The sequence below is a fragment of the Panulirus ornatus genome, chromosome 42, assembly GCF_036320965.1.
Source record: "Panulirus ornatus isolate Po-2019 chromosome 42, ASM3632096v1, whole genome shotgun sequence".
NCBI classification, from domain to species: domain Eukaryota; kingdom Metazoa; phylum Arthropoda; class Malacostraca; order Decapoda; family Palinuridae; genus Panulirus; species Panulirus ornatus.
This window is the reverse complement of record NC_092265.1, coordinates 4,176,390-4,317,792: the sequence shown is the minus strand read 5'-3', so window position 1 is coordinate 4,317,792 and position 141,403 is coordinate 4,176,390. Positions and strand designations below refer to the sequence as shown.

The following is a 141,403-nucleotide window of genomic DNA, read 5'->3' as shown; positions in this document are numbered from 1 at the left end:
ATACTGTTTTCCTCTTCTATAGATATCATTTTAGTTTCTGCTCCCTAAAATGAGTTGCTTGTTTTCCCCATCATTAACTTAAATGTGTAACACTGGACAACCAACACTGTTCCATGATCACTGTGTGGCTGTAGGCAATTCAAAGATAAGTCATTGTGATGTCTATTTTTCCCTGAATCACTCAGCTTTGGAATTCTTTCCCATCTAATATCTTTCAGAGTTGGTAAGATTTGCTCCTTCTTAAAAAGCAAGTTTTCCACTTCCTCCAAAACCGAAATTAGTTTTTCCTTTCTTCTTACTTCTAAAGCTCTAGCTTTTTTTTTCTTTTGCTTCATTGAAAGCCTCACATGGCTCTTCTGGCCATGAACTGAGCCTAAAATACATAAAAACATGAAAGAACAATGATTGTGAATCAGAAAAGCTGGAGTTAATCATTCCTTCCACAAGACCTTGCATCTATGTTTATGCTTATATCAATTTTTACATCCATTTCTTGAAGAGTGAGAGGGCATAACGATAATAGTCATTTCTTAGGACCTCATACTAATATCATAGGTTTTGCTACAAATATTTCCAACAAATCCATCTTTAAAACATGGAGCAAACCTAACTGTTTCCAACATCTTTGAATATAAACAAATTCAATATTCTGATAATCAGTCTGAACATCCTCTTTTGAAATAAAAGAACTAGCCTTCAGTAGTTGTAAACACAGAAAGTAGAGATATAATCAACAAGGAAAACACCTACAATTTATATACATTATGCCTAAATAATGAATATGTTTGTGTCATGTACAAACAGTATGCAAGTTCAATACTGTATGAAATACCCTGTACAGCAGGAGTAAATATTACTCTTTGTGCTTACACTACATATTGTGATTAAGAATATAGGCAGAAAGCACTGTAATACATGAGCAAGTGATACTTCATAGAGATGTTTTACTTTGAAAACATACTGCAGTACTTATAAGAAAAAGATATTTCCAAAGGTCAAGAAAAATAAATTAGTCTTTAAAAAAAAAGAAAATCTAAGGAATACTATTACCCTAGCAATAGAACCAAAAATGGCATATCTCCCACTGTTTTGCATATCACAGGAAGTGACAATTGGGGTGGATTTGAGAGACCATCTCTTTTAGCAATACACTTCTATCTAATGCATTCAGAATAAAGTATATTCTCTGTATCTTCAGTTTCTACACCAGGTCCCTATAAAAATACTTAAACCACCTGGTGCAGTTAGGAAAGGTGATAATAATGATGATAATAATAGTGATAATAATAATAACATCATCAATGGTAATCACAATAACTCTGAGTAAAACCTAAAGCAGTGAGATCTACTCCACTCTTAAACTTTTTCAATACTTAAAATATTCCATATCATCTGTCTAATGTAATATATGACTAATCCCAATTCAGTTATAAGTATGGGGAGCTCAGAAACTGTATCCCATAATCCAATTCATGATCAGTTGAAAAGTGGAAGGTTGTAAAAGTCATAACCACGTCTTCCCCATACTGCCAGTATAACGTAAACTACATGATAAGCTCCTGGGATAAAGCATATAAGACCAGCAATGATGAACACTGGTCCAGAAAGACTTTCAAGTGGGACAGCTTCGACGACTATACCAGTACTGAGCAAAACTGCAAAGGAAAAACTCAGTAAGACTAAATGACAAATACAGGGACTGTATCAATACCTTCTTTTAATGCAAGTTTTGATGATACTGATGTAAACATTCACAAGCTTTAAAAATATTTACTGAATTTATGAGAGGCCTATTCCAAAAGGATTATGAACAAATGCAATTCAAGCAAACTAGGTATTTTCATTTGTAGATGCATGTAGTGTTCTATCTATCTATTCATATACATCTCTAATGCCCTTTCCCTCTGGGAACAATCATCAAGAGGGTGGCCATGGCAAAAATCTCCACTTATCTCTGTCCTTTCAGGCCTCCCTCGCATTCACCATTCCACACATTCTTCCACAATATCTCTCCCACCTGTAATATTTCATTTCTATTTCCCCATGTCACCGATGGTCTTCCTTTCACACTACCACCTTTAATTGTAATACTATAAAATCTACTTGTGAATTCCCCATCTTGTATTCTTTCCACATGCTCAAATCACCTCACAGTATTATGTTTCATCCACTCTACCACTCCACAATTCATTTCCTTAACATTTTCTGCCATATCCCATCTCTCACACACCCCTTCATTTCTTTCTTCATTTCAAAATAACATGGTGTTATTATCAGTTATTGTAATCTTTAACAATTCCCAAAGCTTACATATTCATAATTTGCCAAGAAACAACAAAAAAGTAGTTTTTCTTAGCAACTCATTCACATAATACTAAGGATGAAAGCATGCTACTATTCTCATTTTTTTTTTTTTTTTATACTTTGTCGCTGTCTCCCGCGTTTGCGAGGTAGCGCAAGGAAACAGACGAAAGAAATGGCCCAACCCCCCCCATACACATGTATATACATACGTCCACACACGCAAATATACATACCTACACAGCTTTCCATGGTTTACCCCAGACGCTTCACATGCCTTGATTCAATCCACTGACAGCACGTCAACCCCGGTATACCACATCGCTCCAATTCACTCTATTCCTTGCCCTCCTTCCACCCTCCTGCATGTTCAGGCCCCGATCACACAAAATCTTTTTCACTCCATCTTTCCACCTCCAATTTGGTCTCCCTCTTCTCCTTGCTCCCTCCACCTCCGACACATATATCCTCTTGGTCAATCTTTCCTCACTCATCCTCTCCATGTGCCCAAACCACTTCAAAACACCCTTCATTTTTACAAATATATATAAAGTTTTACTTCAACTTCTTTCTTTCATTTATGTTCCAATTATATTCATGTACCACTCACAAACCATTTTGATTATAATCTGATTTCATGGAAAATGTATTCCATTAGGATTATAAACAGTACAAATACGTGCTTAATTATCTGCAAAAATACAGGAAATGTCAAAACTATATCAGCAACTTGTCCCTAACTAGCAACTATTATACTAATTTCCCGATACAATTGCAATTTGCACACAAACAAAAAAAAAATTTAAACTAACTTATTCCCATAATTAGGAGGAAGAAGGCTCCAGCTACTATTCTCCATTTTTCGCGGACCTTTGGATGGAGAAACCACCATCGTGGAGATTCTGAGAAACTGCAAGTGTCTCCAGGTATGAGAGAGTCACTATCACGAGATATTGCCTGTACAAAATAAAGTAGGTCAGAACTCTTAACAAGCAGCCACTGTATTGATAAACAGAACTAATGTGTGTTCATTCTAGCATTCTTTACACACAAATACAACATGCATGTGCAAGTTAGCTAACAAGCATAGGAGAGACCCTTGGATGTGAATATGCTGAGAGGCACCTGATTACTACTTGATGTAGGTGAAAATGGTTTGTTGAGGCTTAAGGAAAAGAGAAAATGATATGGATGGGAAGAGTGTCGAAGTGAAGGAGCTAGGAAAAGAGGAATGTGTGAAGAGAGACCAAAAGATGCTGAGAGCAGAAAAGCAAAAGATTAAAGTGAATGAATCTAATGGAGTGTGGGAGAAATGGGAGAAGCACTGACTACATTTAAAAGAGAAATAGGTGGCATGCGAAGGGGTGGACAAGTAAAAAAGAGGAGTGAGTGGAGGGATGAGGGAATCAAGCTGTTCATGAGAGAGAAAAGAGAGGTGTATGGGTGTAATCTGCAAGGTAGGAGTGCATGGGATTGGGAGATGTACAAGAGAAAGTGGAAGGAGGTCATAGGAGGGTGCAGGGACAGAGAAAGCAGTCAAATGAGAGTTGGGGTGAATAAGTATCAGCACAGTTCAGGGAGAATAAGAAAGTATTGTGAAAGGTGGTGAACAGTAAAAGAAAAACAAGAGAACAAATGGGAACATCAGTGAAGAGGGCAAATGGGTAAGAGGTAACCTCCTTTGCTCTTTCTTTACATGTCCAAACCTCCTTAGCTCTCTCAGTCATATTCAGCTATCACACCTCTCACTTACACTGTCATTCCTTAAGCAATCAACCCTCCTCACAATACTTGTTATCCTCAGGCATTCAGTTTTCAAAACATCCACCCCTCTTCATTCTTTTGCATTTTGGGCCCAAGGCTCAACTCACAAGTACTGTTAAGCCTACTATCAATCTGCAATCTCACTCACCCTGTGGTTTATTCAGTTAGTTTCAATGCACAGCAAAACTACAAATTTACCAAAATACAATCAACTACTACAGTTAAGGTGGGATATTCAGGTATTCTATTGATTTTTAACAGGTGGGATATTCAGGTATTCTGTTGATTTTTAACAAGTGTTTCATTAACCCAACATTCTCCCTGATTTCAAAACCCTCACCACTACCACCTTACCTATTATTGCTAAAAAGAAAATAATGCTTTAAATTACGCTCTGCCACTTTTTCTGTTCTCTACACACTACACAACTATTGCAAAACAAGTCAATACCCAAGACTTTTGGCACAGGATGGCTTAATTACTGTTTTAAAGGTGGAACAAGGGAAGCATATAATTATCACTAGACACATGGAATACGTGCTTACGTCTACATCAGGTACAGTGAGAAGACCTTTAACACCACTAGCCGCGCCTACGCCCGACAGAGGATCTTCCACTCTAATCGCTACGTCTTCTGTTCCTACATTTTCATCTCTATTCTTGGGTTTCAGGGGTGAGCGTTCGTTTGTAGCACCGTAGAGACGGATAGCATCGTCTGCGTCCTCTTCAAAAGCATCTTCTATGCTAAACTTGGGCTGGCTCCTGCTTTGTTTACTAGCCATATTTGATGTTACTCTCTGGCTAGCAACCTATGGCAGCAAATGGTTGAGGTAGCGAACTTATTCAGCGAACCCATTAAGGTAGTTCAAATCACCTGACGATCGTTTTTAATGCACAGCACCTACCCAATATCACAAAAAAAAAAAAAAATATATAGTCATTCTGTACAACTCGCTAATTTGGGATATATTCTAAGTAATGTTTCAAATAAGCAGTGCTTGGAGCCTGGATTGATCAATCCCGGATGACAACCAAAAGTGAGTCAGCTGCTACAGCCAGCAATGACAGCATTTGTTTCAGGTATTACCGCTATTCAAAGTTTACATATAGGGTATTTTTTTCCATAATATATTGGAATATGTCTTGTTTTATAATCTAAGATAGCACTAAAAGATAAAGTGAAAGCCATTTACCAATATATGTAACTTTACCTTTGAGAATCTTTCTTTTGTCACAATGTAAAAATTACTTTGCAATCTATATAATATGCATACTTGGCATGAGAGACTAACAATGAACGCTTTGCGTAAAGTTTCTTGGTATATCAATGAAATCCTAGTAAGATGAGTAATACATTAATGATGAATAACATGGTCATGGATTAACCCTCGTTGCATTCAATTTCTAATATATATAATACATACTTCTATTGGTGATGTCACTGATCTTATGGTGCTTAGCGACTTAATACGTGCAGGCCATGCTAGCACAGCGACCCTCCTTGTCAGTGTAAGCTTAATGCGATCCAGATTACAGATTTATCCAAGCCCATGATTAAAATGACCAGATTCTCATGAGTTAAAGGCCGGGCATCGCTTCAGCAAGGAAAAGAAGGAACTGCTATCGCTTACGTCCAACACCAGTATGATTCACACAGGTGACGTAAAATCATATTGACTATTACCCTACTTACCTTTTTCTGCTCTTCATCCTCACAATATGCATCTTTTCCCCACCGTTTCAAATCATGAATCATTACATATGATTTTGTATCACCTGAAATATAATTGGATATTTCTATTGTTACTGTATATGATTTTCTTTAGAATACACGTAAATCACTTGCGTTGCATATTTCCCGTGACATATACACACTATTTATTGTCTTAGCGGAATACTGAAGCAATACATAGCTTTGCATATTAAAGACACACACACACACACACACACACACACACAGCAATTCTGCTGACCTCAGTGACCTGGTCCTGGGGATATGGGCGAGGTTAGTTAGCAAATGGTCATGCATAACCACCATTAAGACCATCGAACTGGTAGTTTGGTTGGATCATTCCAGACTTTTGCAGCGTATAGTGGAAGATGCTTGTGTCTATATCAATCGATAGGCATACAACGGAGGAACCGCTTGGACATCAACGCCATCCAGCGAATGGGCGGGGCAACAAATCGTTTGTCCAATCAACGTCATCAACACCCGATATTCAAGCGGTACATGACCCTGACTCACCATGTTGCATGTCATGTTGGCACTACTGCGTTGGTCTCTAACATAACATGATGTAATATGACAGGGCTATGGACCTTCAAGGGGAAAAACAAACAAACTGGGATAAACACCGTGGAAAGCCTCTATCCTCAGCTTTGATAAACCTTCTGCCTTGTTTGCTCAAGCTTTCTACTATGTTGGACCTATTCAAAACCCACATAAAGGAGTCCCCCCATACAGGTTATAAGACTAGTCAGTCCCCCTCCCCCAAATCGGGAAACTTCTTACATGCTGTGTCTATCTTTTCCCATGGCATTCGTCTTGACCCTCATGATCTGGTGTACCCTTTTGTTTTGCTGATCCTCATCTGCTCTGAATCTCAATGTATCTGTAGGAGGGAAGTGGCTAACCAGTAAGGCCAAAATACACTGACTTGCAAGGATGTTGTTGGGCAGTACCGAGGGCGGCATTTGCCCCCTTATAAATAACCGGAGATTAAGAATTGTTCCACCAAATTGAATCGTTTTATTTGGAGCCTTTTGAACGAAAATAGGTCTATGATATTTGATAACATAAAAGGGCTCATAGTTATCGTCAAAGTTTTGTTTATATTACAGGTAGCGAAAATTTCGGTAATATAACACGTCATTGTTTTGAGAAGGTGGTTAACCTGACAAGGTTGTTTCGATGATAACAAGCGTAAATCACTGAAACAGTTAAATGTACTTAGTGGCTATAACTACTATTGAGATTCATGGTTTACCTCAACAAACACTGCCAGCGCCTGTCAGAGTTAGCGTATATTTACATTGGGATGCTGTAAGGAGCTTGTGTTCGAAAAAGGTTTATGATTTATTTTGCATAAAGATGACTTGCAGGTGAATATAACTGTCCTAAAATTTCATATGTTCTTACAATTCTTAATCTATATTTCAGGTACATTGATTAGTTTTGATACAGAAATCTATTGCAAATCCATCATGAATATTGACTGATCTAAAGCATCAGAACAATTGAAGGAGCATGAATATCAAGCAAAAAAAAAAATAGTTATGCATGAGTTCTCATTATCAGTAGGATTTTATCATATGTAATAGTAAGTCATATAAAACTACTAGAAGACTTTAATTGGAGTTTATATTGAAAGTCCCTCAGACTTCTAGAGCTGTCAGTGTTGTTATCTAGGGGAGCGTCTGCAGGGAGGTGACCATCGCCTAACAATACCATACTTTCCGGCTAACTGAACATAACACCTTAAGAAAACCATGCAGAACGTGATAAACACGGTGAAGGGCAAGGCACTGGGAGTTGCAGAATATCTTACACCCATCCTTAAGGTGAGAATAGCACGAGTATGAAAACCCTCGTCTGCTAGTGTGGCAGTAATGGTTTTAGATAGGAATGGGGCTTGTGTGGCAGACTATATACAATTACCGTTTAGGTGCTTGTATGTCATGTACGGTGATAAGATAGAAGAACCTATTCACAGGGAGAAAAAGGCAGACCTAAACTGAGGTGCGTTTCACTTTTGATTAATCATCGTACCTGTGTGGCTCACATGGACCACCGTAATTCTTTACCAATATAATTATGCATCGGTGAAATTTGGTAGTTGTTGCGTCATTGCGCAGGGATTCCTTGATACATATTTTCCGAGGCATTAAAGAATGTTGTAAGGTTGTAACAGGTTTCTGGGCTATTCTTTCTGAATAGCTTATTCAGTTGTGTGGCCAAGGACTTGGATATGGCATGTAGTGCATTTACTTGCCAGCAGCTGGATGGGTTATTTGCAGTTAGGTTTGCAGGATTTAAAGTTCTTGGCTCTGCATCAATACAAGCTTTTGGAAAAATGCTGCTTTGTTTTATGTGCACATATAATTTGTTGTGAGTTCAGAAATGTTTAGAGAGGACTCACTTATGTTTTTTGAGCACTCTGTTACTTCAGCATCGCAAAGCCAAAACAGTGAGTTTTTCCTTAAGTCCAGTGTGACAGTGTTCGTACTTGGGTTCCACTGTTGGTTATAATTTTACCTCAAGCTCCAGCAGGAGCAGTCTTTTATTTTTCTTTGAGGTTTTCACGTATTTGTTCTTAGGTAACAAATATGAATATTTTTACATTCAATTTTTTTCTTGCAGCTTAGATCTGGTCCATATCAGATGGGAAGTTTTGTACTTCTTCAGAAAATAGATTATGCTCCCCTTTTCTTATCTTCATTTTGCCAGTTCACATGTTCCATTGAGGGCATGTCCTTTTTGAGGACACCTATTCATAATGAGTGTTTGACTGAAATATAAATGGAAATATATAATGTAAATATGCTGTCAGATTTACCCTTTCTTGTAGGATGTTTGATATTTAAGATTAAATTTTGGAATAAGTTCTTGCGAATATGAATAATGTAGTAATGCAGTGTATAGATTCACAACTGTTTAGATTATTTTTCATCTTGCAGGAATCTAGGTTCAAGGAGACTGGTGTGTTAACCCCAGAAGAATTTGTTGCTGCTGGTGACCATCTTGTCCATCACTGTCCAACATGGCGCTGGGTAGCTGGTGAGGGCAACAAGACCAAACCCTACCTTCCACAAGAGAAACAGTTCCTCATCACCAAGAATGTTCCTTGCTACAAAAGGTGCAAGCAGGTATGTAGGAAGTTGGTTTGAGACGTGGAGAAAGTTGTTTTGAAATAAAGTATCATGTTATTGTGCTTGTTTTTGTTTTATAGAACTGAAATAATGTTTTATTATCAATTTGGAAACAAGATTGCCTTCTCCCAGGACAAAGAGGTTGTACAGTACTTTACATTGCTAGAAATATTAAATGAATTTTTTTGCATCTTTATTTGCAAAGACACAACCCATGTCATGAATCCAGTATATATGTATATTATCCCAGAGGATAGGTGAGTAATGATACTTCCTACGTATTTCCTGGATGTCGCAGTAGGCGACTAGATTGGGTGGGAGCAGGGGGCTAGAAGTCTTCCCATCCTGTTTTACCTTTCCAAAAGAAGGAACAGAGAAGGGGGCCAAGTGAGGATTTTCCCTCTAAGGCTCAGTTATCCGTTCTTGACTCTACCTCGCTTATGCGGGAAATGGTGTGTGTATGAAAAGAATATGTATTTATGTTTATTCCTTACCATAGGGAGAGTCCGGAGTGCATACATTTATTTCTTCATTATTTCCTTGTCTTCCGTTTTGAAAATTGTCATTCCTTGCATCCCTGCAATAAGAGGTCTGAGGATACAGACTCAAGTTTCAGGGTGCCAACTGCACCTTTGCATCAGTGACATCAGAAGCCTGAGTGGTAACCTGTTAGGATTGTTGGGTACCTGTGAATGAGCATCATTCAGCAGCATATGAACTTTGATGGTGGAAGAGGGTAACATCCTGTTGAATACAACCTATTTGGTGGATAAGACCGAGTTTTGACCTTCTTACAAGCAAACCCTCTCTCTCTTGTGCTCGCAGGGCCTTGCTTCCTGTAGAGAGATTGTTTTGCAATCTTCAAAACCTATGCTTCTTGCTAATGGTGTATATCTTTTTATGAACAGATGGAATACAGGAGTGAACAGGAGCTAGTGTTAGAGTCTGAAGGCGATCCAGATGGTGGTTGGGTAGACACTCATCATTTTAGTGATTCAGCCATACTGGAGGAGAAAGTGGCAGACATGGCTCTAGAGGATAAGGTTGGTCAAACTGACATTTGATGTGGGTTGAGGTAATTAGTATTTTGGTTTAACCATCATATTCAAGCCAGGGCAGTGTTTTGTTTGAGAAATGTTGGCCAAGAATGTGACTTTTCACATGATACTGCATATTCAGCAAAAAATACTTCACTTAGCTCTTGAGAATATTTTAACTGTTAAAATTTTTGCTTTTCCATCTCAGATCAAAACTGATATTCTTTATTATGTAACTCTTAATGATTTCCAGTTAGATCATCATTTTTAACTATGTTCCACTCAGAAATGTTTCAAATGATTTTATTTGTAGTTGTAAGGCCTTTCAAAATAGCCATATAGTGATTTGCATGACTTTTCCTGTAGGTGGGAAGTAACTTCTTACATATCCTGTATATAGTTAGACGATAGATGAATATATTTTCTTTTGACCACTTGTTTGAAGATGGGTTTAAGGAAAAGGATCTATATTCTCAGAAATCATGTTGTGTGAAAAATGACAAGAATGATGATGATGATGACGATGATGATGATGATGATGATGAAGAGGCTGCAGATATGGAGGCTTTCGAAGAGTCAGGAATGCTAGAACAAGAAGATCCTGTAAGTTGGGAAAGCAAGTTTGTTTTAGTCATGATGTATATAATGTACTGTACCCAGTTCAGTTTATTTAGTCCCAGAAAAAATAATTACCATAATTTAATATTACACTGCTTATTGATATGAGCACTTAATATATGTAAGCTACCCTGAGGTTTAACCTCCTAATTTTAATTATTATAATGCATTAGAATTGTGCATTTAGTTCAGTATGGTTTCTTTCTCTCAAGATGGAGAATGAATAAAATCCTTATTGGAAAATATGTGTAGGTGAGAGAAGTCACTAGAAATTTGTATTTTGCTGTACCTAAATAATGAGTTGCTAATTCAAGAATGATTCAGAGAATTCTCATGTCTTTGAATGATACCAGAATATATTGCTCATCCTTAAGTTGTTAATATTTGCACCATAGTATTATAATGTACATATTATGACTTAAAGTGCAAAAAAAATATATTTTCATTTGCTGATCCATTCATCACATCTTCCTGCAGCTGAATCCAGTTGATCTTTAAAAGATGATCTTTCCCCAGTATCAAATATTCTTAGACAGTTCTTTTACTTTTCCCCATTATTTTGTTTGCACTTATTTTAACTTAGGAGGCCTGGCCTTGATGAGGACCTCTGTCTGTAATTTTAGGTGACATCAAAAATGCCCATAGATATGATTGATTATGGAAGAACTGAACAAAGGTGACTGGGAAGAACTTTATTCATCCTCTTGATGAAGTTCAGATTTTTCATATATTTTTTGCATCCATCAACACTGATGTGAAAATATCAAGCAAGGTTTATGAAAAAACCTAATATGAAATATGAATTGCAATTAAAAGATGAAAAATAGAGATGATCATATACTTCAAATACAGAATACAGGGAAGAGGAAGAACATCGGAACATTGACCATGCTACTGTGGTGGGGGAACAGAACACAGTGAAGATAAGAAAAGATATATTTTTTCTTATTAATCTCTGCTTTTCACATGGGGTCCATTTGCATCTTTGTATCATTGATTCATATATACAAATTGTCAGTAATAGATTTCATATGAAAAGTAGATACCTGTTGTTATGTACTAAATTGTCTATTTTTTCACGACTCTGGGGCCTACTTTTAGCATGTGATGCTAGGTACAGTAACAAAAGATATTATTTTCTTGTAAAGTACCCTTATGCTCAGGGGGATATCTTTCATGCACTGGGAGAGAAAAGTAAGTCAGGGGTTTGCAGGCAATTGTCTGAAGAAATGACAGCTTCTTTTCACATCACATCAGAGTATTTAGCAGTCATTGTAAACTGCTTGGGCAAAAAAATTTTGACCTGCAGGTGTGAAATGTCTCTAAGGATGTTGTGTACCCTAGTGTAAAATGAAGTTTTTTCTGTTTCATATTCATCCAGAGTGCAATTCAGACTTCGGCAAAGACAACCATTACATCATCAATTATGGGAAGTAGCACAGGTGAAGGAGGGGAAATCCTTCAGACAAGAACTTACGACCTCCACATTACTTATGACAAATACTATCAAACACCTCGATTGTGGTTAACAGGCTATGATGAGGCAAGTCTTTTATTTTTTATTGTAAGCTTTAAGCTTATACGTGATTAACTCTTTCATGGCTACAATTGTATACTTCTTTGTTGCAATTAATCCTCGTTAGACTCTCCTTCCAGTTTCACCTGCAGGACAGTTCTTATACAGCTTTATATTTATAGAGTCGACAACCCCTGACAGTGGAAGAAATGTATGAAGACTTTAGTCAAGATCATGCTAATAAGACTGTCACCATGGAGACCCATCCACACCTCACTGGACCACCAATGGCTTCTGTTCACCCATGCAGGTCATTAGATAACTTTTTTATCAGAATTTATGTATTATCATTCTGGTCAAGAAGGTGCATATTATTACAGTAGAAGGTACAAGAAGTAGTGTGTAAGAGTTGAGTAGAGGCAAAGAGAGAATTGATTAGGGCTAGGAAAAATTCAGATGAAGGTGCCAGAGGAAGGAGGGGACCACTAGCATTGGAACCAATTTGTTTTTTAGAGGTAGAATGAATGGAGATTTTGGTCTACTTGATGATGGATCATCTTTATATGCAAGTACTAAGTACTTTTATAATTATTGATATTTATGTCTCACTTTGAATTACTGGTCATTGGCATGGGATATGTATGAGTGCTTTCAGAGGCTTTATGTAAATGATCCACCCTATAGAACTGGAGTTAATGAAGATTCATAGAAAAGTATTTTCTAACCCTACATATTATGTAGCTAGTATCTTATTTTATAGGATCAATTGATGTAGTTTATGGCCTCAATAGGGCATGTATCAAATGATAATTTTTGCTTGTAAACAGAAACTATCATACTTAACTATTGTACTTACCAACAGACATGCAGAGACAATGAAGAAGATCTGTGAAACAGTGCTGGAGGGAGGTGGGGAGTTGGGTGTTCATCTCTATCTTATTGTTTTCCTGAAATTTGTGCAAGCTATCATCCCCACGATTGAGTATGACTATACCCACAACTTTACTCTCAAGCCAACAGAGTATGCCTCATCATGAAAAGACAATTTCTTAGTTTCTAGGGAAATGTATATGAGATAGTTTTCATACTGTAATTACCCTCAAATCTGATGACTTTAAGTGCTGATTATCAGATGAATGAGAGTTAGGGAGATTTTATCCAAATATCACAAATATAATTTGTTTCAACTTTCCCTAAAACTGTAATAGTAGTTTAATGAACAGACATGTAAAGAATTTATGATTTACCTCTTCATAATGCCAGGTATTTTTTTTTATTTACTGCTGTGCAAAGAAAGGTTTGACAGACTTACAGCTTGTAAGGTGTTTTGGAAAGCATTAAGATGGAACATGGTTCAGATAATTAGCTCTTAGGATTTATGATAGCTTGAAGTTAAGGACAAATTGCTGAGTAGATGTTTTCTTTAAAGTTTGTAAAGATGTGCAATAGATTCAGCACATATTTGTTTTATGGGGTGCTTTTTCATTGGTATTAGTACAGTTTCACACAAAAAGTTGATTATTACTGCAGTTGTATTAGCCTAGATATCATCTTTGCTTACTGAAAGGGAAAATCAATTTCATTTTGATAATACTGGATGTCATAATGGAGGCACCATCAGTTTTATGTTTGGATAGATCTGTTTCTTACATTTTATGTAATAACATTACCAGCATTCAGAATTCTTTATCCAAAGAGATTTAATGTTCTTTAGGGTTTTTTAGTGCAAATTTGTCCAGAGATGTTAAGTGGACTTTATGCTTGAGGAAGAACATCCTTTTTCCCACTTACACGAAACTGGGAAATATCGAATAATATCGAGCTAAATGTCCCAGAACTGTAAGGAGGTAAGAAAGGTTTCGTTAGACCTGAATAATTCTCAATATGATTGTTGATTTATGTTTTATGATTATTAAAGTTACACTGAAAAGAAGTGAGATGGGAAATGAAATGTGAACTAATACTGCACTTGCAGCAAGTAGTTTTGTCATTAAACACAGTGATATCAAAGCTACTTTTATCAATTTGTCATTTCATAACATTGGGATGATCCGAGCAAGACTTTTTAGTTTAAAGATTTTATATTAATCATATGATTGTTTACTGATGAGATTTAAGATAGCAGCTTATTTAAAACTTAAAAATTTAGAGTGGTTAGACTTATGATAAGTTAACATACTTTTCACAATTGAATGACCTAATTATGGTCATTTTTTGATGAACTGGTTTATTCCAGTGTAAAATGTGTAAAAGGGTAAATTATTAATGATATTGCAGTAGTCATATAGAGCTTGTGGTCTTCTTTGGCCTGTTGATTGCCTTCATGAAGTTCATTAGCTGTGCATACACATAAAATCTTAGTGAAATTGCCTTATTGGATACCACTTGGGGTATGGACTTTAATGATATTGCAGAGTTCATTTTCTGAACTGTAATAACTTGGGTTTCTGTGTAATACGTGTCTACCTGTTTTTCAGACATAAATAATGATCACTGAACTTAGATTAATGCATTTTACTCAAAGACTTTTTCTTGATATTATGATCAAAGCACTATGAAATCCTCATAATCATAAGTGCATGCTCATTTTACTTGTAATATCTGTAATATTTTTAAAGGAATATCACCAAGATGAAAGTGATAGGTTTCATGGCTGATGCTTTTTTGAATTATTACTTAAGGTTTTCAGCAGATTAACTATTTGATTTGTCTCAGATAAGCATTTAAAACCCACACTTGAGAACAATTTGTTGGTTTAGTAAAATGTGTAATTTTGAGGACTATAATGGACCATTTGTTATTGGTAACAAAATCACGTGGCTTGGTATAGAAAAGTATGCTTAATGCTAAATATTGTCTCTCCAGCTAAGGATGCACTCTGAATAAACCAGCTCCACTGCAGTTCTGCATTCTTGTAGCTAACCTTATGATCACATGCTTTTTACTGTAATGCTTTGTGATGCATCTTTATGTAGTATGTGGTGGCAATGTTACCCTGACAATATTTCATAATCACTTGTCACTGAATAAGATGTAGCAGTTATTACTATGCTTGTAGCAACACCACTTTCCATACATCTGTGGTGTAGCTTTGTGTGTGATGCTGATGACATTTAGTGATTACCTTTATAGAAGGCCCTAATGTCACTGGTGTCTATGTTGTTTGATCTTAAACAAAGTAATAAGAAATAATGTTTGATACTGGTTAATGTTTTGCATGCCCTCCAAATGATGCACTGAAGCTCTTTTATTTGTGAAGTATGAATTATTCAGAAAATTAGTGCAACAGATTTGAATTTGAATGAGTGCCCAGGCAAAGATGAATTTTAGATGAGCAACTTGAAGTAAAGTTATTGTTAAGAGAAGTACTACTGACTGGTAATGAATGGAAGTTTAACTCTTTTTATGTAACTGATCAGCCATATTCCACAGCTGAGGCAAGAGATTCATCTAGGACCTCAAGTGTTATAGTTGTAAAACTGAATAGCATGCTTATTGGTAGAATTCAAGGCACTATAGACATTTTTAGAATCCCCATCACTGTGGTTACTTACATGTTTTTACTAGGGTTATTGACATCTGCGCACAGTCTCCCATCAGTTAATTCAGTACACTGAGCAATTCCTTTATTTAATACTCAAGTATCTGACATATAGTTAAAGTAGCTGGCCCTTATTTGTTCTAAAAATGAAGGTTATGAGAATGATTCAAAGGTAATTACCATACATCAAGACAAGGGTAAATATGGTTGTAAGAAAGGAAAGGGGATTTTGTAACAGTATCTTACATTATGTTGAGCATGCAAACATGCTAGTAAAGTTCATTGCACTGGACTTTTACTATACCGGGCATATATCCAAAGGGAGTGAATCATTACTAAAAATAAAAAGCTGTTAAGAATAATCCAAATGCATGCATGGTTGTGATTGTTTTAGGAATTTCGAGTGTAGAAGCTAACATCAGTTTCATAGCATATGAGATATGGTTGGAATACTTGATGATTTACAGGCAGTTGCATTTATGGTGCTTACATAGAAGTGCAAATGCAGTTGGAATAAAAAATGAAACAGTTTGTACATGAGGTCCCTCCATCGGATTTAATTTCCTTTAGTTTCTTTCTATTATATGGTGGATAGATTATGTTAGTCTATTACTTTGGAGCCCCAAGTATTTATGTTATTTGTATCTGTATCCAGAAATACATTATCACACTGAAGTAGCATAACCCTTGAGGATTCTCCATTGGTTCCTGTTCTTGCACAAATAAGAACATCTCTTTTGATACATCTATCTTGGACATTTTCATCACTCATTCTCCAACTTAGTTTTTGTATCCTTTTCTCTTCTCTCTTTTGATTTATCTTTGTAGTCCTTCCAGCATCAGTTCTTATATGTGTCAAGACCATTTTTTCTCTTAAATCTTCTCTTTAACAACCATTTCTGTCTCTGTGTCATACCATACTTTAGCACCATATTTTCTCACAATGTAAAACTTTCATTTAGCATCTTAGTTTAGAGAATTTCATCCTTTGTTTGTTCTTATCTTTATCATATTGAATATCCACATTTCTTTCCTATATATTAAGGTAAACCAGACTCTCTTCTAAACTCAGCCACACACAAACTCATATTTTGACCCTTGATATTTCCTAGAGTGACAGCAGCTACAAAGAGCATAACATCCACTATTACATATATCTCACTATGTATTCATATGTCACCCATTTAAATTCTCCATACGTACTGGAAAATCCAGATCCTTTTCAGTCACTGTTTAATCAAATCTCATGCAGTGACCTTTTTCATTTACTAGTACCTTATTCCTCCTCTTAGAATTTATTTTCAACCTCAGAAAAACACCTTCAAATTTCCTTACAGTGTCCAGCAAAACCTCTTGTCTTGCTGAATAACTGTGTCATATGTATATATGGAAGTATGCTAGTATCTGCTACAAACCAACCTTTATTCATGGAGATGCTGAATGGCCTTGAAGTGCTTTAAACCCCTATTTCAGCCCCTCTTGATAAATGCTATCCATACCCTCAGTAGATCCCTTCGAGTTCATTGCCTCAGCCTTTCTTCATTTTCCATGTTCTCTTCATGTTGAGTTAAAACATGATTAGAAATATTTGAATGAGTCACTTCAGTTGTATGAACTCTGTTTAGGAAGTATCGTCATGACGTGAGTTTGTTGTGCACAAAACAGATAAAGCTGTCAGTAACAGGGATATATGTAAGTGCCTGCTATATCATCTTTCACACAGCACTATGAATTTTACATTGTTAGTGTCTGGTGTTTCTCAGAGATTATTAGCAATTGTCCTAGTCTGTAAGACACAAGGGAATAACGTGGCTAGTATTATTTCTGACTGATTTGAACTCTTAGTCACATGACCAAAACCAAGTACACATTTACAGCTTGGTGTTTGAGATATAAACAGAACTCTGATTCATAAAACTGAGCTTAGTAGATGTAATCTAACCACCTGGTTGCCATGCCACAGCCTGTTGACTTTTAAAGATATTTTGACCTTGAATTTACATCACACTCATAAGAATGAGAGTTTCCCTCTGTATTATTATCATTATCTTGCCTAGACATTTTGAAAGATCAACTCCAGTTATTGACATGCATTACACATTTTCATATACATACAGACTATGTATCACATTAGATGAATATTGTATAGTATACATTTACCAGTATTTGACAAGTTATTTTCCTTAGTAAGGGGGCACATGGCAAATCTTTGGACACATTAATCACTGTGACTCCTCTTGCATTCTTTTTGTTGCAATTAGTTGAAAAATATTTATGCTCCTAAAATTGAATTCATCATTTTGATACAAATAAGTAAGTGATGTTAGAAATTAGTATGAATATATGTTAGTTTACATACAAAAGCAATTGACCCTAGATTATGGATGGGTTACCCTTGTATGCAGGTCATCATGTGGTTTGGTGCAAAACGTGAGTCTTACCCTGTTGTTTATGTGGTGTTTTATCAAGCAGTATTGTTAAGTGTCTTTATTAAACTATTTGAGGTATGAATATGTGTCTTATGTTTATTTGGTGCAAGGTTATGGTCTCTTCCTGTATGAAAAAACCTGAACAGATCATTTTACGAAAGATTGTCAACCTTAGAAAGATGAAACATGCCATGGGGAAGTGAAGATTTGCTGAGCACGTTAACTCTTGTTGAATTTGTGCATCCTTTGACTTACTGGTGAGTTTTGAATTATTATGATCTAAATTTTCTAAATCTACTGCTTGGTCATTGAGTAAAAAGCTAATGATTCACTTGGATAAGATTTCTGGACACCATTAGATTCAATACGAAATAAATGTTTCAAAATATGCAAGAAAGAAGTTTCCATTGTAGGTGTTATAAGCTATTGCAGTGAAAGGAAGCAAGAGTAGGATCAGGTAGAAATAATCAAAATTAGAGATAAGAGGAAGAGTATTAGATTAATCTGTAGCACTTTTGCTGGGTTTGGTGGGTGTAAATCTGCAGTGAAAAAGTTACTAAAGCAGATAATCTGTAGCTGGGAAAAGTGGGTTAGTGTCTTATTACAGCTTGTTTTTTCATATGGAATCAGGCTTTCATTTTTAATAGGGTCACCATGGTGTATTATCTAGGATTGTGAAGTTAATTTGATATAGTGATACAGATCATATTGTATGCACCAGCATTAAAACACCCCAATCACACAATGCTATATTTTCTAACATCTTACTTTCGTACTTTGTTTGCAGAAAATAGTTATAACTAGATTCAGCTCATTCCACTGAAGTTCCATAATTAAATGAATTCATAAGATTACTTTTTTTTGTAGATCAAGAAAGCCAATCTTCTAAACATGCCATGACAAAAAGTATGCGAGATGAAATGAGTGTTGAAAAATTTTTGTAAATGTATAATTTGATTTTAAGATATTATTTGCCCAACATAGAAAAGAAAAAATCGTTTAATACATTTTGGAGAACCGTACCATAATACTTTTCAGTTCATCAAAAGGAAGATATTAGATCTTTTGATACAAGGATTTTTTTAATTACGTCTTTATGGGCCTAAGAGAGAGGAAACAATGGGTTTTATGCTTAAGACAGTTGATAACTGACTTACATTACTTTTAAGTTATGACATTTCTTTTGGTGCTTGACTAAGGAAGGAAAAGACACAAATTGGCATGCATTGTCATTAATATTTTGAGAAATGTTTGCATGCATTGTCTCTACTATTTAGAATGTTGTTGAAGTTTTAGGTCCAAAAGGTGCTTGCATTTTTTTCAGTTTGCATCATGTCTTCTTCACACTCTCATTTGTGATTGTTAGCCTCTCTCCAAAAATCAATATTTTTCGTAGGACAAATTAGAGGTAATGAATAGATACACTCCAGCAGATAACATTGATTTAGTTTTTCCTGAGATTATACCCTGTCCCCTTCCACCTTTTCTATTGGCTTGTGAAACAAGCCTAATTAATTCTATTTGATGGTTATCTAAATGTCTTTTATACAAGTTTGAATCTTCATTGTCCCAATGTTAGAGTTAATCTAATAAAGTTTTTCCTCTCTTCTTGATACCCCTTTGCTGTGGCAGTAAAAGGCTATTGTGACTAACAAACTGGGAAGGATAATGTTTTTATAGGGACAGTGTTGTTTTCTCATGTTAATTGACTTCTTACATTAACCAGTCCACCTCTTTATGTTCTGTTTCTTGATCAAATACTGACAGAGCAGTAGAGTCATAAACTTAAGTTTGAGTATAGGTATAGGGGATAGTCAGATAGCTACTAAATACAAATGACCACCAGCTGCTGATGTACTTGTTTTCATTATCTCAGACTGTTCTCTTTCTATAAAATTTTTGATGAGCTTGCAAATATACACTAATGTAAATGTATATATGATTTGCTAATCATACTTTTTTGTATTGATAATGAAATTAGTGAAAAGTATTTGAGCATTGTGTTCTGAATGTGAATATATGATACTGTAATTTTACAGTAAACCCATTTATTTGACCTAATTAAGATGATGTACATCCGTGTGTATCCATTGAGTTATTACAAGTCCATTTGCTTCAGTTTCTTAAATTGCATATATTTTTCTATTAATCTTACCCATCTGCAGGGGATGAATGAAGTACTTAAAGCCTTACAGTTGCTGCAAATACTCTGTTCATGTCTTAGTTACTTTTTAGCAGTGATTCTCTTTCATAGAAGTGGGATCCCAGTTTCCAATACCGCTTTTTAATTTTCCAACTTTACAATGTAGAAACACTAGTCAGTGAGTAAAAAGATATAAGATTTGCACAAAGCATCATGCCTTACATTATATTTTCTCCTTCTAAATATTGTCTGATCAGAGGAAGAAGAAAAAGACATATGTCTTAACAGAAATATGAAGATCAGCAAGATGATTAGTCTTAGGGTAAAGTCAGTAGGGCAACATTTGGATAGCAGTTGCTTAGAATGAACTGTGCAGTACGTGATGGTTAATTTTTTGATTTGCGGTATGATTTTGTTTGGGAATCTGGAGTGTACTGATTATTTTAGTGAATATGATTGTTTTTGTGTCATATATTTAGAAATATCCATTAAGGGTTGTTGTATGGATATGTGATAAAAGAGCCTCTTTGTTACAATTGTTGTCATTAGAGTTATATTGAGATTGTTTTTGATTCAGTCACAGGAAGTCATTTCTGATAGTGTTAACTCAGCATTGTTTCACTGTTTTCGTAAAAGCCAGCTTAACAGTCATTGATATGTGATATTTCAGGTTTAAGGACTAATATAAAAGTGAATAGGTAGCTTGTACAGTATTTATATATGAAGTGTGTCAGTTCTTCATCTTAGAGTTAATGATGTAGTTTGCTGTGAGACAGAACAGAGAAGTATTTTTCCAAATCAGATTAATGTTGTCCATCTTTGAAATACAGAAGTGTAGAAGAAATGACTTAAATGTGGAAAAAATCATTATTTTTATGGTGGAAGGAGTTGCCTTCTTAATGAGAAAAAGCCAAGAGTATGATTGAATTTGAATGGTGCTTGATATTTACAATTTTTTATTCTATTACAGTATTAAGTTTTGTCCTGCATACTTATGCATACGAGAAAAAATTTCAGTAATTTTTCAAATCTTAATGACAGCATTCTGATGACTGTCAATATTTTTTGATTGGTTTTTGAAGAACCTCTTGAGTTCCTAAATCTTTTGAAATATTTGAATTTCTCTTGCTGTTTGAAAATTTGTAGGCTATTTTATATTTTGTCTTGCCAGGTTATTATTATGTATCCTTTTTAGTTAGATTTCATTTAAATTTTTTGTTACCAACTTTTTAAATGTAGTTGAATGTGATTTTACCTTTTTATGGAAGTGAAAGCCTCTACTGACCTCTATTGACTTGAAAACAATTCTAATGTGGGTATCAGCAACACGTGGCATTCCATCTGCTTTGTGAATTATTCCTGGGAGCAATGCAAAAGGCTTTTTAGCCCACTGACCATATACTTACACTGGCACTTTTTTCCCTCCCGGTACTTTCTGTGACAAGGAAGGTGTGAATGTCATGCATCTCCTGAGAAGATTATGATAGAATAGCTGTAAAGCCAAGTTTATATGTTGTAGAATCCTTAAAGTGACATGGAATTCAAGCCTTATAAATTTGAAGCCCAAAAGGTCCAAAGGAAAAAAGGCAAAGGTTTTGAATGTAAACAAACAATGGCTTTAGGTTTTCTGAGACTTGAAGGTGTTTGAAACCAGTGTTGAAAAGAACAGAAAGATTATTCTGGTAAATTTCCTTTTATTAATAAGTTGATGGATTAAGAGTGCAGTGTGACTAATTTGCACTGGTAGGATATTTTTAGGTGTATTAATTTATTTCTTATAATGTAATGATAAAAAATCTGACAAATTTACAGTTGTAGTATTTCTGTTGTACTTTCATTTCTAACCCACTTATTCAGAGTCTGTTGTCATACATTTCCTCATGTACATATCATTTTTCTTAATTGTTTCTTTGGTAGCTTTTCGTTATGATTTGGATTGTGTTGTACAAAGACTGATATGACTGATTTAATTTTGTTTGGTGATGGAAATGGGGCTGCTGGAAATTATCAGACATACTTTAGAAATGTTTCTTTGAATAAAGAGTAAATATTCAACATGTGTTTATTTTCATTATTTATTTGCCAGCATCTATTTATCTATATATCTATATTTCTTGACACCTGCTCCCACATGGAACTCCCTGAAGAGGGTGGCCATGACAATATAGTCCCTGTTACCAGTGAACTCCAGTTCTGCTGTTTATCCTTTAGTGCCTCACCCTTAACAAGCCACTGGCAAAGGGCAACTCTAGCACAATGTTTGCAGAGGCTCCTACCTAATGTTCCTACTGACTACCTCAAACTATTGCTCCTGCCTCATGTTCCTACTCACTACTTCTACCTAATGCTTCTGCCTAAAAGCTCCTGTGTACTGTTTCTATCTATTGCTTCTACCATTTTGCCTAAAGGCAGGGATAACACAAAGTGCTCACCCCAGGAAAATCAAGTTACAAAGAACCTGTGTAAGTTAAATTTCACATGTTATGTATGACGAGGGATTGTATGATTGTGGACAGAATGCCAGTAGTCCACATGTGGGTGAGGCCGAAAAAAAAGACAGCTGCCTGGGTCAAACAAGTGCAACTTGAAAACCACTAAAGTGCTAGCTAACTATGCAGCCGTCTTTATCCATCAAGATACCCAAGCGAGTAGTACTGATACCTCTATGGTTGTTGGCTTCCTATCAACTACTGCCTACCAAGACAATATATATATATATATATATATATATATATATATATATATATATATATATATATATATATATATATATATATATATTCATTATACATAATCGCAGTTTCCCGCGTCAGCGAGGTAGCGCCAGGAAACAGACGAAGAATGATCCATCCACTCATTTACACATATATAGACATAAACGCCCATACACACACATATTCATACATATACACATCAACATATACACAGTACATACACATACATATATGCATATATACACATGCACATATACTTGCTTGCCATCATCCATTTCTGTCGTTACCCCATTCCACAGGAAACACCATCTCTACCCCCTGCTTCAGCGAGGTATCGCCAGAAAAAACAGACAAAAAGGCCACATTCGTTCACTGTCAGTCTCTAGCTGTCATGTGTAATGCACCGAAACCACAGCTGCCCATCCACATCCAGGCCCCACAGACCTTTCCATGGTCTACCCCAGACGCTTCACATGCCCTGGTTCAGTCCATTGACAGTACGTCGACCCCGGTATATATATATATATATATATATATATATATATATATATATATATATATATATATATATATATATATATATATATGTCACAGGTCGGTTTCGAACCCTGGGCAGGTCGCCTGGCTCACCAAGATGAGGTTAGGACATGTTGAAACACCAGAAGTCTGGTGTATGTGTCCTTTACCCTTGTCATTCTGTCAGGCAGGAGGATGTTACCTTTGAGTACCATTTCTCTCTATGACTGATAAGTACTCTGAGAAAATGATAATATTTATCATGCTTTTTGCAAGATAGCTTTGGGACCTGAGAAAATGCCGTATCGTTAAAAGGAGAGATAAGAAAAAAAAGGTCAGGAACAAGGAACACATTATGGAATTAGTTTGGGTAGACTCTACTAGAAAACAAGGTTCTTTAGCACACTTGAGGAAAATTCGAGGTCACTTTAGATGTAGATTAGGACTTCTTTTTTGTTCGGGACATTGCAAGAAGACTTGTTTAATAGAGGAATCTCATGAACAAAATGTTTCTACATGAAAGCAATATTTCATATTACTTCTGGATTTTTTTTGGAATATACAAATGAATGGCAACAAATGAAGGTTAGTGATTCACTCACGAACGGCGCTTTGCTGAGGAGAAATGCTGATGTCACAGTCTTAACCTCAAAATTGCTACTCTGAGGAAGGCTTGTTCCATTACAAACGATCACCTATGGCTAGAGCAACTCTACCCTACCGTGAAATAACCCACTGGCCTGAGGAAAGATACTTCACTGGTCTTGTGTGTGGTGTTCATATCACCTCTCTTTATCATGGCATCAGGAGAACCGGAGACGGCAGTTGGTGGATGTGATACGGCGCGAGTGTTTACGTACACCAGGCGGAGGTAAGGTGCTTGCGCAGGTTCAGCTCTCGATCACCAGCCGTCGAGTGAGTTGCATCTACCCCGGAGGATGGCGACCGTATCTCTTGCTATAGTGTTGCTCCTGGTGTTGGTGGTAAGTCTAGATCGTTCTCAAGCTTGGCCGGGGTTGTTGTGGTGCTTGTAAGTCCAGATGACCTCCATAACCCTGACCAGAGTTATAGCGCTTGTAAGTCCAGATGACCCCCATAATCCTGACCAGGGTTGTGGTGCTTGTACGAGCATAACCCTAGCCATGGTTCCGGTGGTCATAAGTATCCCAATACATAAAGGAATAGATTAGAACTTATATATAATAGTACCACGAAGTGATCGAGTGGAGACTGATGATCTGTCTTATCAAAACGATGTTGGAGTTTAGAATAAAGGAAGGTAAACCCTCCGAAACTTCAGAACCTGACATACACTTACTCTCAACTTCCTCCTTTCGCAAAGACTACCCAATTTGAGAGAGAGAGAGAGAGAGAGAGAGAGAGAGAGAGAGAGAGAGAGAGAGAGAGAGAGAGAGAGAGAGAGAGAGAGTACCTACGTCGAGATTTTAATCATAAGACACAAACAGCGAGTGGTGGTCACCGTAATAATGAGACAGAGAATGATACGTACAGATGCAGGTGTCATATTATTATTGGCCATGGGAGATGATTATATGCTTACAGCATCGTAGAGCTATCACTATGAACGTGATTCGTCACGTGCAATTTCATGGTAGGAAAAAGTAACATATAACTTTCAGTGTGACTAGATCATATTTTGCTTTGTTGACAGGTGCCGGCCACTCATTCACGCCTGCATCGCGCGAATTGCATGCCTAACTGCTCTGGCCATCGAGATGGTTACATGGTGCCGGACCAAGTCAATTGCCATAGATTCTATTACTGTTTGAATCATGAGGCATCTCCAAACCCATTCTCTTGTAGTGAAGGGTTAGTCTTCAACGAAACACTTCAGAACTGTGTACCGGGTTCGTCGTGTGTGAACATCTGTACAGAACCTTGCAATTATGAATGTCTTGGGCCTGATCCTCCTGAAAAGATATCAGATCGTTTCCAATGTGGAATTTACTACGACTGTCTGCCTGGAGGCCAGCAAGGAGCCCCCAGATTCTGTCCTGTTGACAAGCCATTCTTTGATGGGTTCTCCTGTCAAGATCAAGAGAGCGAGTGCTGCAGTTGTTTGCCCTATTGCTCCAGGAATGATATTTTATCCAACGTTATCGACCCAACCAACTGCCGGAGATATTACTTTTGCGTCAATCTTGGCATCCCCGAATATCCAGCCACCTGCTCAGCTGGCAACTTCGACCTCATCACCGGCGTGTGTTCTACCACCTCACCGTGTCTGACCCTCTGCACCAACGTCGTCCGCCCAGACGGATGCATCGAGTGGTTCACCTGTGAGAGACGCGACCTCTTCGCCAAGTGCCCCCAGAGGTGCGACGCCCGCTTCTACCGCTGTCAAGTTAATGACATTAACCACGTCATCGAAGAGGAGAGTTGCATCAATGGCCTTTACTTCCACCCGGACACGAAACAGTGCGTGGAAAGGTCAGAGTGTCCTTACCCTAACTCCAGTGAGTACTAGACCACGTAAATCAACAGGAGTGACACTTGCTAGCTTAATAAAGAGGCTTTTCCTAGGCTTCCTACCGTGTCGCAACCTCAATACGGACGTGCTGTTGTGCCTCACATGTAATTGCCTCTGGCTTATGCTCTTCTCCAGGGTTGACCCCACTCTTTATAACAATGAAAAAAATGAAAGTGGCTGGTTAATTTCGTAGCTGGCCGCCACTCACAATGGCTTCACCTTTGAAAACAGACTCTACAGTGGGGTTCCCCAAGGTGCAGTTCTTTCCCCAACTCTCATCAGTCTCTTCCAGTATGGATCACGGGGAGATGTGTGAGGATTGGTGGAAGGCTTGTATAGTGCCGTTGTATAAAGACAAGGGAGACAAACGTGAATGATCGAATGACAGAGGCATCAGTTTGTTCACTGTACTAAAGGAGACTGGTGATTAAAAAGATGGTGGTAGGCATAGAGAGCATCAGACTTGGAGTGAAACAAAGCATTTTCAAGTGCTAGAGAATATGTGGATTAGGTCTTTGAAAAAAACGTGTTTGAAAATTACCCAGAGATGCAGGAGGCTTTGTATGTGGCATTTATGGGTTTTGAAAACAGCATGTGACTGGGATGAATCAAACGCTATACTTGAAGAAGAAACTAGGTTTTCCCACGAACCTATATTTAGGACGATTCAGATTATACGTCAGATTATACAATAAAATGAAATAAAAAAATTGTATAGAAATTTATTTCCCTATATATATGCACTGGTAATATCAAATTCCGATAGAATATAACCACATGATACATCTCTCTCTATGGGACAGGTTAGGCGCATGACCTCATCAGGTGAGGGTCAGGGGAAGGTCAGGAAAAAAAAAAGAATAAAAAAAATGTGACCACCGAAGGCGCGGGTCACGTCATGGATTAGATCATAGAATAAAAACTTGCACGTTTTGACAATTCTTTTGATCATGAAAGGATCAAATTTACACCTGCCTAATCTGCTGCTAAGATTTTGAAAATGTGTGTTTAGCAATGCTGAATACTGTGGTATTTCTATCTACAGTGGAATGACAAGTTACGGTCTTCTGAGCATTGTTCCAGCCAGTAGGGTGGCTGAAATATAGCAGATGCAAGATCAGAGTACTTGATTCTTGTCCAACACTAAGATTATTGATGCTCCTTTAGTCTTAAATCCAAATCCTTTCCACCTTTGCGCAAGGAGTACAGCCAAGATTACTTGGGAGAGAGTGCTGCCATCTGTCCCATGGAAGGTATCGTACACACACATTGGTACCTTGAATTCAGTCACACGTTTAAGGCGCAGCCTTGTGGTGGGTCTCGGGGAGAGATGCTTGTGTTTCTGACTTTATCGCGTACGCTGTAAACAACATCTGTGAGAAACAGCGGCTGGCCTCGAAACCCGTGTATATAATCGTTCGCTGCAATCAGTGGACGACCAGCAGAGTAAGGTGCGGGTCAAATCGCCTCCAGTACCCACTAGCAACTTCCAGATGGCGACTATCTCTCTTGTTCTGGTCTTGACCCTCGGGCTGGTAAGTTCAAAGGTGGCCCCCAGCCTCTGGCTGCGGTAGTCGTGTTGGTAAGTCTAGACGCCTCACAACAACAGCCATGGCTCTCGTACTGATAAGTCTATGTGGCTTACAACCCTGGCCATTGGTCCTGGTGCTGATGAATCCATCTGGCTCACAACCCTGGCCATGACTGTGATTTTTGTAAATTCATATTACCCGACCAGGAACCTGTTGTGAATAGATTGGCCTTTCACCTCCAACCATCGCTGGCATTTTTGAGTAGCAGTGTTCCCTCCGCTTCCTACGTGTATATCCTCTTAGTCATCCTCTCCTCACTTATCCTCTCCATTTGTTCGAACCATTTTAGCACACCCTCTTCAGCTCGCATTCCTAAGTGCTTCCAGAACGCGCACAGTGTTTATAAATGCAGTTACCCCTTTTAAAACGAGAAACATCACAGGGGAAAAGAATGTCCATTGCAAATTCGAATAGTCTTCGTACTGGTTAAGGTTATACTAACAATGTCAGGGATATTTTCCCAAAGCTCAGTTTCCTGTCCTCCGTGCAGGTACTGGTCTCGATGGCCAGGATCACCCGAGACAAGTGCGAACCAGACTGCACCGGCAAACAACCTGGTGATATGGTAGCGGATCCGATGAACTGCCGACAGTTCTACTTCTGCCTGGACGGCGGGAGCTACACCGAAACGCCCTTCCCGTGCAACCCGGGAACGATATTCAGCGAAGAGAAATGTGTCCCAGGTGATGACTGTGTTCCTCTATGTAATAAAAGGTCATTATGTCAGTTCGAGTGTATTGATGTTGAAATCAGTAAGAAAGCCGACCAGTACGACTGCACGGTTTACTCCGACTGCGCGAGCGGTCGCTCTTTCAAATGTCCGTCCGAGTCTCCTTTCTTCGACGGCCACTCGTGCCAGACGGACGAGCAACGATGCTGCAGCTGTAGTCCCTTTTGCAGGAAGAGTGATGCTGGTCATTTCGTCATCGACATGGTCGACTGCAAGAAGCGTTACTACTGCACAGAGATAGGCATTCCACAATATGCCTCGACATGTAGTTCTGGAAACGTCGACATCTTGTCCGACAGTTGTTCTGAGACGACTCCCTGCGTTACCCTCTGTACCAACGTAGTGGGGCCAAACGGGTGCATCGACATATTCACCTGCGAGGAGAGTGGATACTTCGCCAAGTGCAGAGGGAAATGCGGGCCAGAATACTATCACTGCACGAACAAAGACATCGGGAACATTGTTAGCTCCAGTAAGTGCACAGATGGAAATGTTTTTCATCCAGAGACACACTTGTGCGTCGACCCTTCCAAGTGTCCTTTCCAGGACGCTTCTGAATAAACGTCATCAAAATTTCCCGAGACTAATCTCATCCTATCTCTCTATGCTATAAACTCACCGGGAAGGCCACCATGAGGAGCCCAAACCTTGAAACTGAACGTGTGATTGTGATGGTGTTCACCTAGTATCAAGGACTATTTCCAGTGCTACCTCTTTATACCTCTTATCGTGGAACACACAACCTAAACTCAAGATGAAAGGGCAAGAAATTCGCCTCAACTCCTTCCTTTTCGACACGCATTAGCTCCATACGCCGCTCATATCAACACGTCCCTCTTGGTCCCGGAGCTTTCAAACTTCGGTTCAAGATCCAGGAATTCATTAGCTGCACCCATCCCGTTGAGTCTGGAACTCCAGTGACGGTAATCAAAGATCATTTTGTCTTCATTTCGTGGTTCACTACACAGGGAATCCAGCCTGAGTCAGAACTCAGATAGACAATATCATGATGGAGACTCTCGCATTCCAGCACCTTCCTGCTGGTCATGGAACTACTGCGGTAACTCAAGATTCCAGACCTAATCTTCTCAGCTTCGTGACACTTCACGAAGAGCCCAACAAAGAGGAATTCTAATGGACTTCTCTAATGACACGTGTGTGTTTTCCCAGCCTCCTATATCATGCATGGGCACGTCTCCTACACCGATGTGTCTTTTGCAAATGACGTGTGCTTCTTTGAAGGTGTCTTTTTTAATCATAAATATATTTCATCGAAATTTTTTTCCGGTATAACTCTTGATAGATCTAATCGATCCAGTCACACACACACACACACACACACACACACACACACACACACACACACACACACACACACGTAGATACTGAGCAATTGTTTGAATGATGCAAGTTAAAAAAAACCAAAGGCTATGATGTGAAATTAATCAAGACACTTTTTAGGAAACGGATAAAGAAGTATTGTTGGAAAGTGTGTTGGATGAATGAAATAACGGAACGATGAGTTGCTAAATGTGGATATCAGACTGATTAAAAGTTATGTGTGAGAACAGAGAAAGCTCAAAGAGATGGGTTCTCGTGAGCGTAAAACCTCTTCCCTCTTCTCCGTACAGGAGAAAAAAGGTATTTCCATATCATCATTAGTATCATCACCAGTACTATAATTATCATCATCATTATGATTAGATAACCACCATGTATCCTCTCTCTCTCTCTCTCTCTCTGAAGGGGGTCTTGTAGTTTCAAGGCTGCGCTGCTTCCCGTGGCAGGGAAATGATGGATTACTCTGACGTAAGATGATGTTCCTCGTTAGGTGTTTACCTCCTTTTGGTCAACAGGCTGTAATGCAGGCTCGCCCAAAAGGTGACTTTTCACTCGCGGCGTAACCTCGAGCAGGTGGAGTCTGGAGTTACCCAAGTCAATCCACCTTTGCTCTGATCTACTCGCCTGTTTGGGTTTACGCCGAGTTTGGAAACTCACCTTCAACGGGGATGTGCCGTCGCTTGTTGACAAAAGGGAGTACAATCTCGTTGAAGAACTTCTTCTTCCAAAGGAGTTCATGATCACCGTGCTACTGATTGTAGCGTAAACTGGAAACTGCAGGAGCTCCCGAAATATTCCTGGAATATTGATGATGATGATGATAATGATAATGATAATAGTAATGATGATTATAATAAAAACAATAATGATAATAATGATATTGATGATAATAAATCTTTACGTGAATAAAATCATGATCAATGTTAAAGTGTTAGATGCAAGAGAGTGGCGTCACTTGTCTAAGATGTTTTACTATGTAAAGTGAATGATTGTTTTTATCATTTATGGAAACATAATGATATACGAGAAAAACAGAGAATTATAATATGTTTTTGTAGGGTTGTTAAGAGAATTTCAATGTAATGATAAACCATTTAGTTCTTTGTGTAAATGATTGTTTTTTTTTTTCCTTTTGAATTCCCCCAAGTCACGGCAGACGAGTCGAAACGTCTGTTCCATTGGTTTAGGATGCGTCGGAGAAGAGAATAGAAAGGGATTCAGTCCCATCCAGGCTACTGACGACAGTGGATGAATTCAGAATCTCATAGAGTGTATATTGTGGGTAAGGCTAGGGAGGCATACAGATCCCTCAGATAGACAATATTGTGCAGTAGACCTTCGTGGTGTAGCAGTTAGCGTTCCTTACCTTGGGTCGCCCAGGGTCGAGCGCTTAAGGTTCGAATTCTGGTTGAGGGCAGTTGGTCCACAGTCAACCCAGCTGTTCATCCACCCCAAGGGTATATATATATATATATATATATATATATATATATATATATATATATATATATATATATATATATATATATATATAGTCCACTGTGCAACATTACAGTAAAGCTTTCTTCATCCACTCCCTCTCCTTCGTCATCAAACCCGGACCCTTGCCTCACCATCATACACAACCACGCAGTGAACCTCACCCTAAGCATAGCCACCCTGGCTTCTGCATGCCACTGCGGGAAGGAGGAGCACCAATGCAAACGAGGTCACTCGTGCCTTCGTTATCATCCGGCCCCATCTGTTGGTCTCCACGACCACCTCACTTTACGGCGGAACGACGCAATACATCGTGTTTACCAGTGACCTTCCCTGAGTGACTTGAAGGATACAACTTCTCCTTGTTGGTGGAAAGGCCCAGGTGAGGATTCTCAGGGATACCATGGCTCATAGACGCCGAAGATATATCAGGGGGTGAGTGAAGTTATTGGTCGTGAGAAGTGAGGACACAGTTGATGAGAGGTGAGGACACTGTTAGTGATAGGTGAGGACACTGTTGGTTGCAGGTGAGGACACTGTTAGTGATAGGTGAGGACACTGTTAGTGATAGGTGAGGACACTGTTGGTGGCAGGTGAGGACATTGTTTGTGATAGGTGAGGACACTGTTGGTAGCAGGTTAGGACACTGTTGGTGGCAGGTGAGGACACTGTTGGTAGCAGGTGAGGACATTGTTAGTGATAGGTGAGGACACTGTTGGTAGCAGGTTAGGACACTGTTGGTGACAGGTGAGGACACTGTTGGTGGCAGGTGAGGACACTGTTGGTGGCAGGTGAAGACAGTGTTACTGACGGGTGAGAACTCAGCAAGAAGGTGCTGTTGACAGGTGTGGACACCGAATTAATGACAGGTGAGGACAGTGTTAATGGAGGGGGCTGAGTGGGAGGAGATTATTGATGCTTTTTAACTCCCATTCTTCAAGTACCTCCCTCCCCTTACATTTCCTGTCTCATTATATCTCTCACTTCTCCCATCTCTCAACCTTTTTCATCATCTCCCCAATTTCTTTTTCCCATTCCTTTTCTCTTCCTCATTCTTTTCCTTCTCTCTCCTCCCCGTCTTTCACCACCTTCCGAGGGATATCGATAAATACTTCCTCATAGACTTTCAATACTGTGTAATTCACATGTACCAACACAGAGCTTCTGCTGGAGTAGAAGAAGGGTTACAGCTGGAAGGTTCTCAGAGCTTAGGTCTTCCAGTATTTCCTGACTGAAGCTGTTACAAGGTCATTCAGTATCAAAACTTGACATAACCTAATATAAATGAGCCTTCGTCTGGTCTCAAGATCTTGCAACAGAAGCATATATATATATATATATATACTTCGGTACATTGCCATATATATATATATATATATATATATATATATATATATATATATATATATATATATATATATATATATATATATATATATATATATATATATATATATATATATATATAGTACTGATAAAGAGTATTGGAATTATGAAGAATCCTTCGATTCCATTTAGCTTATAGTAATCGCACCCAGAATTCATCCCAGCTTTTGGGACTCATCGACAACCTGAGGGAAAAGGAGGACCATATGGCATATCCTTGTCCTTCGTGGTCACTCGTGAGAAGAGGGAATGAAAGACAAGAGTGAATATCCCTATTTAAGGTCACGTCTCCTCAGGAGAGAGAGCATGAAGACTCGTCGAAGGGACATTTGGAACACGTCTGGCAAGTGAGTGTGTCAGGATGGAAAAATTGGTCTGGCTGGCATTCATCTGGCGTGATGACGGTGCCGACGTCCGCGTTCGTACAATGATAATACCGGGAGTCGCATCTCTCCTTGCACTTGGCGAAGTAACCGCTCTTCTTGCAGGTGAAGATGTCGATGCAACCATCAGCCTCCACCACATTGTGGCAGAGCGTCACGCAGGGGGCCGTCTCGCTGCACTTGCCTGAGAGGATGTCAAAATTCCCACTGGGACAGTGACCTGGATGCTGCGGGATCACATTATCTTCGGCACAGAAGTAGTGAGTCTTACAGTCCTTCATGTCGATGACGGAACGCATGTGGTCGCGGGAGGAGCAGTAAGGTTTACAACTACAGCACTTGCTCTCCTTCTCCTGACACTTCACCCCATCGAAGAAGGGCAACCCTGCGGGACACGGGATGAGATCGCTTGTCTGAACGCCCGACGTACACTCAGAGTAGACCGTACAGTCGTAGCGATCAGCCACCTTGGAGAATCCTGTGGTTGCTGAGCACTCGTACAGACAGGAACTCCCACTGTCTGAGCAGCTCCCCTCGACACAGTGACCTGCGACTTCGTCAAACATTTCACCATCAGGACAGTGGAGAGGATCTGGAGACTGCGTCCCGCCCACACAGTAGTAGAACTGTTGGCAGTCTTGAGGGTCTGGTACCATGCAGACATCCTGAAGTACCTTGGTAGGAGGACATGTGCAGGTGTTCCTAGGTATCTTAGAGGCTTGACCAACCTCAGCTCCAGCCAGAATCTGTCAAAGGACGTCAAGATGTTAGACCCTCCTCTTTATATCTTTTTTTTTTTTTTTTGTACACCATCACGTCAGCAGGGTTGATGCGTCTGATGGCCACGCATGCGTCGGTAGCTGGGTTCAGAAAAAATCATGAGCTGGAAGAAAAGAAAAGCTTGAAATTCATCCTGAAGCTTTACTACCTGTTCCTTGAATCGTTTGGTCGACTGTTAAGAAGATGACTAATGTACGATAGACCGTTATGGAAACTATCATCGGTGACACACACACACAAACACACACACAGACACGGTGTAGGCCGTACATATTTGAAAAATTTATTTTTGGGGTCAATTAGGCCGTAACAACGTAATGCAAATTCTTATCAGCTCCAAGCGAAATGCGTAGAGGCCTTACGTCATCACACGTCTGCGTCTGTAAAGAACAGATTCCTTCAGTAACGCCCATTACGAATGATGTGTTGGATCCACCGAACGTCGAACCAATACCCTACCAGTCCTGTCGCCAGTGAATCTCCCCCAGCAGTAACAGCCAAGGCCGAGTTGTGAATCATGATTCTTCTTTTTTTCTTATCATAGAATAAGAAACAGATGAAGGCTACGACGTAGACTAAGGATCGAGGTAGGGTTATAAAAGAGTTTTCAACTGACATTATTATCAAGATACGTTCCAGTGTTTCCTCCTGGTAATTACCAATGTCGTATTTGAAATATATAAGGAATTCTCTTAGATTCACAGGCGTTCGGAAAAGATTAGAACAGGAATATCGAAGTGTTGTTTCAGTTTCCACTGATAGTGTTATTCTCGTTTCTGTTGGAATGTTTACTTCTTACCGTTGACAGCTTTGTCCCCGTTGCCGTTGACCGGTGGTTGTCCTCCTTCCCGTTTAAAGTGGTCTTCGCAGTTCCCGTTTGAGAGCAAATCTCTCATTGGGTCGTAACACACGGCTCCTTAAAAAAAAAAAAATCGAAGGAAGGCAAGTACATATTGACCAAAAAAAAAAAAAAGAGATGTGTTTGGGAATGCAAATATGATTTTGAAAAAGAAAGTAGTGATGAAGGAAAAATTTTCGAAGAAGAAGCGGACATTTTCATTCGTTCGAATCAAGGGAGAATGAAAGAAAAGTGGCCACCTGGCTTTACGTGTACCAGAACCATGGCCCAGGGTTGTGGGCCTCGAGGACTTACCAGAAAGAGGGCCATGGCCAGGATAAGAGTCGTGGACACCATCAGGAGGAAGTGTTTACTGGAAGGTGAGGTCGTGGTTGTTGACTCTTCCGTCGCTCGCCTCACTGTGGTAACCACTACCTGTACGCGACGGTGTATATATACACGACCCACACACACACACACACACACACACACACACACACACAGAAGAAATGGGGACCCACGATTGTAGAACTCCGTCCCCATTCCGTACAAGTAGATAATCACACACAAACACACACACACACACACACACACACACCACGCTTACACCATCTGGTCTACAGTTATCTCGGTGAACAGACGAAGGAAGGAATAAGAAAACACACCCGGCCTCATTTAGGATTGTTATGATACTAAGCACAAGATATTATGATGGCGGTGTTCGGCATCTCTGGAGGGTAGACAGGGATAAGGAGAAATCCACAGAATTCTAGTAATTGTCCATTTCTTTTTTTTTTTTTCTTCTGGACAAATAAGTTTTCTAAACGTCTCAGAGCTCTCCTTATTTCAGGAAGATGAGCGAAAACAGCTTCATAATTCATCGTAATTCAACGTAATGCCTACGCCTCTTAGTCACCTACAGGTGGACGTATCACTCAGTGTATGACACTACGTTTGCTGTCTCCATGGTAGAAAGGCGGAGCTCAAACTACGTATGTGCTAGTTCCAGGGGAGGAGGAGGAGGGGAGAGGAAGGGGGGGGGGGGTGGTTAATTGGTATGGAGACGATTCTGGCGAAAACCAAATCCCTAAACGATGTTCATTTGATTCATGTCAAACGCAATTGGTCTAAAATCACACCCGAGCATCAGGCGCCTTGTGAGACTGGAATGGGGTTTAAGCGAGGCCAAAAACCTGATGTTACTGATTACTCAGTTAACGTGCTCGGGGCCCACTGAAGGGTTAAAGGGATTTAGCACCGCTTTTGTCTGAATGAACCGAACACGTCAGGGGAGTTTTACGTTGTTTGTTGATGGTGGTCAGGTGGTGCGACCTCACCACCCTAGCCTCTCTCACCTCTTCTGGGTCTGGTAGGGGAAGGGTCCTGTGCTGTACTGATGGTACGTCTCCTACTCGTCGTCAAGTGAGCTCGCAATGCATAAGTGCTTTAAATAAGCTTTATCGGCCAGTCCGAGACGAGTTGGTACACTGGGAAGAAGTACTGGTGTGTACAGCTGACGGCTGTACATCGCTGGGTGGTTGATGAGCGTGTGTGTGTGTGTGAGTGTCGAACGTGGGGGAGTCCCGGGACGCTCACACCAATGGATTTATATACGGGTGCTGTAACACACGCACCACACATGGAGGCTTCGCGGAGCTATAGGTTCAAGTGACTCGTCTTAGCATACTTCTACTTCGAGCTGGCCACCTCCCTTCCGCGAACTTACCATCAGAAAATGGCTACCACCTACTCCTGTTCTGGTCCTGCTTCTCGTACTGGTAAGTCCAGGTGGACTATGTGTACGTTGTCAGCTTCCAGAGGCTAATCGTCAGGCCACGACTGGACGGCTCTTGAGCACGACGGTACGACATCTTGGCTCAAAGGTTTGTGTGTGTGTGTGTGTGTGTGTGTGTGTGTGTGTGTGTGTGCGTGTGTGTGTGTGTGTGTGTATGTGTGTGTGGGCACGAGTTTTCAAGGGATGTTAATTCTGGTATTCAGAGGGAATAAATCTGAGGCAGTGTAGTCGCTGCAGACGTAGGTTTTCACAACGTTCCTCCGGAATTTAGCTGAGGATGAGCATAGAGTGTTTTGTAAAGCTTCATTGTTCTTGATTCAGCTATGGTAAATAAGCTTAGATTTGCAGTGAACTTAAGCTAAGGACGCTTATAGATTCATGGTAGGATCTACCCACTTGACTCAGCCACGTTAGACAGGACAGAGTCTACAACAGAAAGAAACCTAGGCTCAAGATGCAAGGAGTATGAATCAACTCGTTTCAGCTTAAGCCTGTATCCTCCTCTTCCAGGGTTCTTGGTCAGATTTGAGGGACGTCTTGGCCGATGACTGCATCGTGAACTGTACAGGTCATGCCGCTGGGGATAAGGTACCGAACCCTATTGACTGCAGCCAGTTCTACATTTGCACCAGCGAGACGGAATACACCGACCCATTTGATTGTGGCGATGGTAAGCACTTTAACGACACTACATCCGAGTGCGAAGATGGGGCTGAGTGTGAGAACCTTTGCGCGAGCACCTGTACATATGAATGCACCCATACTGGTACCTATAAGATCTCCGATCGTTATGACTGTTCCTCCTACTACCAGTGCATAGATTCTGTCATCGTCGGCCCGTTTGCCTGTCCCTTCAACAACCAGTTTTTTGACGGCTTCACTTGCCAGTCGGAGAAGGAGAGCTGTTGCAACTGCAAGCCCTACTGCACGGAGGAGGACGTAAATAAACAGATCTTTGACCCGACGAACTGCACAAATTACTTTTTCTGCTTAGAGGTAGGAATTGCCACGATCCAAGGCACGTGTAAAGTCGGCAATTATGACCCCTTCTTGGGCCATTGCTCCGAAACCATCCCCTGCATCACCGTATGCTCGGACACTGTCGCCTGGTCTGCGTCCACTAGCCGCCCTACCTGCCAACAGGATGGCTACTACCCGCTCGTCGAAGGAGAGTGTGAGTCGTGCTTCTACCACTGCCTCTCGACGGACGCAGGCCACAGGCTGGCTGAGCTCTGCTGTCCTGGTGGTATGGTATTCTGTCCAGACACTGTGAGCTGCACGGCGCCAACGGACTGCCGGTGTTAGCCATCGAAGAGGGGCGCTGTTGATCTAACTCCTTCACGGTGACCTTCCCTCCTGAAACGTGATCCTTTTGTGGTGACCTCCCTCTTAGAACGTGATCTATAGTGGCAAGCCTTTCACCTTTGTGGTGATCTTCTTCCTGAAGTATGACCTCGAGTGGGGCAGCTGGAACCAACCTCCTCTGATATTTTTTCTTCCGCGAAGAGCTCATAGGAAACAAGCCATTAAAGATGACCTTTTAATACATTCCTCATGTCCTGTGTACACTGATTCTCTCTCTCTTTTGTTTTCTACGTATGTATTTTTTTAATCATTTTGAGAATGATAGATAACCATAGATGATAGATAATGATATCTAATGATAGATAATCAGAAATGTGTATGGATAAAACTGATGTAGATTTTGTAAATGTACGTTTTACTACCCTTCTTTAAAACTGGAGGTGAGGAGAATTCACAGCGAAAAAAGCTAATGGATTTATTCTTTATTGAGACAAAACTTTGGCATATCTATTCTTCTTTTTTTTACTTTTTGAAACAGATGAATTGGTATCAATACTTGAGGGTTGACTGTACACCGAGGAGCCTCCTTTGTGAGGATTCCTCTCATAGATAATGTGTCACACTATAGATGATATGGACTGATTGAATTACACACACACACACACACACACACAAACACACACACATACACACAAACACACACATACACACACACACACACACACACACACACACACACACACACACATTAGAGTTCCCAAGGACTTGTTCACTCTCCAACTCTGTTCATTCTTTACCTAAGTCACTCTCCATTATCTCCGGCAAACCACAGCCAGAGCCTTAAGTGTTCTTGAAGAGAAACTCTTCAAAAAAAAAAAAAATATGTTCAAAAACAAAACATATGTAAAGTAGAAATGTCTGAAAGATTCCACATACCAAATGGTGAGAGATATCCATAGAATAAGATACTCAGGAATTCTAATATTTGAAAAACTTAGTCAGGATATATGTGAGGGTCATCTGTTTAACTTTATGGACCTGCGTTAGGGAAGACGTTTGTAAACTTAGAGCTTTAGTAATTCCTTCTTATGTAATCCAGGTAAATATGTAGACCACATATCATAGAGGCAGGTCGGAAAGGGGTCTCACAAGAAAGGACGTGGAGGAAACACAGTCTCGAACTTGTAAACAAATCGAAAGCAACATTTGCCTGTAGTCATGCGACTGGTGGAGGACAAGTCCCACACGTTACAAACTTGCGCTAGACAGTCGTTTTCTCTGTCTACCGTTTCCACAGCTGCAACCACTCTATTATTACAATACTGGTCTTCGAAGTGGACCGGTGCTCGTTGCTCTATCCGGTATCCACTCCTTCAGGAGATGGGAGTGAGGTCAGAACGGAGCTCTAACGGATGGAAGAGACACCCCCATAGCAAACGGTCGTCCTTCTTGACTTACTAAAGCCCCCTGCGTGCCAGGTCCGATGGAGAGCCAGTGGAAATTATATCAAGGGAGGTGGGGAGTCACTGGCAAGGGATGGGGTGGTTGGGGTCCCCAGCGCAACGTAACTAAAATCATTAATACTTACGTCACAGCTTTTTACACAGTGGGAACGGAGTTGATGATGGTAGGTGGTGGATGGAAGACGTAACTTGATTAATCTCAGTGTGGTAAGTCACGCCTTCTTAGGATCGTGAACGTCATTCTCAAGTTGGTTAGCGCGGGTCAGATGTCGACTTTACCCACTTTCGAACTCCCCACCGAAGTAGCAATCAGTGTGGTTAATCTTCTTGTTATACATGAAAGAAAATCTCACGAGGTTCTTGTATATATTCGTTTCCTTCTGTTTGATATCTTTATGGTCCTGTGACCTCTAACGTCTCATACAGCAACCACAAGTCATACTATGAACTCCCTGTATTTTCTTCTCAGGTTCTGCAGTACTGAAATTTGCGACGCTCACTCTGACACAACGTATTCATACATCTGAAATGATTCTGTTAGGATCAATGTGAGAATACTCGATCCCATTACCTTGTCGTGGTTAGGATCTGAACGTCTCGTTGCCGCCTATTGTTGTCATATTACCTTCCAGAATTCACACTTACCCACCCTCCCTCCACCTCCCAACCCCTGGAATTCTCGGGAACGGCTGGTCCCTTCAACAGACAATCTCTCTTGCATATTATCATCTTCGCAATGTATTTTCTTCACGTGAAAGAAAAAAAAAGGAATCTATAACTTGCTTTTCTTATGATTGAAAAGTATCTCTTTTTTTTTCCCCTGTATCTTCGACAAAAACAGAGAGAGAGAGAGAGAGAGAGAGAGAGAGAGAGAGAGAGAGAGAGAGAGAGAGAGAGAGAGAGAGAGAGAGAGAGAGAGTCTTTCTTCCTTTTCTTCTTCTTCTTGGAAGATGTTCGTCGCCGGATCGCTCGCGTAAAGCACAAATCCTCTCTTCAGACGCCCCATGAAAAACAACACTAACTTCACGAAGCGATCAATCTACCTCCTCCTTTCCTGAGCCAGATCATGTGCCATAACCGACCCTGGCCTCACCTCGTCTCGCCCACGCGTTCCCACACTGTTGCGGAGAACCTGATAATCAATGGGTACAGAAACAGTTGCCTTATCGCGTCAAGGCGACTGGCACCCAGGGACGTGCGTTCTTTGAGATCGCGTCTTCATTACATCGCTTCCGATGGTAACAACTTTTTTTTCCTTGGGAGTTTGGAGGGTTGGGTTGGTTGGAAGGCTGGGTTTATCACCCTGACCTATCCATTTACCCGACGGGTCACACATACTGAGGTCGTGGTTCTTTCGTTGTAGGTTCGTTTGCAAGGTCATATGGGGTGGTCATCTGTGATCACAGAGGGTTATTTTAGGTCACGCTGGCTTCCTGAGCGACGCAGTCTAGTCTTATAATTGATCCTACTCGTTTATGCCAAGGAGCAATACTGCATATATCTCCTCGCATGAGATTGTGGTGGTAGATGGATCTACTTGTCTGAGTTTCACGTCTTAAGTCTAAAAGAGAATTTGTTAATGTTCTTTCTGACTGATGCTTTTAAGGGGACTCGCTGGTAGATCTAGGTGGGGTTAAGAAATCAACTTCAACCCTCAAGGAAGAATTTTTGGCTGGTTCATTAGCTTTATCATGCGTTCTCAGCCGAATGTGGCATGGGATCCGGAGAAAGTGGACTCTAAGTCGAGCATGAATAACTCGGTCATACCTGTGTCGTGCTTCATAGTAGCTACCATCTGTGCCCACACTCGCGAGTGTATATGTCCCTTGTACATCACTCAAGATTCACGTACATACGAACGAACGAACGTATGACCTAACCCCTTCTCCCTTGCGTATTGCAATCATGGTGAAGGGAGTTGAATGCAGTTAACGATGATAGAGAATCACTTACAATAAGACTATCACACATATCTAAGAGCCATAGGAATAAAATTGGTCGTTCCGTTTGAAGCGAAGGATGACCAGTTATTGACCTTATGTCCCATTTACCCATGAGTACGTGTTACAATCATAGCACAACCGGGCGACACCAGTAGTTGGCTGTGAGGGAACCATCTGTATATATAGTCTGGGAGAGAGATTATGGTCAATGAAGATTCTGCTTTCCTTGTGGTCATTACTGTCAATTACTCTTAAATGCTAACTCAAGCTGTGACCTGAGTATAGAGGTTTTGAGAGAAATGTAGGATTGATAACATCAAGGAGGTCAATATCTCATGGCGCAGGGGAGTGCCCTTTTTTTGTCTCTCACGGTGAATTCATGAATACTCAAACTGCAATTAGGTTGTCGGGAATCCTTCCGCAGCTTTAGGGAGGAGTGTGGATAGCTGCATCTGGGGAGGTGGAGGAGGAGGAGGGGAAGGGGGGAGGGCGAAGGGAGAAGGGGGTATGTCATAAGTTCGTTCGTATGTACGTGGATCTTGAGTGATGTACAAGGTACATATATAATCGCGCGAGTGGGCACATAAGGTAGCTACTGTACTCAGGAAGGACACGCTCAGGTCCACTACACTGCAGAGCCATCAGCAGCAACAGCAGCGATAACAGCAGTAGCAGTCATAGAAGCAGCAGCAGCAGCAGCAGGAGCAATAGCAGCGGCTACAGTAGGGTGTTCACCAGCCTCAGACGTCTCGCGCGCTGGATGGCAGCAATGATTCTCGCTTCGGTCACGACCCTTGTGCTGGTAAGTCCAGCTGACCTACAACTTTGGCCGTGTTTCTCGTCTTGGTACATGCTCGTGATAGCCTCCTTTACCCCAACAACCCTGGCAAGTTCTTTACCCCAACAACCCTGGCAAGTCCTCTTGGCCTCACATTCCTGGCTACGTCTTTCGAAATGACGACTCCAAAGAGATCCGAAAGGCCCCTAAGCCATAACCCGGGTGTTTTGATAGGATCAGGTACTCCTCTCCATCTTTGACTCTGGTCCCACTACAGGTAGGTTTTTAGTGGCGCGCAACCATCCGCCCTCTTCTGATGACAAGTCCGCATAGCAGCAGACCCATAGCCATAATCATTGTCCTGTTGTGACTAAATCGTCCACGCTAGTCTTCGCCAAATCCAAGTGCTGTCTTGATCTCTTTATTTGGAAGAGCCAGATCTGTGTAAGACAACCTCACATTAACATATACATCTTCTAAGACTTTATAGTTGGTATCATTAAGAAACATCAAGAAAATCAAACGAGATTATCTTATGAAACCAATATCGTTATCTAGTTTATTCGGTGAAATGGCATTGGAGAGAAATCCTACTATAAATGTATTAGATCAAAGTTATTATCTGAGCTATATATATATATATATATATATATATATATATATATATATATATATATATATATATATATACATATGTGTGTGTGTGTGTGTGTGTGTGTGTGTGTGTGTGTGTGTGTGTGTGTGTGTGTGTGTGTGCTTGATTAGCTATAAGAAGGAATCAATATGTTAATACATCATTAAGGCGTATTGTAAAGGCAATACTCCATTACAGATCTCTGGGTTCGACACCGTCTTGGCTCTGTCACAATGTGGGATCGACTGCAGTGGTTACAATCAGGGGAATGACAGGACCGACGACCCCGCAGATTGCCACAGGTTCTACTATTGTTTCAGCGGGAGCGAACATAGTGATACTTCTTTCAATTGCCCACCAGACGAGGACTTCGACACCATAACCAAACAATGCAAAAAGCCGTCAACATCAGGGTTCCAGTGTACTCCCCCGTGCGAAAAATGCACCTTTGATTGCTCGTCTGCGACACTAGGCAGGGCGGCAAATGTTTTCGACTGTTCTGTATACTACGTTTGCGACAGCGTCGGGGGCATCTTTTCTACGGAGACATGCCCTTCAAATGCTCCATATTTCAATGGAATTACGTGCCAGTCGGACAAGAACCAATGCTGCAGTTGCAGGTCGGAGTGCCTCTCCAGCGATGTTAGTGTGCACAGAAGAGTTCCCGACTATAAAAACTGCACAAATTTCTATCTCTGTGTTTCCGTCGGCATCACCACAGAGGATTCCCACGGCCACTGTCCGAGGGGTAACTTCAACAGCATGACGGGCGAGTGTGAGGAAGACGCCCCTTGCATAGCCCCTTGTCAGGATAGCCCTAATATCGACACTTGCGAGACGGACGATAGCTTCGTGTGCCCATCTGTTGGTTATTTCCCAAAGTGCACGACGGTGTGCGACCCCCACTACTATTACTGTACCTTGCAAGACATTGGACGCCCTGTGGAGCCCAAGATCTGCACGCGTAATCACGTCATTGACCCTCTCCTGGTGCAGTGTGTCTCGCCGGAACAGTGTCCCTGTCCTTGTGCACCTTCTAAGAACACTCGCTGAACAGTGTCCCTGTCCTTGTGCACCTTCTAAGAACACTCACTGAACAGTGTCCCTGTCCTTGTGCACCTTCTAAGAACACTCGCTGAACAGTGTCCCTGTCCTTGTGCACCTTCTAAGAACACTCGCTGAACAGTGTCCTTGTTCTTGTGCACCTTCTAAGAACACTCGCTGAACAGTGTCCCTGTTCTTGTGCAGCTTCTAAGAACACTGGAGACACAGAGCTTCACCGGCCTTTCCTTCTCATTACCTTTGCTTGAGTTTGTTGCTACAACCTGTAGATGTGCTCCAGTTAATTGTCGTGCTTCTTAATATTCATGGTTATTAATATTCATGTTTCTTTAATATTCATGGTTCTTGGTATCTGTGTATTCTAATATTCATGTCTTGAAATTCAAGGTTCTTAATATTTACAGTTCTTGTTATTCATAGTTCCTAATATTCATTGCTCTTAGTAGAAATTATATTTTCTGTACAAATCTTTTAATGTACCTGATTCATAAACAATGTACGTTGTTCTTGATTCATCGTGTCCTTAATGTATGAAATATGCATATTAAGATTCATGTCTCTTAATGATATTCATGGGTTTTCAAGAATTTTTTATTGTTGTTGTTTGGCCGTAGTTTTTTTTTTTTTTTTTTTTACACAAAGAGCATTTTACGTTGAAAATTAGACAATTATAGCTATATACAAGCCACATCTATAAGTACACGAGCGATGATACCCATAAAACACAGGCACATTCATATTGTAGATGTTTCTCAGTAGATATATAACAGCTCACATGTTCGTATACTTCATGATATGATCAATATCTTGACCACCTGTCTGTAGATGTACAGAAAATGATGAAGCTCGTGCAAGGTATCGTACTACCACGTCCGTCACGACTTCACTCATTAGGTTCGCAAAGCTGTATTTACAGATCGCACCACCATGCATGTCGCCCCCCCTCTCTCTCTCTCTCTCTCTCTCTCTCTCTCTCTCTCTCTCTCTCTCTGGCCAAAAGGTCGTTAAGAGGGGCAAAAAAAAAAAAAAAGAAAAATCCCTCAGCCTGCTAACGTGACCACGATGGCCACAAGACTAAAATCAATGCCATCAAACCATGGTCCTCCTCGTGCATTTCATCCCTTCCACACATGCATGACGGAGACTGCTGTATCTCCTGTGTCATGCGACACCACCCGTCTTAATCTTTGTGTGACTGACCTGCGCATGTTGACGGGTACAAACCTTCTCAGTAGAATGTATGTCATGAGCTGTCAAGTCAGGGATTTCATACGGGCCGCCTACGGTCGAGAGCATCGGTTCGAATCCCGGTTGCGTCAATCGGTCCACAGTCAACCCAACTGTTCATCCACCTCTAGAGGTGAGGTCGTTAAAATGGGTGCCTGACTCAGGACCCGAAGCCTTCCTCATCATCGTAAATGTTGCATTTAGTTTCTCCTGTACATATGTCGAACAACGAAAAGGCTCTTCAGCATTACTCTCCTGAAGTCTCAACTCTATAAAGCGTTCCCTCTTCTGAAAGATTATATATTGTACAGGTGGTATCCCTGATTGTACATATTGTATAGGTGGTATCCCTGATTGATTACATATTGTACAGGTGGTATCCCTGATTGATTACATATCGTACAGGTGGTATCCCTGGTCATATATTGGACTAGCAGTGTCCTTGAATCTATCAAACATTCATTCCTCCTCCATGTATGACCCCGAACTTGATAGTAAAACTCAGTCAGCTTATTATATTGTCTCATTACCCCCCAGCTGGATCTCGGGGTAACGATGTTTCATGTGAAATGCACAATAACGATGAACAACCCACCACACCTCCCCTCCTCCTTCGCCTCCCGTTTGAACGACATACTCTGCATTTACTCCATACGTGATTGGACGACCAGAGGAGGAAGGTGTGTGGGGGGGGCAGAGGGCATATCGCGCCGATTGGACGACCAGAGGAGGAAGGTGTGTGTGTGGGGGGAGGGAGGGGTGGGGGCAGAGGGCATATCGCGCCAATCAGGACACAGAACAGCGGGCTGTTGCCCATTTGTTAATCAGTGATGGGAACTTGAGGCAAAGCACACTCAAAACTCCGACAGTGCTGAGCGTGTGAGTTAACCAAGCTGTTGGAAGTGTGTGTGTGTGTGTGTGTGTGTGTGTGTGTGTCACTCACTCAGGGCATGAGCAAGTGCGTGCGCACGTAAATGGTTGTCCCACCTCACTGGCTGGTTCCCGAACGCTTGTATGTGGGGACAATCGCACAAGGACAGACATGTAGGTCTCCTGCTCCCCTGCATAAGACCATATATATATATATATATATATATATATATATATATATATATACATACGAGCGTGAGTACACACACACGTCTGTTGACCCATACAGGTATACACAGGTGTGTATCAGCTGACCCACGCAGACAGCAGGAGGTATACATACATACGAGGGTATACATACATCTTCTGCACTATGCAGCCATATATAAAGGAACGTTAGTACAGTGGAACACGCACGGAGAGTGTGCGTGCGAATACATGGCTTGTGTATCAGATAACTTGTATAAAAGGGTGGGTATATAAGCGTACGCTGTCCCACGCAGCCATCAACTCCAGTTGCAGCCCCAGCAATCCCCAACAGCAGCAGCAGCAGCAGCTGCTCCAACTGTTCCAGCAATAGCAGTAGCAGCAGCAACCTCATGATGGCGACCACTACTACTGTTCTGGCCATAGTCCTTGTTCTGGTAAGTCCAGGTGGCCCATAACCCTGGCCATAGCCCTCGTGTTGTCAAGTCCAGGTGTGGCCCACAATCTAGGCCATGATCATGATTGGCCATCCCTTTATGTCCTTAATCATAACCACCGGTCTTTCTAATCTTCCTTATGGTAGGCGTTGCTTCAAGTAATTTTATTTCCTCTCGTAGTCTGTCGAGTTCCTGGCTGACTAATCCTAATAATTCAGGTGCCTCTATCCTTGCAGCTCAGTTCATTTTTTTGTTGGAGTGTTCCTCTATCTCTCTCTCTTTGTGCCTCTGGCTTTCTCTATAATCACCCTTTTTGTTACGAAAAAGTAAGCTCTGCACATTTCTCATCTACCAGACCAAAGATCTCTTTTTCTGACTGCTCTGTCTCGAATGATACAAATCTTATTCTATCTACAGCTTCACTCAGTGCTACGGGGACCCTAATTTCAAGTGTTCCTTAGTTCCTGTCCCACTGCATCAGTCGACATGTTCCGAGTTTGTTGCCCAGCCTCCAGGAACTGCATCTCCCTCCCCCACTATTTAAGAAAGATATCTGTGCTCAGAGTTATGGTCGTCCCTCTTGTTCAACATCCTCTACGTCATCTCCTCTTGACTTCTCCTGTTCTTTGATCATTCTACCTCCATTCCCCTTGGTCTATGCTTTATCAACCCCCCTTTCAAGGGATGCCAACCATACCGTCTAAAAGCGTACCCATAGAGTGTTTCTGAGAGAGAGAGAGAGAGAGAGAGAGAGAGAGAGAGAGAGAGAGAGAGAGAGAGAGAGAGAGAGTCCTCCTGACGTGCCAGATGAGCCTCTAAGCACCCATGTCCCCAGACTTCAATCTAAAAAGAGAGGAAAGACGTTGACGCGACCGTCATGTGTGTTGCAGATGTTTGGCTCCGTCACCCCGCTGGCTCCTTGTAAGGTCGACTGCAGTCATTACGCGACGCTGGGGAACAAGGCCGACGACCCCTTCAACTGCCACATGTATTATTTGTGTTACGATGACGTCACCTACAGCGAAATGCCCTTCTCCTGCCCTGGAGGTGAATTCTTCGACACCGTCACCAAGAACTGTATGAAATCTAGTCACACGTGTTCACCGGAGTGCTTGAAATGCACGTTTGACTGCAGCGTTCCCGTCATGGGCAAAGCTTCTCATCACGTCGACTGCTCTAAGTACTACGAGTGTGGCGCGGAGGTAAAGCTTGTCGAATGTCCCTCCCAGAGAACGTATTTCGACGGCAGGTCGTGTCAGACGGAGAAAACGAACTGCTGCTCGTGCACTACCGAGTGCTCCGCGAGCGACGTCGACGACCACAAGTTGATCCCCGACTTACATAACTGCACGAATTTCTACACCTGCGTGAAACCCGGGATACCCGAGGAGAGCGCTCGTGGCCACTGTCTCTCTGGTAACTTCGTTGCCTCGATGGGCACGTGCGTAGACGACGCCCTCTGCGTAGCCCCCTGTCAGGAAGACCCCACAGATCCTGGCTGCGTACAGGAGGGAGAATTTGTATGTGAAGCAGTCGGTTACTTCCCTATGTGTACGCACGTCTGTGACCGCCACTACTATACGTGCACCTTGACCGATCTTGGCCACACGGTAGAAGCTCATGTGTGCACCAAAAACAACGTCATGGACCCACTCCAGGTGCACTGTGTGGCCCCCGAGCAATGCCCATGTCCCTGCTCCACAGAGGGAGGGAGGAGGAGGAGCAGCCCCTTCCCTCCTGACGCCGGTCTTTGAGAGAGACTCTCCTCGCTAGTTACCTTTGCCTTCGATGAACACACACACACACACACACACACACACACACACACACACACACACTGTTTCCTGCATACCTTGGACGCTTAGCTTCCCTGCGTTAGGCTCGTAGCGTCTTTCGTTAAAACTTTCCGATTCGTAGAAGACTGTTTCCGATGTAATGCCGAAACTGTCTACGTAGGAAATATGTGAATTTACGACTCACATGACCCTGTTGGTCACATACACATTCCTAGTCACCAGTAAAGGGGCGTGAAACAAAGTCATTTTCAATCAATAACTGTATTTGTTTAAAGCCACGAGTGACATGACAGTTTCATACGTTTAGCACTGTGATGAGATCTTTCATCTACTGATAACCTCAGCCAACATGAAAGTACACATGGATCATACCAGTACCAAACACATATGGCGTAACATTCAACGTATAGAGATCAAAACAGAATATATGAATACATAAAGTATAAAGAAAAGCAAATTGTTTACCCAGAGTAAACATCCATGGCACCTAACTATTAAGAAAACAAGATATTGTTCGCTCATGGCACCAAACAATAACGACAAAGTTTTAACTGTTTACTCGTCAGATTAAACAGCCACGGCACCTAACTATTAGATCAAACAGCCATGGAGACATCACACATTACAGATCAAAATCCCACCTTCACCGGGAGCTACTCACACTCTCCCTCCCTAATCGCACACATGCCTCACTCTCTTGGGACAGTCTCCTGACCTTCTTATCTCTCCTGAGGTGATTCGTTTCTGCTCTATAGTTTAATGCACAGAGATCTTTCCAATGAGATAAAATGACGAAGAGAGCAAGATTAATGATTCTCTGGGGATAAAAATGATTTATTCAATACTCTCAGAACACAGGTGAGTCTTGACAGAATACAGATAATTCTTCAAATGATCTCTATCATGAGCTGTTAATAAAACGTTTCTATATAGAATAATTTTGAACCTTTTCCTATCCACTACGGAAACTTTCTACGCTCAAATTCATGACCAGGTGCAGCGTGTGTGTGTGTGTGAGGGAGAGAGAGAGAGAGAGAGAGAGAGAGAGAGAGAGAGAGAGAGAGAGAGAGAGAGAGAGAGAGAGAGAGAGAGAGATGCGTGTGTGTGATGAAGGAGGATATTTTTCGGTGCTGTCTGAGGCGAGGTCTCATACTACAGTAGGTCGGGATCGAGGACGTTGCATCATCATACGGGTGCTCCGCTCTGCCCCGCGGCTGCCGTTCGATGGTTACATCGTCATAGAGGAGGAGGAGGAGGAGGAGGAAGGGGTTGTGGTGATGATGGGGAGTGTCGTCGTCGTCGTCCTCATGCTTAGCTCACAGACTTTACGAAGTAGCTAAGCATCAGGGCGTGAGGTCTTTTATGTTGTAGGGCAAGGTCGCGCAGGGCTCCACACAAGGCGCGTTCTCGCTGCACACCCCATTCATCGAGTCGAAGTTACCAGAGGGGCAGTGGCCGTGCGAAGTCTCATCGGGGATGCCCTCCTTCAGACAGAGGTAGTAATTCGTGCAATTTCGGTAGTCAGGAACCAAGGCGTGGTTGGCAGCGTCGGCTGTGCTGCATTCCGACTTACACGAACAACATTTCGACTCGGACTCTTGGCACTCGTTGCCGTCAAAGTACTTCTTCGTCGAAGGACACACGTGGGGGACGATCGAGGTGCCGCAGGTAAAGTAAGAGAGCAATCAATGCGATTGGCAGCTTTACCTAGAATGGAAGTGCTGCAGCTGAAGGTGCATTTTTCGCACTCAGGAGAACATGTGTAACCCGAACTCATGCACTTCTTGCTATCGGTGTCGAAGAACTGACCCTCTGGGCAGTTGAATGAGAATTCGCTGTGAGTCGTCGTGTCGAAGCATATGTAGTACATATGGCAGTTGACAGGGTCATCAGCCTTATCACCTGTTGTCAAAAAATGACTGCAGTCAATTTCACAGGGATTCATCGGGTTGACGTCGCCAGTCCAGTGCAAGACCTGTAAGACAAGACGTTGCTACACACACACATTCACAATATATATATATATATATATATATATATATATATATATATATATATATATACATATGTTGGATATCATTACATTGACCTTATAATTCAATTAGACTAATTATGAAATTCTACGTAATGAGTGTCCTTTGGCTGCAGCATTACCAACAACATCTCTAGACGTTTTGGAGGCATGTAGCTAGCATCTTGTAGGGCTGAATCCCTTGTTCTGTTTTCTGTTTCTGGTTTTACAGATACGCTCGCACACAGTCCCAAGTATCTATTGAACACGTGGGATATACCGAGCATAGGTACATGGGAGGGGTTGTCAGTCCATCTGGTTTTCGTTGAATCAGAGGTATAGGATCACCTAGCCTCCTCAGATGCCAGATTATGGGCAGGGTTTCTGGCCACTTAGGCTCACCAGCACTAAGAGCCGTGTCCATGGTTGTTGGCCACCCGGATCTATGAACACCAGGGCCACGACTGGGGTTGTGAGTCATCTCGACTTAACCACCTCACGGTTATGGACAAGGTTGTGATCCACCTGGACTTACCAGCTCCAGAGGGTTGTGCTATACTTGGATTTGCCAGAGCATTGGCCATGGTTGTGGGGCCACCTGAGCCTACCAGCACCAGAGCCATGGCCATGGTTGTGGGGCCACCTGAACCTACCAGCACTAGGACCATGGCCAGGATTGTAGGCCACCTGGACTTACCAGCAAGAGGGCCAAGATGCGAGGTGGGGTCATTGAAGCCATGAGGGAAAAGCGGAGTCACCAGACGTACACAAAAGGTGGTCGTCGACTGAGTGTACGGTGTGCATCAGTTGGTGACGACGCGAAATTTGCGGCCATATATGTATATCTGTACATACTGGCGCATGCGTGTTGCTGGCCCTGGCCACGTATACAGACCTCACCCTCAGCTGCGACGCCTCACACACACACACACACACACACACACACACACACACATACACACATATACACATACACCTCCTGACCTCCAGATTCATAGTGGATTTACACACCCACATCTGCCACCGTGGTGGACTCATACACCCAGATCTGCCACTAAAAATCACCGAAAGAAGAGAGACGGAGAAAAAAGAGAACACGATTTTGTCTTTCGTTTTGATTGAAAAAAAAACAATGGGAATTAGTTCTCCGATAATGAGGAAAATATATATAATTCGTAGTTCAGATTCCTTCTATTTTTCTTTTGTTTTCTTGATTAAAATCATCGTGGGATATATCCCGCATCACACCTCAGTACCTGTCTTTGTCATCATAGATAAATATGGAACAATCAGATCTATCGCCACCTTATTGCAGATACGAGGAAATCTATGATCCCTGACCTATGCAGGAAGAAAGGATCTTGAATATCTTGATTCTTCAGAGTGATTAATGCTTCGACAGAGAAATAGCAAGTATCCCAAAATACTGGAAATTATTTGCTTTTGGGAAGCTCATGAAAGACGTTTACACTGGTATGAGGTGTAGCTGAGACGGAGGTGTTATAGAGATGTTTTAAAACATCACAACTCATCTGTCATTCATAGTCATCATTAGATCCTTCTGATATCCATTTTCTGTGGACACTAGATTAAGGTACATTTCTTTTGCAGACGGATGAGACAGCTCCATCAACAGGACATTGCGTTTAATCTATATACCTGTTTAACTTTCTGGTAGGTTCTTCCATTTTCTAATTAAGTTTGATCACATGGTAAGTGAGGATGGTTAAAAAGAACAATCTCATTTATTACTTAAAGGAACTTAAGCATTATATGATCATTCTTACCAACTGGTGTCTTATGTACGACAATTTCAATACCTATATTACATGGGTCTCTCTGATCTTAATGTCTTCAGTGACATTAGTAAGTAAAATCTTCCTGTAAACCTTCTTGATAACTTGTGTCTCCATAAGCGCATGTCGCTATGAGAATCTCTTTGTGACTGAATTCCTTCATAATTAGTACTTTGTTCTTCTGGGTAGTGCATGTTTTACTGCTTCGTGTACTGCTGTAATTGTGTGTGTGTGTGTGTGCGTGTGTGTGTGTGTGTGTGTGTGTGTGTATGTGTGTGTGTGGGGCAGGCATTCCACCCGTCTCAGGCACCTCACCTTGAGCCATTAGTACACAGAAAACTGCTCAGTAATCATCCAGTCATCACCAATGCCACAGAATTCCTTGAAAAAGAAAAAAAAGAAAAGAAAAAATCACCTGCTATCTCATCCACTCCAGCCGCGTTTTCTTACGCAGCGCTTTCGTCACCTGTCAGTGGTCACACGGTATTCCTTTTTCTTGTTTTTTCTTTTCCCATGAACTTGTGTCTTTGATAACGTTCTTTTAAGAAGCTGGTGGGAGTAACCTGTTGTCCAGACAGACTGTAAATGTCTATCATGATTCTCACTCTATTGAGGGAGAGACTGAATATATATGAAACGATAGACTATATATATATATATATATATATATATATATATATATATATATATATATATATATATATATATATATATATATATATATATATATATATATATATATATATATATATATATACATACATATATATACCCCTGTGAAGATTATGATTTGATAAACTCCACTGACCTTCGTCTCACTATCATAATGTTTCGCTCAGGATTTATATGGAGTGTTGCAAGAGCCTTGCTTACGTCGGAAGCCTTTTGAACAACCTTCTCCTTGGTGGGAGCAACAGTATGTCTTGTTTACATCAGTATTGCTGCTTATCAAGGCATCTTTTTTTTTTTTATTCTCTTTCCTTGAGTTGTTGTCTTCACCTCAGGTATTTCCACGAAGCGCAAGTGACGACCTGAGATGCACTGTGGACTTGATTCAGCTTTCGAACTGGCCATTTCCTCCAGGATGGTGTTTTGTGTTAGAGAATGTGCCACGGGTCTGGCGCTGTCATGAAGCTGAGTTCTCTCTCTGTTCACACACACACACACACACACACACACACACACACACAGAGAAAGTGACTAAAGTTCATCGATAAACTTTCTGTGTGTGTGTGTGTGTGTGTGTGTGTGTGTGTGTGTGTGTGTGTGTGTGTGTGTGTGTGTGCCTGCCTCTCAGTACTGGAAGACCTGTGTTACAGTTAAAAGAAAATATGGAAGCTGGTCAGTGTTGAAGTCTAGAGAAGGTTGGGATGGTCCTGGGTCAAGGGACGTGGAAGTTATTTAAGTAGTCAAGGAACTGAAGCATAAGAGGAAGAAAGATGGCGACTGTGGGGAAGGGGAGAAATAGGATACACAAGGAAAAACAGGATACAAGAAGGAGACTTGGGATTGCTATAGACGCAGGAGAACTTAAGTTGATTTGAATACATTTCCTACGTTATTCATACAACCATTTTAATGATCTTAAGCTGGGGTTAGATAATCCTTGTTCACTCGAACACTCAAGCTTTATGCATTCTCTTCCTTCTTTTGTCTTTCCTTCTTCTTTCTACTTCTTTCTCTTTTGCCTTCTCCTTTCACCCGAGATGGCCTTGACTGGGGCATAGTTTGTCCATGTTGGTCGCTATGTATGAAAGAAAAGGCTTCATGGAACTGGCCAACAGTACGCTGATGATTGATTTTATAAATCTACAAAATCATAATAATAACACTCGCCATCGTCATGATATAACAATACATAGAAAATTTGGTTTTCTTGAAAAATTAGTAAAAAAACGTAACGACAGTTCTTTCCCGTGTCTAATTTTACGAATTGGACGATTATATACATCGCATCAGTCTTCCTGACAGCCACTCATGCCTTAGACAACCCTGGGTCAGCGAGGTCAGGATGTGCAGTCAAGCTCAGGTCAATGTAGACATGACCTGCTGTTGTGACTGGCTAGCAAGGATATGCTCCACTGTGACGAGATAAGAACCAGCTCAGAATCCTCACAGGAAATATTATACATGTTAAGCTGATGTTATCATGTGCATCAGCGGCAAAAGGGGGCAAGCTTAAATGACACCATGAGTATTTAGATCCTTTATTCTGAAAGAGTGACATGAGAATCTCCCTAAACAATATATCTTACGAACAATTATATCCTGTTGTAGTCCGTCTGTGATGACAGTCAACGGTAAGGTCAGGAGGCATCTGTAGCGATCTGCGAGGGAAAATGAAGATGACCACATCACAGGAATGATGAGCCGGAGAGGGTAAGATGAGAGGGACATGCCAGCAGCAGCCAGGTGTTAATGAGGATCGGGTGAGAGAGATGTAGAACGTTCCTCCTTCGAGTAGAGGACAGTAATGGCCGAGAGCCACCTCTCTCTCTCTCTCTCTCTCTCTCTCTCTCTCTCTCTCTCTCTCTCTCTCTCTCTTCTCTCTCTCTTTCTCTCTCTCTCTCTCCCCCTCCGTCGACATGTAAAGAAACGAAGCGCCAGGAATTACGATCGACTTAAACATAACAACGAGGACCGAAAACCCTCTCGGGCTGAAGAAAAGTGAAAGCCTAGATCCACCACCATCGTGGGATACCGTCAGTGAAGAAGCCCCTCGCACCCCACCCTGGGCACCAACCCTCCATCGAAGTGGGCAACTCTGCAGGCCTGCGTCGTCCCCAGTTGTCATGAGCGATAGTAGTGTCATCGAACTGAAGACCAGTATTGGCTTAGCGCCACTGTGGGAGATGGCTTTGACGCACTGGACACCTGTGTGGGGGTACACAGATCACGGAGAAGGGGTCGACCACTTTGTCGTAGGCGCATATGTCAGGTTGCACTTCGAGACCGATGTCCGCCTCTGTGCAGTGGAAGTAGTAGGGGTCGCATATCCCGGTGCATCTCGGGAAGTAGCCGGTTTCAGTGCATGTTAAGGCATCCAGACAGGTGACAGGATCAGGGTCTTCCAGGCAAGGTGTTGTGCATGGGCTGCCTTCCAGACACTGGCCCGAAGGGACGTCAAAATTGCCAAAAGGACAGTGGCCGTGACTGGAGGAATCCGGAACTCCTGGAACCAGACAGAGGTAATAATTTGTGCAGTTGAGGTAATCAGGAACATATCTGTGGTTCAATGCATCCCCCTCAGTGCACTGTGGTTTACAGGTGCAGCATTCTTTAATATCCTTCTGACACATGTAGCCGTCAAAATATGGCTTATCATTAGGGCACTTGTGAGGATAATTCGGCTCAGAGCAGCGGTAGTATGTCGAGCAGTCTCCAGAGTCGGCCGCTTGGTCCAAGATCGGATGATCACAACTGAAAGTGCACCTCTGGCAAGGTTCGGGACAACTATATCCTTCTGCCATGCACGTTTTGGAGACGGTGTCGAAATTCATTCCCTCCTCGCAGTCAAAGGGGTACGTGCTCCAGGTGGTGGCACTGAAGCAGATGTAGTGCTTGTGGCAGTCCATAGGGTCGTCGGCGTAGTCGCCCGGGGTCGTCCCGTAGTGGCTACAGTCCACATGACATGGGGATGGCGTCCCGACGGTACCGACCACCAGCACCTGCGGGAGAAGCACTCGTAAGTGATCTTACCTTCACCTCCCACAGTATAGGAAATAACGAAAGTAAAATCTGGCTTATTGTTAAGTCTCTCTCTCTCTCTCTCTCTCTCTCTCTCTCTCTCTCTCTCTCTCTCTCTCTCTCTCTCTCATGTCTAGTGTTGTGGGCTACGTGATTCATACCAACGCTAGGGCCATGGCCAAAGTTCTGGTCCACATGGCCTTGCCAGCACCATTCACATGGCCTTGCCAGCACCAATAACATGGCCTTGTATGAGGGGTCGCTTTGTACGAGTTGACACCACAACCATGGCCAAGGTTATGGGCCATTTAAACCTACCAGCGCCAGGGCGACAGCCAGGGCTGTGGGCCAGTTGGATCGGCCAGCACAAGGGCCACAGCTAGGGTTGTGGGCCACCTGAACTTACCAGCGCAACGGTAAGGGCCTGAACTGGGAAGGGCACCATCTTCTCGTGCAGAGAACATCAACAACGCGAGAGGAGTGAGCGAGTAAACACGATCTTCTGGCAACCAGATGTTGGTTCCCTCATATATACATACGTGCGTGTGTATGCATATGTGTGTGTGTGTGTGTGTGTGTGTGTGTGTTCGTATGAGTGGTCTGAGCCTCAGGCTAGGCTCTCGCGCACTCATACAAGTTCCTCAGCCACCCTTGCCTGCAACTGATCATCGTCATGGGACGACCTCCTCTGAGTTCCATTCTCGATCTTTGTGCGTCATATTCTCTTCTGGCCTTCGAGGTTGTGTGGTCAGCGGACAGGAGCACCGGCTGGCGTGGGATCTGGTCAGCATTACTGGTATGACAGGTTTGGCTTGACGTGTTCATGGTCGTTACTTCAAAGTCACTGTTGTTCCTGATGGTCTGGCCTTAGACAGGGTACCTACGTGTGTGTGTGTGTGTGTCGGGGGGTGTGTGGTGTACCAGGGAAGGCGAAACGTGTCGACAAATGACTCAGAAAAATAGAAAATGGACAAAATAGGAGATTTTGGTGCCTTTATCTATATATTTTGGAGTCATCAAATACTGCTCAGTCCAGAGGAAGGACGGGGACCTTAAGTGTAGAGGGGAATGGAAATAGCCCAGACCCCAAAGTTATTCGCGTCATGTTACTGAATTCTTCACACACACACACACACACACACACATACACAGAAAGGCTTCTGTGGTGTAGCGTTACTGACTATGAGTCACCACGGACATAATCATTGGCTTTTCATGACAGGGGATTTAAGGAGCACAATCAGGAAATACTTTGAAAAGGGCCAGTGACCTCCAGTGGTCCAGGACAGCGAGTGGTGGCAATATGGCTATAAACTGATGATTCCATTATATTTTGCGAGGCGGAACGACAGCAATATTTGGTGGCTTTATAATTCTGATTCTGCTCAGGAAATCTCAGGAAATCTCAGGAAATCTAAGGAAATCTCAGGAAATCTAAGGAAATCTCAGGAAATCTAAGGAAATCTCAGGAAATCTGAGGAAAAATGGAGATTCCTTTTATGAATGGAGAATTGCAAATGGATATATACAGCCCTGAGGGCATAACGGAAGTTGAGGGATAAATGGAATTTCATTACCAGTGCAAAGTTGCAGCTGGAACACATCCTTGATGGCATACATGAGGCATGTAGAGTTGGTCATCGTTGCACAGTGCTTCATTTGGATTATTCTAACCTTCTTAAGTAAAGAAACCTCCTCCTTCTTCTCTTCTTTGGAACTAATTATTTACATGCATTTTAAGGGTCTACTGCCTTTTAAAAAAGGTCTCCAGGAAGAATATTCGATAGACATTGCCACAGAGGACCGATCAAGCGTCCAGTCGCGTTGAGAAGTGAATGCTTCCTTCTTCAGCACCTGCTCTACGTGCTTGCTCAACGTCGTTGAACCCCTTGTTGGACCGGAAGGCGTCGTGGGACGCTGGAGTCCCACACCTTGATGATGTCATCACGCCTGTCAGCCAGCGAAGACGCCCTTCCTCACTCAAACGTTGTCACTCCCTCTTGCAGGCAACTTTTATTCCCGAAAGTCGAGGGACTTTTTTTTTTTTTGAAAGACTGGCACATGCGACGGAGATAAGGGTGCGCGTTTTTAGGGTGAAAACAAGATGGACTGTTTCCAAGGCCCAGTGGAGGTAAGTGGCTTCCCTCACTCCCAGCTGGTCCTTACGTGAGGGTCTTCTGTTCTCAAGGATAAGAGATAACGCTGGGGATATGATAAAGAACATTATCATCATTATCATAAACCAAAACGTATCATCGAATGATAATGATGGTGATAGTAGGAATAATACTGATTATGTTTATCATCACTGGGAAATAAGTCACTAGACGAAACTGGGAAATATAAGTCACTAAGCAGAGGCGGGAAATAAGTCACGAGGAGAGGTACTTTTACGAAAAGTTTTATTTTCTATTGTTTTTGGATACATCTCACACAGTGATCAGGGGCTTTACATTTCTTCTTTAAAATATTAAATTGTAGAAATTTCAACATTTGCTAGGTCGTACATATTGTCTCAAGGTAAAGTGTAACCCAGGACGGACGTCTGTCTGAAGGTATAGGAGCATGTCCTCTTGGAGAGGCGTCCCGATTATAAGAAAGAGATGTTCCATAGGAAAAACGTCTCTCTACAGATAAGAGGTGTCTCTCAAGGTGAGCGTCTCTCTGAGAGCAAGGGGCGTGCCCAAGGGTGGAACATCTCACTACAAGCATGGGCTGTTTCCCAAGGAAAGAATTCTTTCCACAAGCAAGCTGTGTGATCATAGAGGGCTCTCTACAAGTCAGGCTTGTGCCCCAAGGGGAGGAACAGTTTCTCCACAAGTTGACAATGCCTCCTCCTACTACCAGCTTTATTCAACACAACAGTGACGACGTACACTAGGGCAGCCTCATACAACCTGAGACAGTAATGGTACCTGATGACCCTCACACATGACGAACTGACATTTATCTGTGATAAGATCTTGCTACCAAGTTTAATGTTTACTTTTGTTATTTGGCTTCTAGGATTCTATCAATAAGTTACTTACTTATTCTTTAGTATATATTCAAACTATATGCGATTTTTTTGTATATATTTTTTTCCCTTTACTTTGGCACAATTTCCCTGAATCTAGTATGTCAAACAACAATTTGCAGTGGATAAGGCCACCCTCTGGTGAATGAAAGATCTCAGTGGTGTCTGGTCACAACAAATTTACGTAACTTTGAAGTTATGTGAGCTCAAGACATCCTCATGTATCTTCGGAAAAAATATTGATCAAGGCTGCAAAGTTTTTCATTGCTGTAAAGTCAGGCTTTGACGAAGATTTCTGTATCTCTACTGTTGCAAGAAATGCTCCATAGCAGCACTGCGGCGCATTTACCGCTGGTATACCGCCTATTAGCATATGAATACCAAGTTAGAAAGAACGAAGTTATAGCCACCTCGTAAACTTCGGTTGTGTTGTAACCTTACACACCTGGGCAGGTGTTGTGTGTGTTGTAAGGACTGTGATACTACAAGACTATAGAAAACTCTAGACTATAGAAAACTCTTGGTGCTTAATGACCCAGACAGTCTGAGATATGGCACAATGGGAAAAGAATTTGTTCTATACCATTACTTTGCGTCATTAATCCTGGATAACTTATGCTATACACTTCTAACGTCTTGATGAAGTAGATGGCATTCTTGGTAAGGAAAAGCTTTCATTGAGACGAGTGTCAATCAAGACTCACAATTTTACACAGAGTTAGCCCAGGTTATGAAATGACTGTGTCTCACATGCAGGATCATCACAAGGTTCTTCTCAGGAAAAGTTATTGGGATGAGCTTTTCTGTCAGTGAATCAAGTTGCGATGCGTCAAGGATGATCGCAAACTTCACCAACAGTGAATTCAGTGAGTAGTAATGTTCAAACGTTATCATGAGAAAGTACTGCGTGTTCATCCACACGGAGGCTTAGAAATAGAAGAAATCCAAGTGTGCCAGAGAATTTGATCGGTTCTATATGCGATTTCTAATTCATTAAGGATATGGACTAGGAATAAAGGAACTGATTCCTACCTGGAATCAACTCTCTCTTCTGGAATGAGACTAAATGACTGTAAAACCTAGAACAAAAGGGGCAGTTAAATGATCAGAAGACCATTTCTTACTTAAGTAAGGTCCCTACACACTAAATATACAATAGTGACAGACTAAATGCTTATCATAACACAGGAGATATGGATTTTACGTGACCATCTCTCAACATAGCTCCTCGTCCACCCACACAGCTAATCCAACTTGGCAGCCTTGATGCTCGCTTTCACCACAGCTATACTCTGGGACGTCCACAGGAGTGTGGAGATGGCGAAGTAGGCGATAAGGATGGTGTCCAGGACTGCGAGGCCTGTGACGGGCATGCTGCGGGCGTAGGCAATGTAGGCGATACAACGGGCGGCCTCCACCAGGGGCGCCCACCACCACCCGTCGTACATGGCGCCGATGATCCCCGCCGACAGGAAGACGAAGCCCATGAACAGCAGGGCCGCCAGCCACGAGAAGGTCTGTGGGGGTACAACAGGAGGGAGAGTGGGTCGTCACAGCTTTTATCATCAAAGGTGTTATTTCTTTTCTTAAAAGGGACGTTTCTTTTGTACCCATGTTCTCTACGTGTTGCCTCTCTCTCTCTCTCTCTCTCTCTCTCTCTCTCTCTCTCTCTCTCTCTCTCTCTCTCTCTCTCTCTCTCTCTCTCTCTCTCCATGGTATATATGGAATAAAATACATATGATACGTGTGTCCTGCTCACGTGCCAAAGAGGACTGAAATTCCCTAGAGTAATAAGAAGCAATTCCTACGAATATATTTTTTTTTTTGACAAACTAATACAAAAGTCATTTAAAAAAAATCTTGTTATGTCTACGTCATTCTGACTGATGATTTTAGAAAGACTCTGTCGTTGCGGAGGGCAATAGATACTTTTGTCAGCGTAAACTGCTAAGAAAGCAGATGAATTCGCTAGGATTTGTGACGTTTAACCTTGAATATGACACTGATCAGTCATCACTGGTGTTGACTGTGCACTAAAATGATCATTATTAGTTCACATCTTGAAGGTCAGTATACCATATTATCATCTTCCACTTACACAGATGTAGACGCGAATATAAATCACTCTCTCACAATACCCATAGTATGAGAACAACCATCTCTGTAGCGTTCATAATACTGGGACTCACAACACATCACCCAGGAATGTCTGTTAACGGTGCGACCACACCGTAAACCCTTGACATACAACAGTGAGAGATCTGTTTGATTTACGGTAACGACATGTAAACAGAGTTGAGATATAGTCTCATTACCGAAATCTTAGTTATCCACGTCTGATGGATGAGCAAGATGACGAGGAAGTGGCCCAGCACGTAGATTTCCTGCCAGAGGGGCAGCTGGGGGTCGTACTTGACTCTAGGTGGGGTAGTATCCGGTAAGGCGTCCGGGTCACCTAGGCGAGGCGTCCCTGGGAACCAACCAGGTCCGTAGAAGAGGGCCTTCAGCGTGTCTACCCAGGTGGTCATACTGCAGGCCTTGCGGAAAACCTCCCTCAAGTAGTAGAACTGGAAGAATGAAAGACGCTTGGGTTAGCCTTACACACAGATTTCTAAACCAGTGGTGAATATGTCATGGACTTGATCTTTGTTTAAATCCACAAGATTTTGGTAAATCAGAATGGTAATCCCTCTATAAAGGGGACATCAAGGTATAATCAAGATGAAAGAAAGAGATACTGTTTTTAAGAAGCGTTCGTGGTAAAATCTGGTGTAGCATCAGATCTATTCACAGCTACTCATACCTATTTATTTACAAGTACAAACATCCTTCTTCTTTTCCACTGTGGTTTTCTATGTTGGGAATGATATGGGATGCGCAAAACATGCTCCAGTCAAGGCCAATTCGCGTGAAAAAGGAAAAAGAGGAAAAGAATGAAGGAATTATCCAAGGCTTTTGTAGACCTGAGTGTTAAGGGTTGAAAGATTATAGGAAGAAGGAAAGAATGAAGAGTACTTCACAACTTCATTCTTCGAGGGTGGAAGGAAGGAAGGAAGGAAGGTTCCATAACAGTCAATCCTCGTGTGGCTATGCATAAACTACGGGAATCAGCGGCCTCACGTTCACCAAGTCTCTGTGGCAGAGACTCACGCCTACAGCTCACGAAAGTAGAGGCCAACTTGATACCTACAGAACAGGGAAGAAGGCTGGAGCATGACGGTGGACAGAGAGATGTAGGCACAGAGAGAGAGAGGTGGTCTGTGAATCAGCCACCTATTAATCGCTGAGAATTACCTCTGGTTCGACTCGAGGGCAATGAGGAGAAGACCTGGGCACTTACTTGAAGCCAGACGACGTTGAAAGACTGCGGCTGGTCCACCAGGCCGTAGGCAATCTTCTCATCGTCTCTCTCTGCCTGGAAGGTGCCAAAGATACGATCCCAGAGGATGAAAACGCCAGCGTAGTTCTTGTCCAGGCACCACTTGTTCGATCCTGTGGGATGGGGTCGAGCGGGACTAATGGGTCGATGTTCAACCTTCTATCTCACGAATCCTTTTCATCAAGAGTGAATCTTTCTCTTTTGATCTTTTCTGGATATATTTTTCTTGAAGCATTCGTGAAATTTCACGGTCTACGTGTTAATAACCGCCTCTTCTTTTCGCTTTGACAATGCAGCTAATTCAGACTCATACAACATGTATTATGAAAAATATTAAATCCGATATGAAATGATTTTGGTGCGATGTGTAGGCAATGTATATATATATATATCTCTTTACGAACTGCCAGTGAACATAAACACTATTCACCAACCTCAAATGGAATCATAGAAATTACTGGAAACTAATTCATATCAATCTACCACAAAAATCTTCTTTATTCTTTATCAATATTGTATTAACTTTAATGGCATAGATATGACGTTTTCTATACGTAAAGAAAAGGCACAAACCATGATGGACGCGGTGGTGGGACGGGGTGTTCAGGACCCACTCCAGGGGACCGCAGTTCTTCACCACCTCGGTGTGGATCCAGAACTGGAAGAGCAGGTTGAACTGCAGGTGCACCAGCAGGGCCGGGAGTGGCACGCCCAGCAGGGCCAGAGGCTGGTAGAACCCGAATGAAAAATATTGCTGGAGTGTCGACTGACGGAGGGCAGTGGAGAGATTGTATTCTTCAGAGGAATGGTGGACTTGATGGTTCGCCCACATCAAGTTAATTTCTGGAAGAGGAGGGGGTGAAGGGAGAGCACTACGGAAAGTACAGGGAATCGAGTGAGGCAATATGCTACAGTGGTGAGGATTAATCCTCCTGAACCATATTAAGGAGGATTGGATTCTGATTGATGTCTGAAGAAGGTTTAGTCATTTAATACATAGGGAATCAATTACTTATACAGTCACTTCTCAATTACTTAGATGCATTTCAAGAGAAAAACCTTTTCATCAAGATACGTCTTGCATATAAACACCATCCACTCTGAAGTCAATGAATAAATAGTATTAAGTTCGGCGAATTTTTTGACAAATTCGTTTCTAAGAAATACAAACGCGTCTTGAGCACTAACCATGCGTGGCTCGATGGAACCAATAGTACCCGAAGTCGACCCCAATGGCCGCCACCCACCAGGTCACTGGCGATGACCAATCAGGATCCACCAGACGTCTCTCATACAGCCATCCGTACCCACAGAGAGTGAAACTCCGAATCACAACCCTGAAGACGGAGGGAAAAGTATGAGATGGTAATACCGACACGGTGTGTAGAGCTTCGTTCCGTACTACTTATGACTCACCCTAAACTAAAACGTCCAAACACCGAGGATGTTCTACTCACAAAGACCATCTTTCTTCACTCGGTGTCCAGAACTGAATTCGCTGCGCACCATCCATGATGCCGACGTGGAAGGCATCATATCTTATTCTTCCACATCGCTACCTTTATTCTCGACAGAGGAAAACTAATAATCGAAGTGAATCAAGGTAGACTTAAGTACACTTACAAAGACTTTAGGAGAGGTGGAATTCAAAATACGAGATACAGGAAAAGAAAGAGATTACTTCCTCCGTCAAAGAATATAGAATACGAGGGATTGATCCCATGCATTCAAAAAGATCCGATCATGTCTGATACTGGGATAAACCAGGGACTAAAAGTGCAAGATTCTCTTCATAGAACAAAACACTAACGTAAAACCCCTGAGAAACATCTTGTCTGAGATTTATACATATCATTCAACATAATGGACTAACATGGACACCACTAAGAAAGACCCGGTATGTAGTAGCAATATCCATCTGAAACCACACTCCCCATACATGTGAGAGCCACACTTTTTCGTCCACGCTATGAACATCATCCATTCCTACAACACACCTACTCATCACATCCCAGGACCCCTTCGCGCCCACGATACAATAGCCACAATGAGGACACCAAATACCTACTTACTGCTCATTTGACCCGCACGCTCTCTTCGTAGAGACACACACCATCACCAATTTATATAAGACCTGTGGTCCTCCCCTGGTAGACGAAGATGGCTTGCTAAGAGCTGAGGGAGTTTTATAAAGATATAAGGGGCTCATGGGGCAGGATCTATCATATATGAAGGGGGGCATGTCTGTTAAGTGTACAACATTTAGGTGTGCATATCTCAAATACACATGTCAATTATCACTCTGTTGAGAGTCATCAACAGAGGTCAGTACCCAAGGAAGTCATATAACCCCCCCGATAAACGATGAGGAACGTCCAGTACTCAAGCTTTAGTACGAGGCGCTTCAGTACATGTGCACTGAGTGATAGACACGGGGGTTGCATGCACCAAGTCGCGGGGAGTTATATGCCTGTCTGTACTCCATCCTGTGGTCTGACGTATCATTATAATGTTTAGGACGTCATGGCCTCGGTACACTGTTGATTATAATAACTGCCTGACGTTCATCATGATACACCACACACACACACACACACACACACACGTGGTAAGCTTTCACAAATCTTTTCGACCATTCGCTTATTCTTCCAACAGAGCTGGCAACTTTGTGACCAGATGGGCGAGACTAAACGGATCTGGGGGATTATGCGACCAGCGTCCTGTGCCCTCATGCCTCGTCTGCTTGGCTATGTGCTCCAGGAACTGATACAGAGTGATTCTCTGCCATAAGTCAGTTAGCTTATGAATATGTGAATACTCCATGCCTAGTACTACGCATGCTAACATCAGGAACACACGAGCAATGGCCTCATTTATACACATCCACTTTACAAGTCTCGTGTATAATTCAAAGACAAGTCCCACAGACCATCCCATTTCAGGCCATTGATTACACGTTGCTGCCTCCTCTCACACTTTTATACCGTCCACGATCCACTTCTCTATTCCGAGCATGCCTCTCACCCTCGTGCATATTTAGAGTCCGATCTCCAAAGCCTCCTTCACTCCACCCTTCCATCTCCGTTCTCGCTTCCCTTTGCCAAAAATTCATTTTGATACACCCTGGTCAGCTCTCTCTGTCATACTTCACCTACTACTACACCTCGCTCAGTCATTCCCTTTCTGGAGATACTTGGATGCAGCTCCATCCACTTCTGCCTCTTTGCCATACTTCATCTCACGCAGTCCTTTCAATACCTCCTCTCCGTTCACCAAACCATTCGCCAGGACTCTCTTGCTCCTCACATCACCTCACCTCAAAAACACCATATCCGACTCCTGGTATCGGATACATTATTTTCTCAGCTCTTCTTTGCCTATTACCACTTTCCCTTCTTACCCCCCCCCCCCACACCCCCCTTCACGCGCACTGTTCCTCTCTTTTTCTTTCTTTTGTCCTCCTCACGTCATTCACCTCCTGCCAAAACATATTTTAAATCACCCTGAAGTTCATTAATAGTCTCTCACTCTATCTCTCTGCCTTCTTTAGGATTTACGTTAAGGAATTGTGGAAAGTCTTAAAATGCTCCTCCTAGCTCGGTGCAGTACCGACATCGAGAGCCACACTGGAGTAAATGGTTAACTGTTCGACAAGCAGTTCGGTGGCCAAACACGACGATCACCACCATTGGTCAACCCCCCTTCCCTCCCTCCCCAGCAGTTTTCCTCAAGGCGTCATTGGTCTCACGTCTCACTCTAACTGACAACTCCTACGCATGAAGCACTTACGTAAATCATCTGGTGGTGGACGCGCGAGTCCTCGCCACACATCCTGCCTCGTACATGTCATCCTCCCAACCTAAGTGTGACGGAGGAGGTTTGCACCACGAATCCTCCACTTGTTGCATTCTTCATTATTCCCTTTACTTTTCCTATCCATTGCCATCTATTATCATTTGGCTCTTTGTGTCCTCTCTTCTCTTTCCATCTCTTGTTCCCTTCCAGCATATTTTTTTCTTTTACACTCAGCAGGAATCACTCACCTCGGAGAAGTGGGTGGAGTGGGAGGAGATAAACACAATCTACGACAGAAGCCACTTATCTTACAACAACAGACACTCGCCTTACGCCAGGGGTGGAACGCCCCTTTACCGAAGGAACTACGCACTTTACTGCAGAAGCCACACACCTTACCACAAAAGTCACTTACCCTATAACCTCGTACAGGACGCCGTGCATAATGGAGGTAATGAAATCGTTATGTCGAATCCTTTTCTCTCCATCGAACCAGGTGACGATCCACTCCAGCGCCAGGAAAGTGATGAACAGGGGCACCGCCTGGTAGATAAAGGGAGGTGTGACACGGGTTTATAACTGGTGACACAACCCCAGGAATCCAGTTTCAGGAGGGTCCTGTAAGTTATAGGGCTGCCCTCGAACCAAGATCAGGGATAAGTTAGGTTTAGGTTAAAATCTACTTATCACTTAAGTCTACCAATCTAATTACATAAATATGTGCATGTTAAAGTACTTATCAAATTGGACGTCTGTGCGTGAATTACTGTATCATTTACCTTCTGATGGTTTAGATAGAAGTTCATTACCTTACTGATTACAAGCGATTTGAATGCCCTATCTTACTGTTTCAGGATCGACCACTTACGTATCTTACATATGGCGTTGTTGAGCTGTACCAAATGAAAGGTGGGTAATAGATGTCTTCTTCTGCAGTCATTTGTCTCAACGTTAGGGGTTCATCTTCCGTGTTCACTATCTGTCTGTCTGTCTCTCTCTCTCTCTCTCTCTCTCTCTCTCTCTCTCTCTCTCTCTCTCTCTCTCTCTCTCTCAATATATATGAATTCACAGATACTCGCCTGGTTTGTATAGTTGGGGACTTCTTCGACATGCTGAAAGGTGGAGGAGTTCGGGCTGATGACGTAGAACAGAGTTCCTAAACGGTGAAGTGCAGACATCTTCGTCCCTCCTGTGCGTCGTTGATCCTACGCTACCACTTCACAACACCCGTTCTGACGACCCCACCTGTTACTCTCGTGTCGAAGGGTTGAGGCGTGGGATCCGCAACGGGTTCGTTGCGTGCTTAATGGACTCACGTCCACCAGTGCCTTTGCTGAGGTAGAAAACATTATTAGCCTGTGGTGAGATGATAATGATTATCTCATTTGTTATCTCTCCTATCAGTGTGTTATTGACTGGAACTCTGTCTTATCTCCCCTATCTTACTTAGTTCCAGCGAGCGTTTTAGGTTGGGAGTATTAAATTGATTAACACTATATTATAGTTTAAAGCTGAAAGCCTCTTAAAGTAGAAATTAATCAGAAGATCTATTTCTTTATTTGTTTCCTGCCATCATAATTCCATTGTCAGTTCCCTGGGGCTGGACATACAAAGCCTTGGGAATCACCTCCAGCACATCGTTAGTCCATGCCCAGTGGATCACATTGAAACATGGATCGCTATACTTATCAAAATGCTTCCTACTTGTTCTTCACGCATGACCAACGCCTCCATTCACACCACCTCCCGTACATAAGAATTCTCCCATTTCAACCTGTTCCTAAATCTTCCTTCCAGCACCTTCACCTGAGACATTCCTATCCCTCATCTATCCTCACACTATATCTATCCCTTCTCTACCGTGGTCGGTCTGTCCTTCCTCTTTGTACCTCCTTCTTCCACACTACACCCCATCGTCTTGACGACCCTATCCTCCGCCGCACGCATGACTATATCATCCTAAATGCCACATATCCATGATCCCCTGTGATGATGGCTTCGTATCATACATCCTTCTCATCTTTCTTTCATTCTATCTCTCCTCCTTATACCATCTGTGCTACACGTACGTTATTAATCCCTACTCCTCTTAAATAAGTACTTGGACAAGTGCCTCTATATATAAGCTCTTTCCGCACCTCCAAGATTTCTCCTTGACACGATTTCATTACTCTCAATTTTTACCTTTCCCGCTTTCATGTACTCGTAAAGTACATCAACTCATCCACAGCCACCAGTTCTTCATCATTCTTATCCTGTCATCTTCCATCCCTTACAAAAACTAGCATCTTTCTTTCATTCTCATTCACACACTCCCAGCATCATCCAAACAACATGTGTGTGTGTGTGTGTGTGTTTGTAAGAAAACTCCATCGATGGATACTAGTTTGTCTTCTCCTTAGTGCTTCACGTCTTCGACTGGAACACGGAGAACCTCTTCATCCTCCTGTAGCTGTGGGATTCATGTGGCGCAATGATGTCCATAGCAGTACCCAAGATCGGTCTTTGGTGCGATAAAACACGACTCACTGCTCACCCAGCTGTTCATCTTCCTTGGGTTGGCTGATGAATGGGCACCCACTTAAGGCCAGGGAGAGGAGGTAAGTAAGTAAAGCACCACAGCTGTGACAGTCCTATGCCAGCCAACTGCTTGTAACTCGAGTCGAGATTTGCCTTAGGGATTCCTGAAAGGGGGACGTGGGTAGTGGGAGGCTAGTGTTACAACGCAGTTTAGGATTGACTAAAGAGATAACAGATAGCGAGGGGAGGGATAACCCCTACTTTATATATATATATATATATATATATATATATATATATATATATATATATATATATATATATATACAGCACAGATATGATTATGTAATATTGTAGAATGCCTTTCTTAGACCTGCACGTATGTTATATATTAATATTCGCCTCACAATGCCATTTCCTGCAGGCGTTTCATCGATGCTTGTGTACTTTGCGAGGCGTAATATATCAATTGCACAAACGCAGAAGGAGGTAACATTCCTCCTTTACGTAATCCCGCACCGCCATGAGGGAGTTGCATTTAAGGTCGTATAGTTCCGATTTATTAAGGCTGAAGTGTTCCCTCCTCAGACTATGCGTCTCGTTTGACCATACACCACACCAGTCTGTAAGGTATCGATCTATTTACTCGACTGAACGAAACACCTTTCCAGCGAGAGAGCTAGAGAGAGAATCCTGCACTTTGTGCTGTGCTAACGTTACTCACTGTATCAAATCTTCTTCATCATTTCTACATAGATTTGTCCTGTTCCTCAAGACAGTGGAATGAGAGCTGAGGATTTTGCATTCTGAACTCTAGCAAATTTGTATGTATAGCTGTCAATGTAAACATATTTTCTCAGTGGTGTCCTTACCTCGGCCTCACGTCCTCTTCTCTCTAGTGGGTACTGATGACTTGATGTGCCTCGGGCAAAAATGGCGAGTCAACATAAATGGCCTTGGTTACTATAGCAACCCGTCCGAAGCGGCGGTGTTTACGCGTTTTTTCTCAGGGTAACCTTCTTAACGTTGCTGTGATCATGTGGATTTACATTATCCACACACACACACACACACACACACACACACACACACACACACACACACACATAAACCTCTATATATTCAAATGAGGCAAAATAATCTACTATATCATTTATTCCTGTCATTCTAATGTCGTCCAGCGCCACTAATTGTCGTTCCTTTCAGTGAAATTGGTCAAAGTCTTCTTCCATTACCTCTCCTGTATATCATTTTTGTGTGTCTCTTCACATTTTCAAAACGTCAGTTGGCGTCTGTCTCCCTCCTTCCTTGATTTCTAATTCACCATCGTGCCAAAAACGTTCTCTCGTCTTACTCCGTCATTATTTCACATTGGACCCTTCGACCACGGACGAAAGTCCTCCTTACGACATGACTTACACGAAGCACGAAAAAAAGAAAAAAAGAAAATGTAAAAAGGTGTAGCAAAAGAAAATGCCAATGCCAGAAGTCGAAACACCTCATGGTTTTTTGAGGAAGTGGAGAACCTGTCTTGTAAAATGGGGGGCAGGTAATAGAGGGCTCAAAAAGTTGGTGTTGTAGAGCAAGAAAGAGAGACATGACAACGGTTCATCCTCGAGTTGCCAGCGTCCACAAATAAACCACATGACGAAATGACTTACCGAGTATACCGTGGTGTAGCTAATGGTGTGAGGCACATAAGCAGCCAGCGCTCAGCAATACAAACCGACGTGATACCTACAGAACAAGAAAGGTATAGGACAATCAACATTGTGGCGTAGAGGTAATGGGTAAAATTTCCACTTTACTTTAGGAGAGCTGAATGGTTATTTTAGCCTGAACTTTGTCGAATGAGCAGGTACAGTTAGGACCTCCCCCCCCTGATGTGGGAACAATCCTAACTACAGAGACGAGTTATTCTTCTGTCTTACCTACAATTACCCCGGAACCAATATACATCTTCTGGTGTGGTGTAGAATCTCTTTCCAAAGGCTCCTTGAAGCCAAGGCTGTGCTACTTTTTGTAACTGTTTTTTAAAGCGACTTCGTAGAAGTTGGTATGCATCTATCTCCAGTGGGGGAGAAGGACCATCAGTCTCTTGGAATGTTCCATGTCTTGCATTGAGGATCTATAATGAGGAAAGGGAAGAGAAGGTAAAGAACTTGAAGCAGGAAACAGAAAGACAATCTGATTCAGGTGTAGGAAGGAGAATAGAATGAAGATATTCATGAGTGTCTTCCCCTTCGGACACTGCCCTCATCTAGTTTTCTGTGGAACATTTAAGGGTAGGCTACTGCTTAATAATGGTGTCGCGTCCACTCTGACGGCTGTGTGTCCTAGTGAAGACAAAGTATTTGATAGAGACTGGAAATATTTCGAAATAAACGTTTTCGTATCCAGTTCGACTGGTGAAAGATTCCACACTTCGTAAACAACAGGAGAAACGAGGACCCGAATACTGTAGTGCTTGCGTTCCTGATGTGGTCGACCTTCACACGCTGGCTCTAACTGTGGAGCTCCGTCGGATCTCTTCGGGGAGGGACGCTGTGGATCGTTAGCATAGCTGGCCTGTGAGGGAGTTGGTTATTTACATCCAGTTCATGTTTCTGGCCATCACGTCTCTCAGGGAGTCTCAGGACGCTTAATACATTCTCACTATGACCGAGACGAGAGATAAATCTCTTCAAGATTTGACATGGAGTGGAAAAAGGCTTCGCTCGGGAGACATAGAGGTTTTGGGAACAGGAAAACAGATAGTCAAAGAGGTAAGGAAGGTGAAGGAATATACAATTATAATCAAATACAAAATGTACGGTACACATAATCGAATCACCTATACATCTACCTATCAATCTTCATACACACACACACACACACACACACACACACACACACACACACGCATCATCATCATCATCAACTCACACCCAGTGAATGAAAGAGAAACAAAACGTGGATTTCCACACTGATAAAAGTACTTTTTCATCACACAAAGTTGCTTCGTCAGGCGATAGAAATAACCCCATTGTCACCACCTCCATACTCAGACTTCTACTGTCGCAACAGATCCCAGGCCACGCCTCTGGCTTCATAATCTGAGATACCTCTAATCCCTAATCTTATCTATCTTAGTAACTGCCCATCACTTAGGGGCGATGTGGTATCCGTTCTTCTTGTGCCTTAACAACGCTTCAGCATTTCTTGATGAAACTGTTCCGTGTTCTTAAACTACATCCTTACAGTGGGAGTATAATAGTATGCATGACGCATGACAGGTAAAGAGTGGATGTGAGAGAATAAGGCCTTTCTTCGTCTGTTCCATAAATGAATAAGGTCCCTAACATTCCCCTTTTCAACCCCCAGATACAGACTTGCTTATCATGCCCTTGTGCAATACGATTCACACAGAGCGCTTGCAATGTTCAGTATGCATACTGTGTATCATCTATGTATGCAGGTGACCTATGAGATATTGCAGTTACCTTGAGGACTGGTGGTTGCCTGTGTGCAGCAAGCGCGCACATCGATTGAGGTTATCATCTGAGAGAAAGCGTCTCACTCTGGTCGTGTAGAGAAAAAATTGCATGTTAAATAAGATTGTATGAACCCCTACTGAAGCGCGATTTCACTTTTATATATATATATATATATATATATATATATATATATATATATATATATATATATATATATATATATATATATATATATATGTATATACCGAGTACAGATAGAGAGAAAGGCATAAAGAGGGAAAGGCATAAAGAAACAGGTGAGAGGATTAGGTCACAGGTCACCTTCAACGACCTCACCTCTCTCAAGTTACAAACTCAGGTTAAACCATGTTCTGGAAACCATATCTATAGTTTTTTTTTCACACTTGCAATATCATCTGATTTATATAAACCAACATTTTGATGAACATCAATCTTTTTTACTATGTTTGATAAGAAATGACTCAGCGATCAGTCTTTCCTATTGATGAGTTATTTTGTGTGGTGACCTGAACATATGTCAGTGTGATGACCAAAGTCTTGAAGGTGTCGAGTGTTGCATTAGATTCCTTGCCGTATCTAACACGATCATTATCCTTAATATCAAGACTCTTACCAGCCTGACCAATGCAACACTAAATCCCATTCTTTAAAGATGTCGTTCACACAACCTCTCTGAGCAGCTGCATAGATTTCCAATAAGACTTTCCCTGACCGTATCATCATTGCTGAAGACTTCGTTATAATTCTTTTTTTTCTTTCGACAAAGCAGTTATCTTGATGTGAAAACTTGCTTAATATTTACACCCCACTGCTTCCCTAATACCTAATGGAACCCCACCAGTATCCCAGTGTCCCACTTCTTTCTTTCTGTCTCTTTCCACACACACACACACACACACACACACACACACACACACGCACACCACACATTCACTGTACACGTGTTACCTAACCCCCCCCCCCCCCCCAAATCTCCTTCTCTCGCAACAGCCAGTGCCTCCCTTCACATCACTTTCCCCAAGCATCTACTCTTTCTATTATCTATGCTCTTATCTTCAACTGTGTCATGACGCGCATGTGACATCATCTCGAACTTAGTTATCTCTTTTTCTCTGTTTTTGGCCATCATTTTCATCGTACTGGCATCGGCCGTTGTAAAATCCGTCCTTGGAGAAGTCTTGGCAGCCAGTCGACCCTCATGACCATGTATCTCTCCAGGTTCCTCTGCCTCCTGGATTAGTCGCTCGTCTGTCGTGGGACCGAGTGCCTGGCCAGTTCCCTGCACCTGTTTATAGAGAGAGCTTCCCCGCACGACAGGTACTGCAAAATACTCACAGTAGAAGAGAGAATCTCTTGGTTGTGTGTGTGTGTGTGTGTGTGTGTGTGTGTGTGTGTGTGTGTGGGTATATATGTGGGTATGTGTGTAAATGAATCCATATATAAAAAGAGCGCTTAGCGGGTACTTTAACGGAGAGTTGGTTTACTGTGTAACTAAGAGGACACAAAAACACGCTTGACAACAACCGTGCTTTATAGATCAAAGTGCATGAGGGGGAGCAGCCCAGAGACATGCTCCTGCACTGGAGGTGCAAAATCATGGTACGGAAGGTCAAGTGAGGTGGGGTGAGTATTGAGAGGCAGGTTTGACATGGGTCCTGCTGTGCTGGTGAGGATGTCAAGTGAAGCAACAGCAAGTGGGAGAGGTGCGTTGCTGCCGAGTACTCGTGGAGCTTCTGTAGGAGGTGGGTAAGTGTGGCGTGTATCTCGGTACCTGGAGGAACCTCGGTACCTGCCAGTTTGTGCAGGAGTACCGCGGGCGTGGTCGTAGGTCCCATGTTGTTAGAGCTGCTGCTCGTGACGGGCGTGGACGATGTCCCACGCGAGTCCTGCCGAAGGTGGACGTCCGAGGAAAATCTGAAAGGAAGATGAAACGTCTGGGTTCACGAAGGGTGCGTCTACTGACGGAGGAGGCGCTCTGAGGGCGGCTTGTGTCTGGAGTCAGTATTAGATTGGTTCACTTGTTGTCTTGAGGTAATCAACTCCCTCACTGCCCTCCGGTGGTGATGCCTGGGAATGTGAGGTAGGAAGGCCAGGTCGCGACAGACGGTTTACTGAATTCAGACAGCTGTGTATCTGTGTATCCGGCTGAAAAAATAAGATGAGAAATTACAGGATTGTGGGGGTGTCATTATCGCAACGAGTGGAGGGGGGGGGGTGTCATTATCGTAACTAGTGGGGTGGTAATTATCGTAACTAGTTAAGCATTCATAAAAGAACTTACGATCAAGGTGAGGCTGGATTATTCATTATACATTGAGTGATGATTAGTTGAAAATTAAGTGATGTAAAGTTGCATAGCGTATCTAATGGTGATCATCAAGTGATGGGTATTTTCTACGTTTGTTGTTATTATTAGTAACGCAATGAATAAACGCAAAAAACAAAATGTTCGATGCAAAAAAAAAAAGCCATTGAATATCAGGAGGCATCAAGGACACACGTGTTAAACTGGGAGTGAATAGAAAAGATCCTTTGCACCCGTGAGAAATAAATGACCTGGGATTAAAAGTATCCCAGATATACAGATTTTACATCAGTGGCTCCTTAACCCGTCTATCATTCTCACTAGGACGTACGGATCCCTCGAGACGCAATTGGGTCAAGATGACGCGGTCTCCAACACACAGTGTCGGCCACCACACACCACTATGGACCCTCGCCATCATCCTGCTGGTGACGCTGGCCGCCTACGCTTCTGCCGAGGTGGTGGATCTCTCGTACGTGTACAACGTCAACGCCCCGACTTACCCTGCAGTGAAGCCCTTCGCTATGAAAGTCCAACAGAAAGGCTTCATCGCTGATGGTGTCTGGTAAGAGCGTTTGTTTACTCCTCTCTCTCTCTCTCTCTCTCTCTCTCTCTCTCTCTCTCTCTCTGTGGATGGAAGAGATACTCCTCCTCTGGTTGTCACAATTTGAAGGTTCGACGTATTTGTCTCGTCAAAAATTCCTTGCCGATGGTCTGATGGTGAGAACGCATCAAGTACTGTATTGCGATTTGTGTGACTGAAATGGTCTTTCGCTTAGAAAACGCGTCCCAGTTGTGCTCTTCAGACAAACAGCGCGTGAAAGCCATTTTCTTGCTGTTAGTTTACATGAATATGGCTTTCGCTATGTGTACATTCCTTCCTTACTTATTTGTAATATCAGCTTTCGCTCTGCCAAAGGCAAAGTATGAGACAATGCAATTAAGACAGCCCTTGTGAATAACCATTACGTCCATTATCTTTGTGTTTACGACAGGTGAGTTATCTTTGTGTTTACGACAGGTGAGTTATCTTTGTGTTTACGACAGGTGAAGAGGGACTCACTCACGCTTACCCTTTTACAAATACTAATACAGCATATCACAGGAGAGCTCATTCCCACACAAGACGCCTATCCTTCAACTGTCCTTCACTTACCCTGGAGAGATGACCACAAACACATCGTCAAACTTCATGATTGTTGTCCCGGCGGACGTGTATGACTACCTTGCCGTTGCGGGTGTTCCATAATGGGTGTCTTGGGGCTTCAAAGCCTCCAAGTTTAAGGGTTGGCATAAGCAATGTTCATCACTCTCTCTGGCTGTAGGTCTGTGTGTGTTTATATACATACGTGTCTTCTTTTTTCTCTTTCTAATTCTATAATTCTCGTCACAGCATCACCGAATTTTATTTCTTCTTTGAGTTCGTTTGCATTATCAATCTTTCGTGACGTCTTTCCCAACAGGTTGGAAATGAATGAGTTCTGCACCTCGGAGCATTCCGGAACGCACGTAGACGCCCCTGTCCACTTTGCTCAGGGGTCGTGGTATGTGGACGAAATACCTCTGGACAGGTTTTGGAATATTTCAGGTTGGTGCACACACACACACACACACACACACACACACACACACACACACACACACACACAAACATATGCAACTTTTTTATTTTTCCTCATAATTACATGTGATTTTGAGCATAACAAGTTCATAGTCCTGTGTCTACATACCTGACTCCCCCCTCCCTCCCCCAGCTTGATTTGAAGGTTTACGCCAGAATCCGTGACGTCACTGCGTTCATTTCCTTTTCCCCCAATTTTATTCACCTGAGGAAAACTGTCTATACTGGCCAGGTGTGGTGGTCGACGTAACGCAGGCTGTCCTGAGGTCTGCCTCGAAGAACTACGCCATCCAGGTGGAGGATCTGGAGAAGTGGGAGGCGAAGCATGGGATTATCCCCGACGGAGCCATCGTGATCTTCCGCACTGGCTGGGGCGAGAAGGTGAACAACACTAAGGAATACTCAGGCTTAGACGAGAACAACAATATCAATTTCCCCGGTGAGTTCATTCGAAGTTTATAGTTTACATGTCGCTCCTGTCTCTCTCCTCTCCTTCCTCCTCCTCCTCCTGCTCCTCCTCCTCCTGCTCCTCCTTCTCCTCCTCTCCCCGTGCTCTTCGCTGCGTCAGTCATGTGTTACTTGAGTGTGTGTGTGTGTCACTTGTGACTTCCCCGAGTGCGTCAGTCATGCATTCCTCCTATGGGTCAGCTGTGTGTTCCCCGAGTGAGTCACTCATACTCCTCTCCTCTCTCTTTCTCTTTCTCTTTCTCTCATTCTACACTTTCTTTATCTCTGTGTCTTATATCTCTTTCTCCATTTTATTTCTTCCTCTCCCGCTGCAGATAATAGCGGCATGATAAGATTCTCCTCCAAAACACTATCCCTAAGGCGAGATGATAACACCTAAAACTCTTTTGTAGGACTAAGCTCGGAGGCAGCCTCCTGGTTAGCGGCGTACGGAGACAGGCGTGGGTATCAGAAGGGCGTGGTGGCTGTGGGCATAGACACGTTTTCCCTGGACGTAGGCAACGCTACCGTCTACCCCGCCCATGTAACCTTGTTCAAGAGAAACATCTACGGCGTAGAGAACATGGCCAACTTGGAGAAGGTGAGCTATTCTTCTTAAGGGAAGTGAGTCTTTCTGAGGGACGTGGGGAGTTTTTAGGCTCGGGGTCCAGAGTTTGGGTTTTCAAGTATCACCCAAAGATAGAAAAGTCGTGTCAAAAAATCATGAGAATATAACGTATGGTACACGATATGTGAAATGATCGAAACCCCCTCCAAAAATACCCCATCCCACAGATTTTCCTGTAAATCAGTTGTTTACATCCAACTGCGTTTAAGAAATGGTACAAATCTGTATATAGACACATGCCACAATGCTGTAGTACGAAATTCAACCCGAGATAAAGTGATGAATATAAAAATGATATACTGAAAGAACCCTATTTTCTATGCTATAAGCTAAGCAGACGTATATGATTTGAAATGGAGGAGCATATTATGACAAGCATATGTGTAGGCAGTGGCTGAATTCTGTCCCAGAAGAAATGAGGAATAATATTTAGGAAACATCAAGAAAGATATCATTGTATGAGTGTCATTCATATAGAGGATAGAATCATATGTCTTGGCCCCTCCTTCTCTAAGTACCAAGAAGGTTATCATCAATTACCTTGTGTTTGTCATGAGCACCATCAATGCACCATCAATATTGATAATGTAATCCTTTCATCGCCACCATTATTACCTACCATACACCTCGCCATAACCAGCAACCACAAACAACCACTGTCACGATTAGCCACCACCACCACCGCCACAGAAATTATCACTAACCACAACCATAATCCACCACGAATCCTCCCTCATCTCACAACCATCATCTTACCACACTCCTCACCCATCACACAACCATCATCCTACCACACTCCTCACCCATCACACAACCATCATCCTACCACACTCCTCACCCATCTCACAGCCATCATCCTACCCACAATCCTCACCCATCTCACAGCCATCATCCTACCCACAATCCTCACCCATCACACAACCATCATCCTACCCACAATCCTCACCCATCTCACAGCCATCATCCTACCCACAATCCTCACCCATCTCACAGCCATCATCCTACCCACACTCCTCACCCATCACACAGCCATCATCCTACCCACAATCCTCACCCATCACACAACCATCATCCTACCCACACTCCTCACCCATCACACAACCATCATCCTACCACACTCCTCACCCATCATCCTAACCACACTCCTCACCCATCACACAACCATCATCCTAACCACACTCCTCACCCATCACACAACCATCATCCTACCACACTCCTCACTCCCCTCATAACAGCATCTTCCCTGACCCCCAGCTGCCTGCTAAAGGATTCACAATAACAGTGCTGCCCTTGAGGATTAGAGGCGGGAGCGGTTCTCCTGCCCGAGTCATCGCCTCCGTGTAGCAGATGAACAGCATCCTTCTCCTCCTCCTCCTCCTCCTCTTCCTCTTCTTCTTCTTCCACACCACGGAGAGTTGCTCCTCAAGTCCGGCTTATCTGTACCCTTAACCTGACGTCAGTGATGGAGGCTGTGTTGCTGCTGCGGAAACTTCCATTCACTGAAGACCAAACATCGGAACCTGATGTAGCTGTGTGATCCCCGTTGTAATCTTGGCTCTCCCATTCATTCTTCGATCTCAGTACCTAATTTGCGTATTGAGAAAGTACGCCAGATACTGTCCCTCGCCAACCTAGAAACCCTTACATGACCTCTGAGTTGAACTGTCCTCGGTCTGACCTAATCTACTAGTGCAGAACACGAAGCTATCACTGACTCTCCACTAACAGTCGGGTAACGTCAGAAAAGCAACCGGTCCTTCTCCAAGACTCCACCTGATGTGCTCAGTATGCATAACACAATCTATAGAATTAATCAGGAATAGATTAACCTCATGTTATCAGTTATCTCTATAAACGAATAGCTTCAGAACACTGCCAGTATCACCAAACACTTGTTGCTCAAACTTAGCTACGCTTTATGTCGTGTTTTTTTTTTGAGCCCGGAGAGCGAGAACTCATGTAACACGAGGTGGGTTAACCAACTAATGATGCTGATTCGGGTAGAAACATTATCATGGAGGGAAATGAGTATGATAAAAGAATACTTGGTGAGAGGTGAGTTGTAACTGGATGATAAAGAGATCCCACTCTCTCTATCTCTCCAGTTGCTAACCTTACAGATAAATGTGATATGTGATGCTTACATAGCCTTACCCTTCGGATGCGTGATAATGATTTAGCTGTATACAAGAAATCTATCATTACATTGCAATTAATAATTTTTTAATTTAATGGTAACGGTATTGATAATAATAACATTTACTTTATCACTTGTTTTTTAGATTTAGTCTACATTTCTCGTTATTTTTCCTATCATATCTTTATACTTTCCTGCTTGCCTGTCTGTCTCATTGTTTGTCTGCATATGATAACCATGTATCTGTAGTGATTAAATAAACATCTGAACACTGAATAAATGGTTTTCTCGGTGATATAGATAAAGGAGTCTAATATCATGACATTGAAGCTGTTATGGTGACAAGTATAGGTGTTCGATTGATCAACCAAATATGACACATCTAACTGTACAGTTTATGGATTGATCCGTAATGGGGGTGACAAATAACCAAAAGGAAACATAGTTGATTTATGCTACAGGTCGGATTCGAACCTTGGGCAGGATGCATGGCAACCTTGGGCGCACTGATGTCGAAGGATACAACACACACATAGAGAGAGGTACTGATGACGAAGAGAAAGGTTAAATCAAACAAATCATGAGATACAAATAGTCATGTCATTGTTAGCATTATCCTTAAAAGTATTAAGTACAGCATGATGACAATATGAACATCATATACGATTAGGATAGTAAATTTGCATCCAAGAATTATACAGACGTGATCATCTGTCAGCACTGTTAGCCTGATAAGAGGCTTAATAAAAGAACGCCACAATCAGTTCATAAAGGAACGCCACAATCACTGCATAAACAAAACGCCACAATCACTTCATTTGTCCCTCGAACCGGGTCTTTTCTCATCATCCTTAGTGTTCACATCACCGTAAACAAGGTGATCTGCTTATATGTAAGATGGATATTCTACACACAGGTTATCTTCTTTTCATGTCAACCATATATGATTTCGTTTTCCGTGCTACAACATCAGTTTCCATCAGAATGGAAAAACTTTACAAAAGATGAATATATTCCCTTATGTCGATGGGAAAATCGTTCCCTCCCACTCCTCGTACATTGTACTTAAAGTTATTAAAAAAACCCGTTGTAACTCGACCCACACAAGATTCATCTTTGACCTAACCCTCAGACGAGATGGGAATACAGAGTAAGCAAAGACCCCATGTGTCCTTCTCCTGCAGCAAAGACATAACTGACGTACTAGATTTTGTTTTTCTGATTTGCAATGTTTTTTTTTTTCCACACGTGTTCTTCTCACACATTCAAATCATTGGAAATATTGTAAGACCGTGGGATGATAAGGATACCTTCTGTTCGACGTCTCGGAGAGTGACTGGCTATACTGCTCTGTCATCGCGGGGATGGACCACATCATGTGATCCACTCAGAATCTTGGTGTTTTGAGTCCAATTTTTCTCTTTTTTTTTTCCACTTCCAGCCCACGAGTTCGAGGGATCAGATGATACGTCCCTCGACTCCTGATTCGAGGGTTCGATATGACAAGTGTTGAGAGCGTGAATCTTAATATAGTGTCGGTGTTAACACCTTCAGGAACTCTCGTAGAATCACTGTCGTCGCCAGGAGGAAGAAGAAGTTTCTTGGTAAAGCAGTAGAGGCGGACCGGACGAAGACATGGCCTAGTTGCTTCTCCCTCACCGAGGCGATGATGCGCGCAGGGGCACCACTTCCTCCGCCAATCCTCATGGGTAGTATCGTCAGCTCAAACTTTCTACCAAGTAGCTGGGTCAGGGGAGAGATAAGTGTGATGTGAAGAGCCAAGTACAGATGTAACAGATATGATTATAAAAATCTTGGTAAGTCTTCATGGTAAGTGAAAGGAGAGGAAGACCTTGGAATGCATGATTTGTGATGACCTCAATTATGCAACGCACCGCTTGGCTGCATATGACAAAGCAAACAGGTTATTAGACTTCACTGCTACTTATTAGATCAGAATGTATATGTTTTCTAACCCTCCCCTCCTGAAAAATACCCATATTGACATGTTCGCTCTATACTGAATGGTGTTCCGTCATCGATATGTTCCGGCTAAAATGCTCGAAGAAAATGGTGGGTGAAGTGGTTATCTTTGGAAGATAAGAATCTGATTATTCGTTGCTGTCCTCCTTCAGATAACCTCTTCAGAGGCTACTGCATCATCTCTTAACTCTCTTGCCCATTGGTCACTTTGTGAGGCAATATGTTTAGTGGTGCTGTTTGGTGGTCGTACTGACGTATAGTAATGATAATGTTAAGTATGATAATGAACTGATGCTACTACCATCACTACTACTATTGCTACTGTTACTACTACTACTACTACTACTGCTACTACTACTACTGCCACTAGTACTTCTACTATTACTTCTACTTCTACTGCTACAAGTAGTACTAATACTACTATTATTTTCTCCTACCACTACTATTATTACGACTACTATGGTCATTCCTACTACTACTACTACTACTACTACTACTACTACTACTACTACTACTACTACTACTACTACTAGTACTATTACTACTCCTAATAATCATAATACTTATGGTCATGATAATATTAATGATGATAATGTTTGATGGTGAAGCGCCAATGATTGTGTTCCAAGTGATTAGAGTGTCGGTGAAGCTGGTGATTGTGTTGGCGTAAGTGCTGGTGATTTCGGTGGGGAATGCTGGTGATGGTGGGGGTTTGTGTTGGTGATGATGATGGTGATTCCAGTGGTATCATTGATGGTGATGATATCGCTGGCTGGGATAGTGATGATGGCGCTAGCTGGGATAGTGATGATGGCCCTAGCTAGGATAGTGATGATGGCGCTAGCTGGGATAGTGATGATGGCACTGACTGTGATAGTGATGGTGGGATTCAGTTGCCAGGCTTCACGTCGACGCATAAATCCATAAACTGATATCACATTGACTTTTCCCCGGCCAAGACTCGCCTAATTCTAGGAGATAAACTAACCTTATCCAGGTTGGCCATGTTCTCTATGCCGTAGATGTTGTGTGAGTACAGGGCTCTGTGGACGGGGTAGAGGGTCGAGTTGCCTACATCAACAGAGATGGTGTCCACGCCCACGCCCACCACGCCCTTACTATAGCCATTTCTCTGTCCATAGGTGGCCAGCCAAATGGCTGCTTCCTCGCTCAGTCCTGCAACGATGCCTGGTGTCACGACCTCATCTTGAGAAGTGTTTAGAGGAAACACACACACACACACACACACACACACACACACACACACACACACACATCCATTTCGAAGGCTCCAGATTTAGGAAAAAGTAATAAGTTTCATGAACATGGAGAGAGAGAGAGAGAGAGAGAGAGAGAGAGAGAGAGAGAGAGAGAGAGAGAGAGAGAGAGAGAGTACCTCTCTCTCTCTGTCTGTAGTTATACCTACCAGGGAAATTATTGCTCCTCTCCTCGTCGAGGCCAGAGTACTCCTGGAGATCCTTGACCATCTTGCCCCAGCCTGTGTGGATCAACACGACGGCGCCGTCGGGGATGTACCCGTGGTGCTCCTCCTCCCACTTCTCCAGGTCCTTCACCTGGATGTGGTAGTTCCTCTCGCTGGATCTCTCTATGGCCTGGGTGACATCGATCACCACACCTGCAGTATGAAGACTTGTGAGTGTTCTTGCCTAGTTACGGGGCAAAAGACCTTTGGCAGTGTCTTGAAAATCCAAGATAACTAAGGGGTAGAATTTCTTCTAACTTTTTTAAAGGAAGAAAGAAATCTTGCTGTAAACACTAGCGGTGTGTACGTACATATATGTTAGATATTACTCTCACTATAATCATACAACCCCCAGGAACCCTTTTAAAGGACTGTTGCAGCTTCGAGGCTGCACTCCAAACAGTAGCAGGGAAATGATGTTCTTTAAAGAAAAGTATTGAGAAGACAGTATCCCTTTTGTGGTCATTAACAATGATACACAGCTTAATAAACATGATTTTTCTCTCAAGAGCTTGTAACCGCGCGCGCACACACACACACACACACACACACACACACACACACACTGTCTCATCACTCCTACGGAGTCTGTATAGAAGTAAACACAGCTTTGAGCCGCAGGAACCCTTAGAAAGGGCCTGGGTAACACTTCTCACAGACAGGTGGATCCTGGGGGGTAATTATAGTTAAAAAAAAAAGATAAATGCACAAATACTTTCTTGTCTGTCTAATCACAAGGCACCCACCTGGTACATTCCATAGCCTGTCTAAGGGAATTTCGTCTATCGTCCAGCTCCCCCGAGAGAAGTGGACAGGGGCGTCTACGTGAGTCCCCGAGTGCTCTGAGGAACAGAACTCGTTCAATTCCACCCTGTTGGGGGGACAGAGATCAAGATGGATGAGACACATATGAACTAGGGGGGGGTGGGTGTGGTCAAGGGAAAGTAATACACAGTACTGATCCATCGTTGCAAAGTATGAAAAAGGAAATGATTAAAAAAAGGCTCTTACTATGGGTGTATTGTCACACAAGAGAGTAATGTATGTGTATGTAATAACTCTTTACATCCCCCTGACTATATGTCTTACCAAGAACCCTGAAAAGGACAGATCCTTTCCTTCGACCCGTCACTGGAGACTTTGAGTGTCACTGAACATCAGCAGAAGTGCGTTGGTTTTCTTACCAGATGCCTTTATCGTTGAACCCCTTCTGAAGGACGCTGAAGTTGAAGGGGTTCAGCTTCGGAGAAGTGGGAGCATCGACGTTGTACGTGTAGGAGAGTTCCACGAGTTCGGAGGAAGCGAAGTCGACACAGGCCACCGTCAGGATGATCGCTGTGGTTCCCAGCGTGAGGAAGGTGTAAGCTTGATACCGCTTCATCTCGCCTTGGGTGTGCGTTCGTTTTTCTGGCGAAGTGATTGATATCAGTAGCGGTGCAGTAGACGTAAGGTCTTAAACTCATATATATATATATATATATATATATATATATATATATATATATATATATATATATATATATATATATATATATATATATATATATATATATATACCAAATAACTACACCACTGAACTATTGAGCTAACAAGAAGGTAAGAGACTTTCGAGAAGCCCATTTCGGAGCTTCGGTCGCCCTCGTGTAAACACCATAATGACTCGGACGTACAACTCAGGCCCTCCTGACCAGCGAAGCAATGAACCATCGACACAGTCAAACTCTCCTCGAAGGTCGAAGGGGTGGCGTGACAGGGGAAGTGTGTGTGTGTGTGTGGTGGAGTGTGTGAAACTGACGGATACCGCCAACACAGTCCTCATCAAGCTACACCCACCCCACCTCACCCTCACTCAGCCACATCCTTACCCACAAATGACCAAATGGTAACTACAAATAGGAACTAGGTATACACACAGACACACACATACACACTAACAAAATGTCTGCTGGTTTACCTGTGCGATGCAGGGCTCCCTGTCGCAAGGAAAATATAATGAGAGCAGGAGCAGCGAAGCGGCCGTACGTTCCGGCCGTCGACTTGGACTAAACTGCCTTGGGCGACCGAGGGAGAGAGAGAGAGAGAGAGAGAGAGAGAGAGAGAGAGAGAGAGAGAGAGAGAGAGAGAGAGAGAGAGAGAGACAAGGGCTTGAACGGCATGGCCTTGGCGTGGGGGAGATCATTTGCCTTTTTTTTTCTTTTTTCATTTTTTTTTTTCTTTTGTGTGTGTGTGTGTGTGTGTGTGTGTCTCCCACGACGACGACGACGAAGAGAGTGAAGACTTTCTTACAGTACACAGAAGAAACAAGAAAATGATGGTAGTATGAAGAGAGGTGACGAGAGGTGTTATATGTAGGACTTGAGGCTTGCGGGCGGAGAGAGGAGGAGGAGAGGAAGGAAGGAAGGTTGGTGTGGGAGAGAGGCAGCTATGGAACGCGTGTTTACCTGGGCAGGTGGTGCTGTGTGGTAGAGAATAAAGTTGGGCTCAGACTGGGTGAAGGGAAGGGGGAGGGATATATGTGTATGTGTGTGTGTGTGTGTGTGTGTGTGTGTGTGTGTGTGTGTATGTGTTTACGCTCAGTTGTTTCCCCTCTCCTCACTCTAACAATGGAGTCATGGATCCCAGTGATCCCGTGCATGCTACCACATCAGTGGGGATGAAGATGCCTAATACATAACAGAGAGTTGCACTCGTGTCGTTGATACACACGTATACTTGAAGGATTTCCTCAAGAGGCAACATAGATCTAGCTTAAGTTGCGTATTCTTTTCTTTTTCCCCATGAAGAGAAAGCGTTTGCTCAGCATGGAGAGAGAGAGAGAGAGAGAGAGAGAGAGAGAGAGAGAGAGAGAGAGAGAGAGAGAGAGAGAGAGAGAGAGAGAGAGGTGATCTGAGTATACACCCTTAAAGTTTCTGAATCAGATGGTCGACGTGGAGAGTGAGACTAAATATGACAGTAAGAGATACAGAAAAAAAGAATGGTCAGCAGATACAATGAGAGAAACTTGACATTAAAGAAAAGAAAGTGTAGCGTAGGTTGGCCAGAGGATGTAGTCTATGATGTTAAATTCGATGGTGTATGGATGATGGCTGCTGAAGGTGAAGCATTCGTCGGGGTCGTCTGGAGTCGAGGCATCGAGGGGTTCGAATCCTGGGAGCGGGAACCAGTCCGCAGTCAATCCATCTCTTCATTATGGTCTGAAATGCCTCGAGATTAAAAACCTACTCTGAAACTGTGACAAATTTCACTAAATTTTCTCTTAACTCAGAAAAAAAGTCAAATAAAAGGAAACAAACAATCTATTATACGATGGTTCATGAATGGTCTGTGTGCCGTAAACTTAACACCAGACCGATGATCATAGATGACAGGAAAGAAGACAGAAAAGCTAACAAAATAAGAAAGAGTGAAGAAGAAGGGGTAACACTCCTGTCCTTGGTTACCAAGGCAACACGTCCGGAGCGAGGAATAAGTATCATTTTGAGTTATGCTTCATAACACTGCAATGATTTTATAGAATCAGATCTTTCGTACTTGTCTTATATTTTACTTTCATCATTCATTACATCATGAACCCCGAACAGTGACCTCTTTATAACGTTCTTCATGTCTGCCGTTCCAATTCTATGCCATCCTGCAGGAGTGAAGCTCAGGAGACATAGTTGCTGGAGTATAATACCCACAGAAGATGTATATACCTGTATGCAAGTGGCCCATGGCACTGGGAACGAAGTTGATGATACGAAACATGAAGATAGTAATTTGAGGAAAGTTTTGCCCTAGTAACTGGCAACTTGCAACTAGACAAATTGAGAAGTGAAGAATATTGTGGTGACTGTAAATATAAAGGGAAAACTAAAGTTGGGTGTATGAAGCGTAGATGTACAATAAATCAAGTCTAGCTGAGAGGTTTAAGTAATCGTAATGTAAACTGTGAAATCAGTCATGTTTTGATATCAGGGAATTCAAGATAACGGATTTGACGGTTTCAAATCTATGTGGGACCGATAAAGATATGATATCCATATCAGACATGTGTGTCAAGTTAAAGTTGCAAAGGCACTCCCCAAATCTAGGATACAGTATTGTTTCCCATCCTAAACTATTTTCTCAAAGTGTAGGACCACAGAAAATAAGCAGTTTAGAGGGGTAACAATTATATATATTTTCTCTAAGTGCATTTACGATCTACCAAATACTCTTGCGTTTTCGTATATATTTTATCTAAGGGCATTTATACTCTTGCGTTTTCAGTTATGTGAATATAGTGTCTAACACTAATAAAGCACAAATATATCTAGGGCTGAAGACCATTCTATTCATACACAGTAACGATTCAGCTCAGGTTGAAATTCCCTCGAACTTAGTGCCTCCTGTCAAACCTTTCATATCAAGACGTTCTCCCTTATTCCTTCTATAACTCCTCATGTTCACATCTTAACATCTTATCTTATCTGGGAGGCATGACCTAGTTTAGCTTGGGGTTGTTACCAGGGCAAACGCTCATAAGGGATGAAAGACAACACTGATAAATCATCCATCTCAGTATCCAAGCCCCTATGAAAGGTGCTTCCACGCCATGTAAAACTGCCCCAGCTGCATTAATGAATCAAATCTCACATCAGAGCGTTTCTGTGACACGGTGGATGCGAGTCACAGAACAGATGGTAAGCAGCAACAAGCATAGAACGTACAGTAGGTACAATACGTGGACATAGAGGGCCAAGAGACACGAAAGGATGGCACTGTCGTAATATATATATATATGTGAGTTACTGGTCCCAGTGACTGAATGGTCACTGTCGGGGCCACTGTATTATCACTGTATGGCCACTGTATAGTGACTCTGTGGCCACGGTTTGCCCCCTGATGCTCAGCATTGCACAGCAAGCAAGAATTCTGGCGAGTCGATGCTCCTGCCTTTCAGGAAGAGGAGTGCTTTATTTACCAGTGATTAGGACGAGATCTATACCAAGAGACAGTGTTACCTCACACTGCACATGGTAGGAAAATCTAGTTATGAGGGTATTTGGGTTACATGTTGTCAAGGTAGTGTCTGCATCTTTGTGGAGTGAATGCGATCAGTTCAGCTGTGGGTGAGGCAGAAAGATAGAAGAAGAAGAAGAAGAAGAAGAAAAAGGAGAAAAAAGACGACAATCATGGCCAAAGGGGTGGAACTTGTTCGATAACCACCGAAGTGCTGGGTGATTAATGGTGGTGGCTGCATACCACCTCCCACCTGAGAGAGAGAGAGAGAGAGAGAGAGAGAGAGAGAGAGAGAGAGAGAGAGAGAGAGAGAGAGAGAGAGAGAGAGAGAGATTGTTGCGTAGACATAGATACACGGACGACACAGGCCCAAGGTCCAAGCAAGGTGGTCCGGTCTTAACACAACTTTAAGAAAAAGAAAATCAGTCCCTTTTATAATCAGCGGAGGAAACAGATAGCGAAGCAAGAGGCCCTCCTCCTTCTCCCTCTTCCCCGCCTCACCCTCCACTCCCTCCGACGACAGGTTAGTGGCAGAGAGAGAGAACTAAGGAAACTCGCTTTCCGGTGGTTTTCCTATTTTCAGCCGGGCAGGAACGTACCCCAAGGTTGTGAGGAAGCAAAAAGATAAATATCGTAATAATGAGTGAAATGTCATAATGACATTACGACAATAAATATTTCATTAGATAATGTAGGAAAAGGATAGATGTATATTTTTTTTCACTGTTCTGACGCATATTTTGCGCCATGGGAATACAGACGTCAGGTGACGTGGTGAACTGTAGGCGGAGCTTCGTGGAGTGGGTGCGGCCTCAGAACAGTGAACACAGGTGACTGAATAACAAAGTGGACTCCGTCTGCGGATATACACCAGGAGCATCGGTGATCCAAGACGTGCAACACTGTAAGTATAACTGAGGTTTTAGAGTGTAGGGAATTAGTGAGTGAATCGCGAAGGAGTGTTTTTGTACCGTTGTGTTGGTACCTGTAGGTGTGGCCTTGAGAGGATAGTGTTGGGTAGCGCTGGAGACGTGCATAGGGAGGCGGTGGCCACCACCACTGCCTGTGTGTCTGTGGAACCTACCATGTCTATAGGTGGTACATACCAGAACTGAGGGGGACACACACACACACACCCTTGCTGTAAACCAGTGAATGACTACGCATATGCCAAGTTGACAACGCCAGCCCTCACGACTGCGTTGAATACCACGACCTCACTATACATTTCTCTCTCTCTCTCTCTCTCTCTCTCTCTCTCTCTCTCTCTCTCTCTCAGCGTCTTGTATGTTTTTCTTATAAAACCGATGAACTCATGAGGCTATAGATGGTGTGTGTGTGTGTGTGTGTGTGTGTGTGTATAGATGGACGTGCAACGTGTGATTATATTCCTTCAGCACAGGTGGGTCGGGGGTATGGTATCTGATGCCTCTTTTAGCACACGTCCCCGTGAAAGCAGTGTCGCAGATTCAGATGATGAAAGGAGGGTGTAATTGACGACGTGTGTCCTAGACAGTGTATTAATAGACTACTTACGAGGGCAAGGCCATCATTCTTTCATTAGAGAGTGAGTACTTACGTGTGAGTACTGACCACAAGATTTTGCCCGAAGGGTATGTCTGCCGCGTAGCGCTCACCGCAAGAATTATATATATATATAGCTACGAAGAATGAGACTAGAGTGATTCTAAAAAGGCCATTGGCATTACTTCAAAGACCATTTTTTTTTTTTTTTTTGCCCAATAGGGCTATAACCCTCAGGGAAACTGGGGGGGTTGGACCATTGAAAACATATGGGCGGGGCCCCCTGCCTCCCTTAAACTGAAAAAAAAAGATCCAGAATGAGAAAATGTCTGGAAGGTTGGCATTAATTCTGAAACAAAGAAGATATATTTTTCTTTTGATCCACAGCGAACATAAACGTGGTACGAGGTATTTTGTACATGTTGGCCACACTCCTGCAGGATGTCTGTAGAGTCTTTCCCGATCTCACGACAGAGCCTAATGTGCAGCGGGAATGGCATGGCTTGTTTTGAACCATTCGTACATACATGAAGTACATGGTGGAGAGAAACAAGGTGAATAGGACAGTATCCAATGGTAACCACAGGCACTCGATGTGGGAAGACGGCGACCGACGAGAGAGAGAGAGAGAGAGAGAGAGAGAGAGAGAGAGAGAGAAGGACGTCGTGCTGGGTCTGCTGTAGCGCGGTGTGGGGAATACCGAGTTGGGGAAAACACACACACACACACACACACACACACAGTGAGGAGGTACGACGCTAAGCTAGCCACAATTGCCAACGAAAGATTCCAGATTGATAATTTTTTCCTACTTTGAAGAACAGAGCCAAATCTTCTTTAATGCATCGGTTATATATATATATATATATATATATATATATATATATATATATATATATATATATATATATATATATATATATATATATATGGTACGCTTCTTGCCAGGCTCGAACACATCCGACATACATTTCGGTAATCACTTGTTTACCAATGATGTCCTAGCTACTTTTCTTCGTTGTATATCACCTGACTTATATTTCTTTCTTGTATTTACCCTGATGATGTGATCATTACACAAAAGTGCACTTGAGAACTTATCCTTCTGAACACCGAAAACAGGTTATAAACTACATCTGACTATCGAAACCTAACAGTAAGTACATCTGGTTCAAGACGCCTATGCGCACCGTGTTCTTCGTTAAGTTCTTAGCTGCAGTGGTGTTGACCTGTTGTCTGTTCTAGCCACAGAAAATCGTTGTTTATAGTTGCTTAACACAACATATGAATGAACATAGCTGAATATAGAAGTGCGCGCTTTTTTTTTTTTCGAGTGAAAGATCGTGTTATCAATATTTCTTCTTCTTTTTTTTTTTCTTTCGAGTGAAAGATCGTGTTATCAATATTTCTTCTTTTTTTTCAGCACAATGTTGACCTTTCAATTCTTGATGCTGCTTGGGATTGCCTTAACACAAGGACAAGGTTAGTTGTATGGAGTTATTTATTGTGTATAGAAGTTAACATTTACTGTATAATGATTATCTATCTTGACCATATAACCTGTTGATGGTGTAAGTAATGCTGATTTGCACTTTCATTATAAAACAGACGAATATCTATATGTATGAAATATGAATATAAAAGGTAGATTTTTGTATGTAAAAGAGTAAACACGTACACACACACACACACACACACACACACACACACTACACAGGCAGGACATAAGCTGAAGGCATCTATATGTTAGAAAGACTTTGAAGTGAACTTTAAGATTATCTTAGACTTATCACCAGATTCCTTCCTTAGAAAGAGAGATGTTAAGAGGTTCGGTAAATTTTACTGATATATATATATATATATATATATATATATATATATATATATATATATATATATATATATATTAGAGACCCTTAGAACATAGACTGAAGTGTACAATCACATATGTGCGAGAAAATTTATCCTCAAAACCGAGATTTTTTTTCTGGACTTCTGACGAATATATTTATTTTTGCACTGAACAACATCTTTTCCTTCCATAAAGGCATTAGCATATGACTACTACTATAGATATTCCATACCAGTGATCCCGCTTAGAGCCCACTGTCTCGTTGTGAAATACACCTTCCTTTCTCTTATCCAACCAACCCCCGTTAAGGCAATCAGTCACACAGAAGAACCTAACAGCCTTCATAAACCAAATATCTACCTAATAGTTTTACACAGGATTCAAAGATGTTTTTATTTCAGAGACAAACAACAAGCACCTCTCCACAGTAACCATCACCCTGGGGAACGCTGATGGTGAGTAATGGTTCTCATTAGTTGTCTGAAAACACCCTGAAGATTGTATTAAAGTATATGAAAAAAAAATGTCTTTGAAAGAGACTCATTTTGTGTGTGTGTGTGTGTGTTAAGTGTCAGATTTCTCTCATGGTAATGTTTACAATGAGCCCGCAAAGACTCGGCAAAGAATTTAGCAGCTTGGACTATCACCTTGGTGTATGTGGGATGAACCAGAAGAGTCTGCTTGAACAATAACTATTGTTTAACATAGAGAAGACTGGCCTTAAGTCATGTGTGTAGAGAGATAAACGTTTAGTGAGGAAGAAAACTATAATTTCCATGACACACACACACACACACACACACACGTACGTTCCTCAATATAGCAATGTAAATTAAGTATGATTTATCGAATGTCTGTGGAAAACCTATGATATGTCTTTCAGGTACTTGCGGAGGAGAGAGTGAGTGTAACGTGTACCTGCCTCTGGCCTCCCAGTTTGGGAACGAGTCGATGATGCCGTTTTTCAGAACTTCGTTCGGAAGGTGAGGTCCTTGTCCCTTATGTTCCTTTGATGCCGCTACGGTACAACTCGCTTGCGTCTGGAATCGTATAAGCTGTGTCTCTTCACTCGGGGTTTGTGTGCTTCACGCGAGCGTCGCAACCCAACAGGAATATGTTGCGTGCCTATTCCGTTTTATGATGACAAGCATCGTATCATAAATAATCAAACCCACTTACACTTCGTAAGCTATGTTTACTTTTCTCATCCCATTACCGTAAAAAATCACGTGACCTAGTTTACGAGGATGTCTGACTGACGTCAGAAAGACATAAGGAAAAGTTCGAATAGATTTCGTACAGTATTTGGAGTTAACGTCGCTTCTGACCGTGCTAACGGTCTCAGAATGACGCTTGTGTATAAGAGGCAGATAATAACATTGGATTGCCCAACAGGCATTAACAATGATACAGGAGCACATACGTCGATGTGACTGTCTCCTCCACGCACACCAAGCGTCCTCACAAAATGTAAGGGAACAACAGAGATAAAGTGAGAGAAACTGCTCCAGCATTTTGTCTGGGATGATGATTATTATTTCAGCTTCGCTTGCACCAGCCACTATTCTCACTAAGACACAGTCAACTTGGTCGGCTACACTGCCCACTCAGGGTGAAGAAGAGTGACTGAGAAGTTTGAAAGGTTCGTACAAGGGTAATTTATGGTTATATCTTCGCTTTCCAAAATCATGTCCACCGCGAGTGATGAGGGAGAGAGAGAGAGAGAGAGAGAGAGAGAGAGAGAGAGAGCAGGGATATAGCAGACATATTGTCTTGTGGTATGATTAAAAAAAGGCTTAATTAGAGGTTTAAGATTAAAGGTACTCTCACTCTCTACAAGGCTACGAGCTAAATGATGACAAAAAACGATCAGGAAATGGATGATGCAGGCTGGAATGGTCGTAGGGTCTTCGTCGAACTTTTACAAAGTACTTTGAGGGGATAGCATCACTGAGGATCAGTGAACTTAAAAAGGTCTTTAGATTCTGAATGGAACACATTATCCTTTCCTTATCCTGGGTACTCGCGCGTGTAAGCTGTGATTCACACCCTCCCTCACTCCATCCTCCTCCCACAGGTTGCTGTTGAGGTACACGATTCGGTGCTGCCGATTCGAGCACCCTCTACTGTCCAAACCGTCGTCCATCATCCCGACGGAGAATGAGTGTGGCTTCTCCGCACCAGAGACTTACTTAGACATCCAGAAGGTAAGTTGGACTCCCTTCTTTGTCCTTGTTCGTAGAGAAAACCTCATTTGGGGACGGAAACGCTCTCTCTTTCTCTCTCTCTCTCTCTCTCTCTCTCTCTCTCTCTCTCTCTCTCTCTCTCTCTCTCTCTCTCTCTCTCGATCAAAAAAAAAGAATCAACGATCTTTTTCTCAAGTCTTTCCATTTCTAACCATCCATGTATATATATTCTCTAATGCTCGTAGTCTCTGATCCCCTTCTCTTAAAACACTTGACATCATGTGATTATTACACGAAAGTGCACTTGGGAACTTTTCGTGTTTCATTTTCCCCATGGACTCGTAGGAATATAGTTGAGCACACTCAACACTGTGTTCCTTTCCAACTTAACATCATGTGATGTAGTCGCTGTCACTGCGAGTTCATTTTTTCTCCTTGTTCTGATCCAGTCTGAGATGACGCGGGGATATGCCTCTGTCAGCCTATGCCAACGCAGGAATGCAACACACACACACACACACACACACACACACACACACGCACGCACACGGGTCGTTGACAACCTAAGGAAGGGGAGGAGTTGGTGAGAAAGAGAGTCCAAAAAAAAAAAAATACTAGTTAGATACACTGTCATACTATACTGTCAAGTGGACAGATTTCTGTCTCTCTCTCAACCCACATTTCCAGATCACGAATGAGTCGTTTGACGCTTTCCTTCTCCGATAAAGCTGTTCACACTCTCCTGTTTTATGATTCTCGACTCAGATTTGTTAGGTATTCCCGTCTTCTGTCTGTAGCACGTCGGTCATGTTAAACCCTTGGTGACAGACTCGTACAAAATCTTGGTAGACAGAAGCAAACAGTTGTGGATATTGTATAACGTCTCTCACTCAGCCCCTCATGTCTGTGGCTGATGGTATATGTACCCTATCAAATCAGTACTGTGTACTGTGCTATATGGCCTTTCCTTTCTCTGTGCTCCATCGTATCTGCTATCTGGCCTTCCCTTCTATGTGCTCCATCGTATCTGCTATCTGGCCTTCCCTTCTCTATGATCCATCGTATCTGCTATCTGGCCTTCCCTTCTATGTGCTCCATCGTATCTGCTAGCTGGCCTTCCCTTCTCTGTGCTCCATCGTATCTGCTAGCTGGCCTTCCCTTCTCTGTGCTCCATCGTATCTGCTAGCTGGCCTTCATCTCTACGCTAACCTAAACGTCTTCATCGTCATGCAGTCCTCATCCCTCTGTATCATATCATATGCCACCATACCAGGTCTAATATTCCCCTCACCAGTCGTGGTCATGTATGACACTCCTTCGTCGTTTTAGATCCGAGTGGTGTTCAGCAACACATGAATGGCACTGATATGCAGAAGATTTTTCCTTCTTCCTTCCTTCCTATCGCTGAACGTATGAAAAACACCTTTTTTTCCCTCTTTTTTCCCATTATTATTCCCCCCCCCCCTTCCCTCCCCCCGTATGATCATTATTATACTGGAATTTCTCTCCCCCTCCACAGCCTGGAGCATGGCCATGGTTGGTGGTAGTGGGAAACAAGAACACAACCTTCCGCTTCATCTGTGGGGGTACCCTGATTACCAAGCGTCACGTCCTCACGGGTGCTCATTGTGCTATAACTGACGTGTGAGTTGCTATGTCTTCTATCATACCGTGGAGGAGGAGGAGGAGGAGGAGGAGGAGGAAGCCCGGTTGGAGAAGAGATGTATCATTTTCTCCCCCATGTTTTCATTTCCTGATCTGACTTTCATTCGCATTACTTCTTTCACTGCCAACAGTCACGTCTCAGCGTCATGCCTTCATAGTTTTGAGCCGATAAGACTTCAGACTTGGAAGGCATGTGTCTCTCTTCTGGATGCCCAATTCCTATTCATTTCTCTTCTCTTAATTCACGTCCTTTAAAAGAATATATATATATATATATATATATATATATATATATATATATATATATATATATATATATATATATATATATATATATATATTGTGTATTACCTTGTGCATTCCCTTGTATATACGTGTTATGTCTTTATTGTAATGCACACACACACACACACACATCAGCCTATGGTAGGTACGTTTTCATTGACCATACCCGAGAGGAGGATGAACGGCTGAGTGGACTGTTGACCGGCAGCCGCGACCAGGATTCGAACACCACTTTGGGTTAGATCCCGAGCTGGCCCGTGCTGACTCATGGTCAGTAGCGCTAATCATCACACCACGGGGACCCATGTGTGTGTGTGTGTGTGTGTGTGTGTGTGTGTGTGTGTGTGCTTGTAGGGGGGGGGGGTGGATTTGTTTGAAATCAGATCTTTCTTTTACAAGCACGTTTATCAATAGGATATTCTCGTTCCTCTTTGCTCAATCTAATGTTACACACAAACACTCGTCAGCCACACGAGGACGCCGTATGATACACGCACACTCACTGTCAACCCTTTCTAATCAGGAACACTGTTCGTGTGGGTGTTCTTTCCCTCGCCGAAGATGACTCCACCTTCCAGGAGTTTTCAGTGACGAAGACGATTCATCCCGAGTATAACCCTAATAGGCATCAAAATGACATTGCCATTCTCACCCTGCCTCAAGACGTTACCTTCACCGGTAAGCAAGCTTAGTGTTGTGTGCGCCGTTTCTTGGGAATATTCGCAATATACACTACCATTGGTCCAGATCACTATTGCACTACTGCTTCCTTTTAGTGTTTTGTTTTCCCCCTCCTCCCTCTCCCCTATGAACTGTTGCGTTCCTCCTGTCTTGACCAACCCGATCACTCAATTGTGGTGGTGAAGACCACGGAAGACACTAGATCTTCTAACGTCTGTGCTACAGAGAAGGCGGGCCCTGTATCTCTGTTGACGAAGGTGACAGGAGGCGCTGTCACGGACCACAGACAGACTTCATCATATACTCCACAAGATATACTCCTGGAGGAGGATATCATTATCTAGAGACTGTCTGTGTATATATATATATATATATATATATATATATATATATACACCCCGACCACCCCGCCCCTCACGACGCCCTCCAACAGATTGCGTGTCCTGTGCCTCGCGACGGATCCTCCTCCTCCTCCACAGACTTGGCTCTAAAATATCGTCATGTCCTCCGCAGATTATGTGCGGCCGGCCTGCCTCCCGTTTCCACAGCGTCATAGCAACTTTACTGGCAAAGAACTAGTTGTGGTTGGGTTCGGAGACACATCATTCGGTGAGTATCATAAAAAAAAAAAAGGTTTTGTTGCCCTTGAACAAACACACAGACCATGGAATAAGGTGACCCCCCTCCCACCCTCCTCCCCCACTACGGACACACATATAATGATCCTGGCATCATGCACGTCCAAGAATGTCATCAACCCTGGCACAATGTGACCTCTAGCCACACAGTACCTACTGTGGACCAGACACTTAAGGGAATGAGAAAGAAGCAAGACGGTAAGATTAGACTCGCTTCCTCATTTAAGGGTAAGGTTTAACAGAGTTGGTTTGTCTTAAATGTATCTCAATCTTCCATCTCAACAGGTGGCAAACCTTCGCTTGTACCTGTGGCAGTCGCTCTCCCGGTGACAGACATCGCAGAGTGCAACAAGGCCTACCAAAACGTGGAGCGCTCGTTTGTGGTCACTGAGAATCAGATCTGTATGCGCGAGGAGCATCAAGGATCGTGCCATGTTAGTAAATCACATATTCCTTTTTTTTTTTGTCTCCCTTGTTTTGTCCTTATTTTTTTTTATCTTTTTTTTTTTTTTTACTGATTCTTTGTTTTGCTTTGTTTTCATACTGCCATAGAATCATCCTTGGGTAATCATCTTCCACCCAGTACAAATACCACTGCATCACCACCTCATCCTGTTTTGCAAGCTTTATCTTGACTGATTTGGGATGTAACTCCAAGCCACACACACACACACGCACACATATATAATTTTCTCAGTGACCACGACCACTTCTGTTCGTCCATGGCAGGGTGACGGTGGCTCCCCACTCAACTACTTCAGTCCAAGCGTCAGACGGTACTACGTTGCGGGAATCGTCAGTTTTGGCTACGACTGCGGTAATCCGGACTTCCCTGGTGTGTACACCAGGGTCGGGGCTTACCTCGACTGGATCGTCGAAAACCTTTAGCTTGTCCCTCTATATCGTCGGTGTTTCAAAAGCTGTTTTGCTTCTGATAACGCCAAACATTCTGGTAAGTTGTACTTGACGTGAACTTCGAGAAGGAAATGTAGTCCACTTCAAGATTGACAGTGTGAGAAAGGGAGATGTTACACTTAGTAAAGCCCTCATTCGTGACCAAGTGCTGTTTCTGTATGTCATCACATTTCAATACTTACAATTGACGGGGAAGAGAGACAGAGAGAGAGAGATCTGTATGCCTACATGTGTGTCCCATTTTGCAACATCTATTATTGCTGACGGAATGCCATGCATATAGAATATTCTCAAAGTCCAAAATATTACTGGTTGAAATAAAGTGAATTTGTGGCCCAAATATGTAATTTTTTGTTGTTGTTGTCCTTTGCCATTTACTGAAGGGTAAAATTGGTCATCTTAGATCATGCGGGTCATCTGCACATACATGTTTGTGCCATGAGTCATGAACTTTCCTGAAGTATAGGCAGGTGATGGTAATGATATGCTGTGTCCTTTTAGTGGCCTTTAACTCCAAACAGAGGACCAAAAATGGTCACACATCTCAACCTTGATAAAATACAGCCAGCCTAAGTGTTCATCCTTCCCTTAGAGATAGTCAGTCCTTGGGGACAAGACTCTACCTACGGTGTGTGTGTGTGTGTGTGTGTGTGTGTGTGTGTGTCTGATCACACAAGCTTAAGAGGAGTATCGTCATGGTACACACACACAAGGTTAAGAGACTAGACAATATTATGTGAAAGCTTTCAAAACACACACACACACACACATACAAAACAACAAGTTACTGACCACTTGAGATAAGGATACGCAAAATGATTTACTCTAGATTACTTCTTCTTAGTTATTATTTCGGTACAGTTATGTTCCTTACAGGTTTAGATTATATATAGGATTACTACATAGGACTGAATACCGTTACTTGTGATCTCCATGGGAAGAAAAATAATTGATATGCGAATGATAAACATCACATCTATAAACATCACATCTATAAAGCTGATGTTCATTTCATGACCACAGTTCATCACATCTGAGGATATAGGTCAAGCGGTGTTTCACTCCTGGACTGAAGCTTCTCTTCTTGCTTTCAAAGGTCCAAGGCTGCCCTACGATCAGCAGCAGGGAAGTGATAGACTCTTTGGAGTAACAAGTTCCCTTTCGGCGAGGTTGTATCGTTTTCGTCCCCCGACGATTATTAATACAACCTCGCCAAAGGGAAGTTTTTCCGCTATAAAACCTCATGCAGGCGGAGTACGGCAACACTTAAGATTGGACAACCACCGCATTTTGTCAGCACATAATGAAAGAGAGAGAGACTGTGTCTGCAGACCCCCATGGTGGGTTGGTCTTCACAACACCTGCGTCGGACCATCCGGTCAGACCGATGCGAGGTAGACCACTATCACTCTACGCCTCGAGGAACCAATAAAACGTCGCCACCGTTGCCGTCAGCAGAGGAGGCAGGAGGAGAGTGCTGGGGGTCGGGGAGGCATTGTTGGGTCCTGGCCCTTCGTCCACTTCGGCGATGACTCGAGCAGGGGCGCCGCTCCCTCCGCCGATCTTCATGGGCATCACCGTCACGTAGAAGCCAGACTCCGGGAGCTGAGAAGCGGAAGAGATAGAATGAGATAGGCAGATAGAGAGAGAGAGAGAGAGAGAGAGAGAGAGACAGTAAGAGAGACTGAGAATGAGATACATGTATATAGTTCAGTAAGCTAATCACCTCTGCTCTGTATAGATGTGCTAATGTACATCATTCACCGCAAGAGCCTGGAGGAGACCCAGTGGTGCATGTGCTAATGTACATCATTCATCGCAAGAGCCTGGAGGAGACCCAGTGGTGCATTGCTGTTTGAATTCCTTTTCATCTATATCATGTCAACCGAGACTCCACTTCATCACACTTCACTGGTACGTGTAGAATAGCCTCATGACATGGATCGTACCATCAACTCTGCTCCTCAGGAGTTATGTAGAAGGAACCAAATGATCTGATTTCTGTATAGTCCAGGAGGGTGAGAGACACCCAATCAAAACAGCATTTAGGGTAAGGACATCCAATCAATGTAGCATTTAGGTAAAGGGACATCCAATCAATACAGCATTTAGGGTAAGGGACATCCAATCAGCACAGCCTTATGGGTAAGGTATATCCGATCAGTATGTAGCATGATTACGAGCATTATACAAAGTCATAGACTGGAAGTTCTTTTTTAGTACATATAAGTTGCGTTTTAGATTAAATTCGAATGACTTTGTTATCTATAAGTACATGCAAGATAAAAACCAACACGAAAGACTTGTTCCCTATCAGTTAAATAACAGAGGAACTGGACTTAGTACTTACACTTCAGGATTCTGAAGACGTTAGAGACACAACCATAAAGATGTTGATAACGAAACAACGATTGTTTTCTTTTTTCTTTCGATAATTTTTGTCTTGAGTTTATCAGATAACCTCAGCCAATTGATGAAATTTATATTTTCACAAGTGTGAAGGGTCGTTTTGTGTGCACTCTAAGCTCCTAACTCAACCATTGTGATTCGTAATATCCAACTACATTATCCCTATTAGTCTTTAGATTTATTTTCTGAAGAGCTGAATTCATCAGTGTCTTCAGTTGTTAAAACGTCTCAGTAACAGAACAATCAAAATAATAGTAGTAGTTCTCTTAAGATTCAGCTTTTTGAGGAAAAGCGTATTCTTCGTGTTTGCTAACCTCTGTCCTTTGCAAATATATCTCATCAAATACCTCCTAGTTGACAAAGACGATTACGTCCCTCTCACAAAAGACATGGGTAGAGAAGTTGACCTAAAGACGCGTCTTCTGCGCTCGATTTTTTTTTCCCCTCACCTTATCTAGGTTGGCCACGTTCTCAACGCCGTAGATGTTGCTCTGGAAGAGCTTGACCTGGGCTGGGAAACGAACTGACACGCCCTTGTCGAGCGAGAGGGTGTCGATGCCTACACCCACGACGCCCGTGTCGTGTCCGTGGTCGCTGCCGTGCTTCGCCAGCCACTCAGCTGCTCCTTTGCCCACCCCTGGAAGAGTTGGAGATGGAAGGACTCGGTGATCAAAGCAAGTAATCTATAATGAATTCTTGTCAGGTGATCTAATCTTATTGCACGTCTCTACGCCTCCCTCTAGTAGAGAATAAAGAAGCAATACAATAAAAGAGAAGCCCAGATATGTAAATTAGTTCAGTTGCTCGTATAAAAAAGAGAAGATTTATTTCATATTATCCACAGAGGAAAGAGGAAATACGCCATTGTGTGTGTATATATATATATATATATATATATATATATATATATATATATATATATATATATATAAAACATTACATGACGTTAGATATGATAGAAAAAAAGGGGACCAGAATTACCGGGGAAATTTAAGTTGTTTAGTGGGTCCACCCCAGTGTAAGCTCCCGAGTTGTTGACCATCTTGCCCCAGCCAGTGTGGATGAAGACGAGGGCTCTGTCCGGGATGACGCCATGCTCTCTCTCCCACGCCTCAAGATCCCTTACTGTCACCTCGTAGTTCTTATTGCGGGACTGGCTGATGCGTTTGGACACATCCACCACCACGCCTGCAAGACAGACAGACACACACATACATACATCTCAGAAACATGTGATGTTCAAGGAGTGGTGGTGATGATGGAAAGACATATCAAATGGTTGAAAGTGTACCTGGAGATGAGAACATCATGGAACGTAATTAACAATGACAGATTGATCACTTAACGAAGGTTTAGGAACATCCAAAAGAAGGAGGCAAGAGAGGAACACCCGGATGTATATAGTAGGAAGGACCTTTCTTGGTTGAGACTCTGTTCTTTTAGATGCAATAGCGAGGACATAGTCATTGCTGAACGTCATCTAGAAGTACTGGAATCGATTTACTCGCAATTTGATCATTTTATAAGATACATAAGAAATCTGAGAGTCTATCCTTGATTACATATAAGAATACCCGTCGTGATCGTCATGATGAATTTCTGAAGGTGTGGTAGAAAGTATAGATGGTTGAAGGTTTACATGTGCTAAATCCTCTGAGATTATGTTAGCGATTACCATTTCCAGCATGAGTTCTCTATATCTCATATTGTCTTATTCTACAGAGTATTTTTTCCCTCCTTCAAATTCATCCCATTACATCTCTCACTTCCTCCTGCGCCCATTTTCACTTGTCCGCATTTCTCTTAGATTCTCGGGTTCCATCCCTTTTCCATTGTCTCGTCCCACCTACGGTATCCTTCGTAAAGGTACCTTACCTGGTATCCTCCATGTACCTTACCTGGTACCCACCAGGTACCTTGCCTGGTACCCTCCATGTACCTTACCTGGTACCCTCCAGAGTCGAGCGTTGGGGATGTCGTTCACAGCCCAGCCAGTCTCGTAGTGATGTCGAGGTGCGTTGATGTGTGTCCCGGAGTGTTCCGACGAGCAGAAGCTGTGCACCTCCACCCTAGGAAAGGCAATGTATGGCATTACCATCAAAGCGGGAGACGGCGATCAGGTATGAAACACACAGAGAGAGAGAGAGAGAGAGAGAGAGAGAGAGAGAGAGAGAGAGAGAGAGAGAGAGACTCACCAGATGCCCAGTTTATTACGACCGCTCCTCTGCAGCTCTTGCCTGAAGGCGGAGAACTTCGGGGAGGTCGGGGCGTTCTCGTTGAAGGTGTAGGAGAGATCGAAGAGCTCTGCCGAGGTAGCGGTGACCCCTACTATCACCAGAACGAGCGCCGCAGCCGCAGCCACCGCAGCTGTGGGCATCGCCGCCGCAGACGTCATGGTGACCAACTTCCACTGCCTAGATAGACAGACGAGTAAATAGATGAGTAACAGACACTCGAATAGATAGAGAGACACTCTTAAGCGCTGCGGGAGCCCCGTGCAGAGGGGATTCTTCGACAGGGAGATAAAACAGAAAGACAGACAGATAGATAGACAAACAGACAGACAGATAAGTCAAGCAGGGGAACAGATCTATAAAGATTCTCTAGCTATGAAAAGGCATGTCAGAACGAGGGAAGTAAAATGTTAAGTAGCGAAGACATTTGTATTCTCCCTCCCTCCTACCCTCCCTCCTTCCCTCCCTCCTTAACAAGTCACAATTGAAGCCGCTCCTGTCTCCCTCCTCCGTCACCACGCTTCAAGACCCTTTGAAACTTCCCATTAGACTCTCATACATAGGTGTGAGGCATACATAGGTGTGAGGCATACATAGGTGTGAGGCATACATAGGTGTGAGGCATACATAGGTGTGAGGCATAGGGGGTAAAGATGAGGTAGGGGTTGGAAGGGGGGCGGTCTCACTGAATGGTCGTACAAGGGGCACTGAGTGGATAGTGGACACAGCCCGAGTTCTATATTCCCTAGTCTTTTGTCTGATCTCATAAAAAGACAAAATTCTGCGTTTGTTTCTCTGGCCAGATGTGCGTGTGTGTGTGTGTGTGTGTGTGTGTGTGTGTGTGTGTGTGTGTGTGTGTGTGTGTGTGTGTGTGAGAGAGAGAGAGAGAGAGAGAGAGAGAGAGAGTGTGTGGTGGGTGATTGTGAGTTATCATTAGGGTGAATACCTTGTCATTTCATGGGGGTGAAGGTATGTGTTTTTCTTGGGGTGGGGAACTGCCGCGCCTATCAAAGGGTAGTTGACAGTAGCACGGAACCTGGACATATGAGTGTCTTTATTCATACATATATGTCATCTTTTCCATCAGGAATTCGACAATGCACTACAGTCCCCACCACCTCCTCCTCCTCCTCCTCTCAGACACTGGTAGTAGATGGCGTCACCACGTAGCATTATATTCTCGCAAGCCTTGTGGCAGTTGAGGAAGGTATATATATATATATATATATATATATATATATATATATATATATATATATATATATATATATATAATGGCGTTACAACATCAACACAAATTCTACCTCCTCATCTTCATGATCAACGTCCCTGTTATACGACGATTTTTTTTTCTTTTTATAATTCTACATACCACAGTGCAGTCCATGAAATTTTAAGGGAAGATGTGGTTTCTTCTCTCTCTCTCTCTCTCTCTCTCTCTCTCTCTCTCTCTCTCTCTCTCTCTCTAAAAAGAGTGGGCAACGAGAGGATGATCCATCCACGTCTCGTTGCGCCTCATCGCGTCCGAGGGACTCGGCAATTGACGCATCATTCTTGCCCACCACTGCGGCAGCAGAACCCCAGCTCCTCTACGCATAACACAGCTCGAGGCCAAGGGGGTTGTGAGAGGGCAACGCACCACCACACGAAGGTCATATCTACGTATATGTATATATATGTATATATATATTTTACTATTATTATTTTGCTTTGTCGCTGTCTCTCGCGTTAGCGAGGTAGTGCAAGGAAACAGACGAAAGAATGGCCCAACCCACCCACATACACATGCATATACATACACGTCCACACACGCAAATACACATACCTATACATCTCAACGTATACATATATATACACACACAGACATATACATATGTACACATGTACACAATTCATACTGTCTGCCTTTATTCATTCCCATCGCCAACACGCCACACATGAAATAACAACTCCTTCCCCGCGCATGTGCACGAGGTAGCGCTAGGCGCTATATATATATATATATATATATATATATATATATATATATATATATATATATATATATATATATATTAGATAGATGTGCATAAAATATCATAAACGTTAAAATAAATAAATTGGAACCAACTGTTTCTCCAGGTGGCTGTGCCTCACTCGTCTGGTGCAGTGAAGTCATGATGTCAACATATACTGCTCGCCTCACTGTCAACAGGAGGCAGTTGACACGATCCAGTTGGTGAGTTTTCTTGACCATCTTTTCTTTTTTTTTTTAAGATAATGTCTGGCTCACGTCCAACCCTCAGGTCCAACCATAGATGCTTGGAAAGACTCTCTCTGCCCTTCCCCTCCTCCCACCAAGCCCCAGGCACCATCCTCTCTCGTCGTTTATAGAACCTCTGTCTCTCTCTCTCTCTCTCTCTCTCTCTCTCTCTCTCTCTCTCTCTCTCTCTCTCTCATGACCTAGCATAGGTAACGGAATTATTTCCCCTATGAATTATCTGTATCTACTGTGACAAACGTATATAATCTTTGTCCTCCGCTCTTGTTCATGATGATTCATATTCTCATGCACTAATCTGCATGTGCGTAGGTGACTCATGAGTGCAATTCTGGGTGCACACACACACACACACACGTGCGCAGAAAAGACAAGTGAACTGGTGTCGCAACATTCACGACAGCTGTGCCGTGTCGTCGAGCCCACGTTGCTCGCAGGCAGTGCTTACGCTCCTCCTCAAACATTCGTCGTGCCGCTGCTGAGGTCAGGGAATGCCACCATGTCGTTCAATCTTGAGTAGACTTGGATCCTACAGATCTTGCGTCCTGATGCGACTCTCGTAGGCCTTCCCTTGATGCTACGATCCTAGCACCTCCTTTGATGCTATGGTCCTAGCACCTCCTTGATGCCACGTTCCTAGTACCTCTCTCCCTGGGCGACCCCAGTATTGTCTTTAGTGCTTTGCACACACACACACACACACACACACACACACACACACACACCACAAGGCCTGGTATGATGGCATGAGTGAGCCACTTGGCATGGGAGGTGCTTCAGGCGAGAACACGATGGCTATATAGACCTGGGCAAGTCTCCAGCCTCCGCCAGGCGGGGTGCCAACCGACTTACCCACCTACACCAGACCGAGACCAACAGTTGCCATACCTGTGGTCTGAGGTTTGCCATAGCAGATGAGCCGATGAAAAGTACATCGACAAAACGTACAACTTTTCCGTCTTTTTTCTGTCTGTGGTCTTCATTCTGAGTGATCTAGTGAGATTGTCATAAGTTATGAGTGGAATAATTCGTGATAAAGATTGCCATAAGTTATGAGTTGAAGAATTCGTGATAAAGATAACGCAGGGTAAAGATACGGAGAATAGATCGATCGAGTATACTTAGATATTCACTGATATAAACCAGCAGATTGTTACATAGTCAGGTGGCATAGCTCTCTTACCTCCATGTGGCATATACGTCTTACCCTGAATGCATATCACACATTGTTCCTTGTTTAAAAACCGCTGCTGATTGATGGACGAAACAAAATATATATATAATCTTTAATACATTTCAATGAAAGTGGGAAGAAAGAGACGGAACAACACACCTTGAAACACTTGTGCCAACATCTGTCCAAAAGCACCATCGTGTGGTCATCGGTGCCAACAAGTGGCCATAAGTGCCATCATGTGGCCATGAGTGCCATCATGTGGCCATGAGTGCCATCGTATGCACATCCGGGCCTGCATGTTCTGCCATTACCAACACCTAAAGACCAGTGCCAAAATGTGGCCCTCGTTACCACAACATGTTGGCCATCGTTGGCAATAGAGTCAATGAGAAGACTTGACATTTAAACGAGCATAGCTGAACACACAAACACACACACACACACACACACACGTCAGTCATTAGATAGAGAGAAAAAAGTGGTACACTAAATAGACAAAGAGTTCTTTCAACATAACCGCAACATCACGTTTCTAACATCATACGTAAGGATCATTCAGATAACAACAGGTCCATAATCACCACCCTAGGATGCGGCCCCATTCACCATTCCAAGTGTTATAAATAAACCTGACCCGGGCATCACGCCCAGGCTCACCCACGCCATGAAAAATTTCATGAAAAAGGAAGAGAAAACAAAGCAGCTAATTATTTAAAGGGTTCAGGTGTGCGGGCGTAGCGACGTGAGGGCTGGCACACCCAATGAATGTGGGATAGAGCGTACCCAGAACCACGCTCGTTGTGTTTTTTATGTGTGAGGAAGACTGTCCTCTCCAGGAGATAAAGGGGTGGATGACATGAGGAAGAGGAGGAGGAGGAGGAGGAAGAGGAGGTGGAGGAGAAGGAGGAAGGGTTACAAGGGTGGGGAAGAGAGGAATTAAAGTGGAAGACAACCTGATGAGACCTAACTAAGCTTATTTGAGGTGGGAGGGCGGGCTTAACCCAGCTTGCTTAAGTTGATGTTAATTTGGGTGATTAGCTAAAGGGCGTGAGCTAGCCTGTGTTCACCCCCTGCTGAGCACCGCCTGTGTTGGCAGGTGATGTAGGTTACTCTCGATACTTTAGCCAAAACATGTCAGGAGGAGACCAGTGCTTTTTTTCGACATACATGTAGATGACGACTGTAGGAAGCATCGTTGCCTCTGCTGGAAAATTTAAGGGTTCTAGACAGAACATATATATATATATATATATATATATATATATATATATATATATATATATATATATATATTTAGTCATATAGTTATATATATTCCGGCCCTCGTTAATGCTGTCACTCTTTTTTAATGTGATAAGGGCCTTGTGGGTCCCTGAGCCCACACGATTCCACTTGTCACCCTCCTACATCTCTGTATCTCATCCACTGTACTATCCCTGCCTGCATTCACTCCTCCCTTCAGTGTTCCCTTTGCTCACACCATTACGGAAACGCTCCTTCCACATGCACTATGACAGGGAAGGACTTTTGGTTATTGTTCTTGTTTCATGATCACAAAACAGAGGCAGGGTAAAAGTTTGAAGCCACATCTGAAGCATTTCACAATATGCTTGTTGCCACGCGAAGTGCATTTCCTGCTTAGCTTGGCCAAGGGCCCGGGCCACTACAGGTTTAATAATACCTCTGGAGGTTTTTCTTTTTTTTTCCCTGTATGGAACGACTTCGATAAACCTCTCTTGGGGGTCAGCAAAGAGGATGCATGTTATGACGAACAGCTTTAAGAACACGTGTGTGTGTGTATGTTATCTGTTACATCATCTGTATTATATAACTGGTTTTGCGAAGGAAGGGTGATTTCTCGAACTGTCGAGATATGGCAGAATGCCCAGTTCACTAAGGGATGCGAGTGATCTTGAATGAATGGACTGGAGATTATTAATGAGAAATCATAGTTTCCCATGGTTGAACGTGTAGGGGAGAAAAAAGAAATAACCCTATGTCCAATCGTCAAGAAATATAATTGAGGTGCACTTCAATCTCCATCATCACATATACCTGCAAATATGCTACATGTGCGTCCTACCAATACCCTGTGTGTGTGTGTGTGTGTGTGTGTCCTCGACCTACCTCGATCGTCTTGCCACTACAGACGTCGTCCTCGGAGTGGTGCTCCTCCACCTGACGACTTCCTGGCAGAGGGAATCTTGCTAGGTAGCGAGAGAGAGAGAGAAGCGCGCGTCGGGCGTCCGCCTTGCTCTATGTACGTGTGTCAGGGTGTGCGTGCGTGTGTGTGTGTGAGTGTGTCCTCGTCCACACCACCGACCAGACTGGCATACTGGGGCGCTTGCAAGCATCTCCCTCCCCCGCCCTGGACGCCCTTTAAGGGGAGCATGGGCTGGGTGTCGCCCTCCTACGCCTCCAAGGAGAGAGAGACAGAAAAAAAAAAATGAAGGGCGGGTGAATGACTTACTCCCTTTTTTTTTCTCTCTCTCTCTCTCTCTCTCTCTCTCTCTCTCTCTCTCTCTCTCTCTCTCTCTCTCTCTCTCTCTCTCTCTCATTTTACAGCAGCTGACATGATGCGAAAACGGGGGAGGGGTGAGAGGGAGCGCCCTTCTCACGATCAGAACGTACGATGGTAGACATAATATACGTCAAAGGCAAATGAATGTGAGAGAAAATATCTATACGTTCATTAAAACGTGTAGGGGAGGTGGAATCTTACGCCAAAGTAGATGACATATTCTTGTCCGACATGACAAACAACGCATCTCAAACGCGAACACAGGCTGATAGATGTCACGGAAGTGAGTAGGTGGGTGCTGCTTTCGGGGAATTTTCTTGAAGTCTCTTATGGGCAAGATGTGGGTCGTTGGTTCATTTGTTTGGTCGCTGCTGATGGACGGGTGCAACGAGATCATCTCTTGCATACCTAAGTATTGAGGTGAACTATAAAAGTGTCTGAATACATAGTAACCTTCATTTCATAAGTGGCATTCAGGGAGTATATATATATATATATATATATATATATATATATATATATATATATATATATATATATATATATATACACGTAATTAATTAGATGGTCTTGATTAGGTCATTTAGCTGCCTGCTGCTGTGCTAAGTTAACACAAGAGGAGTGCTCATGTTGGGGACCACGCCTCCTGAGATTTCCTGAGTGTTGGAAGTGGATATTGTGTACACTCGTAGCGTTCCCGTCTGGTTTTTGATACCACAATAAAACTTTGACGGTAACTCTATCATTTGATTTTTGCTTTAGATCATCATCAAAATGTATGTAAATTTCTATTTAGATTGAGATTTGGATACATATTTTTGGGGTTCACCCTACAACAATTGGGTAGGGAACAGTCCCTCGTCGAAGTGATAACTCTTACGAAGTATCCCACAACATTCCCGCGGTGAAAACCATTTTCTATGAAAGATGTTATTGTCAGCGATTTTCTATAAATTAAAATGAAATCACCAACTTCAGTAATTAAGCACGATGGTACTTTGAAGGGCCTAGCTTTTGTCTGATTCTTAAGTTTCTAGTCAAAAGTCAACGTCAGCTGACAGAAGAAGGTAGTGGATGGTCAAAGGACTTTTGACTTCAGGAAAGTCCACCCCCATAATGGTGATAATGATAATGTATATGTTTGTGATTACTATTTGTGTGTTACGGGGAGAGAGTTTTACACTCGTGTTGCCTCGTCCTTTAACTTTGTCCATAAGTATCATGTCTCTTCTCCTGTGTAATGTTTACACCTGCACTCACATCCCAGACAAACCCAGGTACCTATGTATCGACCAGCCCGGAAGGGAAGGTGAACACATAGGTTGGATGTACACTGATTGCCACGCCCAGGATTCGAACCCACACTGGACCGACCCTGGACTGGCATGTGCTAACTCATGGACACTGTGTGTGTGTGTGTGTGTGTGTGTGTGTGTGTGTGTGTGTGACAACACCACTGTGTGTTATAGGACTTTTAGCCGTCAGCATTCATAACATTTCAACGAGTATTCGAATTTCCTCCTTGGACACCATTGGCTCCGCTCAGTGACACGTCACTGTATAAAACAAACCTTCTATGACCAATCAGGAGAGGGCTTGACTACCCGTCGGCGCCTGAGGACTTGGTCCTGTCTTTCCTCACCAGTTGACAGGATCACACAGTGCGACAATAACCCTTAACAGGTAAGTGAGTCATGTAAGTGATTGACTGTGGATTTTCATGTCACACACACACACACACATATATACGCATAGACGATTCACTATAAGAACTACACTTACTGGACTTGCAATCTGCAGCATTTGCTCTGTGTTCTCTGGCCTTGTATCTGATGTTGCACGTTGTGCTTGCAATCAATGTAGCAACGTGGTTCTGGGAGCACATAAGATGGACAGACAACAGGACATCTCATGGTGCTTGACGAGGTTATCTGCTGGAGGACAGCATTATCGTCCATAGGTCTTACAATATCGATAACGTTGGAGACAGGGTTGTAAACCATATCCTCTACAAAAGTCAGTGTTTTATAGACCGGAAACGTCCTTCTTAAAGGTGTTCCCTCCCGGCAATGATGACACATACCTCACCACGCTCGTCTTTGCTCCATGAACTCACGCCAACTTGCCTGTAGTGGCGCCACCACCCACAGGATGGATAGGAGGAGCACAAGACTGGTTGTCCTTCATCCACAGAGCGTATGTATGTTGGATGTCGACTCATACAAGCCGAGTCTCGCATACATGTATGGATGTATGCACGTCATAGCTAGCAGGACAGAACACACAAATGTTATAGGGAAGAAATTATAGTGTTGTATTCTGGCTTTAGCTGAAGGAAAGGACGTATCGCCATGGTGGTTGATGTCACAAGGAGTAGAATATCTTTTTTCTTCGTCTGCATTCCTACCACCTGCTTAGGAAGACATCTTCCCAGTGACACAAACAGCGAGAAAGGAAAACTTTTAAGCATGATAAAACTCCCACTTCAAATGTCTACCTCAGGCCCGAGTTCGTAGCCACTTAACACAAATACCCGTTTAAAAGGAGAACATGACTTTCCCTCATCTCACACATTTTCACAACAGCTGACACTCGATACTAAGTCTTACATACGAGTGACAGCTCTCCTGTGTTACTACGCCAGCGAATTTCTTTTTTCTTTTCTTGATAGCATGATTTGAGCTACAGCTGTGTCAGCTGCGGCAGAGAACTGGTGATATTCTCTGTTTCTATTTGGATTACTTCTTAAATCTTTCCTACTTTCGTCAACATATCTACTCCAGTAGGCTATGTTAGTCTATCATGTGTCTATCTCTCTCTCACTGTTTTCTATATGGTGTTCGAGGATGATATACGTATATATATACTTATATATCTGTTTCCATTATAGTCATGGTCTTACCCAACGTGTACAGAGAACAGCAAATGCCATTTGTCTTCAGCTCCAATGTCTGTGATCCCAGATGTCTGTCGTGAGGAGCCACGGGTCTCAGGTTACATCATGCCATTATCTTGAACTCGGGGGTCAGACGGAGGGTAAAAAAAATAAGAAGGGTGGTTTTCGACCGGGGGAAAGGCACGGTCGAAATATATATGGAAGACCATTTATATAGTATCCATATGTATGGTGGAGATGTGTGGGGGAGTTTGGCTGGGTTCGAATATCCTCTTTTCTTTAGACCTAACCGTCATTTCCCTCGTTTTGTCACCATGGAGGCTGACGATCAACCAGGGAGGAGGAGGATAAGGAAGAGAAGGAGGAGGAGGAAGAGATAAAGACGAGGAACAGCAGGAGGAGGAGCGAAGGGCTGGAGGTGTGAGGATAATGGTGCTCTGACGCTCCGCTCGGACTTGCGTTTGGATGAGGTTGTACGAAGGTGATGTGGAGGTACTCGAGGTTCCTGCACACATCCCTAAAAAATACACACTCACACGCAAAAAAAGACCCTACACACACACACACACACACACACACACACACACACACACACACACCTATGATTGCTTGCGAATATTCGTTCAATTTCCCCACTTTCTGTGTCTACGGCAGCCTTATCTTAGTGGCGATCTAGTCTCTGGTGGTAAGATCCTGCTGCTCACAACACGTGAAGAGAACAATATCTTGAGGCAGTGGAGATACTGGGCTTGTCATTTGATAATGTGAACAGCTGAGCAATGTGCACTGTCAGTAAGGTTTTGCTTATGTTATAGTTCTATGCTCAGCTCGAAACTGTTGTGAGGCAGTGTGGTCATTGTTGCCAGTGAGGCGAGTATATATCTACATCACTATAACACCCTCTCGTTTCTAAAACCTTCTCCCTCTCTCTCCCTTCGTCCCCCTTTTGCTCTCTCTCTCTCTCTCTCTCTCTCTCTCTCTCTCTCTCTCTCTCTCTCTCTCTCTCTCTCTCTCTCTCTCTCGCGTTTTGTCTCTCCTTCTCTCTCTGTCGATATTTTTCTTCTGTCGACTTATCTGTCTGTCAGTCAGCCTTGTCTCTCGTCTCCCGTCTCATCTACCTGTGTGTCTCTTGGTCTCCAGTACTAAACTCCCAGGTCACACACCTGCCATTGATCTTGGTAATGTAGCGTTGTGACCTGCCATCGTTACCAAGCAAGTTCGTTACTATCCATACGTTATCATTCTCTGAATATTTTGTAACCAGTACACCGAATATCTCCAACACACAGAAGATTTTTCAAGATTCGTGATGAACATGTCTTAATGAGAGAATGACCTCCCTCACCTGTCTCTCAGGGGACTATAAGCGGTTGCAGTATATTTAAAACATATCCTTTTTTTCCCCCCCTTCCCTTTTCTGAGGTATGGCATCACGACCTCACACCCGAACCCAGACACCCACTTCGACCCCAGGGATGATGGTCGTGGTGGTGATAGTGGTCGTGGCCTCGTTGGTCTTAGCTGTTGCCAGCCCTGCCGACGCCTCTGCTTTCGTACAGGATCCCACTGTTACTGGCGGAGTCGACCTCCTAACGTCTGTGTCCCTGCTGGACCTGACGTACACGATCAATGTGGACGTCCCCGCCTCTCACCAAGTCAGAGTTGTGGAATCTGATCAGCATCAGATCAACGTTAAGTTCGTATCTCATCTTAACTTTCACTTGTTTTTTTTTTCCCTGAATGTTAGATAAACAAAGGTCTTCATGACTGAAGTTCGTCTTCATATGACACAAGTTTAGGTTTAAGATTTATTTGGTAAATCTGACATCATGTTATTCGAAGTAGCTTAGATACTGTATTAAGGTCTTGTGAGTCAGTTACTGTTAGGTGTAATGGAGAAGGGTTAGATACATGAAACACATAGATTAAAATCAAGTCGATGTATGTAAGTGCCTTTGAGTAACATTCTAAGCAACTCTAAGGTACTTATTCACAGCTCTTTTAGTTCCTTGTTTTCCTCCTTCAAGAAATATCTTTATCTTTAGATAAATTCCAGTCTTTGAGTAACGTTTACGGACTCCCATCCATCCTCTTAACCTCTTTTTTAGGCAATACAGTTGCAGGTAAGTCATCCTTCCAATGTAGAGTAACCTGAAGGTGGTGTTGTCGTCAGGATCATGATGAATGACATGTGTGGGGATCAGCTCCTGGGCACTCACGTAGACGCCCCCGCCCACTTCTCCAACACCAGCTGGACCGTTGAGGACATCCCCCTCTACAGGCTCTGGAACGTTCCAGGTAGGTGATGAGGAGGTGGAATACGGGAGCTGAAGGTGGGATGTTGTGGGAGAGGAGGTTCTCTGTCACAGGAGGAGGAGGAGGAGGAGGAGGAGGAGTAGGTGGTCAGGGGAACGAGAGGAACTTGATGATTAAAGAGAATAAATTTTTAGTCTCTCTCTCTCTCTCTCTCTCTCTCTCTCTCTCTCTCTCTCTCTCTCTCTCTCTCTCTCTCTCTTCGGTGAAAAGGTGTTTTACTAACCAACCTCATACGTAATGAACAGCCTGATTTCTCCTGCAGCTGTGGTGATCGACATGGAACCCACGGTACGAATGTCAGGCAACCGGACATACGCCATCACAGCCAGGGACCTGGAAAGGGCCCTATCCAAGCACCAAGAGTTCCTCCCACATGCAGGCGTCGTCCTACTGAACACTGGCTGGAACAAGAAGAGCCACAACCTAAGAGATTACTTAGGCTACGACGAAAACGAGACCAACCATTTTCCAGGTATATGAAGGTTATACTTAGGCTGCCCTGAGGTTAGGTTGTTATGGAAAGGGATTTCGCCGTTCCTGGGGTATTGACGAGCGCTTAACGAGTGTCTTGAGATACGTTCCAGTTGACCTTAAATCTCACTACCTCATCAGCGAAGTTGCATCTAAACCTGAACGCTAAGGGAGCTCGCATGTTTCCCAAACAAGTTTTCGATGAATCAGTTAAAGAACAGATTTCCATCCTGAGCCAAGTTTCTAACTGGATACACATAAAGAGGTTATGACATCTAGGTACATACCTGGTTTTTGCGCGCTGGGAAGCGCACACTCTCAAGACACAACTTTTCCAGGTTTGAGCGAGGATGGCGCGCAGTGGCTTGCTAACTATGGGTACCGCAGACACCCGCGCACGGGCGTGGTTGGCGTCGGGATTGACACACCTTCGGTGGACGTGGGTGACTCCTTGGTTAACCCCGCCCGCACCGTGCTCCACGCCAACAACATCTACAGCATCCATAACCTCAAGAATCTGGACAAGGTGAGGTGGGACACACACACACACACACACACACACACACACACACACACACGCACACACCTTGACTCGCAAATACAAGCCAACTAACTCTTCTTATCCCTACGTACATCCACAACCTCGTTCTCGACGTGGAGACCGACCATAACATTTCCCAACACCCGCCACGCTGCCCACATCCACAACCCATTTTTTCACTCTCATTCCCATACAGACAACCACAGTAATAATCGTGTTAATGCCCACAACCCACACTCCCTGTTCCTTTAAGCCATATTTGTATTTTCATGTGTTGACAATATCCTTCATATCTGCTCGGATCTAATGATATAGAATATCTACTGAAATATGAGGTTTTTTCGATAGTCATGATCTCCGATGTTTTATACATTTGTGGGAGTTACATATGACAGGAACAGGTTAGGTTGTCAGTGGGTATTAATCCCTATGGTTAACCAGCAAGACTCACGAAGTACCTCTGTTCTGTAGCTGCCTTCGTCTGGCTTCCGAGTGACGGTGATGCCTTTGAAGATCGGTGGAGGGAGCGCTGCTGCTCCGGCCCGAGTCTTAGCCACGAAGGTGAACGAAACCGCCCTCACGAGCGAGAATCGCAGCCAACACCACCACCACCACTCATCTTCTCGAGAAGAGGAGTCTTCCGAAGAAGATAATGACTTCGGAGGCGACACGCACGATGGATGGCCCTACGACAAACTCTTCCCTTACGGTGATGTCAACTTCGTAGACAGGGATGGCATGGTCTTGATGGCATCCTCGGCCACTGTTCTCGTCCACGCATCGTTCTTGCTACCCCTTCTCCTAACGGCGACGGTGGCAATGTGGATCTGATAAGGTCCTTTTGCGGAGGATGGGAAATGCATCCCCGTTCCACTTCCAGTCTTCAGTATCAGCCAGAGGTAAATGATTCGACAGTGATGTACTGGGGTATATCTACAATGTATGGCTACACCACCTAATTTCCTATTTTCAGAGCAATTTTATCGGCTGGGTGTTATCATTTCAAACACCAAATGAATGTCTAATATTCTGTGTAAAACCTAAATCAAAGTTTACCTTATTCCTTAACCTAGTTTACCCTTTGAGATCGAGTGCATAACCCTTTATACTCATGCTCATTCCTAAAGGAAAGAATCGATAGATTATTTTCCTAGATTACTCTCTGAAAAGTATGTAAAATGATGTATAACCTTACGACACCAAGGTCCCCAGTAGCTTTACTGTATCGATCTTACAACCTGACACCTGCTTCGCCTTCTGCGGCTTGGAAAGCAAGAGTATTAATCTCTCTTTAAGGAAGCCCTTGCAGTTAAAACAGTAACTTAGAGTTATCCTGGATTATCCTTGTCCGATTTGATAACTGATTTAGTCACCGATGTTCATCCAGGGTTAACGAAGATGAAGAGCGATGTGTTGAGCGCATTACAATAGTTAGACTTCAAGCCTTCCTCATAGAAAACAAGGAGTGGGTTGAGGAGTAACTTGCTATAAATTCTGCCTCTGATGTCTGACCTTTAATCCAACGACTAAATCTTATAATTTTCAGTCTGTAACTTTCCCTCACATCCATATATGACGTATATCAATCCGTATAGCAAAAAACGTCAGGCTCGACTTCTAGTGTGAAGGTAATGTTAGAATTATTTGTTGAATTGGGGTGGCCATTCATACAGTGAATCGTCTCAAATTGCTGTCATAAAAGTTAATGACACAGTCCCACTGTGCTAGAAAGGTTGTTTGTAATTTCTTATTGCATAGAAAATGTGTGTGTGTGTGTGTGTGTGTGTGTCACATGGCCCCGTTCTGGTGGACCTCAGTGTAAACACTTGCGACGCACGGCTCCGTCCTTGCGACCTCACCGTCTCATCGTTTGAGATGACATGTCGTGGTCTCACCTGCTGGTGAACCTACCTATCAGGATGTGTGGCGTGCGAGTCATGGACCCCGCCCTGGTGATTGGCTAGAGAGGAACCTGTTCTACCCGTCTTGGTGACTCGTCAGAGAGGACCTTCTCGTAGCCGCCCTGGTGACCTCTACAACGTGACCGCTGGTCTCCCCTCCTGGTGAACCTCTCAAGTGTTCAAGTGTCGTATCGGCTGCGTCGCCTCCCGGTTCTGGCGACGACGTCGCGTCCAAAGCGACCTTCTCTGTAACTGGTTTGGGGTCTTCTCTTCCCCGACGCTCCGCCCCACTTGTGCCGGGAGACTGGGGGTGGGTCAGGCCAGGCACGTCTCCCTCAGTTTGGCTAGCTGCAGGTCAGGCGTGAGGTAGGTAGGCTGGCAGGATCGAGTGACGTCGTGTACAGGTCCACCGCGGCTGGAGTGTGGCAGCGGATTGAAAGTCATTTGCTCCGGTGCCAGCAGGTGTGGTGGCTGACGGCAAGGTGCGGACGGAGATTATCTCAGACCCGTCCCTCTCTGGCGGACTATTCTCGCGTGCTTCAGTTCGCTTTCCAGTTGCACCTGTACAGGATTCTGACAGCTGAACGTGCGAACACGAATGAAGAACATCACTGATGGAGCACTGCTACCTTTAGCAAAATAAGTTTTACACTGGAAATCGAGGCCATTCCTTGAAAGTCAGATGACATTTGAAACGTGTCGTAATTTACTCCTTCCTCATTTGAAGAAATAGAGAGAAATATAGATATATATATATATAGACTAAGACTGTAATATCCGTAAGAAAGCTCATTGCCGACAGTCGCACTCCACGAACAAGGTCATTCGTGCACTTAGCGTATGAGACATGTCGTCACGCTGTGCCTAGTGTTGCGGGAGCGCTGACCGGAGCCACGCACGCATACCACTCCTCCGTCGCCTCTCTGCTGTGGTGGCGCTCAGGCGTGGGTGTGGAGGCGTAAACAATCTCTCTGGTTAACTGATTGCGTCTAAATGTGGGCAGCTCCTTGATGAAGACTACACGTGTTGAAAACTGTGTACGGGAGGAAAGGTACTCGTGAATGATGTGGTATGTGGATGACTAGGAAAATCCTGTGTGCCTATATAGTTGAAGAGTGGAAAGGACGTCTTTATTGATGGTGAAAGAGCCTAGACGACTCTAGGATCGTACAAGGTAAGTGTTTCTGCTTTGAATATTTTTGGGGGTTTGGGTGCAATGATTTCTTGTTCGAAGAGTGGCACAGGCTCTTGTCAATGACAGCTTGATCTCTTGTGTGCCATTACTGGCTCATGTTGTGTGTGTGTGTGCGTGTGTGTGTGTGTGTGTGTGTGTGTGTGTGTGTGTGTGGACGTATCCAAGTGGACCTGTGTATCAACCTGTGTGTCGTGTATGATCCCTCTTAACCTTGACTCAACTTGAGTTCGTACCATGGCCGTGATTGGTTACTTCTCCTTGGCATGGGCAAATATGTATGGGTTATACGAAGTCATCAGTGTGAACATCCTTGAAAAAAACATACACATAGACGCGCAGGCATTACACACTCATGATCTAGTGAGTGACTCATCATTGGTGATGAGGAACCTTGTCATGAAGGCGGGAAAAGAAAACGAACAACAGAAACTCCGCTAAAGACTCAGGGAGATGTGACACCGTCAGTGGGGTACGTTTTCTCTTACGTACCATAGATGTACCGTATGTGGGGCAAGAGAGATCCCCCTGGGTGTACCGTAGGTGGGGCAAGAGAGATCCCTTTGTGTGTACCGTAGGTGGGGCAAGAGATATCCCCCTGGGTGTACCGTAGGTGGGGCAAGAGAGATCCCCCTGGGTGTACCGTAGGTGGGGCAAGAGATATCCCCCTGGGTGTACCGTATGTGGGGCAAGAGAGATCCCCCTGGGTGTACCGTAGGTGGGGCAAGAGAGATCCCCCTGGGTGTACCGTAGGTGGGGCAAGTGATATCACATAGGTAATCATGAAGCCAGTCTGGGGAATATTATACGAAAATCATCATTGATTTGCAAATATTTTAGACTTCATTTTCGACGATACTGTAGCATACACACACACACACACACACACACACACACACGAGTGTCTCATTGTGGTCTCCGTTGTCCTGGGTGATCTGAAATGCCCTACTCAACGTCACGGGTTCCACTGTAAACCGTTCAGGTGATAAGACATTAAAAATTCATTACATTATAACGTTTTGAGTATCAACAATATAGGGAATATTCCAAGTTTCTGTCTCTGTGATCTACGTATCAATAGATCTTTATCAATCTTTATTTATCTTTATCAGTCTATGGCTTTGACAATGAGTTCACTGAGGGTTATGTTATACTTACGAGCAAGACGTGTGTTGACAGCCCCCGAGGTAGAATTGGTCCTGTAATTATGATTATTTATTGATATATTTCCAAACTAAGGTGTCTGCGAGATGATAACTTACACCTTTTAAAAGCAATCTTCAGTGCCTGGTGTGTTCGGGGTGTCACATGTGTGCCATAACAAGGAGAGAGTTGGCAGCAGCAGAGGCGGCGGAGGAGGAGGAGGAGGGATGGGAGGGGGAAGCACTGCTTCTATACAGGTCACAGCAGGTGATGCTCTCACACCACTGAAGCAGGCAGAAAGCATTATGTAAAGCAGCGGTAATGTTACTACTGTAAATTAGAGTAATGATGATTATAGTACAATGATGATAATGATGATAATGATGCGAGTTCTGTTTGTGAAGAGGTGAGTGATCTGGATCACTGTTTTCTCTACGTACGATAATTATGTCGAGAGCAGGGAGAGTTATGTAGCTCAGGGGAAAACGTGGGATTCGTTAGTGCAGAAGAAAGTGAAGCACTTCCAGGAACCACCAGAACCTATGTAATCTTTATTTGCTTCTCCTGGTGGCCGAGAGTCCCCTTGATATCCAAATTCACAACCATATCATACTAGAGATATATCCTGCTTGCTCCCGACCACCACAGGGTAGGACCATGCGTTAAATTATAGTTTGTTTACGACCGAACGCACATGAATTCGCTGAGCGAACAAGCTTCCCAGCGACTGGTTCGCTGACATTCACTCTCGTGTATAATGCACCGAAACCAGAGCACCTTATCGACAACCAGGCCCCACAGACCCTCCCGTGATTTACCCTGACTGCATCGTACATCCTGGTTCGGTCCCGTGACAGGGCGTCGCCTCCCGTATACCGCATCTCTCCATTTCGCTCAGACCCATTCACACCTCACACCCTCCTGCATTTACAGGTCTCGATATCTCAGATCATCTTTTACTCCGTCCTTCCACCTCCTTCTCGACTTTCCCCTTTTCCTTGATCCCTCCTCCTCCTAGATGTAATACACCTCTTAGTTTATCCTCTCCTCATCCATCCTCTCCATATGTCCAAACCATCTCTTTCTTCAGCACTCTCACACGTAACTTTTCTTACCACCGCACCTCTCCTTTACCCTGTCATCTATATCCTTGGTCCTCCTCCCACCACATACTGTCCTCAAACATTTCCTCTTCCATCGCATCCACAGTGATGATAGCAAAGTAGCTGTCACCAGGATCTTTTCCCTTTACCTGAGCTAAAGAGGTCGGTCGAACTGACCAACTGACCCACCAAAGGCTTTCTAAGCAAACTGAAACCCCAACATGCGGAACCGCTTTCCATGAGGCCGGTTGTTTATACACCGTCGAGAAAGATACACAGTCTTGCTCTGTCGCGTTTGCCCCCCCTAGTGTGGCGGTGGTGGAAAAGGAGGCCATAGAGCAGGAGAGAAATCCCTGGGAGACGTGCACCAAGAGGATGTTCTGAGGTACAAGTAGATGTCTTCTCTTATGTACGGAGGAACTTGGTGTGTGTGTGTGTTTGTGTGTGCTATAAATGATATAAAGAAAGGGAGTCATTTCAAGCTCCCTGATTACGATCCAATAGCGTTCGTATTCACGCTCTGAATGTGTTGAACGATATCGATAACGAATATCAACATCAGTGTATCCTGGCCAGTCATGAGACGTATTGCTCACGCCTGATGCTGCTACTCCTTGGATCAGTTACTGAATAGAAATCAAATGGAATAATCAGTTTCAAAGATGTTAGTTAGTCATCCCGACGGAAGAAAAGAAGTGCATGCAACCTCACATTTGTTTACTGATTACAGGAACTGATATTAGATCCATCACTCCTGATGAGAGAAGAGCGCTCTTCATAGCCTGATTGCATTCACTGGCTGGACGAGCGAAAGCAAGATCATGAATGCACTCTTCAATAGCCGTGATGTCAAGTGCAAGTGAAGGAGATGATATCTTTAAGAGCCATATTTTGGCTACTATCTCTTAATATATATTACCAAACATTTTACATCAGGCCTCATTCATAAGGTCATTCATGTCAGAACGAGTTAGCAAAGGTCATTACTATCAGAAGCAAGCATAGGGTCACCGCTGTCCGTCGCCGGAGTACCACACCACAATTATTGACCATCACCAGTTAACAACCGTTACCACAACACAGTTAACAAATGTTACCACAACACAGTCACTGACAGACAGCCCCCAGGTAAAACGGTTGCCTCAATATAAATATAGAGTAAGTACGAGGTAGATCACCCCCCGACAACACCAGAAGCAAAGGACAGCAGCACCCCACCAAGGGCCACCTCCCCTCACCAAAGAACAACACACCCCACCAACACCGCATCACTAGAGGTGGCAAACATCCACACAAGATACACTACATACGGCTCCTCAGCCGCTCAGAACTGGCATATCGAGCGTAATGCCACTGGGGAAGTGATATTGACCAGAACATATACGCTGCCTGGGGTACAAACTACAGCGGCCTCACCACTGGAAAGTGTTCACTCAGGCATTTTACGTCATATTTTCTTCTCCGTTGTTGAGATCACTTTCTACCTCTATATCCCGTTCCTGGCCAGCGAGGGTCGAATCCGGATCCACACGTGGAGAAATGGCAAGAATTTGGCCCTTCCCCCACCTTTGGTGTGTGTGTGTGTGTGTGTGTGTGTGTGTGTGTTTCCTCTTTTTTTTTTGCCATAGATGAGTACAAAAGAAAAAGTTGTTAATCGAGTTACTGGAAGTGTGGTAGGAGAGATAGCCATGTGGTATAATATGGTAATGAAGCGCTGGGCATGTGGGGTGGTGGGGCTCTAAGATATGGTGAATTATAAGACATGCGGGGATACATTCACAAAGGGATAGAGAATCATAACACATGTGGGATTATCAGACATTTGAAACAAATGATAAGCAATGTTGAATATGATAGGGATAGGTGGAATTACATTGAGTGTTCAGTTACAGAGCGCGTAAAAATGTAGAACAATTGAATCCTGTGAAATGCATTTCCTTTGTTTGGGTAAGCAATGAAATTTAGAATGAAAGAGATAATTAAGATGCGAGTAAAAGTGAATCTAAGATAAGACAAGAATTTGAGTAAGATTGAGCAAAGACTGTACTCTTTTAGTTTGCCAGGAATGATGGGATAGAGCAAGTGAGAGCGAGCGAGCGAGTGATAGTGAGACAGTTAGCGAGGGAGCGAGTAAGGTGGTAGTGGGTCTGAGCGATTAAGCGTACGTTTTAGCGGGAGTTTTAGTGAGGAAACGAACGAGTGATTAAGGTAATGCTCGAGGACATGGGTGAAAGTGAGTGAATGAGTGAGTGAAGAAGTGAGCAAATTATGAATTTTTAAAGTGAGTGTTGGAAAGTTGGACAGGGTCGAGGAAGCAGAGGAGGAGACTCGAGGGAAACCATAGATGAGAATGAAGGGGTGAGAAACCTATTAAGGGACAACAACGCATTAAGGGGCAACCTTAGTCACCAGGGGGGTAATCCCTCCACTAGGGCGTAACGCCTCACCCAGGGGGACATCACACGCAACAAAAGGGCATCACCCCATCAAGGGGCAATACCCTTGTCAAGGGGCAACATATTCACAAAGACCCAAAACCTCCTCAGGGGGTAAATGTGAGTATCAAGTTAGGGGAGAAAGTAGTGGCGAAAGTAATCCCTAAGAAGGAAGAGAAATGCAACATTGATGGTGGTTAAAATACGAACGTGTGGAGAAAGATTAACGGGAGAAAAGACGAAAGGTAAATTGACAGAAAGTAAAGATAAAAGAGTCAATTATCAATCAATGGAGAAGGGTTTGAAAAAAAGGGGGAGATCCACAGATGCTGGACGCGGAATATGATCCCCAAGACTATAGATGTGGGCTCAAGATAACGAACATATAGATCAAGATGGCAAACATATAGATCAAGATAGCGAACACATAGACCAAGATAGCGAACATATACATGAAGACAGAGAACTTACTAAACATAGTCTTCAGCAGGTAAATCATACACATCAGTAATGATATATATGTCTACACAAATACATACACACACACACACACACACACACACACACACACACCACAATCATCGGTTTCTTTACATTATCATCTCTATTTCATCTCTCCTTTTTCCTCCCCTCCAAACAGAGGGAAGAAAGTGCTGGACTGGTTATCGCTGGAGGTCAGGGGAGAAAGCGTTATGCAACCCCTGGGAGCCATGGGATACTTCCTTGTGAAAATAACAACCAGTTCACTGGCAAGAGAGTCCAAAAGATGTTATAACATTGGTGATGCAGGATGCGAAATAGGAGAAGTCTTCTCTACCTAATCATGGACTTAAGTCCTTATAATGAAATCTTAAATATATATATATATATATATATATATATATATATATATATGATATACAAACAACAGTAGTCAAACCTGTTTGTATGCAAAAAGGTAAAAAAGTTGTAGCATATTGGAAAGTCGTGTGTTTGCGTGCGTGTGTGTGTGTGTGTGTGTGTGTGTGTGTGTGTTCCTCATTCTAACACGATCCATCTCAGGTGCGCCTGTGACGTGGTGTGTTTGTCGACGTCAGGGTATCAGCACAGAGCCTCACTTTCTCCCCCTGACGTGTCCTGCCGGCAATACTGTGGCACATCTCGTGATGTGGGTACGTGTGAAGGGAAGGGTCGGATGGGTTCGTGTGTGTGTGTGTGTGTGTGTGTGTAGACAAGCAGTTAGTTTTCCACCACGGCACACACAGACACACACACACACACACACGATAGTAGAAGCCTTTTGTGATAACATCATCAAATGTACATAGAACTGTTTCCACAATTATCTTTCTTGTTTTCCCTCTTCTTTGACGGCACAGATTTGTTGACGAAGAACAAGACAACGTCTTCAGTTTGAAGTACTGTGTAATTGTGTTTGTTTCTTGCGTAGTGAGGGTTATTCTACCTCACCTTCATTCTGTATTATCACTCCTCATTTCCTGGCATCTAAAAGGACTGACATCGTCAGTGGGAATGGACATGGGCGTTGACTGGCCAAAAAAAAAAAAGAAGGGAGAAAAAATCAGTCTAAATGGTAGTTAGGAGAACACCGAAATTAAAGAACCGCCTGTTTTCAGTTGGTTGGTTGGTTATCAAGCCTATCGACTGCTCCTCCTCTTCCTCCTCTTCCTTTACGTCTTCCTCCTCCAACACCTTCCTAAAAGAATGGCAGCGCCCAAAGATTAGCATCGGCTATTAGTCCATGTTTCCTCCAGCCATATCTGAGGTTACCAACCGGTTTGAAATGAATACTCGACGTTGTTACTGGCAAATTGGTGATTAACTCGTTTACTTGTCATTACTGCTTTTGTGTGTGTTTCAAGATGAGTGTTTTACACTCGTGTTACCCCGTCTCTTAACCTTGTATCTATCAAATATTTTTTTACCCTTAGGTGTTGTATATATAAATACACACACACCAACCTAGGTGTGTGAGTGCGTGTGTGTTTGGCTACAGTGTTTGTACTTGTGTTTAGTTCTTCCGGAATGAGATGTGGCAGGTCAGCAGCCAGACATGTATAGTGGTTTGTAATTTGATGATCTGTTTAGTGTGTTATGAACATCTTCGTACCCTCAGGAACATGCTACTTATACTCGACAGTCACATACAGGATTGACTACATAGTTAGAGACCGTACCCTTGCCCAATACACAGGAAAGTGGTACTTGATATACATAGAAACACATAAGGGGACATACGATTCTCTTATTTGCAATGCTGAAGTATAAGTTCATAGACTTATAACTCCGTACCTGTAACGTGGTCCAGGATGCATAATATATAATTCAAATGGTTGAATATATTATTTTTCTTTTGGTCTTCTTGTTCCAAAATAGCCTTCCAGGTTTTCTGGCCATGTCTTATCTTTCGATGCCACAAATTTTTCCAGTCTGTCTTTCATTCTGAAGAGTATCACACCGTTGAAGAGTCAAGCAACTCCACTTTCCATGGCTTCTAACGACCTTACATTACGATCTATACAACTTAAAGATACAGACGGGACCCACCCACGACCTTAGGTGGAGAGCGACACAGATCTCGTCAGCTTTTGACTGAGTGAAGGATCACACGAACAAGAAACTTGGATGCAAAGTAAAGAAGAGGATGTGGGACGATGGTCGAATGGCATATACTCTGCAATCTTGACCTCACCGCCTTTTCGCAATAGGTTCCTGATGTAATTCTCCCCGCACGACTTGCCAGCGATCATAACCACCAGCGTTCTGTGTTTCTCTCGCCTCCCCGCCTACCACTCATCGCCCCCTGGGTGAATGAATACCTTTCTCCACCCAGCCCACACCCACGTCCTTCCCTCATTTGACACTTTCTCCCGGGCGCTGCCTAGCGTTCAACACGTAGGAGGCGAAACTCTTCGTCCACCTCTTCCTAGTGTGTTGAATGCAATTTCATTCCTCTCTCTTGAAACTATATCATCTTTTTTGCTTATCATTATAATCACAAAAGTGACCCATTAGTTTTATATTTTATGTGACTTGATTTCTTATGTAAAATATGTGAAAGTCAAAAAACAACAAATGAAATTTGGGTCATCCATTTCAGCTTATAGTTCTATCTCCCATTTTGAAAAGGATATAACAGATAAACATTCCCTACAACCTACACAGACAAAAGATTAGAATTGTTATTCTTCGTATTCATACGCCCGGGAAAACTCGATTCTGCCTTCTATTTTGCAGGGAAGTAGCCATGATGAGTACACACTGAACAGAGGACAGAATAGCTGGTCATCTCTACTCTGTTGGCTAAACGTATTCTTAACTGAAATCTTGTTTCACAGGTGTGAAGAGGAACCCTGGTCGAGTGAGTAAATATAGCTTTGCAGTGTCGAAGAGGAGGAATGAGTCTGGAGTGAGTGGTTTAACAAACACCATACGAATAGTAATTACTTGCATTGAAGTTCTATTCATACATTCAGTGTTCTTTTGCATGACCAGACAGCTGTGGTATCAATCATCATTCTTCCAAAGCACTGCATGTCACAGTGGTTTCTCACCTGTGTGAAGAGAATATGTACATTTTCTCTCACTTCGTAAGTCATATGATCAAATCAGCAACTTCCCCTCAGGATGATCATGGTCGGCCACAGCACTCAAGGATCCTCTGCCATCGTCCCCAGCCAATAATATACGAGTAAGAATGTATATAACACGAATTATTACGACCTCTGAAATATAACCATGAGACTTCCTCTTCTGAATCACTTTAAGGAGTATATCCTCTTTTATTTTTGAGTGTAACTCAAAAATATATAGCTTGGTTTCACGTAGCGACGTAGACACTGACTGACATGCTCAAGGCGTCGTCTGTATTGTATATGTTTGGCCCCTAGACATAGGTCTCTCCCGCCAGCTGTATGTGACCTGGCTCCCTACCAGGACCGTCGCCCGGCCATATACAACCCTGGAACATGACCTGGGACACACGTCTTTGCTTTGGGGCCGTCCCCAACCACAGACATGACCTGGTGCACACATCGCTTGTTCTGCCGACTCATATTTACTTTTACCGACGAAACCTAACACCGAGTCTGAGTAGGTCCACCCGTGCATAAACGGCAACTTCCTGGACGCTAGCAAAGAAGTTCTAGCGGAATTTTCTGTGCGTTCAAGGAAATAACACGGAGCTTTCTCCTCATCTTTAAGGGAGGAAAGTAGAATGATGTGATCCCTCTCACGTTTCCAGCCCTCAAAGTGTGATATTGAGCAAGCGCAAGAGCCATCAGGAAATCTCGAATTATATTTTGGTGGGGAGGAGGTCTTACCGGAAATACGTGCCAGACTGAGCTATTCAGTAGTTTAATGAGGTTCTGACATACAAGACGATCATAGAGGCAGTGATGGGGAACAAAAGACGGTCAGTGGAGTATAGGTGATGAGACAATAAAGGGAAGCTTTTGCATTACTGGTTAAGACGATCGAAGAGTATCATCTAATCATTCGACTATTGTTGCTAGTGTTTCAAGATGGGAGCACGAGCGATATTACGAAATGGCAGTGTAGGTCGAAAGTGGGAAAAGAATATAGATGGCAGCTCAATGAAAGAAATGATCGGCTGTGAATGCAAAGGCATTATCCCAAAGGATGAAAACTCTACTTGAAGAGGAGAAGGAAACACGAATGAACTAGACCAAGAATCGACCACATCCACAAACGTCAGGTCATCAAACGCTTTCAACTAGATCCGAGAGGGAAACAATACGCCTCATAGAACCCTCACTGGTATCCACGAATTGCGAGGAAATTGGTAGTTAAGAAGGTGAACGCAACCTTACTTTCACCCCCCCACCATGAACTTATGACAAGGAGGGAGTGGAGGTGGTGGTTGTCGAGACGTCTCGCTCAGTCCGTCTCGAGACGAAGGCTTCGAACTATTAAGTATCCAGAAAGCTGAGACGTCTTAAGCTTAGCTTAAACTAATATGAACACCTCGAAGCTAAGCCTGCGTTCGTGTTTGGTAACAGTATTTCAGTTACGACTGACGGTGTCGTGTTTGTGTGTGTGTCGTAACATTGTTACTGATGACTTAGGATTATTCTTCAGTAACACATAATTCCATGAGGCTGTTATGTGATAATTGTGTTCCGAACGGCTTCATAACTGATAACAATGCGCTCCTGCTGATGATATTGCTACTGACAACGTATTGCTGGTGTTTGGTAACAGTGCTCCTTACGGTGTAGTGCTTGTGTCTGGCAACAGTGTTCCTGCTGCTGTCCTGTAGCTTTGCTCGTGTTGGTAACAGTGCTCATGACGGTGAGGAGGCCGGGAGGAGGGAGGGAAGACACAGGTTTTTACCGTCTGGTGAGGAACGTGTGGCGGCATATAAGTACGAGAGCAAGCCCCTGGAGGTCGACCTTAGTTGCTGACTCACAACTGAGAGACGCGAGAGTGACGTCGTCATGTTTGAGTTGCTAATTGTTTGTTTCCGTGTCAACAGCCTTCTCACCACAGGTTGGTGTTAATTGCTCTCCTTGTGTGTGTGTGTGTGTGTGTGTGTGTGTATGTGTTTTTTAAGCAGGTATTTGTTCTGAACTGCTATATGTCTTAGTACTAACACGTATACGTAAATACTTCACATTTAACGTCCACAACTCAGGACAAGAAGTGTGTAAACAAGATAAACGAACGTACTTGCCAACTCTACTGCTTCATTTCACGCCTGCCAGAGGCATCCGAGCCTCGTTAACAGCCGAGAAGAATGCATTCAAGATGCGATTATTAACAGACGATAGCGTGAGATCCCCCATCCCCAGCCAGGGGGGAATACACATGAATGTGAAAAAGAAAATTGAGTACACCTTACTGGAGATGTTTTCTTTGGCTCTGCACATTCTGTGATGACTAAGAGAGTCAGCGATATTTATTGGCATGTTCGAAGTTCTTTGTGTACAGGTGTTGATGCTACGTAAGGTGGGTAAATGTGACTGTGATGATGACGGTAGATATGTCCAACTGAGGATCCTTGATGTGTCTATAATCCACCACAACGATGGTTGTGTGTAATAGCGAAGCCCCTTGTTAGTGCTGGCTAGGTTTATAAGCATTTCACTACTATATTAATATATAGATGGAGATGAGTGTTATATAGGAATCGTATCTTTCATGTAGATGTGCATGTTTTCTAGATGAGTATGAAACATAAAGTTATGTCATAATGCACATTCGTAGGGAGGAGCTGAACATGATAATGTTCATGCCTCGTTTATACGAGCCCTGAAGCAGAGGGGGTGTGTGGTGAGTGGCGTGTTGAGGAGGAGGGGGGTCACAACCCCGTGCTGTTGTCTGTGAGCTCCTCCTCCTCAGGTAAGGTCTTAGAGATTATTGAGCGTGTGAGAGGTGAGTGAATGCTCGGGTAATTATGAGTGAGAACAGAATGCTTACTGCGCTCTTCTCGAGTTGGGGCTGACATGCCAGATCAGAGGAGAACACGATGGTAGTCATTCTGAGGCTCTCTCTCTCTCTCTCTCTCTCTCTCTCTCTCTCTCTCTCTAACACCCTCCTTATGTAAGCCCCCGAAGGTAAATCGAGAGAGACTATGAGCGTAACAATGACCACAAATGCAAACATACTATCACCACCACCTTTTCCCCTGCGACTGGAGAGGAGACAAGGCTTTGGTCATACCTAAAGAGGAGGAGGAGGAAAAGGTCTTGGGTTAACCCAGTCATCAGCCCTTGAGTTCGCTACTGCTGCTCTCACCATGGTCGTCGTGACTGGCAACTACAGATCAAATCTATACCGTCACTGGGAATAATTCATGAGTAGCTTTACTCAGATGACAGTATATAATTATGTGCAGTATCAGTGATAAATCCCAGCCCGCGGACGGTTTTTTACTGACGTGTAAAAAACATCTAATGAGTTTTAATGCCACGTGAATGAGAGAAACTAGAGAAACCTCACAGTGAGATTGAGCAAATAAAACCCCTGACATTATTCGTATACAACACGGAAAATTATGAGAAGGAATTCCCTGCTGTAAATATGAGAGTGTTGTATGAGGAACAACGTATCAGCTGTTGACATGTAAGCCAGTTTGAAAGGCGGCAGCAGCAGCAGCAACCAGCTGTAGCAACAGCCACAACCAGCTGTAGCAACAGCAGCAACAGTAGCAACCAGCTGTACCAGCAGCCAGCTGGAGCGAGGTGGTCTACACTCTTGAGGGGGCGTACAAAGGGGAGTCAGAACTGCTTCGTGATCTTGTGATTCGGAAATTCCTACATGACTCGGAGTCCGCCCGAGAAGGTCCCATGTAGGTCGAGTGGCAGGAGGAACCGGTGTATGTGTGGACGAGCCGAGGAGCTGTGTGTGTGTGTGTGTGTGTGTGTGTGGTGTGTGTGTGTTTGTGTGTGCGTGTGTTCCACAAAGTCAACAGAGATTCGGTCTTGGGTTCGTCTGTCATATGTATATACAGGAGAGACGACAGAATTATTTCTTTTGCTTATTTTTTTTGAGTCTGTGTGGATGTGGAGGGAAGAAAGAGGGAGGGGAAGATGATGGTACTCAGGGCAGATGATTCGGCAAAGACTGAGGGTCATAATTCGCAAAGAGGGAATGGGAAAAAAAAAAAAGAAAATGCCCATATTGAAACAAGACGTGTGTTTAAGTTTTCTCTTTTGGCATCTCATTTTATGAGCGTGGATAAGTGATTTCAGGTTGAGGGCGAGAGTCGTACTTTCTAAGTGTGATATAGCTGACCGAGGACATTGTAGGCCATCTCTTAAAAAATGCCCCTCAGAATCCCTCCTTCCCTTCCCTCCTTCCCTCCATATATGGAGGGAAGGGCATGGGGTGTTGGCATGGGGTATTTCCTTGCAACCTTTGCCACTCGCGGTTACCAAATGGTTGCATGTACCAACCCAGCCATAATGGTATATTACTTGCCACGTGAAGGATCGCAGTGTGTGAATGTGTGTGTGTGTGTGTGTGTGTGTGTGTGTGTGTGTGTGTTACATCCGCCTCACCTTACACCGCTGGTGTAAAAGTCTCATCTTTAGGGAGGCTGTATCATTGTCAGTTGACGAAACAGGACATAGTCTCTTCAGTTACCTTCTAGCTTGAAATGAGTCCATCCTGCCCCTGCTACTGGTTGTAGCGCAGCCTTGGAGCTGCAGAAGCCCCTGGGAGATGGTCATGGAATAACACCAGTACCCATTCTGATAACAACATGAATGTATGTATACATACATGTATATGTATTTGTATTAATACATATGAATGTTTGTGTATCTGTATATTTTGCCAAGATTAATAGAATATATTTTTGATCAATATAGGAAAGGTCTCAGAAGTATACGTGTGTCAATGTGCATAGAAATATATTTAGTGCGTCGTAATATATGAAAATATGTGAAATTTTGTAGATTTCAAGTTTGTGTTCAACAGTACCCCTCGCTTGATCGGAGATGATCATATACCGAAACTCCATCAAGTCTCGAGCACAGAGTGAGCGAAGTGAGCAAGTTCGGCATACCAGAGCGCAGCGAACGCGAGCGAAACGAGTGAAATATATATTAAAAAAAAAGGATTCCCATAGCAATTATGGACCAAGCGAGTAATATCGCCATTACGACGAATCAGGACAGCAAGATCACCACACAGCCTTTATGAACCAAGCAAGTGGCAATATCACAGTCACTGCGAACCGATAACCCTACAGTGAAGATCATAACCAACCAACGTGGTCATATTATCTTTCTCCCCACATCACGTCTGCCCCTCTCCCTGGGGTGCTGCCGCAACTTTCTCCTCCTTGGCGGCACAGCTGCTGGCACCTAGCGAGCAGCCAGGACGCAATCTGTGTCATGTTCGGTGCCGAGGCGTTTGTGTTGCGACGCTCGCTCAGCGTTTGTGTTGCCACGCTCGCTCAGCGTTTGTGTTGCCACGCTCGCTCTGCGTTTGTGAAGCGACGCTCGCTTAGCGTTTGTGTCGCGAAGCTCGCTCAGCGTTTGTGTTGCCACGCTCGCTCTGCGTTTGTGCTGCGACGCTCACTGAAAGGAAGAATTCTTAGGTATTCGTATGTTGCATACCACACGTACCCGTGGTTGGTTGGTGAAGTTCGCGTCCCTGTGGGCTTTCTGACGCTGCAACGAACAGCATCGGAAGTGATGACATAAACATATATACTTTTTTCAATGACTGTGGTCCACTAATGGCTAATGACTGGTAGTGAGATATATATGTATGTGTGTTATTTCAAGCATAGGCAGTATGTCTTTACGCTCACTGTTTCGAGAAAGAATGTACATAGCGACAATAGCCCAAGATTGAATGTTGAAGTGCGAGTGTGTGTGTGTGTGTGTGTGTGTGTGTGTGTGTGTGTGAGTGTAGAAAGTTAGGTATATTGAAGCAGTTCGTTGTATTCAGTGAACGATAAGTTGATATGGCTGTTTGCTGTGTTATATTCATACATCATGCATTTTTACACGTCTGTTATAAATCGCTTGTCATACCGCAAGTAAAAGCTTAGCTTCATTCATCGTGTATTCATATCAGGTGACAAAGCGGATTTAGGTGGCGGTGAGAGCGGCCTGGTCAACACCGTTCGTGCTTAAACTCTCCCGCGTTTCTTCCCGGAGCAAGAGAAAGATGGAATCCCTTTGAGTGTCCGAAGTGTTATCATCTCTTAGGAACTAACTAGAAAAGCTAAAAATCGCCCATTGTAATGCCAGTCGTGGTGTGTGTGTGTATGTGTGTGTGTGTGTGTGTACCAACTGACATTACTTCCATATAGGCTTCCACATATTCTTAAGAGCATCGACTAAGTTGAAATAGTCACCGTAAATACCTCCAACGAGATATCAAGACCTTGTGAGGTTTCCCAGGCTTGTTAATGCTGTCTTACACTTAAAAGATTCAACTAGTGATATACTCGACCACATAGTTTCCTTTCTCAGTCACTTTAATCAGTATTAAACGAACTTAAGTTAATAATAAAGAGTGATGACTTGCATCGAGGGGAAGACGTCCGTAGCCTAGTATGTATGGCTGACTTTGAGTGTATCCAAGTAATACTACTACTACTTATAATACTACACATGTCCCAGTGTCACGACTGGGGACTGACATCCGGCCATACATGTCCTGGAGCAGGTCGCTGCTTGGATCTCTACGAGACACACATGACCTGGGATATGACATGGGATGCTGGTCGACAATGGGGACCAGCTTCAGCCACACAGGAGGAAAAAGAAAGGAATTAAGCACGAAACTTAGAGAACCTGTTGTGCCGGATGTGACCACAAGCAAAAGTTTCACTGTGCGAAATTCGCGGGCGAGGAAGAGGCGTGTCGACATGACTCCCTCCCCGCTCAGTCACCACACGGAGGCCTGGCTTGGAGCACGTACATACCCTTGCCTGAGAGTATGACCACCGTCCCAGGGTCCAGGAGACGAGATGGAAAAAGGGGAGGGCGCTGGAATGTACTGAGAAATACTAGAACATCGTCTGTCGCTGTGGAACCTCAAGGAAATAAGTAAAGGAACTCAACGAAATAATCAGAGGAACTCAAGGAAATGATCAGAGGAACTCAAGGAACTTAAGGTTTGAGAGCACCTGGCGGGGTAAATGGCTGGAATGTATGAAAAAGGTCTTAACGCCCAAGGGAAGGTAATGGTCTTACTCTCACTTCTGATACTGGTGTTGGTCCAGCGGTCTGTGTGGCTGTACAAGCTAGTCCAGCGATCTGTGTATGTGTACGCTGGTCCAGCGGTCCGTGTGTGTGTGTGTGTGTGTGTACCTTGATCCAGCAGTCAGTCAGTACATTTCACAAGACGTCTTGCTTCATACAATGACAATAGCACTTCCTTTAAGTCGATATCTACGAAAGAATTTTGCAGCTATTTCTCTTTTTATAGTTTCCAGCCTTGCGTATCCTCTCAGGCTTTGGTTTCCTCTCAGCTTTCACCGTTTCCTCCCATATTTCACCGTGGAATCTTCACTGTCCACATATTCAAGCAGTGAAAGGTCACTGTTCCCAATGTCGATCGACCTTGGTGTCTAGCTTGGTGAAGTGATCGTAGTGTTTTCTCCTCACCTCCTCCCGTGTGGTGGTCCTTCACACCCCAGGGGCGTTGGCCTCACTCCATCATCCTCATCCTCTCCGTGTGGTGGTCCTTCACCCCAGGGGCGTTGGCCTCACCCCACGTGTAACCCCGACCCCTCACCCCTTCGTATGATGGTCTCCAGACCACCACCACCCAGTGTGGTGGGCCATGACCTGACACTTTCTCTGGTTTTCTCCCCTGGCCTGAGCAACGCGGAAGGCATTCGACTGGTCATGGGGTGGAAGTCGAGTCACGGTCTGTCCGCGCTTCGCCATGCCTCCTCAACACAGTGGGCCAGACAATATCCACCAGCTTCACTCACTTGCCCACCACCATCTATAGTTCCTCATTTTATTTTTTCTATTACGTCTCTTGACCTGTAAGAAATGGGATGAGATTCTATGGGCTTAAAAATCAAATATTTAAGTAGAGTTTTGGAAGACTTTGAGAAAAGAATTAGCGAAAGCAGTGGGATTAAAGCGGGCTCTGATCATATGATATATTGAAATATTCTTTCAGGCAATATTCATACGTTCTCACTCGGTAACTGAGGTAAAAGATGGATTCTAATGGAGCAGTGATAAGGTAAGGGGTAGAGATCAGGTAAGGGTCAGTAATGCAGTAAGGGAACAGTGACTAGGTAAGGGAGACAGGGTGAAGGTAAAAGCTAATGTGAAGACTCAGCAGACATTACTCTCAACCCCCCAAAAATATAGATTGCTTTTTCATCAAGAGAAACGAGGCTTTTAAAGTGAATGTGATATCCTATAGTAGGGCAGGGAGGAGCAGCGCATGGTGAAGCTAGTGCTACACGTTAGGACGGAGCTGTGTGTGTGTGTGTGTGTGTGTGTGTGTAACTGTGTATGGTATACCTGTGAGGCGCCCCCGTGAGCAGCAGCCACACTCCCTTACAGCCTCGCTTCGCCTCACCGATACAAACACACATACACACACACACACACACACACCCACACCCACACACACACACACACATACTGCGCACACGCACCCACACACACACACACACACACACTCACACACACACACACACACACACACACACACACACATTCACACACACACACACACACACACACACACACACACGTATATACGGCGGGCGGTTTCACTGAGTAATAACCCACCTTATGATCCTCTGTCAGGCTCGCGCGGCGGAGGACCGGGAGGAAAGGGTTAAGTTTGTAGGGGTGTTGTAGTTGTAGGGGGGAGGGAGGGGGGGAGGGTATGAATAAGGGGGATGTGTGTGTGTGTGTGTGTGTGTCGGACTGGCCGACTCCGCCCGCTATGGACCCCCTTCCCCCATTATCCCCAACCTCTTCCCCGCCCCCCCACACCACACACACACCCATAGAAAAAGAGTGACGGACGGACCCTCCTCGTGTCGCAATCTATGGGAGCTGTGGTGGGTGAGGGGCGGCGTGTGAAGGGGTGGGGAAATGTGCTGAGGAGGAACTGGAGCACACACACACACACACACACACACACACGCCTACTGCCGTAGATAGGTAGGTAGGTAGGTACGCGCGGGTCCGTGTGAGACACTGGGTACGTGACGCCTATCGACACAAAGTGGCGGGCGGAGGAGGAGGGAAGAGGACGAACAACAGCAGCAGCAGTAGCTCCCTCACTACTGACGAAGGAGAGGAGGAGGGGGCAGGGGGTGGGGGTAGCAGTAGTAGTAGTGGTGATGTTTGAATATCGTGGATGTATCTATAGATATCCTTTTTTTTTATATATATATATCCGCACGATAGAGCTATGTTTTGGCCGAGCGTGAGAGCAGTGCATAAATATCGAGACTGTGAAGAATATTCGTCGTGGAGAATCTTTAGCTCGGAGTTGAGGGGGAATATTGATTTAAATTGTGGGCTTCTAGGATTGATCTGTATCATCATTACTATCATCATTAATCATTATCATCATAATCATTAGCAATCACTGTTGTTGTTATCATTAGTACTATTAATATCAATTTCATTATCAATTCTATTAACATTATTGGTTTATTATCTTCATTTTATACATTTGTGTGTGTGTGTGCGCGTGTGTGTGTGTTTGTATGTGTGTCCGAGTATAAAATGTGTTAGTTTTCTTCCACGCCAACAGATGGCGCCTCTTTGCACTTAACCAACTTTTTTCCTACATATTGCACCCGTGTCACGTCTACCTGTAACCATCACGCATGTCAAATACCCAGTAAGTTCAACATATGACTTCTAAATCGTAATGTGATAAATACTATAGATTTAGCGATACTAACATTGGTCAAATGTACAGTTAGAGTACGTACGGTTTTATGATTCTCCTCAACACCTGACGAAGGTGTTCTTAACGCTCAACTGGTGGTTTGTAACAGGGCACTTACGGGCCTATAACGATCGATAGAGCAAAAAACTAATGATATAAGCCGCCAAGCAACTATGGGTTAAAAACTCTGGAAGACGAAACTTATTGGGATCGAATCCTAAGTGGAGTTGACGTCAATATATAAAAAAAAGAAATTCCACTCCATTTATTAATCCAGAACCAACAACGGATTACGTCGTCGCCTGAGATGACAAGGTCGAGACAATACTTGCTACAGGAGGATGTGGTCTTCCTTATCGTCCAATGCTCTTAGAGTCTAAGTTCTTCCTTCCCCCACTGTTGAATTGCTCCAGCAGGACCCACCCGGAGCCAGCAGATACGGTGAAAACCTCTAATCACCTGTTCCCTTCTTATAATCCTATGAAAAAACTAAAAAAAAAGCATAGGTGAGGTTCTATATTACCCCTTTTGAATTGGATTATGTGTAGTTTCACCTGAAATGGAAAGAATTTGGATAAAAAAGATATATTAAAGAATAATATAAGAGTAAAGAATGATAGAATCACACACACAGACACACACACACACACACACGCCTACTGCCGTAGGTAGGTAGGAAGGTAGGTACGCGCCGGCCCGTGTGAGACACTGTGTACGTGACGCCTATCGACACAAAGTGGCGGGCGGAGGAGGAGGGAAGAGGACGAACAACAGCAGCAGTAGCAGCAGCAGTAGCTCCCTCACTACTGACGAAGGAGAGGAGGAGGGGGCAGGGGGTGGGGGTAGCAGTAGTAGTAGTGGTGATGTTTGAATATCGTGGATGTATCTATAGATATCCTCTTTTTTTTATATATATATATCCGCACGATAGAGCTATGTTTTGGCCGAGCGTGAGAGCAGTGCATAAATATCGAGACTGTGAAGAATATTCGTCGTGGAGAATCTTTAGCTCGGAGTTGAGGGGGAATATTGATTTAAATTGTGGGCTTCTAGGATTGATCTGTATCATCATCATCATTGCTATCATCATTAATCATTATCATCATAATCATTAGCAATCACTGTTGTTGTTATCATTAGCACTATTAATATCAATTTCATTATTAATTCTATTAACATTATCGGTTGTATTATCTTCATTTTATACATGTGTGTGTGTGTGTGTGTGTGTGTGTGTGTGTGTGCGTGTGTGTGTTTGTATGTGTGTCCGATTATAAAATGTGTTAGTTTTCTTCCACGCCAACAGATGGCGCCTCTTTGCACTTAACCAACTTTTTTCCTACATATTGCACCCGTGTCACGTCTACCTGTATCCATCACGCTTGTCAAATACCCAATAAGTTCAACATATGACTTTTAAATCGTAGTGTGATAAATGCCATAGATTTAGCGATTCTAACATTGGTCAAATGTACAGTTAGAGTCCGTACGGTCTTATGATTCGCCTCAGCACCCGACGAAGGTGTTCGAAACGTTCAACTAGTGGTTTGTAACAAGGCCCTTACCGGCCTATAACGATCGATAGAGCAAAAAACTAATGATATAAGCCGCCAAGCAACTATGGGTTAAAAACTCTGGAAGACGAAACTTATTGGGATCGAATCCCAAGTGGAGTTGACGTCAATATATGAAAAAGAGAAATTCCACTCCATTGATTAATCCAGAACCAACGGCGGAATACGTCGTCGCCTGAGATGACAAGGTTGAGACAATACTTTCTACAGGAGGATGTGGTCTTCCTTATCGTCCAATGCTCTTAGAGTCTAAGTTCTTCCTTCCCCCGCTGTTGAATTGCTCCAGCAGGACCCACCCGGAGCCAGCAGGTAGGGTGAAAACCTCTAATCACCTGTTCCCTTCTTATGATCCTATGAAAAAACTGAAAAAAAAGCATAGATGAGGTTCTATATTATCCCTTTTGAATTGGATTATGTGTAGTTTCACCTGAAATGGAAAGAATTTGGATAAAAAAGATGTATTAAAGAATAATCTAAGAGTAAAGAATGATAGAATCACACACACACACACGCCTACTGCCGTAGGGAGGTAGGTAGGTAGGTGCGTGCGGGTCCGTGTGAGACACTGGGTACGTGACGCCTATCGACACAAAGTGGCGGGCGGAGGAGGAGGGAAGAGGACGAACAACAGCAGCAGCAGAAGCTCCCTCACTACTGACGAAGGAGAGGAGGAGGGGGCAGGGGGTGGGGGTAGCAGTAGTAGTAGTGGTGATGTTTGAATATCGTGGATGTATCTATAGATATCCTTTTTTTTTTATATATATATATCCGCACGATAGAGCTATGTTTTGGCCGAGCGTGAGAGCAGTGCATAAATATCGAGACTGTGAAGAATATTCGTCGTGGAGAATCTTTAGCTCGGAGTTGAGGGGGAATATTGATTTAAATTGTGGGCTTCTAGGATTGATCTGTATCATCATTACTATCATCATTAATCATTATCATCATAATCATTAGCAATCACTGTTGTTATCATTAGTACTATTAATATCAATTTCATTATTAATTCTATTAACATTATCGGTTGTATTATCTTCATTTTATACATGTGTGTGTGTGTGTGTGTGCGCGTGTGTGTGTTTGTATGTGTGTCCGAGTATAAAATGTGTTAGTTTTCTTCCACGCCAACAGATGGCGCCTCTTTGCACTTAACCAACTTTTTTCCTACATATTGCACCCGTGTCACGTCTACCTGTAACCATCACGCATGTCAAATACCCAATAAGTTCAACATATGACTTCTAAATCGTAATGTGATAAATACTATAGATTTAGCGATACTAACATTGGTCAAATGTACAGTTAGAGTACGTACGGTTTTATGATTCGCCTCAACACCTGACGAAGGTGTTCTTAACGCTCAACTGGTGGTTTGTAACAGGGCACTTACGGGCCTATAACGATCGATAGAGCAAAAAACTAATGATATAAGCCGCCAAGCAACAATGGGTTAAAAACTCTGGGAGACCAAACTTATTGGGATCGAATCCTAAGTGGAGTTGACGTCAATATATAAAAAAAAGAAATTCCACTCCATTTATTAATCCAGAACCAACAACGGAATACGTCGTCGCCTGAGATGACAAGGTCGAGACAATACTTGCTACAGGAGGATGTGGTCGTCCTTATGGTCCAATGCTCTTAGAGTCTAAGTTGTTCCTTCCCCCACTGTTGAATTGCTCCAGCAGAACCCACCCGGAGCCAGCAGATACGGTGAAAACCTCTAATCACCTGTTCCCTTCTTATAATCCTATGAAAAAACTGAAAAAAAAAGCATAGGTGAGGTTCTATATTACCCCTTTTGAATTGGATTATGTGTAGTTTCACCTGAAATGGAAAGAATTTGGATAAAAAAGATGTATTAAAGAATAATCTAAGAGTAAAGAATGATAGAATCACACACACATACACACGCGTACTGCCGTAGGGAGGTAGGTAGGTAGGTTCGCGCGGGTCCGTGTGAGACACTGGGTACGTGACGCCTATCGACACAAAGTGGCGGGCGGAGGAGGAGGGAAGAGGACGAACAACAGCAGCAGTAGCAGCAGCAGTAGCTCCCTCACTACTGACGAAGGAGAGGAGGAGGGGGCAGGGGGTGGGGGTAGCAGTAGTAGTGGTGGTGATGTTTGAATATCGTGGATGTATCTATAGATATCCTCTTTTATATATATATATATATATATATATATATATATATATATATATATATATATATATATATATATATATATCCGCACGATAGAGCTATGTTTTGGCCGAGCGTGAGAGCAGTGCATAAATATCGAGACTGTGAAGAATATTCGTCGTGGAGAATCTTTAGCTCGAGTTGAGGGGGAATATTGATTTAAATTGTGGGCTTCTAGGATTGATCTGTATCATCATTACTATCATCATTAATCATTATCATCATAATCATTAGCAATCACTGTTGTTGTTATCATTAGTACTATTAATATCAATTTCATTATCAATTCTATTAACATTATTGGTTTATTATCTTCATTTTATACATTGTGTGTGTGTGTGTGTGTGTGTGTGTGTGTGTGCGCGTGTGTGTGTTTGTATAAAATGTGTTAGTTTTCTTCCACGCCAACAGATGGCGCCTCTTTGCACTTAACCAACTTTTTTCCTTCATATTGCACCCGTGTCACGTCTACCTGTATCCATCACGCTTGTCAAATACCCAATAAGTTCAACATATGACTTCTAAATCGTAATGTGATAAATACTATAGATTTAGCGATTCTAACATTGGTCAAATGTACAGTTAGAGTCCGTACGGTCTTATGATTCGCCTCAGCACCCGACGAAGGTGTTCGAAACGTTCAACTAGTGGTTTGTAACAAGGCACTTACCGGCCTATAACGATCGATAGAGCAAAAAACTAATGATATAAGCCGCCAAGCAACTATGGGTTAAAAACTCTGGAAGACGAAACTTATTGGGATCGAATCCCAAGTGGAGTTGACGTCAATATATGAAAAAGAGAAATTCCACTCCATTGATTAATCCAGAACCAACGACGGAATACGTCGTCGCCTGAGATGACAAGGTTGAGACAATACTTTCTACAGGAGGATGTGGTCTTCCTTATCGTCCAATGCTCTTAGAGTCTAAGTTCTTCCTTCCCCCGCTGTTGAATTGCTCCAGCAGGACCCACCCGGAGCCAGCAGATATGGTGAAAACCTCTAATCACCTGTTCCCTTCTTATGATCCTATGAAAAAACTGAAAAAAAAGCATAGGTGAGGTTCTTAATTATCCCTTTTGAATTGGATTATGTGTAGTTTCAACTGAAATGGAAAGAATTTGGATAAAAAAGATGTATTAAAGAATAATCTAAGAGTAAAGAATGATAGAATCACACACACACACACACGCGTACTGCCGTAGGGAGGTAGGTAGGTAGGTACGCGCGGGTCCGTGTGAGACACTGGGTACGTGACGCCTATCGACACAAAGTGGCGGGCGGAGGAGGAGGGAAGAGGACGAACAACAGCAGCAGCAGCAGTAGCTCCCTCACTACTGACGAAGGAGAGGAGGAGGGGGCAGGGGGTGGGGGTAGCAGTAGTAGTAGTGGTGATGTTTGAATATCGTGGATGTATCTATAGATATCCTCTTTTTTTTATATATATATATCCGCACGATAGAGCTATGCTTTGGCCGAGCGTGAGAGCAGTGCATAAATATCGAGACTGTGAAGAATATTCGTCGTGGAGAATCTTTAGCTCGGAGTTGAGGGGGAATATTGATTTCAATTGTGGGCTTCTAGGATTGATCTGTATCATCATTACTATCATCATTAATCAATATCATCATAATCATTAGCAATCACTATTGTTGTTTCATTAGTACTATTAATATCAATTTCATTATCAATTCTATTAACATTATTGGTTTATTATCTTCATTTTATACATTTGTGTGTGTGTGTGTGTGTGTGTGTGTGTGTGTGCGCGTGTGTGTGTTTGTATGTGTGTCCGAGTATAAAATGTGTTAGTTTTCTTCCACGCCAACAGATGGCGCCTCTTTGCACTTAACCAACTTTTTTCCTACATATTGCACCCGTGTCACGTCTACCTGTAACCATCACGCTTGTCAAATACCCAGTAAGTTCATCATATGACTTCTAAATCGTAATGTGATAAATACTATAGATTTAGCGATACTAACATTGGTCAAATGTACAGTTAGAGTACGTACGGTTTTATGATTCGCCTCAACACCTGACGAAGGTGTTCTTAACGCTCAACTGGTGGTTTGTAACAGGGCACTTACGGGCCTATAACGATCGATAGAGCAAAAAACTAATGATATAAGCCGCCAAGCAACTATGGGTTAAAAACTCTGGAAGACGAAACTTATTGGGATCGAATCCTAAGTGGAGTTGACGTCAATATATAAAAAAAAGAAATTCCACTCCATTTATTAATCCAGAACCAACAACGGATTACGTCGTCGCCTGAGATGACAAGGTCGAGACAATACTTGCTACAGGAGGATGTGGTCTTCCTTATGGTCCAATGCTCTTAGAGTCTAAGTTCTTCCTTCCCCCACTGTTGAATTGCTCCAGCAGGACCCACCCGGAGCCAGCAGATACGGTGAAAACCTCTAATCACCTGTTCCCTTCTTATAATCCTATGAAAAATCTAAAAAAAAAGCATAGGTGAGGTTCTATATTACCCCTTTTGGATTGGATTATGTGTAGTTTCACCTGAAATGGAAAGAATTTGGATAAAAAAGATGTATTAAAGAATAATCTAAGAGTAAAGAATGATAGAATCACACACACAGACACACACACATACACACGCCTACTGCCGTAGGTAGGTAGGA

General features: G+C 43.1%; 14 protein-coding genes, 1 long non-coding RNA gene and 1 pseudogene across 23 annotated transcripts in view; 9 read left to right on the top strand and 7 right to left on the bottom strand.

The window, feature by feature from the left end:
• Positions 1-281: 281 nt before the first annotated feature.
• LOC139761849 (transmembrane protein 134) lies at positions 282-4,974 on the bottom strand. Of its 2 annotated transcripts, none has more exons than XM_071686382.1 (3): positions 4,611-4,974; positions 3,114-3,258; positions 282-1,655 (listed from the first exon to the last, which is right to left on the bottom strand). In XM_071686382.1, the coding sequence occupies exons 1-3, from the start codon at positions 4,845-4,847 to the stop codon at positions 1,477-1,479; spliced, it is 561 nt and encodes a 186-aa protein (XP_071542483.1). In that variant the 5' UTR covers positions 4,848-4,974; the 3' UTR covers positions 282-1,476. The 2 variants fall into 2 exon arrangements, with proteins under 2 accessions (XP_071542483.1, XP_071542484.1); XM_071686383.1 differs by having other exon boundaries at positions 1,327-1,655; positions 4,710-4,974.
• Positions 4,975-7,449: 2,475 nt separating this feature from the next.
• Atg3 (Autophagy-related protein 3) lies at positions 7,450-22,004 on the top strand. Its single transcript, XM_071686381.1, has 7 exons — positions 7,450-7,629; positions 8,746-8,934; positions 9,846-9,980; positions 10,452-10,577; positions 11,974-12,135; positions 12,291-12,418; positions 12,971-22,004. Exons 1-7 carry the CDS (start codon positions 7,558-7,560, stop codon positions 13,143-13,145), a joined length of 987 nt encoding a protein of 328 aa, XP_071542482.1. The 5' UTR covers positions 7,450-7,557; the 3' UTR covers positions 13,146-22,004.
• Positions 22,005-24,271: 2,267 nt separating this feature from the next.
• Positions 24,272-29,629, top strand: LOC139761847 (peritrophin-48-like). Of its 3 annotated transcripts, none has more exons than XM_071686377.1 (2): positions 24,272-24,434; positions 25,124-26,660. In XM_071686377.1, exons 1-2 carry the CDS (start codon positions 24,390-24,392, stop codon positions 25,937-25,939), a joined length of 861 nt encoding a protein of 286 aa, XP_071542478.1. In that variant the 5' UTR covers positions 24,272-24,389; the 3' UTR covers positions 25,940-26,660. The 3 variants fall into 3 exon arrangements, with proteins under 3 accessions (XP_071542478.1, XP_071542479.1, XP_071542480.1); XM_071686378.1 differs by lacking the exon at positions 25,124-26,660 and adding an exon at positions 28,025-29,629 and having other exon boundaries at positions 24,282-24,434; XM_071686379.1 differs by lacking the exons at positions 24,272-24,434; positions 25,124-26,660 and adding exons at positions 27,266-27,477; positions 28,025-29,629.
• Positions 29,630-32,733: 3,104 nt separating this feature from the next.
• LOC139761844 (peritrophin-44-like) lies at positions 32,734-34,944 on the bottom strand. The gene is made up of 2 exons (XM_071686376.1): positions 34,787-34,944; positions 32,734-33,599 (listed from the first exon to the last, which is right to left on the bottom strand). The coding sequence occupies exons 1-2, from the start codon at positions 34,826-34,828 to the stop codon at positions 32,763-32,765; spliced, it is 879 nt and encodes a 292-aa protein (XP_071542477.1). The 5' UTR covers positions 34,829-34,944; the 3' UTR covers positions 32,734-32,762.
• A 1,159-nt stretch (positions 34,945-36,103) lies between these two features.
• Positions 36,104-37,978, top strand: LOC139761846 (uncharacterized). The gene is made up of 2 exons (XR_011715626.1): positions 36,104-36,249; positions 36,777-37,978. It is a non-coding gene; the product is annotated as an uncharacterized lncRNA (long non-coding RNA).
• A 3,581-nt stretch (positions 37,979-41,559) lies between these two features.
• LOC139761843 (uncharacterized) lies at positions 41,560-44,084 on the top strand. The gene is made up of 2 exons (XM_071686375.1): positions 41,560-41,779; positions 42,588-44,084. The coding sequence occupies exons 1-2, from the start codon at positions 41,738-41,740 to the stop codon at positions 43,440-43,442; spliced, it is 897 nt and encodes a 298-aa protein (XP_071542476.1). The 5' UTR covers positions 41,560-41,737; the 3' UTR covers positions 43,443-44,084.
• A 1,736-nt stretch (positions 44,085-45,820) lies between these two features.
• LOC139761841 (uncharacterized) lies at positions 45,821-49,081 on the top strand. The gene is made up of 2 exons (XM_071686374.1): positions 45,821-46,192; positions 47,083-49,081. The coding sequence occupies exons 1-2, from the start codon at positions 46,148-46,150 to the stop codon at positions 47,944-47,946; spliced, it is 909 nt and encodes a 302-aa protein (XP_071542475.1). The 5' UTR covers positions 45,821-46,147; the 3' UTR covers positions 47,947-49,081.
• Positions 48,990-50,853, bottom strand: LOC139761842 (uncharacterized; annotated as a pseudogene).
• A 3,137-nt stretch (positions 50,854-53,990) lies between these two features.
• Positions 53,991-56,112, bottom strand: LOC139761840 (uncharacterized). Its single transcript, XM_071686373.1, has 2 exons — positions 55,889-56,112; positions 53,991-55,463 (listed from the first exon to the last, which is right to left on the bottom strand). The coding sequence occupies exons 1-2, from the start codon at positions 55,925-55,927 to the stop codon at positions 54,630-54,632; spliced, it is 873 nt and encodes a 290-aa protein (XP_071542474.1). The 5' UTR covers positions 55,928-56,112; the 3' UTR covers positions 53,991-54,629.
• A 1,755-nt stretch (positions 56,113-57,867) lies between these two features.
• On the bottom strand, positions 57,868-69,136 carry LOC139761833 (alkylglycerol monooxygenase-like). Its single transcript, XM_071686362.1, has 8 exons — positions 69,065-69,136; positions 66,752-67,005; positions 66,088-66,215; positions 63,066-63,214; positions 62,451-62,720; positions 61,839-61,990; positions 60,814-61,065; positions 57,868-60,015 (listed from the first exon to the last, which is right to left on the bottom strand). Exons 2-8 carry the CDS (start codon positions 66,848-66,850, stop codon positions 59,743-59,745), a joined length of 1,323 nt encoding a protein of 440 aa, XP_071542463.1. The 5' UTR covers positions 66,851-67,005; positions 69,065-69,136; the 3' UTR covers positions 57,868-59,742.
• Positions 69,137-69,926: 790 nt separating this feature from the next.
• LOC139761837 (isatin hydrolase-like) lies at positions 69,927-79,107 on the top strand. Of its 4 annotated transcripts, none has more exons than XM_071686369.1 (6): positions 69,927-69,945; positions 74,319-74,559; positions 75,458-75,582; positions 75,848-76,054; positions 76,476-76,663; positions 77,945-78,169. In XM_071686369.1, exons 2-6 carry the CDS (start codon positions 74,354-74,356, stop codon positions 78,032-78,034), a joined length of 816 nt encoding a protein of 271 aa, XP_071542470.1. In that variant the 5' UTR covers positions 69,927-69,945; positions 74,319-74,353; the 3' UTR covers positions 78,035-78,169. The 4 variants fall into 4 exon arrangements, with proteins under 4 accessions (XP_071542470.1, XP_071542468.1, XP_071542467.1 ...); XM_071686367.1 differs by lacking the exon at positions 69,927-69,945 and adding an exon at positions 72,902-73,006 and having other exon boundaries at positions 77,945-79,107; XM_071686366.1 differs by lacking the exon at positions 69,927-69,945 and adding an exon at positions 73,323-73,431.
• A 301-nt stretch (positions 79,108-79,408) lies between these two features.
• Positions 79,409-84,375, bottom strand: LOC139761838 (kynurenine formamidase-like). Its single transcript, XM_071686371.1, has 6 exons — positions 84,248-84,375; positions 83,478-83,700; positions 83,040-83,164; positions 82,237-82,446; positions 81,799-81,986; positions 79,409-80,570 (listed from the first exon to the last, which is right to left on the bottom strand). The coding sequence occupies exons 2-6, from the start codon at positions 83,672-83,674 to the stop codon at positions 80,352-80,354; spliced, it is 939 nt and encodes a 312-aa protein (XP_071542472.1). The 5' UTR covers positions 83,675-83,700; positions 84,248-84,375; the 3' UTR covers positions 79,409-80,351.
• A 3,660-nt stretch (positions 84,376-88,035) lies between these two features.
• Positions 88,036-97,362, top strand: LOC139761835 (venom protease-like). Its single transcript, XM_071686365.1, has 10 exons — positions 88,036-88,180; positions 90,224-90,282; positions 91,054-91,107; positions 91,536-91,635; positions 92,730-92,859; positions 94,358-94,482; positions 95,312-95,466; positions 95,983-96,078; positions 96,393-96,541; positions 96,837-97,362. The coding sequence occupies exons 2-10, from the start codon at positions 90,228-90,230 to the stop codon at positions 96,993-96,995; spliced, it is 1,023 nt and encodes a 340-aa protein (XP_071542466.1). The 5' UTR covers positions 88,036-88,180; positions 90,224-90,227; the 3' UTR covers positions 96,996-97,362.
• Positions 97,363-97,838: 476 nt separating this feature from the next.
• LOC139761839 (isatin hydrolase-like) lies at positions 97,839-107,434 on the bottom strand. Its single transcript, XM_071686372.1, has 6 exons — positions 107,230-107,434; positions 101,627-101,845; positions 101,376-101,500; positions 100,413-100,619; positions 99,881-100,068; positions 97,839-98,627 (listed from the first exon to the last, which is right to left on the bottom strand). The coding sequence occupies exons 2-6, from the start codon at positions 101,824-101,826 to the stop codon at positions 98,433-98,435; spliced, it is 915 nt and encodes a 304-aa protein (XP_071542473.1). The 5' UTR covers positions 101,827-101,845; positions 107,230-107,434; the 3' UTR covers positions 97,839-98,432.
• Positions 103,809-114,897, top strand: LOC139761834 (uncharacterized). Of its 2 annotated transcripts, none has more exons than XM_071686364.1 (6): positions 103,809-103,883; positions 111,942-112,215; positions 112,693-112,817; positions 113,098-113,307; positions 113,645-113,832; positions 114,319-114,897. In XM_071686364.1, exons 2-6 carry the CDS (start codon positions 111,944-111,946, stop codon positions 114,676-114,678), a joined length of 1,155 nt encoding a protein of 384 aa, XP_071542465.1. In that variant the 5' UTR covers positions 103,809-103,883; positions 111,942-111,943; the 3' UTR covers positions 114,679-114,897. The 2 variants fall into 2 exon arrangements, with proteins under 2 accessions (XP_071542465.1, XP_071542464.1); XM_071686363.1 differs by lacking the exon at positions 103,809-103,883 and adding an exon at positions 109,230-109,306.
• A 1,166-nt stretch (positions 114,898-116,063) lies between these two features.
• The window catches only part of LOC139761832 (uncharacterized), a 40,150-nt gene continuing 14,810 nt past the window's right edge, over positions 116,064-141,403 (top strand). The window contains exon 1 of one of the 2 annotated variants that reach the window (XM_071686360.1): positions 116,064-116,922. The gene's annotated coding sequence lies outside the window, so the exon portion shown is untranslated. Of the gene's footprint in view, positions 116,923-126,963; positions 127,133-141,403 lie in introns of those variants that run through there. The other variant, XM_071686361.1, reaches the window with a different exon arrangement.

Bases quoted from the DNA above. Each gene is read 5' to 3' on its own strand.
- LOC139761833 (XM_071686362.1), bottom strand. From the start codon at position 66,850: ATGTCTGCACTTCACCGTTTAGGAACTCTGTTCTACGTCATCAGCCCG. The intron at 62,721-63,065 runs GTTAGTGCTCAA...CTCCTCTTCCAG, and splicing joins GTTCCATCGAGCCACGCATG to AAATTAACTTGATGTGGGCG. The intron at 61,066-61,838 runs GTAAGTGCCCAG...TCATTCTTCCAG, and splicing joins TCAACGTCGTCTGGCTTCAA to TTCTACTACTTGAGGGAGGT.
- LOC139761841 (XM_071686374.1), top strand. From the start codon at position 46,148: ATGATGGCGACCACTACTACTGTTCTGGCCATAGTCCTTGTTCTG. The intron at 46,193-47,082 runs GTAAGTCCAGGT...TGTGTGTTGCAG, and splicing joins TGGCCATAGTCCTTGTTCTG to ATGTTTGGCTCCGTCACCCC.
- LOC139761847 (XM_071686377.1), top strand. From the start codon at position 24,390: ATGGCGACCGTATCTCTTGCTATAGTGTTGCTCCTGGTGTTGGTG. The intron at 24,435-25,123 runs GTAAGTCTAGAT...CTTTGTTGACAG, and splicing joins TGTTGCTCCTGGTGTTGGTG to GTGCCGGCCACTCATTCACG.
- LOC139761844 (XM_071686376.1), bottom strand. From the start codon at position 34,828: ATGGTGTCCACGACTCTTATCCTGGCCATGGCCCTCTTTCTG. The intron at 33,600-34,786 runs GTAAGTCCTCGA...GTCCTTTGACAG, and splicing joins TGGCCATGGCCCTCTTTCTG to ATTCTGGCTGGAGCTGAGGT.
- Atg3 (XM_071686381.1), top strand. From the start codon at position 7,558: ATGCAGAACGTGATAAACACGGTGAAGGGCAAGGCACTGGGAGTTGCA. The intron at 7,630-8,745 runs GTGAGAATAGCA...TTCATCTTGCAG, and splicing joins ATCTTACACCCATCCTTAAG to GAATCTAGGTTCAAGGAGAC. The intron at 12,419-12,970 runs GTCATTAGATAA...ACTTACCAACAG, and splicing joins GCTTCTGTTCACCCATGCAG to ACATGCAGAGACAATGAAGA.
- LOC139761837 (XM_071686366.1), top strand. From the start codon at position 73,338: ATGGGTCCTGCTGTGCTGGTGAGGATGTCAAGTGAAGCAACAGCAAGT. The intron at 73,432-74,318 runs GTGGGTAAGTGT...CATTCTCACTAG, and splicing joins TCGTGGAGCTTCTGTAGGAG to GACGTACGGATCCCTCGAGA. The intron at 74,560-75,457 runs GTAAGAGCGTTT...CTTTCCCAACAG, and splicing joins TTCATCGCTGATGGTGTCTG to GTTGGAAATGAATGAGTTCT.
- LOC139761843 (XM_071686375.1), top strand. From the start codon at position 41,738: ATGGCAGCAATGATTCTCGCTTCGGTCACGACCCTTGTGCTG. The intron at 41,780-42,587 runs GTAAGTCCAGCT...ACTCCATTACAG, and splicing joins CGGTCACGACCCTTGTGCTG to ATCTCTGGGTTCGACACCGT.
- LOC139761849 (XM_071686382.1), bottom strand. From the start codon at position 4,847: ATGGCTAGTAAACAAAGCAGGAGCCAGCCCAAGTTTAGCATAGAAGAT. The intron at 3,259-4,610 runs GTAAGCACGTAT...TATTTTGTACAG, and splicing joins TCACTGTACCTGATGTAGAC to GCAATATCTCGTGATAGTGA. The intron at 1,656-3,113 runs GTTAGTTTAAAT...TTTCCTTTGCAG, and splicing joins CCTCCTAATTATGGGAATAA to TTTTGCTCAGTACTGGTATA.
- LOC139761834 (XM_071686364.1), top strand. From the start codon at position 111,944: ATGGCATCACGACCTCACACCCGAACCCAGACACCCACTTCGACCCCA. The intron at 112,818-113,097 runs GTAGGTGATGAG...TTTCTCCTGCAG, and splicing joins CAGGCTCTGGAACGTTCCAG to CTGTGGTGATCGACATGGAA. The intron at 113,308-113,644 runs GTATATGAAGGT...CAACTTTTCCAG, and splicing joins CGAGACCAACCATTTTCCAG to GTTTGAGCGAGGATGGCGCG.
- LOC139761838 (XM_071686371.1), bottom strand. From the start codon at position 83,674: ATGAAGCGGTATCAAGCTTACACCTTCCTCACGCTGGGAACCACAGCG. The intron at 81,987-82,236 runs GTAGGTATAACT...GCATCGTTGCAG, and splicing joins GAGGAGCAATAATTTCCCTG to GACTGAGCGAGGAAGCAGCC. The intron at 80,571-81,798 runs GTTAGTTTATCT...CCCCTGACCCAG, and splicing joins ACATGGCCAACCTGGATAAG to CTACTTGGTAGAAAGTTTGA.
- LOC139761839 (XM_071686372.1), bottom strand. From the start codon at position 101,826: ATGACGTCTGCGGCGGCGATGCCCACAGCTGCGGTGGCTGCGGCTGCG. The intron at 101,501-101,626 runs GTGAGTCTCTCT...TGCCTTTCCTAG, and splicing joins CGTAATAAACTGGGCATCTG to GGTGGAGGTGCACAGCTTCT. The intron at 100,069-100,412 runs GTAATTCTGGTC...CAACTCTTCCAG, and splicing joins AAACAACTTAAATTTCCCCG to GGGTGGGCAAAGGAGCAGCT.
- LOC139761835 (XM_071686365.1), top strand. From the start codon at position 90,228: ATGTTGACCTTTCAATTCTTGATGCTGCTTGGGATTGCCTTAACACAA. The intron at 91,108-91,535 runs GTGAGTAATGGT...TATGTCTTTCAG, and splicing joins CACCCTGGGGAACGCTGATG to GTACTTGCGGAGGAGAGAGT. The intron at 95,467-95,982 runs GTAAGCAAGCTT...TGTCCTCCGCAG, and splicing joins TCAAGACGTTACCTTCACCG to ATTATGTGCGGCCGGCCTGC.
- LOC139761840 (XM_071686373.1), bottom strand. From the start codon at position 55,927: ATGGTGCCCTTCCCAGTTCAGGCCCTTACCGTTGCGCTG. The intron at 55,464-55,888 runs GTAAGTTCAGGT...CTTCTCCCGCAG, and splicing joins AGGCCCTTACCGTTGCGCTG to GTGCTGGTGGTCGGTACCGT.